The sequence below is a fragment of the Hyaena hyaena genome, unplaced genomic scaffold, assembly GCF_003009895.1.
Source record: "Hyaena hyaena isolate Hyena2069 unplaced genomic scaffold, ASM300989v1 scaffold_207, whole genome shotgun sequence".
Taxonomy (NCBI): Eukaryota; Metazoa; Chordata; class Mammalia; order Carnivora; family Hyaenidae; genus Hyaena; species Hyaena hyaena.
In genome coordinates, this window is record NW_024080836.1 from 694,011 (window position 1) to 838,189 (window position 144,179).

The 144,179-nt window shown below is 34.9% G+C and overlaps 1 protein-coding gene and 1 non-coding gene across 8 annotated transcripts; both read left to right on the top strand.

The window, feature by feature from the left end:
• The first annotated feature begins 26,096 nt into the window (after window positions 1–26,096).
• Window positions 26,097–110,751, top strand: SCN3A (sodium voltage-gated channel alpha subunit 3). 7 transcript variants are annotated; one of them, XM_039242014.1, is made up of 27 exons: window positions 26,097–26,360; window positions 31,374–31,492; window positions 34,257–34,346; window positions 38,371–38,499; window positions 39,166–39,257; window positions 40,297–40,569; window positions 40,774–40,837; window positions 47,177–47,318; window positions 48,686–48,892; window positions 57,510–57,800; window positions 63,702–64,080; window positions 65,050–65,181; window positions 66,697–66,935; window positions 74,860–75,033; window positions 76,234–76,590; window positions 78,282–78,752; window positions 89,530–89,650; window positions 91,057–91,211; window positions 91,960–92,133; window positions 98,469–98,591; window positions 101,341–101,613; window positions 103,221–103,274; window positions 104,145–104,282; window positions 105,384–105,488; window positions 107,310–107,580; window positions 108,099–109,064; window positions 109,116–110,751. In XM_039242014.1, exons 1-27 carry the CDS (start codon window positions 26,097–26,099, stop codon window positions 109,292–109,294), a joined length of 5,982 nt encoding a protein of 1,993 aa, XP_039097945.1. In that variant the 3' UTR covers window positions 109,295–110,751. The 7 variants fall into 7 exon arrangements, with proteins under 7 accessions (XP_039097945.1, XP_039097942.1, XP_039097946.1 ...); XM_039242011.1 differs by having other exon boundaries at window positions 48,686–48,899; window positions 57,514–57,800; window positions 63,702–64,049; window positions 65,049–65,181; window positions 108,099–110,751; XM_039242015.1 differs by having other exon boundaries at window positions 48,686–48,899; window positions 57,514–57,800; window positions 63,702–63,998; window positions 65,049–65,181; window positions 108,099–110,751.
• Window positions 66,223–66,351, top strand: LOC120238336. The gene has a single exon (XR_005530189.1).
• Window positions 110,752–144,179: the final 33,428 nt, after the last annotated feature.

Below are 144,179 nucleotides of genomic sequence, written 5' to 3' on the forward strand. Positions count from 1 at the left end.
GGGCTTTATTTTACTTGTGCTTTAATAGATATACTTATCAGACAAAAAAGACCTCTATGAAGTTTCACAAAGAAAATCTAGGTTTCACCAAGAACATTTAAATACCAAATAATTTCTACTATAGCCATCAAATTACAAAGCCTAAATTCCAGAAATGACCATAGGTGTTGGCTTTGTGATTACCTCACAAATCTCTACTGCTTAAATTCTATAAATGATACAATAAAAGGTGGAGAGGAGAATTGTACTTGATGAAATTGTGGGCGCACAGCAAAATCCCTACTTCCCTCCAAAGGTTTTCTCTATGTGCAGTTTTGTGCTCTTGACAGCTCGTCAAATCAGCTCCTGGGATCTTTGGAAGCTACAGCTGGGATGTCCTTTCAGCACCCCAGGCCTCTTAATTCTGCCCTTCAACCACCCCCGGGCCTCTATAAACTGACTCAAGTAACTGCACTGTCATTTCCATCTTCATGGCAGCCAAGACGACTTAATGGGCTCATGACTGGACAGATGTGAGAAGTTTGGGAGGCTTAAAGACACAAGGGGAAGGTTTTTGAATTACACAGTGCTGTGCTTGGAATCTGTTGGTAGTCCATCTTCTTTGAATCTAGGTAACTTCAGCTTTTGTGAATCCTTATATTTAGGGTTAAAATTACTGACAGCAGTCAAAAATATTAGAATATGAACACAAGTGCCTTTTTTCCATTAAAGAATGAACATGTGGGTAGATAGTGAAATTTCTTTGCATGAGTGGCTGTACAGATTACTTTTTCTCATTATCATTCATGTGTAGAAACATTGTGAACTCACTGAAGGCTGGGAATTAGTGTTTTGTTTGTCAACTAAAAACATATTATTCATTCTACCTTAATATTGATGGTCATTTTACAAATTTTCTAAAACCATACCTGCCCCTGAAGTATAAATTAAGATATTAAGAGTACACTTCTGTACTTTTAGGATCTATTTTAGATTTTGATTAATTAGAATTCTAAATTATCTTTGCTTCCACTTCAATTTTACCCCATAAACAACTTTAATAGCAATTCAATATAGAACCTGGCATCTAAACTATTACTTTTGAGGTAGAATGCTGTTTGAGGTAATTATAAAATTTGGGAAGGATAAAATCCAAATGTATTGTTATTTGTGTTGCAAGGTCATATATTTATCTTTGATTAGGAAGCTACTCTTTAGTTCAGTTTTAGCTGATGATAGTTTTCACTCTGTGGTACATTTTCATGGGATATAACTAGTGTAGATACTATTTCAGAGCAGACTAGTGTTAATTTTCTTTTACTTGATAATATGGTAATAAAGAAAATGTGGCTCTCCTATTATGTAAAGACATGCTCTGTTCTATGAACTGCCTGACAAGTATCAACTCCTTGGGTACCTAAAACTTGAATCTATATCCAGACATATAATTAACCACAGTAGAAGAATTCTTCAAAATTTATATGAATGCCTATTGGATACCACAAGTTTTAAGGTGCTTTATCTGTTTATTGAGAATTTTTTATACTCTACCTCTTTTCTTCAGGATTTGAAGTGATAAAGGACCTTTTTAGAAGGAATTTTATTTATTTATTTTGTTAAATTCTTTTTTTAAAAATATTTTATTTACTTCTGAGAGAGAGAGAGAGAGAGTGAGCAGGGGAGGGTGAGAGAGAGAGAGAAGGAAATACAGAATCCGAAGCAGGCTCCAGGCTCTGAGCTAGCTATCAGCACACAGCCTGCTGCGGGGCTTGAACCCACGAACCGTGAGATCATGACCTGAGCCGAAGTCGGACGCTTAACCAACTGAACCACCCAGGTGCCCCTAGAAAGAATTTTAAAGATATTTTTTCCCAAGATATATGAATAGAGAACAACTGCAAAGTAACTTGTATGCAAGTTTACAATATTATATATATATATATACATATATTATATAATATATATATTATATAAATATAATATGTATACACATATACAGTGCATACACACATATGTATGCATATGATAGGTGGTGGTTTATAGAAGGTAACTCTCAGGGGTTGTTTCAGTTCAGAGAAATCTTTTAAAAGTCTGGAGTTATTTCTGTAATAATTGAATTAGGTTTTCATCCTTTTGGAGACCGCATATAGGGAGGCCTTCATGTGATTAAGCTCTGTGCTGGCACAAAGTGAAAGAAATGATGGTGCTTAAATTATTAAACAGTGGTTGAATATTGTTTTATTCAATGGGTGAATTCAAAGATGGGAAGTCACTCTTTAAATAACTTTGGCCATTTTCTGCCAAGACGCTTACTTTGGGGGGATTTTAATCTCTTAATATTCAGAATATACTTTATTCTTACTTGGGTTGTACAGAACGCTATGTCCTTTTCCTTTCCCAAGAGCTCTGAAGGGAATAATTCACTAAATTCCAGTTGTTACTCCTAAGTGACATTGTGCTTCCGATCTATAATCCAAAATATTCTTGCCTAGGTCTTAACAAAACACATTTAAGGGCTTAAGCCTCTATTTAAGGACCAGTCACCTGTTTGTAAGTTTCTCTGTCTCCTCGGCTGCTTTTGCTTGTGACATTTATTTTTTTCTTTGTAAATTATTTCTGTTCACCTACACAAAGCAGTGAGAATTTTCTTTTCTAGGAGCTTATATCATGGTTAGGAATCACCTTACAAATAAATTCTTGAGGAAACAAACCCAAACTTCCATATGGGCAAAGGGGATAAGAAAAGGAGTCAAGTCAGCCAGGTTAGAAGTAAGGAACTGGACAGCTCATACCCTTTATAAAGAGAGGAAACTCCATCTTAGGGCTAGGAGACTGCTGAATTGGACGATTTCTCCAAACAAGATAAAAAATCCAGACTTTGTTTTTAGAATTCTCCCTTTTATTAAATGTTGTCATCTATTTCAAACTATTACAATACAAGATAGATCCAACAAAACATACCTACAGGCAGGATATGGCCAAAGGAGTTTGGCTAGGTTTTATTTTTCCTTTTGCCAATCCAACCAGTATTTTTACCAGTGAGGGAAAATAAACCTGATGGAGAGGAAATGGCTTGACTGCATGTTGAGGCACAGCCACAATAACACATTTTTTATCTACTATTCCAGGCCTCCACCAACTGCCTGAGATTTTCCTATTACATTCATTTCAAATCCTTGAATATTCTGTATGTTACCTCCCATATATCTGTTTTTCCTACTGATATTTATATCACTAAATTTTAATTATCATCATAGATCCTTCTTACCCCCTTTTTGTTGCTATTAGTGCTTTCCTTACTGTCACTATCATGTTACTGATATGACAGTGTATGCCCTGTTCTGAAACTTAAAATTTGTCTTTAAATTAACATTCAAAAATGGACCCGTTAGCTGTGAAATGGTAAAACTATTAATAGGATATTTACATGTTCTTGAGTTCCATATGGCCTCAAAGTTCTAAAATATCTTATCAGATTATCTTTAAAAATAGCCAATAATGATTACAGTTCAAGTAAATCCATTCTGAATATTATTTTTCAACAATTGCGTTGGGATCCACTATCAATCTTTATATATTTATACCAAAAATTAAAGTATATTATTACATCAGCATTGGAAGAACAGACAAAAGTATAATTCACAGTCATACTGCATTCTTTTTCATTGACACAAAAATCTCGTAGTATTAGATAAGAATACAAATCAGAATCATGCACCTGGAAGGAGAACTTCTTGGTCAGTAAATGGAAAATCAGGGAGAAAAAAAGCAAAATGAGAAATAAAAAACAAAGTAGATTTTTAAAAATCTCACTAATATAAATGATAGAGGAAAAGAACAGTTGAAGGGAAATAGCTACGCAAACATTCTGAGAGAAAACAGAAAGAGGTACATGATAAGCTTTGGTTGCACACTGGAATCACCCTGGGAAACTGAAAGAAGAGCAATGCCAGCTCCACTTTAGATCAATTCAATTAGATTCTCTGGGGCTGAGCCTGGGTATCAGTGTTTGTTTAAAAGCTCTGCAAGTATAGTTCAAATATGTGGCCAGCTCTGAAAAACAGCTGACTGAAGGAAAGCAGAGAAAAATAAGAGAAGCTAATGAAAGGTTGGCTAGTGAAGTAAAAGATAGCTGACAAATGACTTTCAAAATTCTAGGAAGTGGACATGTGTTCAGTAAAGAGACTACACAAATGCTTAAGAAAATGAAAAATATATATTCATGTCCATTTGTTTCTTGGTTTAAAAGGCTGGTATTTATTCTATATGTTTAAGCGGTTTTTGATTTCAGGTTGATAACTTCCTACTCTTCCCTCTATTTGAAAGTTGACCCAGCTGCTTGCTATGGTATATTGTGCAAACTAACAATACAAACAATTGTGCACACTCAGAAATAAGCATCCATGAACTGCAATTTGTACAACCAGAGATTTCTCTCTTTTTATTCTGTGTCTTATAAATTGCTCCTTTGAAAATTAAGCCCTCAATAATCAAATAAGAGTTTCTATTGAAAGATACTCTTTGAATGTCCAGGTCATCCAACTGGAAACAAAACACTGATTTCTAGTTTCTGAAACTGCAATTGTGGTGGATTCAGAGGCAAGGCAGATCTGTAAACCAACAAATTTCTTAAGGCTAAAAAACATTCAAAAGTGTCTTTTCAGAAAGTGATATTTATGAGAAAGAAATGAATTAACTTAATAGCTAAGTGGAATTAATAATGAATTGCATTTCTTAAAAGGAATTCCATTAGCAAGGTGAGTCAGCTTTTTCAACTCTTTAAGGAGACATTTGCTGGGCTAACACCCCAGTTGCTTTTTTATGTCGGTTTCCAGCAGTCTTTTCCACAGCTGGGAGGAGACTGAGGTAGCCCTTAATAAAACAATCTTGTATGTCCTCCAGGACAAATTATATCTATTCTTTCCACTAGATAAATATCACTTAATATTACTACTTAACTATGCTTTCTTCACAACTCATAAGTAAAATTTTCACCCTATAGAAAAGATCTGTTAAATCTCAGGCTGAGAATATCCATATTTTGAGGCAGGGAGCTTGTGATTCCATGGCAAGCAGAAGAAATACAGTATTATGTTTGAGGCTCGATTTGTGATGGATATCTGTAAAACCATGCTTGGTTTCTTAAACTGGGATTGGATCATTTACTTAAAAATAATTGACATTCTACCTTTGTGTACAAAATACTTGGGGGTAGTCAACAATGAAAATATATAAAAAGAAAATAAACCAGTGAAATGTTAATAAGAATTAAAGCCTGAACCAGAGAAGAAATGTTTCCCAAAGAAGGATCACCTTAAGTGATTCAGTAGTATAGAGAGTGAAAAATTTATTGTTGATATAAACGTTCCCTCTATCAACATGATAACTAACCTGATTCGTTGGGGGAAAACCACTGCAATTTGTCATTTAAAACCAATTAGATCACTTGAAAAGGGAAAGGGTAATGCTCAAGAATAAATAAAAAGTGGCAGAGCACATCCAAATCATGATGCAGATCTCTATGCAAATTAACACAAAAGAGTTAAGTTACACCACCAAAGCCACAAAAATGAGCTCTCTCTTATATACTTTTGTTAGACATGTTGCTTACTATGTGTCTTAAAATTATTCTGAGTCATTGTAAGGCCTGTCTCTCTTAAACATCCATTAAGTGCACAATAGTGCACAATACTCCATGATGCTAATTTAATCATAAAATAATGCACACTTTTTCAACGGTCCGTATCCCTAAAGAAACCTAAATTTAGAGAATTTTAGGCATGAGGAGATATTTTCTACTTATTCTCTTAAATTCTTCCAGAATAAAAGGTTCCTGGTCTCAATATTTAACGCTTATAAAGGCACACTTGGTGTGGTAACTCTTCATAATTTTCCAATCAATTTTTTGTAAACCTAAAAGAATAAAGTCTATGTTTTTAAAAGAGGGGGTCACTTGACGAGGGAGTGAATTCAATGCTCAATATCGCCGAAGCAACTTTATCTGAATCTTGAATTACCCAAATCCTTGAGGAGATATTTCGGGTAGCACCCTTGAAACTGCAGGAATACTAGAGATTCCAGTTTTGCACTTTCTAGCATCTTTTCCCTTTAGCTTTTACATTTCTCCTCATGATTGCTGCCCTCTGTTAGCCAGGGGCTTACTTGCAAGATCCTCCATCCTGGGTAGAGCCAGGAGAGACAGGCGACACCAGTCTTGGCCCTCATGAGCAGTCTGGTTGCTGCAAATCCTTTCCTGAAATAAAATTGTGCATCACATGTAATTGTTTCTTACCTGAGGCATTCTGGTTGTCTTTAGCCTCGAAAGAATTGAGCATTAAATGGTATCCTTCCTGCCTTTACATGCAGAGACTTTCCACTGCATGTTCCTGCGGCAGTAAGTGGCATCGCTCACACCTAAATCAGGGCAGTGCGCACAGGCCCTTGCTCTAATTTTGGTGCCAATGATGTGCTTAGTGGCTGGAAAAGAAAAACAAACACTGACTTTTTTGGGTTCTGAATTCAGATTCTAGAAGAAATATTTTCAGCTTTTATTGGCTTTAAAAGACTCTATTTTGGTTGTGGTGGTGATGGCAGAGTCTTTTATATGACCCATCTAGCTCATCCCTAACACACTTCTCTCCATTAATTTTCAGTTTGTTCTCCATCGTTACAATCCTCTTGTGGTTTGTTTCCCTCTCTTTTCTTTTCCCCTCACTTCCTATATGTTCATCTGTTTTGTTTCTTAAATTCCACATATGAGTGAAATCATATGGTATTTGTCTTTCTCTGATTGATTTATTTCACTTAGCATAATATATCTAGCTCCACCCACATCACTGCAAATGGCAAGATTCCATTCTTTTTGATGGCTGAGTAATATTTCATCATATAAACACCATATCTTCTTTATCCATCATCAGTTGATGGACATTTGAGCTCTCTCTATAGTTTGGCTAATGTAGATAATGCTGCTAGAAATATTAGGGTGCGTGCACCCCCTTTGAATCTGTATTTTTGTATCTTTTGGGTAAATACGTAATAGGGCAATTGCTAGATCATAGGGTAGTTTGATTTTAGTTTCTTGAGGAACCTAGAGAAACAGTAGTTCTCCAGAGTGGCTGCACCAGTTTGCATTCCCATCAACAGCGCTAGAGAGGTCCCCTTTCTCTGCATCCTTGCCAACACCCGCTGTTCCTTGTGTTGTTAATTTTAGCCATTCTGACAGGTGTGAAGTGGAATCTCGCTGTGTTTACATGATGATGAGTGATGTTGAGCATCTTTTCATGTGAGTGTTAGCCATCTGGATGCCTTAGAAAAGTGTCTATTCATGTCTTCTGCCCATTTCTTAAGTGGGTTATTTGTTTTTTGGGTGTTGAGTTTAATAAGTTCTTTATAGATTTTAGATACTAACCCTTTATCAGATACGTCATTTGCAAATATCTTCTCCCATTCAATATGTTGCCTTCTAGTTTTGTTGATTGTTTCCCTTGCTGTGCAGAAGTTGTTTTTTTTTTTATCTTGAAGAAGCCCCAATAGTTCATTTTTGTTTTTGTATCCCTTGCCTCCGGACATGTATATAGTAAGAAGTTGTTATGTCTCATGTCAAAGAAGTTGCCGCCTATGCTCTCCTCCAGGATTTTGGTGGTTTCCTGTCTCACATTCAGGTCTTTCATTCATTTTGAATTTATTTTTGTGTATGGTGTGAGAAAGTGGCCCAGTTTCATTTTTCTGCATGTCGCCATTCAGTTTTCCCAACACCATTTGTTGACGAGACTGCCTTTTTTCCATTGGATATTCTTTCCTGATTTGTCGAAAATTAATATAGTTGTGGCTCCATTTCTGGATTTTCTATTCTGTTCCATTGATGTCTGTGTCTGTTTTTGTGCTAGTACCATTACTGTCTTGATGACTACAGCTTTGTAACATAGCTTGAAGTCTGGAATGGTCATGTCTGCAGTTTTGTTTTTTTTTTTTTTTTTTTTTCCTTTCCAGAACTGCTTTGGCTGTTCAGGGTCTTTTGTGGTTCCATACAAATTTTAGGATCTATCTCTGCAAAAAAGTGCTGATGGTATTTTGATAGGGATTATATTAAATGTGTAGATTGCTTTGGGTAGTATAGACATTTTAGCAATGTTTGTTCTTCTAATCCATGAGCATGAAATGCTTTTCCAGTTTTTTGTGTCTGTTTCAATTTCTTTCATAAGTGTTGTACAGTTTTCAGAGTGTTGACTATTACCTCTTTAGTTAGGATTACTTCTAGGTATCTTATTGTTTTGGTGCAATTGCAAATGGGATCGATTCCTTGATTTCTTTTTCTCTTTCTTAGAAATGCAAAATACTTCTGCACATTGATTTTATATCTTGCAACTTTGCTGAATTCATGTATTAATTCTAGCATTTTTTTTGGTGAAGTCATTTGGGTTTTCTACATGGGAGTATCATGTCATCTTCAAATAGTGAAAGTTTGACTTCTTCCTTGCTGATTTCTTTTTGTTGTCTGATTGCTGAGGCTAAGGCTTCCAGTACTATGTTAAATAGTAATGGTGAGAGTGGACATCTTTGTCTTGTTACTGGCCATAGGGGAAAGGCTTTCAGTTTTCCCCACTGAGGATGATATTAGCTGTGAGTGTTTCATATGTGGCCTTCATGATGTTGAGGTATGTTCCATCTATCCCTACTTTCTTGAGGATTTGTATCAAGAATCGATGTCATATTTTGTCAAATGCTTTTTCCGCATCTCAGTAACACAAGTTGTACCTCAGGATCCTGGTTCTAAAGTTCCCTCAGGTTGCCAAGTGAAAAAGGCAATCAACTCTCAACACTTGGTTGTGAAAACACTGTGCTGTCATTTTGATTACAGTCAGTAAACAGTCTGTGGTTGCCTGGAAAGAAACTGCCTAAAGCACACGGCACCAGCAAGCAGTAGGAGAAACATGGCTGAGGGCACTCACAGGGAGGGCTCTCTGTAACGGCTGAAGCAGCACTAACGTTACAGTAGGAGTATGGATCTAGGGTTATATCGCTGTTTGCCATGATGCCAATTTACTTCAAAATAGAAAGCTTTCTGCAATTCTGTTACATTCAGATTTAAATGTGGTTTCTACTCCAGAAACACATGTGTGTACAGGCACACCCTCCCACACACACAATGTTTGCTTATGGACAAAGTAACTTTTTCATTATATTGTCTCTTGGTCCCAAGTCCTATGACTTAGGACAAAAACAACAATCTGACCAAATAAAATAGAAAAATCATACATCCAGAGAGAGTCCCCCCTCCCTTTTTGAGCATCTCAGAATAGGTAATTGTCCCCTTTTCTAATTCATGTGCATGTGTAGGGCTTTGAGGAGGATCCTCAAGGTACACTTGGAGGACGGTGAAGGGTTAGGGGAATTGTATGTACCAGACCAGCACTATTCAAAAGAAATAGAATGAGACCCCTGTATGTACTTGAAATTTTCTAGATGCTAAAATAAGGCAAAATAAGGAAGTGAAATTAATGTTATTGATGCTATGTTTTCGAAAGCCAGCATGCTCCCAATATCATTTCAAATTCTGGCACTAGCCTCATTTCAAGTGCTCAACTCCCATCTCTGGCTTGTGGCCCACAGTGGACAGGGCATTTGTAAAATTTGTTTTAGGTAATTGTAGTCAACAGATATCTAATCACTTCCTGCTTACTGTGGTAGCTAGTCAGTAAAATCCCATCTTCAAGGAATTTAACAGTAAATGCAGAATCAAGTCACATCCTTAAGAACAGATGATAGAATATTATAATTGTTATATGAATTTTAACGACAATATGTGTGTGCTATGGGAGTTTAGAGGAATGCAAAATCACTTCTGACTTTGGAACATAGATAGGATCTCAACAAGCAATGATTGGTGGTCAATGATATTTCTGACACAAGGAATGTTTTTGATAGCCAGAGGCCATAGACTGGAGACTTTCAGGGAATGGCAAATAGATCAGTTTGACTAGAGAAGAGCATATATGTAGGTAAGTATGTAAGATGAAACTGCAGAAACAGGTGGTAAAATAATTTTAGAGAGAGAGTTTGACTACTTTTTCTAAAAAGCAAACAAAAAAAAACACACTGTATTTGGTGGCACCACTTAGTAGCCATGCAACCTTGGACAAGTTACTTGTCCTGTCTGGATCTTAAAGTTACTTGATCTGAAAAATGAGGACACAGTCACATTTATCTCACAGGGTTACTGTAAAGATTAAGTGAGCTAATCAGTGCCTATCAGAGAGTGTGCTTAGTTAATGTTCTATATAATCATTATTATTACTTCTTTACAATATTGAAGTAGGGAACTCTTTGAATAAAGCATTCAGTCTTCATTTTGTTCTGTTTAAAGAGGGTCTAGTAAACTTAGCCTATTTATACAATTACCTTTGAGGTATACAAGATTTCAATGTGTGTAGTTTAATCTAGACTAACTAGGACTACATAATTAGAGAATATAATATCCATAAACAATTTGACTTTTATTGCTCTTTTTCATTTTGTCATGTTAATAGTTGTATGATACAAATCTAAGTTACCTTATTTACTTAACCAATCCCCTATTAGTTGACATTTCATTTTTTCTAGACTTTGCTATTATAAAATATTTTGCCATAAATAGAATGCAAGCCTTTCTAAAGAGTACTCATAGGTTGAATTTCTATTCAGTAAATTGAAATATAAATTATTAAATTTTGTAGGAAAGCCAAAATTAAATAATCTATTTACTCAAAACAATGCCTCCTGACCAAAAAAGCAAATATTCCAGCCCCTTGCAGAGTTTATGTTCTACACAGGAGAGAAAGAAAATGAATAATAAACATTACAAATAAGTAAATGATATAGTATATAAGATGATGGTGTTTACACACCAATAAATGGGGTAAGAAGCTGGAGGGGAAGCACAGTAGGTGTCTTTGAGAAGGTATTCATTTAGCCAAAACCTGAGGGAGTTGAGGGAGTTAGGCATTCAGCTCTCTAGAGAAAGAGCATTCTCGAGGGAGGGAACAGTATATATTTGTCTGGCAGGTGCAGAGGCCAAACAAAAACCAATCTGGCTAACAAGCAGTGAGGGAGAGGGAAAGCAGGAGGAGATAAATTCAGCTCGGTCACCATAAGGCCATTTCATGAGGCCTTATAGGCAGTTGTAAGGAGTTTGGCCTTTTTTCTGGGTAACTTCTGAAGGCTTTTGGTCAGAGGAATGACATGATTTGATTTCCATTTTTCCCAAATTGCTCCGAATGCTGTCGAGAATAGGCTGGGAGATGGGAGACAGGAAGCTATTGCAAGTTTTGTGAAATACTGCCATAAATCATTCCAAGACTCTGGGTTCAGAGGAATTATACAGCAGGGCATTAAATGAATGAACAAATGAGACCAAAGAAGGAATGATTGTCATCTTTGAGAAATTCTAAAATTGAGAGCAATATTAATGGCATATATGTTTCTAACTTCAAAATAAATAAAATTTTCGTTTCTATAAGCCAGGCACAATCAGAGAGTGATTCCTGGGCCAGAAACACCAGCATCATCTGTATGCTTGTTAGAAATGCAAAATCTGGGGCCTCACTCATATCTATAGAATCAGCAAACCTAGAGTGGCACCTGGCAAGGCCTTCCAGGTGACCCTGATGCCAATATGAAGAAATACTACTATAAAACTTAAATGGTGAAAATAAAGAAACTGAAAGATTCTTTTCAATTTTAGGATACTGGGTTTCCAAGTCCAATTTTTGACATTTATTTTCATTATAAAATTAAGTATGATCCTTGAGAATGGTGTTTTATTTATAAGTAGCATAGAGTCATGCTTACAAATAAATAGAAATTTTATAAGTAGTATGGACTCATGCTTACGAATAAATAGAAAAAATTGACATTAATTATATCCCACTTCTTTATAAAAATATGATGGAAAATGGTATGTTATTTTTTTTAACCCATGTGCAGCAGGAAGCTAAAGAAAAGGAAAATGGAGAAAATGAAGATGATAAACCTGTCAAGACTGTGGATTAATGAAGTTACTCTTTTAGAATGTACATTTAGCTCTGAGCCTCCTGGGCTCAATATATACATTATATTTGAGAGAGAGAGAGACAGCATGAGCAGGAGAGGGACAGAAAGAGAGGGAGACACAGAATCCGAAGACAGGCTCCAGGCTCTGAGCTAGCTGTCAGCAGAGGGGCTTGAAACCACAAACCACAAGATCATGACCTGAGCTGAGGCCAGATGCTTAACCGACTGAGCCACCTCGGCGCCCCATGGGCTCAACATTTTTAGAGTGAAGTCAGGAATGAATTTTATATAACTCAGAGAAACAAACCCCAGATTTTAGGTTAATGTGAATCACCATGAAGCTTTCTGATGGCTAAATATGATCCAGGAGAATCTCTGGAGCATCCAAGGGAGTGGATGTACAGTTTAGTTTCCAGACAAACTTCTTGTATTTCACTTCATTGGTCATTTGGCCATTTGGAATTGTCCCCTAGATAAGGGCCTAAAGTCTTAAAACCAAATGAGCAGCTGGTAAGGTAGGATGATTACAGACACTGGAGAGCTAACCAGCATTCCCACCCAGACGGAAGGCTGCCCCTTCCCTGTGGGGAAATGCTGCCAGAGACAGGCTGGCAAAGTCTGTGAGTTTCTCAGTAAGAGGCTTTGGATCTGCTTCAGCTCTCGCACAAAGAGATAAGTCCCCAGAGTTTTCTAGCCTAATGCATGGCAGAAATGGTTTTGATCTGGAAAAAAATAAGCAGGTACATTGTATTACGAGTATAAAGGAGGACAGATGTATTGAAAGAAAAGAAAATAATATAAATGGCTCCAAACAGTTATAAGATAAACTAAAGAGGCAAAATGAAGGTTAAAAACAATGGACCTGGAATAAGACAAAAAGTTTTTAAAAAACACTGGGACTCTGTCTTAAAGGACACATAAATTGTCAGGATAAACTAAAATACCACAAAAGTGAATATAAACAATTAAACTCACCTCTATAAAATTCAATGGTTGATGGGTAGCTCAGTCAGTTGAGTGTCTGACTCTTGATTTCGGCTCAGGTCATGATCTCATGGTTGTAAGATCAAGCCTTGCAAGGGACTCTGCACTGATAGTGTGGAACCTGCTTGGGATTCTCTCTCTCTCTGCCCCTGCCCTGCTCACACTCTTTCTTTCTCTCTCTCTCTCTCAAAATAAATAAACATTAAAATGTTTTAAAACTTCAATTGTTGATATTAGTATAATATTAAAAATGTTAATATAAACGGATTAAGAGAAGTAAAATTAAAACAACTTTTTCCAAGGTTCTTCAGCTGGTGACACCTACATTTTTCAGGGTAAAGCCTTGTCATGCTCTTTGAGCTATCACTTCCTCATCTGTGGCATAGAGAACCTCCCCTTAATTTCCAAAATGCTGAAATTTTATTAACATAATTTCAAAATTTTTGGGGGGATCTCCAGGCCAAATACTTGTATATTAGCTAATCTGAAAGTAAAGTTTCTTATTTCATCATCTTCTAAATGGAATTCACTGAGTTCAACAAATAGTCATTGGTAGAAGTCTTAATTTGATTTAACCTTGTATGAGTCTCTTGTCCAGGAGAATCTCTGGAGCATCCAAGGGATGCTGTTAAGCATTAAATTTAGGACATCTGTTAAGCATGTTACCTAGTGTCCCTTATGTTATGTGCTAAGCAAAATTTCTTTTCTCTATTTAGTTCTTGGAGAAAGTTTGTCTTTTTATACACAGATTTTAGGAATTTTTATTTCTCTCTAAAACAAAATAAAGCCAGGTAATCCAAGTGTGTCCACTTTTCCTTACCTATTGGGAACATTAGAGGTAAATTCCAGCCTTAACTGTTTAAAGTATCAATCTCATATTTCTAGTAACCTCTATTCATTTCCTTCAGAGCAGCCTTCTCAAACTAATCCATGTGTCACCTACACCAAATTCATTTAGGAAGCTTGTTTAAAATGCAGGTCCCTGGGCCATGCCCCAAATCAACTTTTTCAGAATTTCCAGAGCTTGAACCCAGAAATCTGTATCTTTGACAAGCAGCCTAAATCATTCTTACGCTTGCTATAGTTCGGAACTACTTTAAGGAATCCCCAATCTCTAAAGAACTCAATTATGCCAATTTTATATTTTAGTTAATCTGTAAGCCATGGTCTGCTTTTAAAGATGACTGAGACCAAACTCTTAAGACACAATGCAACTTGAAGTATGAGGCCTAAATTGGAGCATGGAGCCACATACAGAAACTATTGTATATGTATCACATACATATACAATCACTACCATTGGGGATTTGGGAGTCTCTGTATATCTGGGATTGGCATGTGTATATGGGATTGGCAAATCTTTCCCATTTGGAGCCCAGGCCATAGGATATATTTTCTCTGATCCACAAATTAGCAATGTTTTTTTTTTTTTTTTACAAGAATAGGAAGAGGAGAGAGAAATCAAGCAAATCAGAACTTTTTGGGATGCTTTCTCAAACTACTCCCTGCTCCTCAACTTCTTAGTTTCTCTTTGATATTCACCCTCTGTACCTTATCCCCCTCCATGTTCCCAGAGTAAAGTTGACAAATATTTTAGAAACATATTTAAATTGACATTTTGGTTTTTTAACATATGTTCATTATATGTCAGGATGTAGATAAAGATATTTAAACCCAGTTACTTATGCCCTGGGGAAGGGTAGTAGCATTTATTAAGCTTATAGCTGTAAAGTAGAGGGAACATTTACTGAAGAGCTATACACTTATTTTGTAAATTAATATTTAAAGCTCTGATGCATGGGTCTGTCTGATGGGTATTATTAGTAGCATAGTAACTATGAAACTATTATTACAATTACTGTTACTTCTAATACTTCAAAAACCTCCAGATTTTATGGAAAACCTACTTTATGCCAGCTATTGTATGAGTGACTTACAGGTGTGTGTGTATATGTGTTTGTATGAAATATATATATCATTTAGTTCTAACAAAAGCCCTGTTTCACTAGGCATTGTAATCCTCATTATCGGATTAGAAAACTAAAAATTGAATGGGTTAGGTAACACATTCAATGTCACATAGCTAGCAAGATCTGTTATCACCAAATGAAAGGTAATAAAGGTAATGCTGAGGGAAGATCATACAGCCATCTGCATACTTTGCTAAGGCGACTGTAAGTCACTGAAGGCCACAGACAAATGTTAACAAGGGTGTAGGATTTATGTTATATTTTAAAAGACTATGTATAAAATAAAAAAGTGAGACTTAATGGTTTTCTTTGTTTGTTTGTCATAGTAAATCATAAAAGGAGATTTACTGGTGAGAATCCATTACCAGTTTGGCTTATGAACATTGAATAAGTGAACTGATGTAAACATTGTTTTAAATATCAATTCCTGATTTAAAAATTATATATATTGCCCTTTGAAATAATTATTGGTTTAACTGGGCTAAATTATTGCTAAAGGTTATAGCTGAAGGAATATGACACCAAATTGTTATGCTTAGGTTAATATTATGCCTTGGTTTAACATGCTAGTTTTTCATCTCTGCTTGTCTAAAATTTACCTTAGAAGCCATTGAATCAGGTTTTTTGGCCTTATCTTGGCCAGTCAAATGGAATTTTAGGTGGAAAGGACAAGGAGCTAAAAAGGAACTAGAATGATGACCCATACCACCAATTCAGACCACATGCCCCACTGGACTACTTCTTTGGTCTTTCTGGTATTTGAAGAAAAGAAACAGAGAGGAAGAAAGGAGGTGAGAGTGGGGAAGGAAGTAGGAAGTGAAGAACAGGAAGATGCTTTAGAGCTCTGGCATGCCTTCAGAAAGAGTATCAAGGTTTCCAAAGAAAGAAGGGCCCCACCCCCACCCCAAGATTCTAGTGGTGGTTCTTGGCCCTATCATTCCTTGAGCACACTAGGGCACCCAGACCCAGACCCACACCACCCATTTCAATCCAAATACCAAAGATGCTAGACTAACTTCACCTGTTTCCCTTTCTACACAGATTATGGAGCAAGAAAGCTGACACCAAGCCACATCAGTGTTCAACAGGGATGAGATATCTGTCAAGGATTTGTGGCAGAGTCGCTTACCCAGGAATAGAAACACAGAATCTCTTCTAGGGATAGTGTAAGAACAAATGAGATAATTCCCAGAAGTGGCCTGAAGCTTTTCCAGAGAAAGGTGCTGTAACTATCTAAGGTACCTAAACTACCAGTGGTAAAAATTTGTGTTTGTAGAAGGTAAACTAAAATCTATTAGCTAAGAAGGGCAGCTGTATGAAGGGGGGAAAAAAGAAGGCAAGAGAGTGATTATCTCATTCCTTGCTAATATGTTCCTCCAAAGAGGCAAACACTTAGATAGAGACATGGCAGAGATGACCTCAGAGAGTGAAATAGAGCGAAAGGCTATTGATATAAGGAAGAGAGACTAACCAGCTTTTTATTTCTTTTTCTTTTAAAATAGACATCCATCCTGTGTGTTTAGCAAATTACCCAGGATTGTATTTACTTGAATTTTATTATATTTATTTGGTGATTGGATCTATAGCGTAGCTGTTTGCATGGGGTAAAGGACATCCAAATATGTGGTTAGTACTTGGTTGAAACCTGGCTTCTGAACTGGCCAAGTTTTTGAACCGACCAAAGAATATTTACTTGTTTGGTGTATCTGCTGCAACTAGCTAGAAAAACTGTCTAAAACTGTCTTAGTCAAGAAGGACATTTATTGAATATAACAGGCAGTGCAGAGGTTGTTTGGGTCCAAAAGCTGAGCGATCCATCAAGAGCCCAGGGGAAGATCTGTCTCTGTGATCTGCCACCCTCAGTGTGTCAGCTTTGCCCTCAGTATGGCATCCCTTCTGGTTTTAAGTTGACTAAAGTAGTGTCATGTATCATATCCTGATGCAATAAGGTCCAGGGGACAGGGAATTCTATCTCCTTTTTGGTCTCTTTCTTAGGAGTGAAGAAACCTTTTATAGATACTCCCTTGGCAGGCTTCCCCTCATCTACTCACAAGGCCTATTCCTGAACCAATGATTGGCAAGGGACTTAGAGAAGGTATGTGGAGCAGAATGGATGTTGGGGAGTTGAACACACAATTTTCTTCAGTTTGCAAACATACAATACAAAAATTCAGGAGCTAATAAAACCAACAATTTGTCTATTACAATGTTGGTTTAATTGTTATTAGTTAGCAGTTGTCTCTCTGTGCTTATACCTGTCTGATAAAGACAGACTTACTGGGAACATCAACTCTTAGAAACTAATTATTATTCCAGGATAAAAATTGTTCTGATGACAGAGACAAGCTCATACTTTCATGCTCAGCTATTTTTTTCAGAGGTATGTCACTGAGTCTAGGTAAAGAAAGACAGAAATAGATTCTCTAATTAAAAACAGTTAGCATATCAATAAATAGCATTTATGTGTCGACAATAGCTAACAGGAAGGGAACAGTGGTAGAGAAAGTCTAAATTTCATCTATATTTGACCCATATCGTAGTGATATCCTTGCTATAGAGTTACTTTCTCAAAAGGTTTAATTCAGACCAAGAGTACTGAATAATTCCTGGACACCACAATGAGAACAAGAGGTAATGATATAGAAGAAGCTAGCGTAGGCCTTTAGTTTATCTTCAAATAACTCTACGGTGCTTAAAATATGTCAATACGTATCCCTTAGATGTGGGTTTTATGTTTTTTATTAATTCATTCCTGTTTATCTTCTACGTTGAAAACAAAGTGAGGACTATATTACTCTATTTCTTAGATTGCATCACTCCATTCCTAACATGAGACTACATACATAGTAACTTCCCAGTAAGGAAGCAGACTTAGCCTGATTCCATTTCAGAGCACGTGAACTAAAAATCTCATTTTGAGGTCCAGGCTACTTTCTGAACTATATTGATTCAAATCCTGACTTCTTGACTTACTGCTTTTTCAGCTTGGACAGGTTATCCAACCTACCTGGACCTAGTTTTTTGATCTCTAAAATGGGCATAATAAGGTTAAATAAAATTAAATGATTAAACCTCATAAGATTAAGTGAGTTAATGTATATAAATTATATGACAGAGTATCTGAGACATAGTAACAATTAACAGAGTTTTGTCTATTATTGTTTAATTCTCAAAGCCACCTAGTTAGTTAAGCACACCGACCATATATTTCTTAAAATATCTTCTGAAATGCGGAAAATAACATTTAATTCTGCCTTGGAGAATGCCCAGTGGTTATTATAATGTGCCAAGTGCTCTGTATATGCCTTTGAAAAATTATTATTCTCTTTGTCACATGTTACCTGAAAATACAGTAAATACCAGATAATCACTAACCCAAAATGAAAAGCCCGTTAGAAAATGTTAATAACTTTATTCACAGGAAGAGCAGTTAGTCAGCTCCATTTTGTCTTTTATATTATGCCCTTCCTATAATAGTCTCTCACTGATACCAAGGAAACACAGCATCCTTTCCTCAGCAATGGACACAATCTTTCCTCAACAATTTGCTCTCTCATCATCAAGGATGTGAAAACACATTGTGGATTTTTTTTTTCCTGATCTCTCAAGTTGTATGACACAGAGCAGCTTTCCATCCTTGAAGATGCCAAATTTATAGCCTCTGACATAATTTTGTCTCCATGGGAACAGACCAGAACTAATTGATTTTTGTCTATAACATAATCATAAAAATCTCTACAAAGGGAGAGAGAAACTATTGATATTAACAGGTTATGGACCAATGCAATTTTCCAAACTGTTATTCTGGAAACTAGGCAAGATAAGAACACCCAAGCTATATGAGTAATGGAGAAAAAATACTTTTGTCTTTGCCTTGGTAATGCCACAGCATATCCTAAATGTTTACTATGCCCTTTTTCTCACATTCTGATTCATTAACAAATAGTAGCTTTGTATTCATATTTTTTGGCTTCATAGAGTTTCAGAAGTTTATGTTAGTATCACAGCATGCAGATATGTGAGCTTGGAAAACTGAACTGAACATGAATCTATTTTTATGCCGTTATTTACATATAGCTTAGATCTTTAAAATCAAATCACACAATAGTAAGATTCAAGATAAAAATGTCGACTGTAACAGGAAAAGTCAGTCAAGAATAGAATGTGTGGAAAATGTTTTGCTTCAGAGCAACAATTTGTGTTGTCAGCAGACATTTCAGTGAAGGTTACTTAGCTTCTCTGTGCCTGTTCTTCATTTATTTTAAATGAGGGGAGTTGACTAATTGTCAAATCCAATATATGCCTTTTAGTTAGTGTCTTCAACATTCCTCTTTTGGCATCTATGTAACTGTTCTGACTTCACTGTCTAATTTTCCTCTCCTTAAAAATTGGTAGTCACAAGAGTCCTAACTTTCTTCTTTCTGATTTTTTCCTAGACAGTGTAATGCATATTCTTATCTTCAGTTTCAACCAGTGATTCCTTAATCAACATTTTTCTCAGCCCAGACGGCTTTCCTGATTCTCAGACCCATATTTTAATTACATACCCAGCTGTCTCACAGGCATCTCAAACTAAATAAATCCCAAACAGAATTTATTATCATGCCCTACAAACCCTCTCCACTTTTCTGTTGGGTTAATGACAACTTGTGGCTTAAACCCATCTGGGATTGAGCTTAACCTCATAACTCTTCTTCAAGCCTCATATCAAGACATCATAAAATCTCACTGATTTTCTCTCTCCTAATTTTGCATTGAATACAGTCCTCTGGCCATGGTTTGTTTTCTCTCTAACGTTTTGATGGCCTACTATCTTCCAAGCAGGTGTTCATCCTTTAGGTGCTTTTTCTCATTTAATGTCATATTAAGTCTATGAAATATGTGCTATCATTACTATCATTATCTTAATTATGCATATAGGGAAACTGAAGATTATAAAGGATAAAAAAAAATTGCCCAAGGTCACACTGCTAGGAAGTAGCAGAGTCAGCATTTGAATATAGTTCTGATTGTCATGTCTAGGCCCTTAAATAGTACAGCTATAGCCATATTCTCTTGCCCTCTTCTTTAGACTCCTGGTGTCCATCTGTTTGCTTCTAGGGCAGTTCTCAAAGGGTGGTTTGCAAACAACTGGGGGTTCCCCAGTCCCTATCAGGGGGGAAGTGAGGTCTAACTATTTTTCTAATAGTAATACCAAGGTGACCTTTGACTTTTTCACTGATAGTGCAAAAGTCATGGAGTGAAAGTGCTAATGCCTTAGCAGGGAGCAAGGCAGAAGCAGCAAACTGTAGAAGTTTTGATGTTTTCACCAACACACTTTGCAAAAAGTACCGGTTCACATAAGAACATCTTTGATGAAGCAGTAAATATCATTAATTTTATTAAACCTTGACCTAAGGGACATGTGTTTTTAGTATTCTGTGTGATAAAACTGGAGAGATACATAGAGCATTCCTGCTGCACATTGAAGTGTCATGGTCGTCTCAAGGAAAGGCATTTGTGTGACTGTGTCAGTCAGGAGCTGAATAAACCACTTTTTCTTTTTTCTTTTTTTCCATGGAACACCATTTTCACTTGAAAGAAGTGACAAACCATGGTTATTCAGACTTGGATATTTAGCAGATATTTTCGAAAAAATGAACAAAGGAATAGGCTGTCACTTCAGGAAAAGCAAATGACAGCATTTGTTGTCAATGTTAAAATTGGAGCTTTCAAGTGGAAATTGGAATTGTGGAAAATGTTTACCTGCCAATGGGAACTAGGCAGCCTCCCAATCCATTATGACTTTTCTCATGAGATCAATGGTGACATTAGCAAATGTGACTCTTGAAGGTTATTTAATGAAATTTACCAAATTTTGGAAATCTGCATAACAGCGTGCCAATATTTTCCAAATGATCCATATATGAAGCTACAGAATCCACCCAAAAGGCAATATCAGTAAGTAATTCCTGATACAGTTTCAGCTTCCACACTGAAACTAATTCAAACAATTATTTGTAGAGTTTTGGTGTGTATCAAAGAATATTCACAACTGCTTAAAAAGACAATTAAAATATTCTTTCCTTATATGTATATATATAATGAGGATTTTCTTCATGTACTTCAATCAAAACAATGTATCTCAACAGACTGAATCTAGGAGCAGATAGGAGAATCTGGCTGTATGCCAGTAAACCAGACAGTAAAGAGATGTGCCCAAATTTAAAATAAATTCCTTTTTTTCACACCATTTTTTTCACTTGGGATAACATAGTTATTTTTATTAAAATTGTTTTGTATGTAAACACACAAGGGCTGATTATTAAGTTAATACAAGTTTTTTAATCTTTTAATTTTAATATGATAAATGTGAATATATAAGTCACCCATAAAGAAAAGCTCTTTGATATCATCATTAATTTTTTTAATGTTTATTTATTTTTCAGAAAGAGACAGAGGGCCAGTGGGGGAGGGCCACACAAAGAGAGAAAGAAGCAGACTCCAGGGTCTGAACTGTCAGCACAGAGCCCAACACAGGGCTCAAACTCATCAACCCAAAGATCATGACCTGAGCCAAAGTCAGAAGCTCAACCAACTGAGCCACCCAGGTCCCCCAGTATCATCAATAATTTTAGGAGTCTTAAAGAGAGCACGTGGGTGACTCAGTCGGTTAAGCCTCTGACTCTTGATTTTGGCTCAGGTTATTATCTCATTGTCAGTTTGCCTGCTTTGGATTCTGTGTGTGTGTGTGTGTGTGTGTGTGTGTGTGTGTGTGTGTGTGTGTTCCTTCCCCACTTTTGCTCTCTCTCTAAGTAAATAAATAAACAAAAATATTTTAAAGGAGTATAAAAGGATCCTGAAATCAAAATGTTTGAAAACCACTGTTCTAAGATCTCTCCACCTGTCTGCTCTTCCTATTGTCAACCATCTTCCTAATCTTCAAATTGATCTTGTCACTCCACATTCATGGTTTACGTCAGCATGCTGTACAAGACCTTTTATGATTTATATCCTACCAGTGTTTCAGTCCTTACTCTAACGACTTCCTTTTGCGTGGGTTGATCTCTATGAACTTCTTAGTTCTTAGTAATGAACTTCTTAGTTCTTCTGAAATTCTCCCTGCTCTTTCTTATTTCTAGACCCATGCACGTGCTGTCTTTACTGACGTGTGTTCCTACCAACTTTCCTCCAACTACCACCATCATGCCAGTTGGTCAAATCCCAACTAGTCTATAAAACTTCCTCAGGAAAACTTTCCTGAACCATACATCTCCTCACCCTTGCCTGGGCAGGATAAATTGCTCTCATTTATGGAGCTCAGACAATAACCAGCTGTTGATAATGGTATTAAAATTATTTGTGTAAACATCTCTCACAATGGACTGTCAGCTTCTTACGAGTAGGGACCATGTGTGCCTAGTCCAAACATAGTGTTGACACACACATAGTAGTCTCTCAATAAATATTTCTTGCATAAATGATCCTAATCCTCTCAGGCTGAAAATCCTGTGGTCCATCCCTATAATAGGATTTTGTGAACTACAGTATTTTTACTGATTAACAGAGATGCATTTGGTTTACTCACACACATTCTCACACACACACTTTGGTTTTTAGTCAAAGAGATCATCCTCTTAGGTCTTTTTAAAAATCTTTTTTTTTGTCCTTGCAAGGACAGTTCTGGGGAAATTTTGGCATATTAAATTAGATATATTTTAATAAATTATAATGCACATATATTCATTAATAATATATATCCCACACCAAGGCATCAGTAGGAATTAATTTTTAAAAGTCTGCTCTAATGGAAATAAAAAATTATGTAAGAGGTCTATATAATAGGCTCACAAAGAACAAGAGGAAAGAGGAAAAAAATTTAAATTGAATTGCCATAGAACTAGGAGAGGTTTCCAGACAGCAAAGCTCCAGGAGAAGCCATGAGAAGGAAGCTCCCTTGCTATGATTTTAAATGTCTCAACCTATCCAAATACTGGGCAAACTCTACTGCCCCTTGGAGGAAAAGCTGTAAGTCTGGAACTGGTCTAAATCTTCTCAGGATTTAGAAACAATGCTGTGGCAGTTTCAAAGAGACATCATTACTTTCTTTTGACCAAGACACATTCTTTGTGCTAGTCCTTGATAAGCAAACAGGAAGGTAATGAATTATTTGTTTACATATGTGTTTACAATTTTGTGATGGTACTTTGCTCCATGTCATCTCAGAGAAATCAAAGTAATCTGTAGAGATTATTAAAATATTTCCACAATGGATATTTTAACCTAATTTCATTTTAAAACTTAGGAGCCAGGAACTTCCAATTAAATGAGTATAAGTGGTTATTTCTTTACAGCAAAGTGTTGCCACATATATGGTAAAGTGTTTCAATGACAATGAGGTTAAGGAAAGTTAAATGTCATAAGCAAACTATTATTGACAGGCTCAGGACAAACCCAGATTTCAGATTCTGACTGCTGCATGTTTCTCATTTCATTGTTAACAGAGAAATGAAAGTTAGTTGAAGTAAACTCTCAAATACAATAGTAACCTTTCTTCCTCCCCAAGAGAGCAATCATGTCTCATAGAAATGTCTTAAGATATCTTTGTCATACTGTTTCATGTTCATTTAGCACTTGGTAAGAATCTTATCCATTCAGTTCATGAAAGATGATGAGAGATAGGTAGATTACACATCTCTAGGTGTTTAAGGCTTGCAGTTAATGTGCAAAGTCCTTCCACATTCAAAAGTATTAAGATGTTTATTCTATACAGCCTAGCACTGGACTGGCCATGTGGCTATCAAAATGAACATGAAATGGCTAAGAATTTTAATTCTGCTTTGTTCCATGTGTTCTGAAGTTAGAAGGCACAAAATAAATAGATGATTAATTTTTGATTAAAATAGAATTACTATTCTCAAAATTTCTAATTCATATACTACTTGATGGAGTACAAAACAAAATGAAACAAAAAAGCCTAGCCCCCCCCTCCCCCCCCACCAAATCAGAAGTTCTTTTTTAGAACTAGTGGGGAAAATGGCACAGATTTTTGACATCTGATATTTTATAACTTACTTAGAATATACTTTCACAGTAGAAGAAAATGTAATTATAAATACTAGTTAAATGAAAAGATATAGCTATTGGGTGCCTGAGTGGCTCAGTTGGTTCAGTGTCCAACTTTGACTCAGGCCATGATCTCATGGTCTGTAGGTTCAAGCCCTGTGTTGTGCTCTGTGCTGACAGCTCAGAGCCTGGAGCCTGCTTTGGATTCTGTCTCCCTCTCTCTCTGCCTCTGCCTCCACTCACTCACTCACTCACTCACTCTTTCAAAAATAAATAACATTAAAAAAAGAAAAAAATAAAGGAAAAGAAAAGACACAGCTATTAAAAATACTTAACTAATTGGAAGACCAGGGCACTAGTAATTCAGATATAAACTCAAAAACATATATAATAATCTGTAGTCATTTTTTAATCTGTATCATTTTTCTCATGTTACTATAAGACTAGAGTTTATTGTCTGTAAGCTCAGTATATATATGTCACAAACAGCTAAGAATTAGAAGGCTATTTAGGGATAAATGACTATGGAGACTAGAATAAATGTGAGGGCAGAAGTGGGGTAGGTGATTGGGATAGGAAAAATGTCACAGATGACTTTCATGGTTACCCCAATGCCATGGTTGTAGATTGTTTTACAATATGACTGATGTACTCAGTGTATTTTTTTATTGTTTCTATTTTCTAGATTTTTAAAATGTGCTTTTGACACAATGCAAAATAAAATAACCATTAACTTAAGTTTCACAATTTATGTAGCCTATGTCTTGTATTTTTGACAGTTCCATCATACTTCTGGCAGAATTTTTTTTACCTTCCCTGGAAAACTGATCAGGGCCACCCCACATTATCTGCCTTCTCTCCTTTCTAATCCCAGCGGTTGCTTGGCATGTGAATATGGCCCTGTAGTTCCTAGTTGACTCTTGGACTTCTGTGGTCAGCTATGGTTCCACCAAATCAGGACCTTACTTAAGGGAGAGTGGCTAGACTTGTGAGGATGCTTGAAACCACAGCAAAGGACACAGCTACAAGGAATGAAAGATGATTATATTATGATGATTGACACCAACACAGTGCTTACTAATTCCACAACAGCTCTAGACACTTAATGTAAATTAATTCATTTATTCCTTACCATAATGGGAGGTCATTTCTCATAGCATCTCCATTTTATAAATGGAGACAAGAACTGAGGGCTTACATTTTGCAAAGTCATGCGGCTCATCAATGGCAGAGCCAGGGTTAAGAACAGAGAGAGTCTAGCTCATAGTCCATGCTTCTAACCACTACATCAAATGGAAGATTCAGAAAGAATATGAAAAGTGTCTTGGAACGATTGGATAACAGCAGACTGGAAAACGAAGTATATTCTGCCTTGCCTCAGAAGATGCTTCAGAAGGATCCAAGGTGAAAGCTGAAAGAAAAGTTTTGACTTCTCTGTCGGACTTTGTCTGAAGAACCCATGGTCAATGATAATGATGCTGATAACCAGAACAGTGGTTGGATTAGGCAAAACTTGTTTTCCTATCCTGAGGTTTTCTAAGTCAGGCATATACTACTGTGTTTCTTTATTTGGAGTCAGTAAGATGTGATAAAAGGAGCAGGGAGAAAAATGATGGGTCCTTAAGTGGTTTTACTGACAATCATCACGGACGTTATTCTCTTCACCAGAAGTATACTATCTTTTGGCTCAAAAGTCTCAGACCAGACTTTGATAGACTTAGAAACTAGGATTGGATAATGATGCTTCCAGGTTAAAATTTGTAGTGCAACACTAAAAACCCTACTAAATGTTTACAATTTTAAAAAGCTACTAGAAGAATTCCCAAAGGAACACTGTAAAATATTTATGTTGTACACTGTGAAAGAAAAGAGGTCTGTGTATTGAAGAAGAAAAGAGCTTTTCACCAAAAATAAAGTCATGTTCATTTATTAATATACTAGCAAAAAAGTTATTAGAAGAAACATTAAATGACATCTTGGCTGATTTTTTCAATCCCTCTCATTCACTCCCTTTCCTCTCATGCATTTTTTTTTGTAGGCAATTCTTATGCAAGAAGCTAAACGTAATTAAATGTGCAGGATGAAAAGATGGCACAGGCACTGCTGGTACCCCCGGGGCCTGAAAGCTTCCGCCTTTTTACTAGAGAATCCCTTGCTGCTATCGAGAAGCGTGCTGCAGAAGAGAAAGCCCAAAAGCCCAAGAGAGAACAAGACAATGATGATGAGAACAAACCAAAGCCAAATAGTGACTTGGAAGCTGGAAAGAATCTTCCGTTTATTTATGGAGACATCCCTCCAGAGATGGTGTCAGAGCCTCTGGAGGACCTGGACCCGTACTATATCAGTAAAAAGGTGAGTGTTGATTTTACTGATTTTAAAGTTAAGTTCTATTTCCAAAGTTAAGTCTTCCATTAAACACTTAACTTTAATATACTTTTCTCTGGCTCATATACATACCGCATCAGAAGCTTTCTACTTGTAGAGATTTTATACTTTTTATTTTTACTTATGTTTAGGCAGAGTATAAGCAGGAACATTTATAAGAAATGAAGGTAAGATTTGGCTATGGTGAAGATATATGAGAGATGAACAATTTCTACAATCTCACAGCTCTGAGACAGTCAAAATTAAATTTGACATCAACAAAGCAAATATCTGTTACTACTGACATATTTAAGCACATGGTAACAACAGAATGGCCATGCCGAAGAAGAGTTGTGGGCATATGGACTTCTTATGTTTTAGTTTTTAGTTAGCTTGAGGTTTCCTTCTAGATTTGTATTCTAGAAGGTAATAACCTTATTAAGCATCCTCCTATAGGAAGATAATACATTGACAAGCAGAGTTATAACTACTCATTGTTAAAATGACAGTCTGTGAAAAAAAAAACCCTCAAGTTTTCTCTATCTACATATGACTTAAATCATTATGACTTTGCCTTCTTAATGCTATAATAACCACAAAATTCTGTCAGAATTAACTAGTTTTTGTAGTTAAACCAGCTGTGCAGAGTTTTAGTAAATATTTTTTAATAGATGATAGATTCTGCATCATGTAATTGGGTATTTTGGCATTTTAGAGCAATAATTTATATTTCACATTCATAAGCATAAAAACAAGTACATGTAAAACCTAAAGATAAATAAATATCACCATGAATTGATGGTTTGTGGATTAAGGAAGATATTAAGTACCTTTATTAATTAGAGCAGTCCTAAAAGGAATGGCTAAGGAAACTGCATTCTCTAAGCAGTATGCAATTTAAACATAGAAGATCGATGATGGTTAAAGAACCGGACAGTTAATGATCCAATCGTGGAACTAGCCCTATTGCTCTAAAGGAGGGTTTCTCAAACTTTCATGTTTATACACATCTGAGGATCCTATTGAGATACAGATTCCGACTCCACAGGTCTGGAAGGTGGCTGGAGATCCTGCATCTCTAAAAAGTCCTCTAGAGAGATTCTTGCTGCTAATACATGGATCACACTTTGAGTAGCAAGAATTAAAATGTTTTCTATAAGTTAAAAAAACAAATTTAAATAATTAATCATGTCCTTTCTTTTTCCTTTGAAATTAGTTTCATGAAAGGTGGTATCCAAATAGCTTCACATATTTTAAGAGGAATTTATTCCAGCACTTTATTACAGAAGCAATAAAGAAAAATTTTAAATTTAGTTACTGTATTATTACACACAATGATAAGTGAGACATCCCCCAAGAAACTAGAATAAAATTCTCCTTAAAATTACTCATTCAAAGTATATATTTGAAGATATCTTCAAGAGACAGGGGAATGCTTACTCTGGCATGCTTAAAAGTATTTGCTACTTAAAGAAAGGAACTGTCCTTAAGAAAGGAAATTGGTGAGGTTAAAGGGTGGGGAGAATAACAGAGACAAAGACTGGCATTTTTCAAGGGAGACAGATCTTTAGTAGTAGCTCTGAAAGCATTTTCCTCCCTAAATCAAGTCCATTTCATTGTAGAGGGGCTACACTGGGCTACCAAATAGAGGAGGTATTAAATCTTTGATTAAGTCAGCTAGTTTGGACTCCACCCTCAACAAAGAACTATCTTAGTAGAATTTGTCTTCCCATAGATCTGCTTGAAAGGAAAGAATATGCTGCTTATGCCATTGCAATTATTTCTGTCTATGTGACAGAAATACATCTTATTGTAAATAAACAGATTGGCATTCTGATTTTGTATGTCACGCTTTTAAGCTTGGTTAATGTGAGTCTGCTGCTAAGAAACAGAATTGTTCTCTATGTGCTAACAAAGTCAGTTCTTATTGCCTCCCTGTCAGCGAACCAGATTTGGACCTTGATTTATTCATGGTGGCCATGACCCATCTCGGGAGACATCTATTTACTCTTTATTGTTGGTGCACTGCTTTTCTTTATGAAGTGTCTAGAAAAATGAAGACTGAGGTGCTGCTATTGAAGAAGAAGGTAGTCTGTGATTGTTAGGATAGAAGGAGCTAATATAAAAAGCTAACGGAGAAGTTCTGGAGTTTAAAAATATGTGTATGAAGTTTATGTTAATTCTATGAATACTGCGGGTGAAAGGCATTTTAAAACTGTAAAGCGTTATGTAACAGTTTGTTGTCATTAATTAATGATATATTTTGCATGCCTAATTTAATCAGATAATCAGATGAGCCACATCACAATGTATTTTAATGGTATTTAAGTTGGCCAGGTAATAACTTAAGAATAGTGACAGTAATAATAATGATAGCTAATATTTGTGCTCAGACAGAATAGGTATGGATTTCAAGGCACTGTTTGGGTCCTTTAGATGCCAGAATTCACTTATTATTCAACAAACCGGTAAAGCAGGTACCATTAGCCTCATTTTACACATGGGTCAAGTGTTAGTGCTAACTGTTACACATGGGTTAACCCCAGAGAGGTTAAGTAACTTTGCCCAAGTTACACACCATAAGTGGTCAATTCTGGGATTGAACCCAGGTGGTCAGAGCTCTTAAGCAATAGGCAAAGCTTATATGCCATTTATTAATAAATTGAAAGATAACACTAAAAAAATTGCTTGTATAACATTTTGAATTCTCTGAATGAAGTGGTCCTACTCAGAGATGTAAAGCTTCCTCTTCCCTCAAGTAGTAAAAATTTTAGTGAACCTATAAGATGTACATTTATCTGTGAAAAAGCAAGTAGCATTCTACTGTGAACAATAACCGGTCTGACATACTTTCAGCTACTACCTTCATCTTCTTAGTAGGAATATGCAGTAATTTTTTTTTAAGTCACATCATTATTTATTATTACTTGGAGACCAGATTTTGGAGTTGACACTATTATCTGTCACTTAAATCATTTTCAGTTTAGATACATCTCTCAATAACATCATAGCCCCAAATTTCAAATGTCTTCCTTGTAATTCTTTCACTATATAGGATATTAATATTTTATTCTTCTGATTTTAGAGATTTTCAATATAAATTCCTCTCCTAATGTTACAAGTGCTGTTTTTTCAGGGCAATTGTTTCAAAAAAGCATGAGTAAATACATTTTAAATTATGGTGAACTTCACATCTTACTGAATGTCTAAATGGATCTAGATTGTTTGAAATATAAATAATCTAATCATGTAAAATCAAGAAAATTCTTTTATGCATTTGTGCTTCAAGGACAGTTTTCTCAATGCCCACTGTCCCATGTGGATGATCTCAATGCTAGAAAGAAGTTTCTTTGTCCTTCTTATACAATTGTTCAAATTTATAGATTGCAGTTCATGGAAAATGATTGGTTAGGTAATGCTTGACTCCATGGCATTGAATACAAAAGGGAAAAGTACACAGAAATTGTTTTCTTTGCCTTTTATACTCACAATATAAACATTTCTCTTTACCTATTCAAACACTACCATGTTGTCAGTGAATATGACTGTATGGGATACAGCTCTTAGTTAAAGAGTAAAAACATATTATTAAGCAAATGGATATATAGATGTCTTAAAGGTAAATGGCATCTTAAAGGAAAGCCTGCATTTAATTAAAACAAGTATTTATGTACAAATCACACTATTAAATACTATGAACAAATGGAGAAAAAGTAGATTACAGGATTTTTATGCTCAATAGTTTATAACAACTTCTAACCTAGTCCTCAGTGGAACGAACCCTACATGTAAATTGCTACTTGACTATAATTACAAGCAACATGCCAATGCAGGCAAATTAATATACTAAGACTTACTGGTACAGGGAAACAATTAGGGAGTGATCAGAAGGCAGCAATTTATCTGGAAAGACATGATGAAGGAGGTGACTTTGATAGCTGAGGACATTTTCTGAAGGTAGGGCTGGCTTCATATTAGAATTGCCTGAGGAAACCTTTAAAAATCCCATGTTTGTGCCTATCCTCAAGAAATTCTGATTCATTTGGTTTTGAGTAGAACCCAAATATTGGCAATTTTAAAATCACCTCAGGAGATTCTAATATGCAGACAGGACTAAGAACTTTTGATATAATAGTGGGTGGAACTTCATTGACAGGCCTGTTATTGACCCAAAATGGGGAGAGTTTGTATTAGATAACCTCACAGGTACCTCCTTCCTCTAGGATTTTATGACACTCATTTCCAGAATCAGAGGGAGAAGCTGATAGGCTGTGAGTGGGATTGACAAGTGGACTGATTTGGCTGCAGCAGAGATGCTTGGTAGTAAAAAGTAAATGATCTTAGAGAGATGTGGTAGGTAATCACCGGGTGGCATGACTTAAATGCTAAATGGATGATTATAGGTTTCAAGTCATAGGACTTTAGCTATGGAATGCCCTTTGAAATGACATATTTAAGCCTAATTCTCAAAGCAGGTGTCCCTTCTCAGTGTTACCAGCAAGTATATAGAATCAGCAAAATCATGTTATTCGGCCTATTTGAACATCTTAAAATAGGACAACTATCATGGGGAAAATAGAAAGGCTTCATAAACTTTAGAGTTCAAAGACTTGACATAATTAAAATAAAAGATTATTTTAGTATCAGTATGTACAGAATAATCTGAAAAGTTACCAAAACTGGAGACAGATGGTAAGCTTTAAATAAAGTTGGGGTCTGTAAAGTTACAACTTGATAAAAAAAAAATCATGTAGGATCATTAGTTTGTATAACAAAGTTGAAACCTTAGAGACAAATTAGATAATAGGAAATCACATGTTTACTTGTAGCTATATATTAATTTAAGGGAGAAACATCTAACATGTTTATAGTTATGATATACCAACTTGTTTAAACTAACAAGTTTGAACAAATCAGTTAAAAAGTTCTTCATGTGTGTAAGCTTTTCAGATAAACCATATGTCTAATTTAGTGTTTTTTTTTTCATATTTTCTTTTTCAGACTTTTATAGTATTGAATAAAGGGAAGGCAATTTTCCGATTCAGTGCCACCTCTGCCTTGTATATTTTAACTCCGCTAAACCCTGTTAGGAAAATTGCTATTAAGATTTTGGTACATTCATATCCTTTTCATGTGACTGAATGCTTGTGGTTGATTTTAAAGAAAATATCATTCATATATATATTTTATGTATTTATATTTTATATATATTTCTTTATATGTTATATATATAGAATTTCTTTGAGATTAATGGTGACATTGTTATTTAACCTGTTCTCATTGATTTTCTGCTGTTTATAAAGAGATTAGTATAGAATTACTATTAAGATTCTAGAAGTAAAAAAATGAATGGTGATAATGTTTAAATTAAACACATGGTATAGAAGGAATAACAGCAAAGCTACCTCACACTTTTATTAATCTCAATTAGACCATACATAACCATTGCTAAAGAAACATAGTCTATTGTGGTTAGCATTATTGTCTATATTACCAATGTTCAAACTTTTATGCCTTAATTGGTTCTATATCTTCGGCACCTGGGTCTGTCCATCCTTCCATCACTAAATATACATTAAACGACTATAATATATATTTAAATATCACTGAATTTAAGACTATAATGGTAGTCAAAAAGGACACACAAAAAAAGGACAGAATAGGTGTTGATTTCAAAAATATTCTCAATTGGTAATAATAAAAATAGATTGGTATTCAGAGGGTATGTTCAAGAATGGGCATTTATTTTTATTTCTTTAAGTTTTTATTTAAATTCCAGTTAGCATACAGTGTAATTTTAGTATCAGGTGTATAATTTAGTGATTCAACACTTCCATACAACACCTGGTGCTCATCACAAGTGCACTCCTTAATCCCCATCAGCTATTTAACTCATTCCCCTAGCCACCTCCTCTCTGGTAATCAGTTTTTCTCTGTAGGTTAATAGTCTGTTTCTTGGTTTGCCTCTTTTACCCTGATGATAATTTGTTGTTTCTTAAATTCCACACATGAGTGGAATTATATGGTATTTGTCTTTTTCTGAATGACATTTCACTTAGCATAATATTCTCTAGTTCCATCCACATCGTTGCAAATGGTAAGATTTCATTTTTTACGGCTGAGTAATATTCCATTATATTTATACCACATTTCTACATCCAATCACCAGTTGATAAACATGTGGGTTCTTTCCATAATTTGACTATTGTAGTTAATGCTGTTATAAACATTGGGGTATATGTATCCCTTCAAATTAGTATTTTTGTATCCTTTGGGTAAATACCTAGTAGTGCAATTGCTGGATTGTAGGGTAGTTCTACTCTTAACTTTTTGTGGAACCTCCATACTGTTTTCCACAGTGGCTGTATCAGTTTTCATTCCCACCAATGGTGTAAGATAGTTCCCCTTTCTCCACATCTTTGCCAACACCTGTTGTTCCTTGTATTGTTAATTTTAGCCATTCTGACAGGTGATATCTCATCAGAGTTTTGATTTGTATTTTCCTGATGATGAGTGATGTTGAGAGTCTTTTCATGTGTCTGTTAGCCATCTGGATGTCTTCTTTGGAAAACTGTCTGTTCATGTATTCTGCCCATTTTTTTAAAAATTGGATTATTTGTTTTTTAGTGCTGAGTTTGATAATCTCTTTATAGATTTTGGATACGAACCTTTTATCCAATGTGTCATTTGTAAATATATTCTCCTATTCCATAGGTTGACTTTTAGTTTTGTTGATTGTTTCCTTCACTATGCAGAAGTGTTTCATTTTGATCAAGTGCCAATAGTTTAGTTTTGCCTTTGTTTCCCCTGCCTCAGGAGACCTATCTTGTAAGAAGCTACTCTGGCTGATGTCAAAGAGATTACTGCCTATGTTTTCCTCTAGGATTTTAATGGTTTCCTGTCTCACATTTACCTCTTTAATCAAGAATGGGCATTTTATACAGAGAGATTCAAAATAGCCTTCTAAAAACTAAAAGTGAGACAAAAGACTGATTAACCTAGAGACAGGGAAGACAGGACTGATAATTTTCTGAGGTTCATTTGAATTGTTTCATTCTATGGTTTGATATTAGAAAGTATTTATATTAAATAATCACAATCTTCCATAGAGTAAAGTCTGATTGAGATCTTAAGAGAAATTAATTACAGTTAATTCTCAGGAAGTCTTCAAAATAGTCTTTATCTGTTTTGGTATGATGTGAAGATCCAGGAAGATAACTAGATGGCCCATTAAGTTCCCCCACAGTCTAAAGCAAAATAAAAAGTTAGAAAATAATATTAACTTATCAGCAAAAAATTATCTATTCCTTTATTCTTATGTTATAAACACTAAAAGAATGAGACTAATAAGACTATTAAAAGTACCTAATTAGAGTAGAATTCTCAGTGTAATTTTTTAACATACTGGGCTATACGTTCTCAGGTTTTTATATTGCATTCATTAACATTTTGCCAGTAAGTGGCAATTTTAAATGATATCTGAAGTACAATTTCAGATATAATTAAACTCAGACTTTTTATACTTTTACACTGTGAACTAACTTACTAAAGAATGTCATTTCCCCTTCCAGTTCTATTTCATATAATTGCTTGGGATGCAAAATTCCCATTGCTTCTAATATGGATCTCTTTCTATTAAATTCAGTTTTGTGAGAAAATGATGAAAAATGAAAAGAAGTAGAGTAAGAATGTATGACAGGCTTCAAAATTTATTATTATTTATTATTTTATTTTATTACGTATTATTATTTTTACCATTGCTTTAATACAAATAAGTAAGACTAATTTCAGAGGTAACTTTATTGGGTTTTTTTTTTTTTGTATTGGATTGTTTGTAAATGGCGATGATAATATGTTAGCATTTATTCCTTAACTATAATCTACTTTATTCAGCATGCTTATCATGTGTACTATTTTGACCAACTGTGTATTTATGACCTTGAGTAACCCTCCAGACTGGACGAAGAATGTAGAGTAAGTAGGAATGACTTCTTGGAATGAGAAATGCACAGTCAAATCCTCTAACAATCTCCTTATGATTATGGTCTGATTTAAGCTTTCCACTTTTTGGGGTCAGGCTAAAAACCTCTAAGAAAAAGTTATTTCCATAACATGAAAGAAGATAAGGGAAGTTCTTTAGGGGAGTTTTTGTTCTATGAGGTAAGTCTTTTTCCAACAAATTCATGAAAGTACCTATTTAAGAAAGGTTATAAATAATACACACTAGCTGGTAAACTAAACCAATCATTTAGCATAAAAGTATTATGGTATGCATTTTAGATAAAAAAACAATGACCATATGAGTAATATGATGAATACAATTATTGTATTCCAGTATATTACTATTAGTGTTATATTTTCATAAAACTAATTTAGATATTTAGTATTATATATCATATTAGGTATTATGGTTATATATCATTATATTTAGGAAAACACATTTAAGTGCTTAAGTAGCTTAGATATTTAGTTAGATTCAGATATGTAGTTTCTTTAGATACAGTATCTGTGCTAAAACACCATAGATATGTTCCATAAAAGAAAGAAAATGTCTCTACAAAATCATAGCTCAAAAAAATAACAGGGCTTGGGGGAAAACAAGATTAAGAGCACATCACTCAAAACTTATGAAACTTTGTAATTAGAACACTAATAAAAACAGTAACAATCCCCATAAAAAAAATGTCTATAGACGTTTGTACCAAAAGTCACAGCCAACAAATCCTTTGCAGTCTCAGATCCTTGTCCTTTCTCCTTTAAGATGAAGACCTTGGGGACATTTCTATCATGTCTTCAAAATAAAACATTTGATTCATTATTTTAATACAAAGGGAAAAGTGTAAGCACAATAGTTTTGGGGCATGTTAAACTAGCCCCCAAACTAGAAGGCACTGAAGAAGGCTCTTAGGTCAATTCTCTGCATTAGTATTAATGTCTTCCTTTAATATTAAGGATATTCTATTTAAGTACAAGTAAAAAAGATGCCACTAATTGATTCAAAACATCAATATGGGGAAAATTTTGCATTAACTAACACAATTTTTGCATTATAATGCATATACTTATTTTTGCATTATTTCCTAACTTAGTCACATATGAAATTATTCATGACAAAGAAACATTTAATTAGTGAAACAGGTGTTTAGGGTATGTAGGCTATTATGTATAGTATAATACAATGATCAGGTTTAGTGAAAAAGAAGTTTTTAGTATGTTCTTTTATTGATATATTTTTTAAAAGTAATATCCAATAGGAGATAAATTATTATGACACACATTGCCACTTCTATTTCTGCTTTTTTGAGGATTTAATGCACTATTCTAAGCCATCATTTGTCAGTTGATATAACACATTAATTTTTTTCCTTGGTAGTAGCTTGGAAATGCTCCCTAGAAATCATTTTAGGAAAGGATCCAGTTCTTATGTTGACGAAGCAATTTAACAGAATTCTTAGATATCATTTATCATCTGTGGGTTAACAAATGTATACACCTATATAAAACTATTATGTGTGTAATTCTCCTAGCAGAAGTTACTGAAGCATTTAAACCTGTATAAATCTCATTTATTTGTATAACATTATTAAGAGATAGTTAAAGAAGACACTTGAATATTATTACTTGACTATGCAGATCTCTTTTTAAAGTCACTTTTTAGAGATGACTATATCCATTATGAAAATAGCTTTACCCTGACAAAAGTTTTTAACTTCATCAGTCAGTAGGAAAACTTTGCACAGGTTTCCTGATCATTTATCCCTACTCACTTGACAGCAAAGAGGTAGAAAAACAAGCAAAATCAGTGGTGACAGCCAGCAAACCAAAGCTAACAGAGTCCAAAGAAAAGAGAAAATAACTCAGTTCTGACATGAAAACAGATCATTGGTAGCATAAACAGTCCCTGTACAAAATGGTGACACACACAGAATAGGCTGAGGACCATATTGCATAGTGAGGGTCGTGTTATGAAAGGAAGGCAGGTCTTTAGAATCATAATTACGGGAGAAAACCTCAGTGACATGAACAGAATCAAGAGCATGATAGAGACTAGTGGGAGCAGAGCCAAGATTCTCACTTACCTGTTCAATCTAGTTTGCTAATAGGTACTTCGGAACACCTATTCTGTGTAAAGCTCTATCTCAGCGGTTAAACTCCAGCATACTCTTCCTTGAATAGCTATCAACACTCATTATATACTTCAAACGTCATACATTTTCTTACTTTTCCAAAAACAGGGATAGGAGTAGGGGCCTTCATCTTACCCCTAGTAAATCTGTAGATAACTTAGAATTGCCTAGGCATAGACCATAGGGCATTCACCATTAATGTGATAAGTAAAACACATGTTGAGCTATCGCTTATGGCTTTTTACAAGGCAGCTATCTTTGAGCAGAAGATGTCATGGTGGCTATGTGTAATGTGCAAAGATCCACACTAAAACACAAGTAAATATAAGCTTGGTGTTGTAATGTAGACTTTTTCCTAATAAGGTCAGCTACTTCATAATAAGTAAAGATAGCAATTATACTTATTCCTCAAAAAATCAATTGAATTATTTTAAAAGGGAGGAGAAACATTCTTAGGGAAACCTGATGTGAAGATTTCTGTATACATTTTCCTCTCATTTCTTTGTTCCCTTATCTGAGAGAAATTTCTGCAAAACACTGTGTAAAAATAACTCCCCTAACTTTAGGGGAATATTCACATATAAAATACTAGCAGGCAGGCAAATATAATTGTTTTTAATAAAAGTAAGTCAAATCTTTGTGACTTGAGTGATCTGAAAGATAATATTAAATTGTACTTTTTAAAAGAACACAATATTGAAAAACAAGTACTCTTTCTCAACTATTTTTGGAAGAAACAGAAATAACTTAATATTGTCAACACTCAAGGGGTAGGGAGCTAAAAATGCACTATATCAAAGAGTAAATGGAAAATCTTTCACCATGTTGGAGCCTGAAATTTGAATTTGAGCATGTTTAAATGATTTGGCCCAACTGTATAGAAATAGTAGCTGATGCAAGGTTAAAATCAGAAGTTTTGTTTATCTCTGATTTTTCGTAATTACGTGTGTTTGTGTGTGTGTGTATGCACAGAGAGAGAGAAGCAGTTTTAAGACTCTATGCCTGAATCTTAAAATGGGAAAGTATATTTTCTAGATTAGACATATTCCTAAAAATAATTCTACTCATTAATAAATTTGAATGAAATATTTTATTATAAATAAAAAAATCCAAGAAATTTTACCTCTAGAGCTGTATTGTCTAATGAGTGAAACACTAGCCACACATGAAACTTGAAATTTGTCTAGCCTTAATTGTTGAAATAATAGTATTTCAGATATATTGGTTTAAAAAATATATAAGGGGCACCTGGGTGGCTCAGTCGGTTGAGTGTCTGGCTTTGGCTCAGGTCATGATCTCGAGGTTTGTGGGCTCGAGCCCCGTGTCTGGCTCTGTGCTGATAGCTAGCTCAGAGCCTGGAGCCTGTCTTTGGATTCTGTCTCCCTCTCTTTCTGTCCCTATCCTGCTCACGCTGTCTCTCTCTCTCTCTCTCTCAAAAATAAATAAAACATAAAAAAATAAAAATAAAAAATATATAAGATGAAAATTGAATTCACTTGTTTTTTTCTTACTTTTTTATTTGGCTACTAAAAATTTCCAAACTAAATAGCTTGTATTATATTTTAATCAAACAGTGGTGCTCTAGAGGGCCACACTTGCTCATTATCCATAAAACACATGAAACTATTATTCTAAAAATCTAAATAGTTGAACAAGACCAGATTCTTTGCAGGAAGATATTATCTCTTCAGTTTAATCCTTTACTCAGGCTTGTAAGATGAATTAAACCAGTCAAGTCTTTGTAAATGGGAGTAAGAAACAAGATTTTAGCAAATTTAAAAACCACAAAAGGATAAGATTTGCCATGTTGAAAATATGTATATTCACAGCTCAAATGAAATTGTTAATTTTTGTTTGGATGCTTTTTCTAGATACACATTCACTGGAATCTACACTTTTGAGTCACTTATAAAAATCTTGGCAAGAGGGTTTTGCTTAGAAGATTTTACATTCCTTCGTGATCCATGGAACTGGCTGGATTTTAGTGTCATTGTGATGGCGTGAGTATTTTTGAAAAGTTAAACTCGAAGGAATGAAAATAGGTGTAGCATGAGCCAGGTTGCTGTGACATATTTTAATTGCAGAATTTCTTATTAGCCAAATTAACTATACACCTCATATATTTTGAGAATACACATTAGAATAGATATTGCAAGGTAAATATATCTGGTAAATGAGCAATAAACAGAATTATCTTCATGTCATAGAGTCTTCCACATCATCAAAATGAAGTTATTCATTGACTATAACATCTTCAACTGTACTTTACTTTTCTAAGTAAGCTTGTTCATATTAGTGAAAATTACATTGAGATAAAGCAACAATATTGCATTCCTTAAAAGCAGCTTCCAGCTGAGGCATTCTGAGGTCTGTAGCAATTCCATTTGTTAACATCAAGGGGCTCTGTATGCCAAATCCAGCTTTCATTCTTTATTTAGAATAAACTTTGCCAAAATTATCAGTAACTCTGATTTAATCCTACAGGTATGTAAGAGAATTTGTAAGCCTAGGCAATGTTTCAGCCCTTTGAATTTTCAGAGTCTTGAGAGCTCTGAAAACTATTTCTGTAATTTCAGGTAAGAAGAAACTGGTGTAAGATGATAGGCTCCTTTTATCTCCAACTTTTCTTGTGTATTATTGTGTTGTGTGTGAACTCCCTATTACAGATACGTGACAGAGTTCGTGGACCTGGGCAATGTCTCAGCGCTGAGAACATTCAGAGTTCTCCGAGCACTGAAAACAATCTCCGTCATTCCAGGTGCGAATGGGGTTAAACACTGGGGCTGACTTTAAGTACACTGTAATAATACTTAGGTAGAAACCACATTTGTGATAGTAGACTTGTTTTTTATTCTTGTTTGCCAGCTTGAATGCCAAATGATGTTTCAATGCAGTTCAGTTCCTAAAATGTTAGAAATTACATGCTTATTTATAAAGTCAGGCTTTGAGTTTAACAGAATTGCATGAGTTTTCTGTAAAAGTACTAGTGTGAACTCATGTGTGCACTCTCTGTGTCATTCTTTCTGCATTTATGATGTAAAGTTTTCTTTTTTACAATCTGGAAAAAGCTTTGCTAGCATGCCTTTACTAACTGGTTTGGGTTTTACCATTCACTGCAGGTCTATTCTGAAAACAGATCTCCTTTTACAAAGGAGAAAAGATTATTACTGAACAGCATGTGCCTGGCATAGGACTTTTAGTATTTTCAATTGTTTTATCTTCTGAATTATTGCTACTTGGAGGCTGGTATAAAGAATGGGTTGGAGGGAGACAGCCTCATGAAACACAAAATCTGAAATGAAAAATAACTGCAAGTTCATCTTTAGGTGCTCATGGCAACATATAAAACCGCAGGCAAGAAAGCATTCTGCCTAGGGGCACCTGGGTGCCTTAGTCAGTTAAGCATCCAAGTTCGGCCCAGGTCATGATTTCATGATTCATGGGTTCGAGCCCCGCGTTGGGCTCTGTGCTGACAGCTCAGAGCCTACTTCAGATTCTGTGTGTGTCTCTCTTTATCCCTCCCCTGTTCACATTCTCTCTCAAAAATAATGAATAAACAAACAAAAAAAGCTTCCTGCCTAGATATTTACACTTTCATTTTAAAGCTTCCAGAAAGCATACTATTCATAAATAAAACCTGCTTTTCATCCATTTCCCAAACCATCTGGCTATCCATTAAGCTCTGGTGTCTAAACAGCCAATCAACTGTTTATGGGAAAAGAGAATGTGTGTAACTAAGAAGACATACATTGTGGCTTCTGACACTATTCCTTGGATGACCTATTGTCTTTCCTCAGGTTTAAAGACCATTGTGGGGGCCCTAATCCAGTCTGTGAAGAAGCTTTCTGACGTCATGATCTTGACTGTGTTCTGTCTGAGCGTGTTTGCTCTAATTGGTCTGCAGCTGTTCATGGGCAACCTGCGGAATAAATGCTTGCAATGGCCCCCAAGCGATTCTGCTTTTGAAACCAACACCACATCCTACTTTAATGGCACAATGGATTCAAATGGGATATTTGTTAATGTAACAATGAGTACATTTAACTGGAAGGATTATATTGAAGATGACAGTAAGAAATATTGCTACATTGTTAACCTTAGTGTTGCTGAATGATTTTTCGACTATAAATAGTTGAGGCTGTGGGCTTGAAGCCATCTTCGTAAATATACATTATTGTATCCACTTTGAAAATAACTGATAGTCAAACTCTCATATATTCATAATGTCAGTAGGATTGATATGAAATGAATTAGCTTATTCTTTATATTAACAGGTCACTTTTATGTTTTGGATGGACAAAAGGACCCTTTACTCTGTGGAAATGGCTCAGATGCAGGGTAAGAAACACAACATAAAAAAATGTAGAGCACTTTGAGAAAAAGCAGATAGGAAAAAAATACAAGGGTATTCTTACATGCATATAATCAAGAGTAGTGCTACCTACCTAGGAAGTACCTTCTCTGTGTTACTGGATCACTATCAATTCTAAATTCACAGCCATTAAAATCACCCCTCTGGGTCAAGACCTTTTTTCTAGAATTTCATAATTAAAATGTACCTGATTATTACTCCAAAGTGTGAAGATCCATAGTCAATTTCTTTTGTAAGCCCATCAGACCTGTTTAATAAATATAGGGAAGAAAACACAATAAGAGCACATTTTGATCAATAATGGGTATGTGCTGTTGTGATGAGCTCTGCTGTGGTTGGAAAGATTCAGAATATAACATGATCTTCAGGGTGCAAGCTCAGTTGGGAAATTGCTTTTGAGAGAGTTGGGTATTTTTGAAGTAGCATGAAACCCAGTGTGCAAAAAAAGCCAATGGACAGATATATGTCAAAGGCATGTCCAAGTTTGAGTTTGCATACCTTACAGTTCTTTTGGTCGCATTCTACAATAAGAGACACTTTAATATCTTGGTCATCCTGCTGGTCTCTCATACTTAACATATTTTCCCAAGAGAATTATAAAGTAATTTTAGGTTAGGATATATATATTTTTTAGAAGTCAAGGATAGCAACATTAAGTGACTCTTAAACCACAGAACTTACACAAAACATATCTTGAGTCATCCCAGAAAATGGGAAACTTGTATGACCATAAATATCTAAGTGTATTATTGAAAAAGTATATCAGTTCTAGAGATGGTGTTGGCAGAAGGAGGAGGAGAATTATTTTCCTGATATTTTTCCTAACCTTTTTTAAGGGAATGTAGTAAATAAGAGCATGAATTCTAGAGTTCATATACACTTGGATTCAAACCCTAACTCTACCATTTACAAACCCTGACTTTGGAAAAGTGTTCTAGGCTCTCTGTATCTGAGTTTATTTATTTCTAAAATGTGGAAAGTAATATTGTCTCTCAGGGTTGTTATGGTGATTAATTAATTAAAACACATAAAGCACTTGGATTAGCCCCTGGTCTATCATGAAGGTTTATTGCATTTTAGGTATTATTTTTATTATTATGTATAATATAAAAGTCTAGATAAAATTTTAGGTAAGGTTGGATGATCCATACTTTATCCCTATTAAACCATAATAATCATTTCTCTTTTTTTGAGTACTTAGTATGCATTAGGTGATTTATATTGTAAAACTGATAGCCCCTGTTGTTGTCAAATAAAACTCTAAAGAAATATACCTAATTTCAAGACTTCCTATAAGGCTACAGTAGTCAAGACAGTATGGTATGTGGGAAAGAATACATATATACATCGCTGAAACAGAACAGAGAAAACCCCCCACCCCGGATAAAATTAGACCTACACAAATGTAGTCAACTAATTTTTGACAAAGAGGAAAATCCAGTTCAATGGAGAAAGGAAAGTTTTTTTGAAAAATGGTGCTGAAACAATTGTGAATGCATATGCAAAGAAATGGACCTACATATAGATCTCACACTTTACACAAGAACTAACTCAAAATCAATCATAGACCTAAATGTAAAATAAAAATACCATAAAACTTCCATAAGAAAGCATAGAATAAAATCTACGTGACTTCAGATTTGGTGATAAGTTTTAAACACCAATAACAAAATCCATAAAAGAACAAATTGATTAAGTTGGATTTAATTAAAATTAAAAATTTCTGCTCTGCAGAGACACTGTAAAGGGAATGAAAAACAAGCCATAATTGGGAGAAAATATTTGCAAAACATGTATCTGAAAAAAGACTTGTATCCATAATATATACTCTTAAAACTCAACAAAAAATGCCACAAATAACTCAATTTAAAAATAGGCAAAAATGTGGACACCCTATAAAAGAATATATACAGATGGCTAATAAGGGTATATAAAGATGCTAAACATCATTTGTCATTAGGGAATTGAAAATTAAAGCAAAAATGAGTTACTACTATGTATTATATACCTATTCGAATGGTTAAAAATCCAAAAAAACTGCCAATACAAACTGCTTACAGTCACTTTGGAAGACAATCTGGCAGTTTCTTACAAAATAAACACAGTTTAACCATATGATCCAGCAATTGCCCTACTGGATATTTGGCCAATTAACTTGAAATTTATGTCTACATAAAAACATCCATGTGAATATTTATAACAGTTGTATTCATAATCACAAGAAACTGGGGTGCCTGGGTGATTCAGCTGGTTAAGCATCCAACTTTTGATTTCGGCTCAGGTCATGACCTCACAGTTGATGGCACTGAGCCCCACATGAGGTTCCAGGCTGCATGGAGCCTTCTTGGGATTCTCTCTCTCCTTTCTTTGCCCCTGCCCTGCTACATGCGTGCATGCATGCTCTCTCTCAAAATAAATACACCTAAAAAAAAAAATTGGAAGCAATCAAGACGTCCTTTAACAGGTGAATGGATAACTGTGCTGTATTCATCCAGTGAAATATTATTCAATGATAAAAAGTAAATGAGCTATCAAGCCACAAAAAGACATTTATGAACTTAAATGTGTATTAATACATGAAAAAAAGCCATATTAAAAAGCTGTATTCATCGGATTCCAATTACATGAATTCTGAAAAGGATAAACAATAGAAATGATAAAAAGATCAGTTTTTCAAGGGTTTGGGGTATGGGGTTGCCTGGGTGATACATGCAGAGTATTTTAGGGTGGAGAAACTTCTTTTAAATTCTGTAATGGTGAACACTAAGCATCTGTCAAAACTCACAGAACTTTACAGCACAAGGAGTTAACAGTGTATGCAAATAAAAAAATTATTTGTGAGGTTGGGGTATCTCAGGTTGAAATACAGAACGTGACAAAGAGATATAAATACATTTAAAATGTATTTAAAAACTCAAAGAATGAATGGCATAATAAGTACTGATAAGCAAATCTGGAAATGAGTGATATCTGTAAGACAAGGGCAAAAAAAAAACCTCTGTCCTCTAGTTAACAAAGTTGTTTCCCATGTTAGTATGGATTAAGAGTCCTGAAAAAACTGCATGTATACTGGTATTTGAACAATTAAACATATAGATGGCAGATGATAAAAGCAGACACTTATTTTCCTCTTTCCATTTATTTAAATTCAAGTTAATTAACATATCGTGTAGTATTGGTTTCAGCAGTAGAACCCAGTGATTCATCACTTATATATAACACCCAGTGCTCATCCCAACAAGTGTCTTCCTCAATGCCCATCATCCATTTAGCCCATCCCTCCATCCACCTCCCTTCTAGCAATCCCCAGTTTGTTCTCTGTATTTAAGAGTCTCTTATGGCTTGCCTCCTTCTCTGCTTTTATTTTATTTTTCCTTCCCCTCCATGTTCATCTGTTGTGTTTCTTAAATTCCACTTATGAGTGAAATTGTATAATATTTGTCTTTCTCTGACTGACTTATTTTGCTTAGCATAATACCCCCTAGTTCTATCCACGTTTTTGCAAATGGCAAGATTTCATTTTGTTTTATCGCTGAGTAGTACTCCATTGTGCATATGTACCACATCTTCTTTATCTATTATCAGTCGATGGACATTTGGCCTCTTTCCATAATTTGGCTGTTGTTGATAGAACTTCTATAAACACTAGGGTGCATGTGCCCCTTCTAATCAGCATTTTTGAATCCTTTGGATAACTACCTAGTAGTGCAATTGCTGGATTGTAGGGTAGTTCTATTTTTAATTTTTTGAGGAACCTCCATACTGTTTTCCAGAGTGGGCACAACAGTTCATATTCCCACCAACAGTGCAAAAGGGCTCCCCTTTCTCCGCATCCTCACCAACATTTGTTGTTGCCTGAGTTGTTAATTTTAGCCATTATGGTAGGTGTGAGGTGGTATCTCATTGTGATTTTGATTTGTATTTCCCTGATAATGAATGATGTTGAGCATCATTTCATCTTCCTGTTAGCCAACTGGATGTCTTCTTTGGAAAAATGTCAGTTCATGTCTTCTGCCCATTTCTTCACTGGATTAGTTATTGGTGTGTTGAGTTTGAAACGTTCTTTATGGACTTTGGGTACTAGCCCTTTATCAGATAAACCATTTATAAATATCTTCTCTCATTCCACTGACTGCCTTTTAGTTTTGTTGATTGTTTCTTTGCTATGCAGAAGCTTCTTATCTTGATGAGGTCCCAATAGTTCATTTTTGCTTTTATTTCCCTTGCTTCAGAGACAGGTCTAGTAAGAAGTTGTGACCAAGATCAAAGAGGTTGCTGCCTGCTTTCTCCTGTAGGATTTTGATGGTTTCCTGTATCACATTTAGGTCTTTCACCCATTTTCAATCATGAACATACACACACACACATTTATCCGGGTTTCTAGTGCTATTTTCCAATAAAGAACAAGGTCTTCTTGGAGAAATGGCCAATTCTAGAGAAGGCATCTTGTAGTGCCACAAAGTTAGAAGGTGCTAAAAAACATACAAAAACAAGACACACAGGACGATGAGGTTACATCAAAGAGATACAGGAGTCAATGAAGAAGCTTCCAAAGACCAAAATTTGAACAATTTAAGCAACAAATTATATAAAATAATTAAATTAGAATTCAAAGTATAGAATGAATATAATGAGTAAATACTCATATAAATAAGTGATTGAATACCCATTCATCAGTCAATGGACATTTGGGCTTTTTATATAATTTGGCTATTGTTGATAATGCTGCCATAAATATTGTGGTGCATGTGCCTCTTCGAATCAGTATTTTTATATCCTTGCGGTAAATACGTAGTAGTGCAATTGCTGGATTGTAGGATAGTTATTTTATAACGTTTTGAGGAACTACCATACTGTTTTCCACAGTGGCAGCTCCAATTTGCATTCCTATCAACAGTGTAAGAGGATTCCTCTTTCTCTAGATCCTCACCAACACCTGTTGTTTCCTGTGTTGTCAATTTTAGCCATTCTAACAGGTGTGAGGTGATATCTCGTTGGAGCTTTTATTTGTATTTCCCTAATGATGAGTGATGTTGAGCATCGTTTCATGTGACTGTTAGCCATCTGGATATCGTCTTTGGAAAAATGTCTATCCATGTCTTCTGCCCATTTCTTAACTGGGTTATTTGTTTTTTGAGTGTTGAGTTTGAAAACTTCCTTATGGATTTTGGATACTAACCCTTTATCAGATATGTCATTTGCCAATATCTTCTCCCATTCTGTAAGTTGCCTTTAAGTCTTGTTGATTGTTTCCCTCACTGTGCAGAAGCTTTTTATCTTGATGAAGTCCAAATAGGACATTTCTGCTTGTTGCCCTTGCCTCTGGAGATGCATTTAGTAAGAAGTTACCATGGCTAGTGTCAAACAATGTGGATGGAGCCAGCCTAGATTATGCTAAGCAAAATAAGTCAGTCAGAAAAACAGAAATACCGTATCATTTCACTTACATGTGAAATTTAAGAAATGAAACAGATGAGGAGCATCTGGGTGGCTGAAGCTTCAGACTTCAGCTGAGGTCATGATCTCACAGTTTGTGAGTTCGAGCCCCATGTCAGGCTCTGTGCTGATAGCTCAGAGCCTGGAGCCTTCTTTGGTTTCTAAGTCTCCCCCTCTCTCTCTGCTCCTCCCCCGTTCACCTTCTGTCTCTCTCAAAAATAAAGAAATATTTTAAAATTAAAAAAAAAATAAATGAAACAGATGGAAAAAAAAAGGAGAGGCAAACCATGAAACAGACTTTTTTTTTTTAGCAGACTCTTAACTACAGGGAACAAACAGGGTTGCTGGTGGGACGTGGACAGATGATGGGTTAAAAGGGTCATGGGTATTAAGGAGGACACTTGTTATGAGCACTGAGTGGTGTATGTAAGTGATGAATCACTAAATTCTACCTCTAAAACTAATATTATATGCTAACTAACTAGAATTTAAATAAAAGCTTGAAACTAAAAAAAAATATTGAATAAATGAGAGATAACAAACAAATCCCCCATGCAGAAGAATTCCAACTAATTTATGTACATACTCTACTCTTAAGAAGCTGTATCATAACTCCCTGTTCCTTATTTGTGGGCTACACATTTGACTTCATTGCAAAGAGTGCACTATGGAGGAAAAAAAAGAGTACATTTACAGTGGAGAAACTTGACAAACACTAAGTACCTCTAGTCAGGTGATGAAAGTATCAACAATGATAAGTCATATTGATAGTATGTACCCTTGATATGATAGGACAATATTATTAACATCATCAATTGAAATAGCTATAATTGCTATGCTGACCTTAGCTCCAATTCCCTCTCTTATAGCCAGTGTCCAGAAGGATACATCTGTGTGAAGGCTGGTCGAAATCCCAACTATGGATACACAAGCTTTGATACCTTTAGTTGGGCTTTCTTGTCTCTATTTCGACTCATGACTCAAGACTACTGGGAGAACCTTTACCAGTTGGTAAGTGTCTTAGTCCATTGGGGCTGCTGCAACAATATGGCACAAACTGGATAGCTTATAAGTAGCAGAAGTTTATTGCTCACGGTTCTGGAGGCTGTGAGGTTTAAGATCAAGACACCAGCATGGCTCATTTCTGGCAAGAGCCCCTTTCTGGTTCATAAGCTGATACCTTCTGAGTGTGACATCAACAGGGTAGAAGGGGTTAGGGATCACTCTGGAGTCTCTTTGTTCAGGCACTAATCCCAATCATATCTCTACTTTCATAATCAGATCACCTCCCTAAGGCCTCTATCTTCTAATACTGTCACCTTGGACATTAGGATTTCAACTTGGGAGTTTTGGAGGGACATAAGCATTCAGGCCATAGCAGTAAGGTTCAGATTAACATGTATGGGATTTAATTTTATGAACATACATGAACCGAAAAATATCAATACTTGTTAGTAACATTCTAGAATACAGGGGAGGGTGTAGTACAGCAAGTTTGCCTAGAATCTCAATTGTTCATTCAGTACATGTACAGTAATGACTTTTTACATGAAGGACATTTGGCTAGGAACTACAGAAGATGCAAAGAATGTTCATGGCTTTGAGTTCATAATCTAGTTGTAGACATAAAAAGAACATGTAAAAATATTTTTGAAAATCAATGTTCACTTTTTTCCTATATATTTACTAAATCCAAGTTAGTTAACATACAGTGTAGCATTTGTTTCAGGAGTAGAACACAGTGATTCATCACTTACATATAACACCCAGTCCTCAACCCAGCAAGTGCCCTCCTCAATGCCCCTCACCCATTTAGCCCATCCCCCTGGCCACCTCCCCTCCAGCAATCCTGTTTGTTCTCTGTATTTAAGAATCTCTTATGGTTTGCCTCCCCCTCTGTTTTTATCTTATTTTTCCTTCCTTTCTCCTATACTGAAAGACAAAATATCATATGATTTCACTCATATGTGGAATTTAAGAAACACAACAGAATCAATGTTCATTTTACCACCAAACAAATCTTGGTCAAAATACAGGATGATAAAAAGTATTCGTCTCCTCACTATCTAATTATAGAAATAGGGGCGCCTGGGTGGCTTAGTCGGTTAAGCGTCCGACTTTCGCTTAGGTCATGATCTCGCGGTTCGTGGGTTCGAGCCCCGCGTCGGGCTCTGTGCTGACTGCCGGCTCAGGGCCTGGAGCCTGTTTCAGTCTGTGACTCCCTCTCTCTCTGACCCTCCCCTGCTCACGCTGTCTCTCTCTCTCCTACAAATAAATAAAACATTAAAAAAATTAAAAAAAAATAATTATAGAAATAAAATCTTTACCTGGGGACATTATAAAAAAAAACTGATGAAATTATCATTTATTTCCTTTAGACATTACGTGCTGCTGGAAAAACCTACATGATATTTTTTGTCCTGGTGATTTTCTTGGGATCTTTTTATTTGGTGAATTTGATACTGGCTGTGGTGGCCATGGCCTATGAGGAACAGAATCAGGCTACCTTGGAAGAAGCAGAACAGAAAGAGGCTGAATTTCAGCAAATGCTTGAACAACTTAAAAAGCAACAGGAAGAAGCTCAGGTACTAAGTGATAATAAGAAAAGTTTCACTGTTACAGTTGTTATTATTTTTATTGTAAATTTTAAGTAGGAATATTGTTGTAACATAGACATCAAGCTGGAACTGACTTTTCATTCAGTATACAACTAGTGTCATTAGAAAAGAGAAAGCTGAGGCACCTCGGTGGCTCAGTTGGTTAAGTTTCTGGCTTCAGCTCAGGTCATGATCTCATGTTCTGTGACTTCGAGCCCCGTGTTGGGCTCTGTGCTGATAGCTCAGAGCTTGGAGCCTGCTTTGGATTCTGTTTCTCCTCTCTCTGACCCTCCCTTGCTCATGCTCTCTTAAAAATAATTAGACATAAAAATTTTAAACAAAAGAGAGAGAAAGCTATTTAGACCTAAAATTATTTCTCAAGTTGGAATCAAAGGAGCTTTTCAACATTATATATAAAGAAATTAGCTTGGGGTGGGAAACACAATTGGGATAAGGTTAACTATGAAAGTGTCTCATGAAACCTGAGAGAAAAAATCTGATATTCAGTTTAATGTGAAAAGATATATAACTGATATTTCCAACTATTCATGTTTCACTTCTAATTATAACATTTGAGATTTTATTCTGAAGTTAATTGATCTCAAACGTTAACAGAACTTTATGTATACCTACTTTTAACCATTCTTTGGGGTTTCTGTAGCTTAAAAGGTGTTTTCCCCTATTAGACTATCATGAAAGCATCTGCATTAGATTCCAACTTTAAATTCTCATTAATATTAAAACACTATTTGATCTCAGGGCATGGTGAATGGGGTATCCATGTCTTGAGGAAAGAGACAGAAGAACAGTGTTGGCTTAAAAGAAAATCATAGGAAGACAGTAAAATCTGATTCAGGGCAGTGAAACTTACAGTTCTTCTACATCTTTGCTAATATTTAGTGTGGCCAGTCTTACTAGCCATTCTACTAAGTCCCTCACAGTTTTATTCTGCATTTTCTTAATGACTAATGATGTTGAACATATTTTCATGTTATTGTCTATCTATGTAGCTTCTATTATGAAGTGGATGTTTAAATCTTTTGCCCATTTGTTTTTTAAACTGGGTTTTTTATTTTCTTGTGTTTTAAGTAGTCTTTATATATCCTCAAAATAAGCCCTTTAGTCTTCAACAATACAAATGCTTTGCAAATATTTTCTCCTAGTTTGTAATTTTCTCTTCATTCTTACAATATTTTTAGGATAAAAGTTAAATTTTGATGAAATATACTTTATCAAGCCTTTTTTATTTGTTTGGTCATGCTTTTGGTATTGTATCTAAGACATTTTTGCCAAATTAACATCATAAAGATTTTCTATTTTTTCTTCTAGATGCTTTATAGTTTCATGCTCTATATTTAGGTCAATGATCAATTTTAAGTTAATTTTTGTGTAAGGAGAAATTTATATGTTGAGACTTTTTTCTTTTGCATATGGATATCTAATTACTATAGCACCATTTGTTGAACTAAATATCTTTTTCCACTAAACTGCCTTTGAACCTTTGTCAAAAATCAGTTGTCCAGATGTGAATGGGTCTATTTCTAGATTTTGTTCTGTTCAACTGATTTGTTGCTCTTTACACCAACACACATTTTTATTACTATAGCTATTTAATGTCTTGAAGTCAGACAGTCATAGCTCTCCACTTTCTCTCTTTCATACCTATTTTAACTATTCTAAGTCCTTTGTAACTTCACATGAGTTTTAGAATCACCTTGTCAATTTCAGTTCCATTAAAATCTGTTGCTATGTCTTCAAATTCATCATCTTTTCTTCTGTAATATCTGATATGCCATTAATCCTATGCAGTGCCTCTTTCAACTCAGTTTATACTGTTATCATCTTTAAAACAATCTGCATCTCTTTTATACTTTCCATTCCTCTAACATTTTAAACATATATAATATAGTTATAATAACTATTTAAAGTCCTTGTCTGCTAATTCTAACATCTGTGTCACATCTTGGTTGGTTTTAATTAATTTTTTTCTTCATTACTCTTCATATATTCCTGATTTTTTTTTGCATTCTTAACACTTTTCAATTTAATTCCAGACACTTTTAACTTTACCTTTTTCGGGTGCTGGATATTTTTGTATTCCTAAAAAAAATTCTTGATCCTTATTTGGGGACATTAATTACATTACTTATAAACAGTTTGATTCTTTTGCATCTTGAAATTTTGAAGAGTTAATAGGTAGAACTGGTGTAGCATTTAGTCTAAGGCAAACTATTCCCTATCATTGAGTAAAGATCCTTTTAAACACTACCCAATGACCCCTTAATGCAATGTCTTCAAAACCACTGTTACATGTATTTTGTCTGTTTTAGTAGTTGTTTCTGGAGGGAGAGCAAGTCCCTGTTACTAAATCTTAGCCAGAAGCAGAAGTCCAAATAACTTTGGTACATAGTGACTTTTTGATATATAGTGATTTTTTTCCAGATGGATAGTTCTAGGTATTTAAAGCATTATTTGAATGACAGTATATCTTTGAATTCGTAAATTCAAAACTTAAGTTCTTAATAATTCTGAGTTACTTTGAAGATGCACAACATAAAGCACTGTCTTTTTTTTTTTTTTTTTTTTTTTTTGGTGGGACAGGAATTTGACAATGAATTGTTTAGCGGTTACCCAGACTAACCATTTTCTTAGCATTTGTTGAATATGCTGGCTTTACTATTTTCATCTTACCATTGGGTACAGAGCAGTATCATCATTATATTTTATTATTTTTTTTACAAATTAACAACATGAAATGTTTATTTTTTTCCTTAAATATTTTATTGTCAAGTTGATTTCCATGTAACACCCAGTGCTCATCCCAACAAGTGCCCTCCCCCATGCCCATCAAACCCCTTCCCCTCTCTCCCACCCGTATCAGCCTTAAGTTTGTCCTCAGCATTCAAGAGTCTCTCATGGTTTGCCTCCCTCCCTCTCCCCAACTATTTTTCCCCTTCCTCTCCCACATGGTCCTCTGTTAGCTTCCTCCTAATCCACCTATATGTGCAAACATATGGTATCTGTCCTTCTCTGCCTGACTTATTTCACTCAGCATAATGCCCTCTACTTCCATCCATTTTGCTACACATGGCCAGATTTCATTCTTTCTCATTGCCTTGTAGTATTCCATTGTATAAATATACCACATCTTCTTGATCCATTCATCAGTTGATGAACACTTGGGTTCTTTCCATGTTTTGGCTATTGTTGAGAGTACTGCTATGAACATTGGGGTACAGGTGCCCCCATGCATCAGCACTCCTGTATCCGTTGGGTAAATTCCTAGCAGTGCTACTGCTGGATCTTAGGGGAGTTCTATTGTTAATTTTTTAAATTTCTTGGAGAGAGAGAGAGAGAGAAACAGCGTGAGCAGGGGAGGGTCAGAAAGAGAGGGAGTCACGGACCAAAACAGGCTCCAGGCTCTGAGCTGGCAGTCAGCACAGAGCCCGACGCGGGGCTCGAACCCACGAACCGCGAGATCATGACCTAAGCGAAAGTCGGACGCTTAACCGACTAATCCACCCAGGTGCCCCTCTATTGTTAATTTTTGAGGAACCTCCATACTGTTTTCCAGAGGGGTTGCATCAGCTTACATTCTCACCAAGAGTGTAGGAGGGTGCCCATTTCTCCACATTCTCACCAGCATCTATAGTTTGATTTGTTCATTTTAGCCACTCTGACCGGTGTCAGGTGGTATCTCAGTGTGGTTTTGATCTGCATTTCCTTGATGATGAGGGATGCTGAGCATCGTTTCATGTGTCTGTTGGCCATCTGGATGTCCTCTTTGGAGAAGTGTCAGTTCACGTCTTCTGCGCATTTCTTCACTGGGTTGTTTGTTTTTCGGGTGTGGAGTCTTATGAGTTCCTTATAGATTTTGGATACTAGCCCTTTATCTGATATGTCATTTGCAACTATCTTTTCCCATTCCATCAGTTACCTATTAGTTTTATTGATTGTTTCCTTTGCTGTGCAGAAGCTTTTTTATCTTGATGAGGTACCAGTAGTTCATTTTTGCTCTTGATTCCCTTGCCTTTGGGGATGTGTCAAGTAAGAAATTGCTGTGGTGGAGGTCAAGGAGGTTGTTTCCTACTTTCTCTTCTAGGATTTTGATGGTTTTCTATCTCACATTCAGGTCCTTTATCCATTTTGAGTTTATTTTTGTATAAGGTATGAAAAAATGATCTAGTTTCATTCTTCTGCGTGTTGTTGTCCACCATGATCAAGTGGGATTCAATCCTGGGTTACTGGGCTGGTTCAATATTCGCAAATCAATCAATGTTATACATGACATTAAGAAAAGAAAAGATTAAAACCATATGATCCTGTTGATAGATGCAGAAAAAACATTTGACAAGATACAGCATCCTTTCTTAATAAAGATCCTCAAGAAAGTTGGGAGAGAAGGAACTTATTTAAACATCATAAAAGCCATCTATGAGAAGCCCTCAGCTAACATCATCCTCAATGGGGAAAAGCGGAGAGCTTTCCCCCTGAGATCAGGAACATGACAGGGATGTCCACTCTCTCCACTGTTGTTTAACATAGTGCTGGAAGTCCTAGCACCAGCAATCAGAGAACAAAAGGAAATAAAAGGCATCATCATTATATTGTAATAATTTTATAAGAAAAGCTATAAACAAGTTTGGGGGTACCTGAAAATCTTATAAAATATACCTCATGGTTGGCAGAAAGTTCTACTACATTTCAAGTACTTAAGAGTTTATTTCAGATCACTCTAAATAAAACCCACTTCTAAATTAATGAAATACATTAGCTATCTACAAGGAAATTATTTATATCAAGGTTTAAATAAATATTATAAGAAGTAATACTTGTAGATTGTATATAAATATATTCTAAAGAATTGGATTATTTTGGTATCATTTATAAAAACAAAGCAATGTGCTTGAAAGTACTACATAGATACGTAGCACAGGATTAATGCATTCTGAAATTCTACCACTTTAGGGTAATATGGCATCAATTAAAAGAGTATAATCTTTTAAAGGTAGAAGTAAAAGTGCATAATGTCTATTAGAAGTTTAAGGAATCTAATTATCTACATCCTAATTAGGTCAACTAAAAATGTCCATTGTTTTCACTTAAGTGTCAGTTACTGGATTCCAGTGAAAAAATAATGATTTGATAGCTTCATACCTATAAAAATTTAAACTGATTCTAGGGTAACTAATGTCAGTATTTTAACAGGCTCTAGGATAGCACAGTACCAATCCAATTTTACCTCCTTACTTAGAGTAGAGGTAACAATGCCCAGATAATAGCCAATGTTGAAACAGAGGAAGGGGTTGGAGGCAGACACAGGAGACATAGTCTACCCATGAGATCATTCAAGTGTAACTCAAATCTTGCTAACCACCTGTGACTCTTCAAATTTACCATTTAGTCAATGACTTCATGAAGGCTAGCATCACTTCTGTTTTCGTTTAATATCTGTTGAGGGACCTCCTAGTGCTAGTCATTGTTTAGATACAAAAAGTAATGTATTAAGCTCAGTGAACTCACAAATCAAATGGAACTCTAAAGGATGATGAAAGAACAAAACCCAACAACAATAAAAAGGTTTATCCTAAGTCACCATAACTGTGTTTGGCATTTAGTCTGTGGTCATTAAATGTCTAATGGTGCCCAACATAACATATCCCATAATAGTGTATATTGGTTAGATAGGAAAAATTTAATACTAAGCTTTGGGGCACAGTTAGAAATATTGGTATTTAATAGATCTAATATAATTAGAGGTAAAATTGAAACAGGTATAATGTCTTGTGATTTTAATGGGGTTTTAAAACTGCGTTCAGTTTTAAAAATTTTTTAAGTTTACTTATCTATTTTGAGAGAGAAACTAAAAGAGGCAGGGAGAGGTAGAGAGAGAATCCCAAGAAGGCTCTGTGCTGACCGTGCAGAGCCTGATGTGCGGCTCAAACTCATGAACAGAAAGACCATGACCTGAGCCAAAATCAAGAGTTGGATACTTACAGACTGAGCCACCCAGGCACCCCAAAACTGGATTTATGTTTAAAGTGAAGTATAATTACAGTCATGTGGCTTTATTTTTTTAAGGACATTAAGATACACTGAGTTATATATGCTGAATCACATAGAAAGGTTATAAGAAGAACCAAATGTTACTCCTTGAGTAAATATTAAGCATATATTTGTTATTTGTTACAAGAAGAATTCATCAATGCAATGCTCTTAGTCTAAGTAAGAAGAACATTGGTCTTGTCACAGAGATGGGTAGAAACAGGTACACAGATATGAGAGGTGACAGGAAACATCTGCCTTTGAGGGAATCGGCAAATCACTGGCAGTGGAACAAGTGACAGATTTGAGTTGATGAGTGACACAGAAAATGTGTTGTGTCGGGAGGTTACTGTTGTTGCCTTAGAAATGCTTTGGTTTTGAGTTATTTGAACTGTTATCCAGAATTGGTAGGAAAATCATGTTTTATGCAAAACAAAAATCCGGAAGTGATTTAAATGAACATGAGTCAGGATTATGGCAAAGGAATATTACCACCACTTCCTTTGTTTCTAACTGCAAACAAGTCAATAAATGAATAACACTGTGTGTTGCACTGTGTTACTGTGTATGCAAAGTGAAAGGGAGAATTAAAGACTTTATTTGGATAAAAATAAATATATGTATATTCATTCATCAACAAATGCTGTATATTATGTACCTCCCATATCAACTACTAAGCAACTTTATTTAACTTGCTACAAGTAAGTGCTTCATTTATTCACTTTATTTTATGTTTACATTGGACTCATTCATATTTACAAAGGGCCATTAATATTTCTCATTTTCCATTACTAATGATATTAGAAGTGATACAAACAATCAAGAATTCAATAAAAAAGGTCTGGCTCTCTGACACTATGTAATTTTATAAATACACAAACTCTGAATTACTGTTCCATTTAATTGCTAGGCAATGACTTATACTGAGTCTTAGATCTAGGTTTCCATAATGAATATAGTATTCAATATAAAAAATTACCTGTTTTACATTTTTGTACATTTTACATTGCTTAGCCCAACACACATATTTAATCATATATAAAGTACTACAATTCTTATCCCTGGGATCATGGCAATCCTAAAAAATTTGTATTATAGCACCTTTAGTTTTAAACCTTTTTTTTCTTTTTAATTGCAGTTGAGATGATATTCAGAAACAGAAGCTATTTTGGAGGGTTTGCTTCTCCTCAGAAGGAAAAAACAAAAAGCATGTGTTGTCAAACTCATTATAAATTGTTTTATCTTCTTTCCTAAAATATGTTTAGTTACACAGACCATTCTCACACATAGTCTTTTAGGAGATCTTGAAAATCCATGTGTTGCTCTTCCTCCACCCTCACCTCAGTGTCTGAGACAATTGACAGCTTAATGCCTTTTTTATCTTTATGTACCAAACATTCGCTGGATACTTTTTATGTCAGGTGGTATACTAGGCAATGTGCACAAACACATATGACCAACTTCTTATCTAGCATTTATCTAGTGGGAATAATAGAACAAAATGGGTGGCTAAATTAGAGTTGTTTATATTTAGTAATGATATATGTAAAGAGTTGAACCAACATTCTCAAAATTTAATCATTTCTACTTCCATGATTATATTTAAAAACAGGAGAATACTTAATGAGAACTCAGCTTTGATACACACTATATTGCTGTTTCATATCCTCTCTAGTCATGGCTAGGTCATTTCCAGTCTTAAAATACTGAAATTACAACACATTTGTCTTGTCTCACCTTAGAGCTCGTTGTTTCTCTAGTATATACAGAAATTCAAAACAACTAAGTATACTTAGTGCTGAAACATGAAAAGAAAATATTTGAAGATCTCATAATCCCTTAAATGATCATATCAGGTACTTATTGACTGCTATGTTAATTACTTATTATTATTTATAAAAATAATAAATTTATAAACATTAAAAAATGTAAAACTAAAAGTGCTACATAATAAACTAATCAGGTTAACCTTAGATTAACATGACCCCAGGGACGTGAACTATAGTACTGAATATAATTCAAATAAAAGAAGAGGTCAAACTAGACAATATATCCTCACTACTTCTATCTGGTGGTAAAGAACTTCAAATGATTTGAGTTCACCACCAAAAGAAAAGAAAAGATCTTAGTCCTAGATTTAGAAGGAAAAAATATCACTCAGTTGTTCATAGTCACATGTGGGAAGAACAAGCCTGTGGATGGAATTGGAATAGTAATCAGATCAGCAACCACCACAAAGAGAACATTTGCTTTTAAAATGTAGAAGATATTTTTAAGAGAGCAATTTTCCCTTGAAATGAAGCTAATCTCAACAGTTGGGTTTTTTTTTTTTTTAAAGACTCTCGAAGAGATGTGCCAAACCAGACTTTTCTTGCCTTAATGCATAGGTTAACATACTGCTTTATACTGTTTTAAATTGTCACTATTAAGTAAACTCTCTTGTGGTAAGACACAATGAAATGACTGGAATGTTTACATATATTTAATAGTATTACATGGCAATGCGTGTACCACAGTCAACTGGCTTGTTGTAAACAGTGCCTGGCTTTGTCTCAAACAGGCAGTTGCAGCAGCATCAGCTGCTTCAAGAGATTTCAGTGGAATAGGTGGGTTAGGAGAGCTCCTGGAAAGTTCTTCAGAAGCATCAAAGTTAAGTTCCAAAAGTGCTAAGGAGTGGAGGAACCGAAGGAAGAAAAGAAGACAGAGGGAACATCATGAAGGAAACAACAAAGGAGAGGGAGACAGGTTTCCCAAATCAGAATCTGAGGACAGTGTCAAAAGAAGAAGCTTCCTTTTCTCCATGGATGGAAATCGACTGACTAGTGACAAGAAATTCTACTCCCCTCATCAGGTATGGTTTCTATTAAGTTTTCCAGTTTGTTTTGTCATTGCTATTGCTTTATATATGTATATATACTGTATTTGGTTTTGGCATATTTTTATAATATCTCATATAAATGAGGGACAGGGAACTAACATTTAATATAGTTATTTAATTAGTATCATAAGTTGTCTTTAAAAGAGACTTTTATTAAACCATTAATAATTCTTAAGGTAATCAGCTTTAAACATACACTATTTTGAGACCATGTTTCTAAACCTCCTCTTTTTGGGGGGTGAGGGTGTGAAACCTACCTATCAGATTTCTCTCTTCAGTGAGAGCTTTGCAATCTCTTGTTTACCTTTTTCATTTTGAGACCTCAAATGAATTTATTATCCTTGCATATGGGTGTCTGCCTTTATTTTCTGAGGTGCTCACTGCAACATATGTATAAATTTTAAAGAGAAATGGCTCTGGATTTTGCCTTGATCTTTTGATATGAGAACCGTGCTGTCATAAGTCTCCATTATGCTGACATGGTGTTGCTCTACGAAACATTAGAATGAAATGATGACATAAATGCTCTTGGAAGAGACCTAAATTGAAGACAGTGTATGTTTGCTCTAATTTAATGTGAACTACACAATTCTTCAGCATATCTTCAAGTCAATGAGGGAAAGTAGTTTTAAATCTTTGTTAATATATTTTATGGTTGCATTATATAGAGAGTAAATAATTATGAAATCTGTGATAAGTAGTTATGGCTTTGAACATTATTTGATTCCCCTAGAATTTCATGTGCCATGAAGTATTAACTCATAATCATATAAATTGGGTCAGAATTATACCCTAAAAATAATGCTTAAAGGGACACTATATAATTGAGATAAACCAAAAAACTGTACATCAACTGAGAGGTATGACATTTTTCTTATAAAGAACAAAAACTTTTCTAAAACTTGGAATGATAAGCACAAAATTCAGTGTAGTGTTTAGTTACTGGCTGAGAGGAAAGGGCATGGACAAGTTATCAATGGGTGTTTATTTTATAATTTATATTGAATATGAAAATAAAACAAAAAATAAGTCTGTAACAAACTCCATATTAATAACTTGAATTCTCTTAGTAGAACAAAATAGATGTGCACACACAAAAAATTAAAAGATAAAAATCATTTCCCTTCAGACAATGCCAGTATCAAGAGATCCAATCATTATCTTGCATAATACAAATATAAAGTATGGTTTTATATCAGTATAACACATTTGGGATTAACTGGAAGCTCTATTTGGCTAGTTAATTTCTCTGACCAGATTTTTTTGGCTTAAACTGTCAGCCTTGATATTTTAGCATTATTAAGACTATTAAGAGTCATTAGGATTAGGAGTATTTGACACTATAACAGAATGATTGACATCACAGAAGCTTGTGTTCATATCTCAACTCCAAGTGAGTCCTGTGACCTTTCAAGTCACTTGTACTGTGTTCAGTTTCTATAAAAGGGGGTAATGATATCTACCTTGAAGAGTTGTGTGAGATTAAGCAACATATAGAAACCTTATGTGACAAATAGTAAAGCTCTTATTAGGTTGGTGAATTATTCCAAGTTAGGGAAACTAAAAATTTTTTAGTAGTTTCAATAATCACAAATGTATATGCATAGTAGCAATATTTATGTGAGCACATTTACATGTTTTTGAAAACAGTATTATTTCCATCATTGTTTCATCACTATGCTCAAAGAAAAAATGCCAATCGACAAGTATTTATTGATCACCTACTATGTGGCAGAAATAGTTCTAGGTAATGAAAATACTTCAGTGAATGGACATAATTCACTGACCTCATGGAAATTTATATTAAAGAAGAAGAGAGAAAATACATGAGATCAATAAGTTATAGAGCATGCTAGAAGGTGATAAGTGCTATGGGGAAAAAAAAAGTAAATCACAAAAAGCACATAAGGGGCACTAACTGGATGTAAAAATTTTAAATAGGGTGGTTTGGGAAGCCCTTACAGTAAAGGAGATATTTCAGCAAAGATTTTAAGGAGGCAAGGAAAGTGACTATCTCATTGAAGAGCATCCCAGACTCATGGAAGGGCCAAGTGTAAGGCCCTGGCATGGCGGGATGCCTGGAATGCTCAAGGAGCATCTGTGAGGCCTATGTTGAGTGAATCATGGAGAGGCAATAGCAGAGGGAAGCTGCAGGACAGCCACAGATTTAATACTCAAAACAGAATCGGTATATACATATATTACATATAGTTCACTTTCCAATATTTATCGATAGCAAGATAGTAGGTAGGTAGATAAATAGGTAGGTAGATAGATAAATGGATAAACAGACAGATGGGAGAGATTTCAAAAATAAAAGAAAGATCCTATTAACATTATGATTTACATATCCCAGTAAAGACAGGGAGCATTAACAAAACTCACAAACAAAAATATACCAGAAGCAGTTTACAGTTTCTGGTTGTATAAACAAAAAGGGACTCTCTTAGAGTAAAGAGAATCAGTAAAGCGAATAGGAAGCATAAGATGGACATGGTATACTCTTCAAAACAAATTTATCTTCTGAAAATGTCGAGGCAGAGAAGCCATAAATTATGGATACCTTGCCCTCTACTAACATAAAATAAATGTTATTTTACATTTAGTCATTATTTTATTTTCAAATACATAAGTCATGTTCAGAGTATAACATGAAAAGGTACTTAAGGGTGTACAATGGAAAGGAAATCCCCTCCAAAGATTTTAGCTATGTGGTTTGGAAACGCAGACAATTTATTTTAAACCAGGTTTGTAGTTATAGCCAAGTATATTTGTTGATTTATTGAAAACATTGACAGGTACATATACTGAATTTGAAATGCTATGAAGTGAGTATTGCCAACACTCACTTTACATGTTGCCACTAGAACATCTTTAAATTCTCTGCATCATCTTGCATCTTGACTTTTCCCAATTGACTTCAAGTTCAATCTCCACATGGTGGACTGTCTTTTACATACCTATTGTCCTAATGTCTTCTATCTTCCCTTTTGTTATTAAATGTTATATGAGAAAAAGTTCATATTTACTTTCTTGGAACAATGCAAAAAATAAATAAAGAAAGAAAGAAGATGCCTAGGACTCATGTTGTGCTGTGTCTGAGGCAAAGGAAACTGGCCTTTTGGTCCTTAAAGCATAAAAGCTTGTTTTCCTTAGAGGAGGGCTGCCACAGCTGTGGGTATTCCCTCTACTTTGCTGCATCTTCTAGTGTGTTATTTTTGGTTTATTTTCTCTGAATACTATTTTTGTTATCCTCTTTTTCAGTCTCTGTTGCCTTGAAAGCTCTGCTCACACCCGTTATTATACTTTCCAAAGAATGAATAGAAATTTCAAATGAACTCAAAATTCTGGAAAGCCTTTGAAAACACCCCAACATGAAAACATGCAAATTAAAGGAATGTACCAGATACATTATAAATGTACACACATACCACATACTCTAAACCAACATCCTGTAGGCTGATTTTCAGTTCCCAAAGACAGTTGTGGAACATAGATATATTAAGAGTATCACACTGAGCCATCTGAGGGATTAATGTAAGAAAAAGTTAGCATTCTTCTAATACTTGCATTAGAATCACCTGGAATATGTATTGGATATTCATATCCAGAGTCCTATCCCCTACTTACTGAATCCCAAGTCAAAAAAACCCAGGACCTAAAAATACACACTACAGTTTCAAAACACAAGTCTGATAAAAACCACTATTTTGCTGCTAATTAAAATTGAGTCTAAGGAGATTAAAACATTAACATTCTTTATTACTGGGGGCTGAGTTTATGCCCTCACAGTATTTTATTTCTTGATCACTTTGATTGATTAGAAAATCAGTCTAACTACTGTCTGGCATTGGGTAGTCAAATGTGTGTGAACTGAGTGTCACAAAGGCACAGTCTCAAGTTGGACAAGCTGGATAGCCAATAGTTCCTGCAGATATTCTGAGTAAGCCCAAAGCAAGAGTACATTTCTTAATGAAAAATATCTTTCCAGAACATCACTATGACAGAGGGCAACAACGATTATTCTGGTACTTTGCAGTCTGGGAAAAGCCATAAAAATAAAGCTAAAAATGGGGCCTAAGAAAATCAGCATGACCTAATTAGGCAGCGGAACCAAAAATAAATTTGATGGAGTCTGCCTTTCCTATGTTTTTTTCCCACTAAAATTATTTTATTTGGCTTTACACTGAAGTTTGGAGGAAGAATGGGAAGGTCCAGGCATATCTGTGCAGGCACACGGATATGTATGCGTGTGTGTGTGTGTGTGTGTGTGTGTGTGTGTGCGCATACACATATATACATACATATAAAACCCTGGCTAATAAGACTGGTAGGAGGGGTTTTAAGAGTCTAGCAGGGGGAGCAATGGAGAACGCCATTTTTTAAAGTTTATTTATTTGTTTTGAGAGAGAGAACATGAGCAAGGAAAGGGCAGAAAGAGAGGGAGAGAGAGAAGCTGGCTCCGCACTGTCAGCACAGAGCCCAACACAGGGCTCAACCATGAGATCATGACTGGAGGAACAGAGATGAAGAGTCAGATGTTTAACGGACCAAGCCACCCAGGCACTCCTGGGAATGTCATTGTTAACAATGGGGAAAATAAACAAAGATTCTACACACTGAATAGAGAACAGGGATTTTTGATGCTGCTAGTTTAAAATTCATTCAAAACGGTAAAAGAAGGAATTTCATGTTAAATCTTCATTTTCCAGTACCATTTACCCAATTTATTTGAGAACATATGTAATAAAAAAACTTCTGAATCATCCAGTTCCTTTTAATAAAATTGAAGTGAGATCAGAAGGATAAGCTATCTTCTACATCATCCTCCTTGGTAAAGTCATGTATATACGTCTTGCTTTTTAAAGCTAGTGTTGAATTTTAAGTAATAATAGAATTTATATGGCAGTTTAGAAATTCTCTCTGTTGTGTTTGCTATGACATATATTCTCTCAAGGTGAATCACTAGTAGCTATATTTGGGAAACTGTTAGCAAATTTGGAAGACAGCATCATAGGTAAATTTCGTGACTTTTATTCCCACTTGGATAGAGAGAAACAGATCCAGAAAGAAAGTAAACTAATTTCTTTTTAGAACCCAAAAAAAGAGAACAGAGAGATAATAGTTTTGTTTTTAAATCATTATCTAGAAGTAACACATTTGGCACACATATTTTAAATTTGAGCCAACAATCTCTCTTGAGTCATTAGTTATTTTCCAAGTTTCATGCCCTTCAGATCACAGCATTTCAGAGTGAAAGCCATGTATTTGTTTAACCACCACTTCCTCCAAAAAAAAAATCATTTGTCCTTTCTAGCATCATTTCCACACCTATAACATTATGATAACAAAATCCACCTCATAGTATTAGAGGTAAGATCAAATGAAATGGTCATGCACTTAGTATATTATATTAAATTTTTTAATAGTTTATTTTATTAATGAGGCAGAGAGAGATAGAGCATGAGCAGGGGAAGGACAGAGAGAGAGGGAGACACAAAATCTGAAACAGGCTCCAGGCTCTGAGCTGTCAGCACAGAACCCAATGCGGGGCTCAAACCCACAAAACGTGAGATCATGACCTGAGCTGAAGTCGGACACTTAACTGACTGAGCCACCCAGCAGCTTGAGTAAATTATAAATCTCAATTCTTAATCTGAAAAACATACTTTATGCCCAAATTTACATTGTGGTCTTTAATAAAAATATCAAAACACATATGTTCTCTATAAACTTGATTTCTTGTGTTTAAGAGCATGACTATTCTAATCCAAATGCAAATAGATTCTACAATATTAAGACTTTCATTAAGTAACTGTGTTCCCCATCCTCCACCCCAACTCCCAATTCCTTTCTCTCTTGCTCTCTCCCCAGTCTCTGTTAAGTATCCGTGGCTCCCTGTTTTCCCCACGACGCAATAGCAAAACAAGCATTTTCAGCTTCAGAGGTCGGACAAAGGATGTCGGTTCTGAAAATGACTTTGCTGATGATGAGCACAGTACATTTGAAGACAGCGAGAGCAGAAGAGACTCACTGTTTGTGCCACACAGACATGGAGAGCGACGCAACAGTAACGTTAGTCAGGCCAGTATGTCATCCAGGATGGTGCCAGGGCTTCCGGCAAATGGGAAGATGCACAGCACTGTGGATTGCAATGGTGTGGTTTCCTTGGTGGGTGGACCATCAGCTCTAACCTCACCTACTGGACAACTTCTGCCAGAGGTGATAATAGATAAGTTAGCTACCCCTGACATTATGCACTAATTTGAAATAATCAAAGTCTGGGCGGTTTAGCCTGTTATACCATCCTGCTTACCCAAAATGAAATGTCTCAAAAATAATATATGATTTATTGAATGAAAGACAATAGAAACTTTAGAACCAACTGAACTGTATAAAACCATTAGCTTTCAAACGCTTTAGAGTTTTTAGAGTCTGAGAAGAAACATCTGCAAATTCAGTAGACAAATAACAGGCACTATGACGACCAAATTGTTATTATAAATGTATGTTCACACAGAATTATATAATTATATATTCATATTCTGGAAATTTCATGTATTTAAAATTAAATATTATAATGACCAATATATTGATAATAGGCAATTTCCATACAAATGTGAATATTACAGGAATTCTAAAATGTTTTGATATCTATTAATGACTCTAAAATGTTTTGATTTCTTATAGGATAGCATATAGAAATAATCAAAGAAATCTCAGGAAAGCACACACATTTCATTGTACATCTGTGTTTGTGCATGGAAAAAATTGGCCCATATATGTCAATATTGTCAATATTGCTTCAAAGAAAATAATTCTGCTTTGCAACATTATAATCAAACCATTTTGGGGGGAGAAGATTGATCTGATTATTAATCATTGATATAAGCTGAAAATAATCTGCATTTGAATGAAATGAAACAATATGCTAAAGTCATGCTTATGAAATTTCTCTGAAAATTCCAATAGGTTAATTAAAATATTCCCGCTACAAAGTATCCTATACAATTGCATCCAACTGGTGAAATCTTATTAAATGCTATTGCTTGTGATAATTTTTAAAGTGTTTTTAACTTAATAATACATTTAATATTTTATTATTACTTGAAAGCTATTACCTGGAAAAACTGCATGTGGCATGATTTTCCAAAGACATGCTCTGTGGTATTGTATTATTCATTGAAAGGGTGGTTTGAACCATCAGTATTTGGTTTGCAGGGCACCACCACTGAAACGGAAGTCAGAAAGAGAAGGCTAAGTTCTTACCAGATTTCAATGGAGATGCTAGAGGATTCTTCTGGAAAGCAAAGAGCCATGAGCATAGCTAGCATCCTGACCAATACAATGGAGGGTAAGAAGCAAGCCATGAGATAGTCAGCTTTACATAATTTTATGCTTCGTGGAACTATTTCTTCTTCCTATAGAATTAACAAAATCAATTACCCAAGATCAGAGTTGTGTAACAGACCTAAGTAGATGATATGTAAAATACAGTATGATCACACTGGTTACAGAAACTAATATTGTCCCTTTTTCTTTTTAACATGTTATCGTGTCTGCAGAGTGGTTATTTCTCCACTCGATATTATGTCAGTGAGAATTTATCTTTATGTTACATTATCCTTAAACAATTAAAATAAATACTTCCCTTCTTAAGTCTTGGTGTGTAAAAAGACAAGGAAAAACACCTCTTTCAAGCTTTAGTTTCTTCTCTGGACAAGGAAGTAGTGATGTGGTTGGAGGAGGCATATGAATGAACTGGATAAATGAAAACTTCTGTTTAACACTGACCCTGAAAAAAGATCTCTCCTCCACATACACAGAAACAATTACAATCTTCTAAAGGAGAGCTCACACAAACGCTTGTTAATTTTGACATATGGGAGTGGGCAGCAACTATTACTCTTCTATTTATTCATTAAATAAGTCTCCAGCTCATGAAGTCTGGAGGGATATTACATTAGTTGTGCAATTTTATAAGTCTTCTATGATACTTATATAAAGTATATAGTATTTAACATGTGTTTTGAAATTACTTTTCGTATCTTTTCTGTTGGTGAATATGATATCTAAACAGTCACATAATAATTATAGTAGGTTTCACCCATTAAAATTACTAGCAACTTTTTAACATATTTTAGGCAAAAATTCTAAAAGATATGCATAAATATGAATAACATAAATAGATTTGGGTTTGACTCTATACTAAAAAGAGCACACTACATTCTCATTAATGCTGATGTGGAGATAGTAAGAGGAGAGAGATGGTCACACACATTAATAAGAATCATAGCTTTAGACAGTGCTCTTATAAAGGCATTTTCAAAAGAAATAATAAGTGTTTGATAGATTTAATATTTCTGTAAAGATTGTTTAAAAATTGCTTTGATAGTGGACATTTATTTTTATTCAGTTTCTTCTTAAGGTGAAGAAACTCTTTGTAAATGTCCCAGAGAAATATAGTAGCTTTCTGTTCACCCTTTGCAAGCAAAGAGGGTGGATCGTTCCATTACCGACATTTAAAAAAATTGTTTTCATAAAAAGAATATAGCAATTTAATCAATAATTACCAAGTTATTAGGTAATAAATCTAGCTAATTTGAAGCAAAACATTAAGTTGAAGGTGTTTATTTTCTGTACTTAATTAAAGGAGGTAGAAAAGATGTCTATATGTTTATATGAAAGTTTTAATGAACATTTTGTGAACATGTTTAATGGGATTGCCTTCTCAGGTTTCTTAAGCTAAGTAATATGAATTTCCATCCCCAGGTAGAGGCACTGATTTTATCAAATAATGTATAATCTATAGCAACAATAATTCATTTTTATTGTTATTTACTACTCTTCCTTTTTATTGTTCCCCTAGAACTTGAAGAATCTAGACAGAAATGTCCTCCATGCTGGTACAGATTTGCCAATGTGTTTTTGATCTGGGACTGCTGTGATGCATGGTTAAAAGTAAAGCATCTTGTGAATTTAATTGTTATGGATCCATTTGTTGATCTTGCCATCACCATTTGCATTGTCTTAAATACCCTCTTTATGGCTATGGAGCACTACCCAATGACTGGTCAATTCAGTAGCGTATTAACTGTAGGAAACCTGGTAAGTTCATTTGAAGGTTATTTGTTTTCTTTGGCAAGAATGGGAGATATAGACCAGAGGAAAAAAATCTGTTTGTGCTTTGTAGGGAATCTCAGTGATAAGATCTAAAATTCAACTGGTATGAATGCTGATTGGTCAGACCAATGTCCATGCTGATTGACCATGGTGTTTTAACAGCTGTAAACTTGTTAAATCTTTACTGTCATTTGTGCTAAAGCATAGGTCTTTATATATATCTTCATGATATCTAATTCCAACTCCACAAAAATGCTGTCTTAATATACACAGATTCTGAAGAAATCATGTCTGTTGAAAGGAAAATATAAAGACTGATTTCTGTATGAAAGAGAACTTAATAATTTCAAATTGAATTACCCAATAAAATGATTTAGTAGTATTCACTAAGTGAAGAAATAGTAAAAATGCATTTGTAATTTAGTCATACTTTTGGTTTAAAATACTTGAGCAGGCATTTGTGTATGTATGTGCTGACATGTACATTTCCTCCTTAATCTATATGAGAAACTTGAAATAGATAAACAAGTAAGGAAAGGATTAATTAAGAGCTTCTTTTTGGGCACAAGACAGAAACAAACTCAAACTACCTTAAGAGGAAAATAAAAAGAGTGACCCCTAAAATGGAAAGAAAAAGATGAGCTACCAAACCATATAAAGGGTAGTGTTGCAGTTGGGCTTCAGGAAATGCTTTACCCAAGGGTTTGGATATAGCCCAAGTGTTCACTTTATCTTTTGTCTCTGGGTCAGGGAACATGTTTAGCCATACCTCACTGGTTTTACATCTTGTAATCTCTGCACTAGAAAAAGACTGGATCTCTTTTTCAGTTCCACTTCAAAGACTCATGATAGGACTCTTGTTTGGTACAGCTTGAGTCAGATGCTCTCCTCTGGTTTAATCAGAGGCACAGGGTGGAACCATGTGAAAACATGACAGACTTGAGGAATCACATAGGTAGAGGAGCAATTCCCAACAGAAGTTGAAAAGGGGATACTGGGCAGACGATTTCATAAAAGTCTACCCAGTAAGTGGCCTGAACTTAACTTCATTATTTGACTTAGTAAAACACCCATCTGATTGTTGAGATTTTCTTCACCCTTGACACCTGATTGTGATATTGATTTTTTTAAATGATTGTTTATTGATCTTTCCAATCACTCTATCTCTGCCTTCTTTTCTGGACTTATGTCTACTAAGGCTATGTTTTCCACTTAATGTTTTTATATACTCAACAACTATGGGAATTATCTACTCTTGTGGTATAAGCTAAGTGTTCAGGTCCTATATTTCCAACTGTTACAGATAGTTGTTCAAGGATAGCTTTAAACAAAGTATGTGACAGCTGAAAGATCATCTTTCTCACAGCTTATTGAAAGTCCTAACAATCTCAGTTTAGTCTTGTGTTACCTCTAGTAGTAGCCTCTCAGCTTCAAAGAGACTTCCAACTTCAAAGATAGAAATCTGATAGCCATTACTTATTTTTCCTTTATTTCTTATATACAAGTCGACATGAAGACATTATTTCTTCCTTCAAGGTAACTTTTTCTTAAACCTATAACTACTATTGAAATATATTAACACACTACACTCAGTATGCTTGCAGTTTGCTAAAGTATTATCATTTGTTGTGGTTCAACAATCCTATTTGTTTTTCAAGACTCCCCATCTTATCCCATCCTTTCCATACCATCCTATTGTCCACTGTTTCCTAAATCAGCCACTTTTGGCCCATCAGAACAGTCATGTCACTATACTACACAAACATCACATCTGTATATGCTTATATATGGGAAAATATTTCACTGTTGTCTACATTCACATCTAGAGTGTTCTGACTCAAATCACTTCATCTCAATTCTTCATATTCTTCTGGGTTATGTCCCATTTTTCTTTTTTATCTCCTATTGTGTTTACATGGTTGCAGCTCAGTAAATAACCAACTGGTTGTTTCCTAACCAAATGGGCTGCTTCAGTTAAGTAGCATGTTTTCATGAAAGAACATGGGCTTTGGAGTTGGGTGGAAGTGGGTTTGACCTCATTGCCAATGCTTACTAATAATGTAGCATCTGGACAAGTCTGATAAAAAATCTGAGTCTTTGTTTTCTATTTTGAAACGGATATACTAATACCCATCTCCTGGAGTTGTTTTGAAGGCTGAATGAGGTAATGCAAAAACAATACTATGCCTGGCATCTAGCATGTGCTCAATAAACAATTTCCTTTCTCTAATACATGCTATTAACCTTTCTCTGAAATACTGATGGAAAACAGTTTTGTTCTAGCTCCTGTATTTTTCCCAAGATACTGAACAGTTAAGGAAGTTGAGCAGTTAGGAAGAAATTTTGGAAATCTTCCAGACTAAAGCAGGAAATTGAGGTTTTATGGAATTCCAATGCTGAAGCACTAGTTTGGAAGCACAGGATAAGAAAGGTTGAATTATAGGATGATTGAATGGAAAAGCACTAGACTAAAGCACCAAATCTGGGTTCAAGTCTAACTGTCCATACTAAATAACTGGGTGCTCTTGAAAAAGTCATTCAGATCTTTGGGTCTGTTTCCTAATGAGTATAATATATTGGACTAGGTGATAGTTCATGTCCCTTCCAGTTCTAAAATTCTGTAACTTTATGAGTAGCAATGAAGATAATAAGGTATAGAGGTGGGGTAGAAGACTGATGACTGATAGATTGTGATAGAACCATTGGTAAGCTGAGGTTAACACTAGGGAAACAAGGCTCACCAAGATAGAGAGTACATATGACAGGAAACAGACCTGAGTTAACTATTTCCAATCATAAAAGTAGGAGAATTTATAAACTGACCATTTTTGTTAGCTGAAAGTTTCTTGTTATTATTAAGAATAATATCATATGTGTAAGCCATTTCATAGTTTCTCATATACTGTATTATACCCATAACAAGCTTTATAATAAAGAGAGAGTAAGAGAGAGGGAAGGAGAGGAGAGAATATATTCCTTATATCTTGGGTACTTAGTTGACTTTGGACTATATTTTACACTATGCATGGTTACATTGCATACTTTAAGGAGTTTATAGTTCATTCATTTAAATAAATTTAGTTTCTATGTAGAGTTATTACTGCTCAAATGATTGCATAATACCTTATAAATAAGGACATCTAGGTTTTGGCTGAATTGTTAACAAAGGAATGTACTATTAAAGACTTGTGGAACTTTCAGCTTTACTTAGATCAATGCACTCCATTTGTATCCTGTTTCTGGAGCACATAAAAAGTACATCACTTCTCTACTGATTGGGTTGATCAAACTTGAGTATCAAGAGACCTCAAATATCTGCTAATTTTCTCTAAGATGTTCTGTTTTGTTTTTGTTTTAACCATTATAAAACCCATGCACCCACACAGAGATTTTATAAGCAAAATATTTTCCATCAATCATAGCAGATTAGACAACCTCTTCATCATACACATTCCCAACTAACCTGTAACTTTTCAAGGAATATAGATAGAGGTTTGTAGCTCCTATGCTGATTAGTTTTCTTACTATAACTCTCACTATAACCAGTGATTAAGAGTCCATGATATCCCTTTATTCTGCTGGACCCTGAAGGGAACTCGGAACATGGTACTTGTACTAATTATCTCACAGTTTATTTGCATATAAAAGCCTAAAGAAACACAATTAGCTAAGTTATTTCAAGTAAATGATGTGGAATAGGGTATGAATTTAAAATCTCAGGAAAGGGGCATGATAACTCTTTTAAGGGGAAAAAAAACCTTTTGCTTATTGAAAGATAAAACACTTGGCAGCCGAATCCTAAAATTTACCTGAAAGGCATCTTGCATCAATGAAAGTGCTATCTGGTTATTTAACTCCTTTCCTAGTATAATGCAAAGCTATCTTGTTTCCAAACTAACAACTTACAATGAGGCTCTTGTGTAATAATTGTTGCCACCAATTTCTGAATAAAACTTGGTAGGCAATACAGTGCTGATAGAAATCCAAGAATTTTAGATACAGACCCGATAAGTCATCTCAATGAATATCCTCATTTGACAGCTGAGGGAAAAGAACACCATAAATGTTAAATGATTTCCCATAATTTTTTCAGTATATTTCAATTACACCTCCCCCACTGATCAACAACAACAAATATTTAAAGATGTGTATCCAAAAAGCATGGAAATGGGGCGCCTGGGTGGCTTAGTCGGTTAAGCGTCCAACTTTCGCTTAGGTCATGATCTCGCGGTTCGTGGGTTCGAGCCCCGCATCAGGCTCTGTGCTGACTGCCAGCTCAGAGCCTGGAGCCTGTTTCAGTCTGTGACTCCCTCTCTCTCTGACCCTCCCCTGTTCACGCTGTCTCTCTCTCTCTCTCTCCTAGAAATAAACAAAAAAACATTAAAAAAAAAAAAGCATGGGAATAATAAAACTAAAACCATTAAAATTAGAGGCTAATAATAATAGAGCAAAAGTAGGCTACAGTCCATCAAATTCACTACAAAAAATAATGAAACATCAGTCTGGGCAAGTAGACATTCTGGAGAGCAAATTGATCAATATGCAAACTTTAGCCTTTAGGATGAACATTTCTCTTTTCAATGTACAGCAACATAACTTGCCTTTCTAAGTAAGTACTGGTTAAGGAAGCCTTCCCATCCTGAAATAAGACCTTAAACTCAAATATTTGGTCACCCTAAGTGCTGTGTCCCCAAAAACAACTCAAAATGCTCCACATTTATTTTTTTAATGATTTTTATTTATTTCTGAGAGAGAGAGAGAGAGAGAGACAGTGTGAGCAGGGGAGGGTCAGACAGAGAGGGAGACACAGAATTGGAAACAGGCTCCAGGCTCTGAGCTTGCTGTCAGCACAGTCTGACACAGGGCTCGAACCCATGAACTGTGAGATCATGACCTGAGCCAAAACTGGAATGCTTAACCCACTGAGCCACTCAGGCACCCCTAAAATGCTCCACATTTCTTTACTCTTGGTTTAGACTCCCAGGCTGATTCTCATCTCTATCCTTAGGACTTACACTTTTACTAGTTATCATGTGTTGTCACCTACAATAGGTTAGGAACTTTTCACTGAACTTATCTCCTCATTAAAGAGAAGCTGGATTAGGAAGCCATTGTCCATAAGAAATGTATCAGCCTAGAGGCACCTGGGTGGCCCAATCAGTTAAGGGTCCAACTCTTGATTTCAGCTTGGGATTTCAGCTCATGGTTCGAGAGACCAAAACCTACATCAGCCTCTGCACTGACAGTGCAGAGCCTGCTTGGGATTCTCTCTCTCTCTCTCTCTCTCTCGCTCTCTCTCTCTTTCTCTCCTTCCTTCCCTCTCTGATCCTCTCCCCTGCTCATGCTCTCTTTCTAAATAAATAAATGAATAAACAAACAAACAAAAAGAAATGTATCAGTCTAAATGACCTAGGTTTATGCAGCTTCAGGTTTGCATATCTTAATTTCTACTATATTTTCAAAGCCCAGCAAAATGTTTACCATTTAGTAGGTTTTTAGCAATTTTTTTCTGAATGAATGAGTGGCTACAGAAGCATATAATCTAAAGTTTCAAAAGACAAAAAGCTTCTTCAGAAAACAAGACAGAATTAGGGTAAGAACAAACAATAAACATTCAATATGTTTTTTATTAATTGTTTTGAGTTTAAAAAATTTTTTGTGATATAGAAAATTCAAAGGTAGCTGAATGTATATTTATAAACCACACATTAGCATAGCTAATAAACCCTACATGGGCATTATTTACATAATCTAATACAGATTCATTCAAAGATTGCCAGTTCTTTTTGTTCTTAGAATTTTTTTGATGGAGTTTTAAAATCACGTAAACATAGGCATTAAATTAGTATGCTAGATTGACCTTTGTTAGAATGAGAAGGGATTTTCAAGAATTCCTAATCACTGACAATGCTAAACTAGACTAAAATGTACCCAAACACAATACAAGTGATTTTTAGGGCTTAAATTGAAAACATTTAAGGCTATAAATAGATATAATTTTAAATCACAATATAATTAAAATGAAAGGAGTTTCATGTTGGGGTTACAGTTTAGATGAAAGAATGTTTGTTTAAGGTATAGAGATTTTTAAAAACATATTTATGTATTTATTTAGAGAGAGCAGGCCGGCATGTGCGCACGTGCACGTGGAGGAGGGGCAGAGAGGGAGAGAAAGAATCCCAAGCAGGTTCCACAGTACCAGTTCAGAGTCTGACATGGGGCTTAATCTCACAAACTGTAAGATCATTACCTAAGTCCAAATCAAGACTTCAGTGGCTTCGCCAACTGAGCCACCCAGGCACCTCTAATGTAGGAGATCCAGTCATTTCAGAAGAGCTGAAAGGATGACCTTATGATTCTTCTGTAGAAAGAAATATTTGTAGATGATTTACCTGGATAGTTTCTACCTCAGTTTAATGTTTTTCTATAATCAGGCTGCTAATTCAAATAGCTGCTCCTGAGACTTTGTACATGAAATAAAATTTCTCTAAATCAAAATTTATTTTACATTCACCAGGGAAAAATATCTTATGGTGAGTCATTCTATAAAGTAAAAAAGAAATAATTTTCAGTGTGCACTCCACCATGTATCTGGATTTTCATGCATTAAGATTACTTAGAATAAATGTTATTTCTACTTGAGTGAATGAATGATGAACTGAAGTTAAGCTATTTTTTCTGGGAGGAGTATTTCCCTTAGGTCTTTCTGTGTTTAGGAAAATAATATGTTAGCTGCATTTATACATTTCTAAGAGTGGATCAGTATTTCTTTCAATTAACCTGATGTTTTAGGAACCAAATAATTTTGGATACTGTTATTTTGACAGACTTCCTTCAAGGTAAAGACTGATATGCTTTGTAAACAGAAAGCTTGCCTTTAAAGTCATAAACTGCAGCTATTACCTATACTTAATTAAGATAATTGCTTTAAAAGATTATTTGCAAGAGTAATTTCATAACTCTTCATGTCTCTGGGTCTCTTAGACTGTGATTTTGAGTTAAAAATTTTTTGAGTTTGTTTCCTTTTCTTTCTATTGTCAAACGACATTCATCCAAACTCTCAAATAATTTATTAATTTTAACTGTGAGTGTATGGACACTGAGAATGTTCTCCTGCTGCTTTCAATTAGATCTGCAGCTCCTTGCTCTATTAATCCATTAACCTTAATTCTGAGGCATGCATCCAGAGATTATTATTATAAAACATTCATGGCAACCTCACTCTTATTTCAGGAATATTTTTAAAATTATACAAATAAGATGATTTCCCTGAAAAAAATCACAAAAGTCAAGAACAAAATATGCTTTTTACCAAAATTAAAATAGATTTACAGTAACTTCAAATAATATATACATTTGTCCCTACTGCAATAATACTAAAAACAAAATTCATTGTGATTATGTGAGAAGTATGATGTACCAAAAAGGGCTTGAATTCAGTAGTTATTATTTAGTACCAGATTAAAAATGTGAATGATGGGGCGCCTAGGTGGCTTAGTTGGTTATGTGTCTGACTTTGGCTCAAGTCATGATCTCACGGTTCGTGGGTTCGAGCCCCATGTCTGGCTCTGTACCGGCAGCTCAGAGCCTGGAGCCTGTTACAGATTCTGTGTCTCCCTCTCTCGCTGACCCTTCCCTGCTCAAGCTGTCTCTCTCTGTCAGAAATAAATAAAACATTAAAAAAATTAATAAAATGTGAATGAGGAAATATTTTCAAATCAGCCTTTTCTTGGATATCTAGCAGATTTGTTAAATAAAACAAATACTTCCCTGGAAAAAAAATGCTAAACTTGTATCAGTTTATCACGTTTCTCCATTTTAAATATTTTTACTCATGACTATTTATATTCTTTACAGATTCTTGGAATTTCAAAAGTTTTCAATGTTTGTGATCTCTATTTTATTTTAGGTCTTCACTGGCATCTTCACAGCAGAAATGGTTCTCAAGATTATTGCCATGGATCCATATTATTATTTCCAAGAGGGCTGGAATATTTTTGATGGAATTATTGTCAGCCTTAGTTTGATGGAGCTTGGCCTGGCAAATGTGGAGGGATTGTCTGTACTGAGATCATTCAGATTGGTATCTACTTAGATTATGTTTATATTCTATCACTGGCATAAAATTTATTTTGAAAATGAATTAATGTGTATCTTATACTTACTTTTAATAATATTTTAAATCTACATCAATGTGCAAGATACTCTAAGAAAATATATAAACATTCCTTTAAACACTAAGAATGATAAAAATGGTTGAAGCATTTCATAATGATTAGCTATACAGGGCACATTTAAAAACACACATGTGCCTCTAAAATTATGTTTTAAATTCACTTAAAATTTTTTTGGTTTCAACTCTGTAAAAAAATGCAAATAATAACTTCAGCCCTCAATTAATCTTAGCTTTTTAAAAAGATATTTGAATTTTCTTTTTATTAATGTTTATTTTGAGAAAGAGATAGAGCATGAGTGGGCAAGGGGCAGAGAGATAGAGAGAAAGAATCCCAAACAGGCTTTGCACTACCAGTACAGAACCCACTGTGGGATCTACACAAACCACTTGATCTCACAAACCATAAAATCATAACCTGAGCCAAAGTCAAGAATCAGATGGTTAACTGAGTGAGCCACCTAGGTGACCCTAATCTTAGGTTTATATCAACCTTACTTATATTAGTGGGAACTACTTTAAAGGAATATGTAGGAAAATATTTGATACCATTAGCATTTAAAACAATGGTATAATAAACTTTTTTTAACTTGGCAAAAAAATGTATTTCAAAATATGTAAAATTTTATTGGAAATTAAGTAAAATGTGTATTTTTTTCAAATTGAAAGGAAGTCTTTATGTAAATTTTTAAAATCAGTTTATTTTTGTTTTATTTTGTAAATATCCATTAAAATATATAACTCAGATTTTTAATATTTGTTTTTACTCTAAACTGTCATCTGAGGGTGACATTAATTTACTAAAATCAATTCAGCTTAAGTGACTGTAATCAAAATATTAATTTGTTTCTAGAGATACATCTGTTGATTAATCGGAATGTTTTATTTATCCTGAAACATTTTCTCTCTTTTGTTTTTACATTTAAATTATATGACTTGATTTACAATTCTAGTATTGTTAACTCTTTTTGCTGGACTTGAATTTTAGTACTGTTTGAGATTTTATATCCCTTAGAGGTAGGTCTAAAATATGACATACTAATAAAACTTGGTCTAACTTCTAAAATTGTATTGTGATTATACTGAGAGTATCTTTTCACTTAATTACAGCTTCGAGTTTTCAAGTTGGCAAAATCCTGGCCCACCCTGAATATGCTGATAAAGATCATTGGTAATTCTGTGGGGGCTCTAGGTAACCTCACCTTGGTGCTGGCCATCATTGTCTTTATTTTTGCTGTGGTCGGCATGCAGCTGTTTGGTAAAAGCTACAAGGAATGTGTCTGCAAGATCTCCAGTGACTGTCAACTTCCACGCTGGCACATGAATGACTTCTTTCACTCTTTTCTGATTGTGTTCCGCGTACTGTGTGGAGAATGGATAGAAACCATGTGGGACTGTATGGAGGTCGCTGGCCAAACCATGTGCCTTATTGTTTTCATGTTGGTCATGGTCATTGGAAACCTTGTGGTACGTATGTATTACAAATGTTCATATTTAAGAACAAGATCAAACTATAGATAAGAAGTGGCCTGATGCAATAGACAGCTCTGGTTTAACCTTCAATAACCTAGACTCAAACCCCAAGACAAGCACTCTGAGCGTGGGGAAGTTACTTAGCTTCTCTGAGCCTCAGGTTTCCCAACTATGAAACTGGGGAGGAAAAAAAAAAAAAAAAAGGCAGAAATCTTAATATTGGTGTGAGGATTAACTGAGGTATATTTGTGAAAGTTTGGGAGCAAAAATATTATTTTTATTTTTATTTTTTAGAGAAGTGTTTTTATGAAGACTAATTGAATCCCAATATTACTGTTATGGCTTGAATTATTTTTATCCTATTTTTACTTTGAGAAGAAAATGATCTCCAGTAAATCTAAAAATATAACTGATCTTTACACATTCATAGTTCATATTATTGGCTTACTCAGAGGCATAAGTTGCATACTACCAAATTCTGAAGATAAATTTTCAATAAAATAGGCTATTATATTGTAGGTATGTAGTGTACTTACTCAAATGACTTGGAAAGGGTCTAAATATATCCTTCCCTGAATTTGCTTTTATTAAAAGAAAATAAGTTATTGTAATTTAAGTTTTCATATGTATGGACACTGACAAGATTTTAAAAGCTTACTTTCAGTTCTGACTTAAAAGCACAAATGTAAAAGCACAATTTGCATATTTATGTGTTTTAATGCATAAATTTCTCAATTATATAAGGACAACGTGTTCTTTATGCCACTGTACTGAACCTTTCCTTTGAGAGGTACATTTCAAGTGAGACTACTTAAAAGAATGTTTGTGGAGGGGTGCTTAGGTGGCTCAGTCAGTTAAGCGTCTGACTTTGGTTCAGGTCATGATCCCATGATCTGGGGTCGAGCCCAGCATCAGGCTCTATGCTGACAGGCCTGGAGCCTACTTAGGATTCCTATCTCCCTCTCTCTCAGTCAGCTCCTCCCCATCTCACACTCTTTCTCTTTTTGAAAAATAAATAAACATTAAAAAAGATTTAAAGAATGTTTGTGGAATAACTGTAGACATGCATTTTTTTTTCAGAATAGCATATTATGAAACTCTAGATTATGAACAAAATCTGATACAGAAATAAGGAAACAAACTATGGCTCTTGCTTTGATGGGAAGTATGTTAACCTTACACAATTTGCATTTAGAAATTTCTGCTGGTATAAATTTGTGGCCATTGGAAAAAGGAATTTATATTAAAAGTATACTGTTTTAACACATCTAATCAGGGTATTAAATAAATAAATTCAGTCTATACACATGAAGATAGACATTCTCTAGACAAACTGATATAATGAAGTAAAATGACTAAAATCATCTTTTTTTTCTCATTGGCCAAGACCTTTATATAAAAGTGGGATTTTTGTGTCTTCACTGACAACCGTGAGTACACAATTAAGGTATTAGAAGTTTTCTTATTGTCCTTATTTACAAAAGAAAAGACACTTATTTTATCATTTCACCCCTACAGTACCAGGTAGAAGATTTCAGGTCCTTTAAATAGTGTGTGATTAAGACATGTAAATACAGTGAGCAATTGTTGAATTAATTTTAGTAAAGATCTATGAATTCCCTGTTTAAGCTATTAATTTATGAATACTTCATATTAATGTAGCAAATTTTCTTTTTTTCTTTTAGGTTCTGAACCTTTTTCTGGCCTTATTGTTGAGTTCATTTAGCTCAGACAATCTTGCTGCTACTGATGATGATAATGAAATGAACAATCTCCAGATTGCAGTAGGAAGGATGCAAAAGGGAATTGATTATGTGAAAAATAAGATACGGGAGTGTTTCAGAAAAACGTTTTTTAGAAAGCCAAAAGTTATAGAGATCCATGAAGGCAACAAAATAGACAGCTGCATCTCCAATAATACTGGAATAGAAATAAGCAAAGAACTTAATTATCTTAAAGATGGGAATGGAACCACCAGCGGTGTAGGTACCGGAAGCAGTGTTGAAAAATATGTAATCGATGAAAATGATTATATGTCATTCATAAACAATCCCAGCCTCACTGTAACAGTGCCAATTGCTGTTGGAGAGTCTGACTTCGAAAATTTAAATACTGAAGAGTTTAGCAGTGAGTCAGAACTAGAAGAAAGCAAAGAGGTAAGAATGCTTTTAAAGTTTTGTTGCATTTCCTATAGTAACCATGCATTATGGTTATTTAGTATTTTTATTGTGTTTATATGCATTATTAAAAAGTATATTGAAAGTCATGAATATGACAATGTTGAAAATTTGTGAGATGTTCTTTACTGGGAAATCCATTCATAGAAATTCCAACTTTCCACAGGAAATCATCACCTTGAGTAACTAGTATATTCATCTTCTTGACAATTTGAAAATCTGGATAAAAACTGTGGCCCATCCAAAAAATCAACCTTATTGAACACATTCTAGTCTACATACACTACATTACGCTCTATAGACAAATCAATGAACTGTATTTTATTGATCATTGTAAAAGTGTCATCTCCTTACTTTCTGTATTAGGTCTTACTATGATTTTTTTTTTAATGTGAAAGTTTTGTGTAGCTTTTGTTCACCCCTGAAGGCTTACTGATTATGATAGAGTGTTATTAATTTATGCAAGTATTACACATATTAGGAAAATGCACGAAGCACTGATTACATTTTGCCCAGTCAAGGGTGATCAAATTTATATGGTGTTCCAGAATAACTTGAAAAATGCTAAGAACTGCTTAGCGAACCTCCACTTAAGGATTACAGTTAAGAGTAAAAATTGAAAATGTGCTCTTATTGTCACATTACTAGTTGTTCAAAATAAAACAAAGAAGAAAGGGAATTGTTCCCACTGTGTCATTAGAATTAATAGGATCCCATAATAGCAGCTTAATGGTATTAATTCTGCAGTTTTGTGTTGTGAAAAACATTAAAATTTACTACTACTTATATTTGGACTTCTAATAGCCCACGAGAAATTAAGTCCAGCACAATTATAAAAGACAGATTTTAGCTTGAGGGTACGATATTTAGCACCACAGGAATCAGACCAAAGATGTCTGATTTTGTGAGCATATTTCAAAAACTTCTTTTTAAGAATGGTATCAACAGAATTTGTAAAAGTAATAAGTAGTTGACAATGTCATAACTCATAGCTCCTGATCCTTTCTTTCAGGCATTTCAGCACTGCTAAGATATATTATAATTGTAAATTTGAAAATATTTTCAAAGGTAAAAATACATACAAAATGAGGTATAATATGGAATTTCACTCAAAGTCTGTTTAATGAGCTCAATTCTAATTTATATATTGCTCATTCTGATAAAATAAGAATTTATTTCTCATTTTACTTTTCATCACCTAAAATAGATCTATTGAGAAACATCAATTAATTAATGAGCATTTATTGAGTACTTTTTGTGAATTCAGCACTGTGCTGAGCTACTAAGAGTAAGGAAGAGTTAAAGGAGAACTTTATATTATAACCTCCTTTGGGAAATCCTAACATCTTTGAGGGAAGATAACTCTAATTCTCAAAATCATTCAAGATCTATTAAAGAGTTTTATCCTGCAGGGCTGAATATAAAAATTATAGATTTGAGAACAGTAAGAACATAGCAAGCTGCTAAATGGAAGAGATAAAATTGAAATAGGACTCCAAGTTTGGGTCAAATACATGATCAGAAAGCCAAAGCAAAACCCTATCAAAGGAAACTCACAGTTGGGAATGGGCTTACTATTAAGGTGTAGCAGTGAAACAATCAGCATGAATAAAGTGCTGGTTGAAAAGATAGTGAAGAATATGTTTGAGTGAGTAAGGTGTTTTCAGAATGTAAAATCTTTGAAGTACCTGGAAAATTTTAGAACTGTTATATAGTCAATAGGAGCTATTTGCTCTGAAGCAGAGAAAAGGGAGGAGAATGTGATGTTTTAGGCAAGTTTGTTTGGTATCAATGAATTTATCGTGCGGAACGTGGTAACAATCATTTGACAGCAATGAAGTGATGAAATTCTGGGCAAAGGTAATACATATGGGCACTGAGACCTGTCAATTTGACAAACTCGTAAAGAAAGACTGGGAAACTGGAAAAACAGTAATGTCACTCTCAAAATGGCATTCTTAGAAAGGTTACCAGGTTTAAGTAGGAAAAGGAAGAATTCAATTGGAAAATACTGAATTAGAAGTGACAGTATTGGGAGTAAGACGCTGGGGGGGAATTTGGGGTTTAAAAACAGATTTGATCATGAAGAATTCATAATAATCTAATTCCCTGAAAATAGAGGAACTTATCAAAGAAGTTATTATAAAGAGAAAATAAGGGAAGATTAGGAACAAGACTATCTTGGGGTCAAGAAGAGGTTAAAAAAAAAGAGGCAGAGAAACTTTTGCTACATTACTGTCATAGGTTTTATCAAATTGGATTTATGGAAATTAAATATCTTAATTTCTTTCTACCAAACAGTTGATTCCCAGATATGTCAAAAACTCTATAATGCCCAGATATTCCAGATGATTGCTTAGAATACCACTTCATTGTTATATCTTTTCAATTGCTAGAAAATCATACATTTGATATGTGGAGACACAATGACTTCATTACCAAGTTCTGGAAAACATTTTATCATCTGAACAAAAATTCCTTTTTGGGTGACTCTTTTTATAACCATTCTGTCCTCTTCCAAGCTAAATCTTGGACACATGGAAACCAATAATAGAGTGTAATGAAATTAAAACTATTTAAAATAACAGTGGAAAATTCATCAAACTAGATAGAAAATTAAATACTTTATAAAGCAAGGATAAAACTTCAGATTATTTCAAACAGTAGAAATAAATTCAACAATAAATTTTATACGGATGATGTTTTAAATTAGTACTAAAAAAACCCTCTGAAAAAGTAATAGGGCAATTCTCATATATGCTCACACAAAGATTAAAAGCATATTGTTTTTAAAATTTTTTAAATGTTTTACTTATTTCTGAGAGAGAGAGAGAGAGAGAGAGAGAGAGAGGGAGACAGCCTGAGAAGGAGAGGGTCAGAGACAGAGGGAGATATAGAACCTGAAGCAGGCTCCAGGCTCTGAGCTAGCTGTCAGCACAGAACCCGACGCGGGGCTCGAACCCATGAACCGTCAGATCATGACCTAAGCCAAAGTCGGACACTTAACCGACTGAGCCACCCAGGTGCCCCTAAAAGCATATTGTTTTTAAAAATAAAAGCAAAAAATTAGCATGTTCTAACATTATACAGTGGGTTTAAATTCCAGCAAAGTTCAGTTTCAACCTGAAATTCTTTAAAACTGCTGGCACCAAACATAGGTCACATGTCACATGCATATTTATTTTGCCTGGGTTATTCTTTCCTAATAACTGCTGCATACATACACATACACACACACACACACAAATGAAAAACAACATATCCAGAAGGTGACATTTGGTTCATGCTTCTTAGGTTTTTGACCATAAGTAGAAAAAGAACATTGAGCTATGCTTTGAAGAGCTCAGAATATCCTTTCTTTTTGCTGACAAAGTAAGAAATCATACAACCTAACCAACCGAGTGATACATTTCTCACTAAAACACAAACAAAAACAAAAAAACCCAGCAATATATTTCTGCTTTAAGAAGCAATAAATTAATCATTAACTTAGATGGTATTTGAAAACTCTAAACTCACTCTACTCCTTATATTCATATTTGTCAAACTGTATAACTAGCTATAGTACAATTGGGAGAAATGATCCCTAAAATAGTTGTTAGAGGTAAAGAGGTGAATTGCCTTTATCATACTTGTATCATATATGTTTATCCATCTATAGCTATATCCACTATATCCATATATGTGGATCACTAACATAAATGGGATGGTATGGAAACAAATATAAAGCTTTGCATGAAAAAATATAAGAGACTTAAAGGTATAGATTTCAAAGTAGTGATCTTTTTATCTTGGAAAAACTTGGAATCATACAAATCCTGTGACAAGATGTAATGTAGAATTTTCTTTTTATATTTTTAAAGTTCATATAATCATGATTTCTTGGAGTATTTATATAACTGAATTTTTATAATTTTTGTTTTTAAAAGGTTTCATTGTCTTCCTAGGTGGGGATATAGAATAAATGCTCTTAAGAATCATATTTGAAGTTGAATTCCAAAGGACAGTCTAGCAAGATCATACTCTGACTTTTACTGCTTACCATTCTTACTTCTCACAGGGGTAAAATCAAGCTGGAGTCATCAAGAGTGCAGCTCTGGTGTTTTTTAACCAGCCAGAGACTCGTGCCACCACTTTTACCCAGGTTACCCAAGCAAGTTGTACATGTACACCTTCTAAGTAAATTTTGACTGGCCTGCATGCTACTCAGCTCTGTTCCTTCCCCTGCCATGGCAAGGAAGTGCTAGATGTGCCCAGCTGCTCTCTGCTGAATCGTGTGACACACCACAGCATGGTCAGGAGACACGGGCAGTCCCACATCATATCTGATTCTGCTAATGGGTTTTCCAGTGTAGCCTTTTAAACTTTTAAATGCAATAATTGCATGCTCTATAGGATTTATATCTATTTTAAAATATGATAGGAATGTTTAAAGTTCAATATAGTCAAGAATTTAAGAGAGCATGCATATTTTTATTTCTCCGCTTTTATTTCATTAAAATAAGACCACAACTTGTTGTTGTTGTTGATTCAGCCCTTATAAGTAAATTGTATTACCAAAATGAATCTCACAGGGTTTTTTTGATAGTGCCATTTTAAGATCATTATATTCAGATTCATGAATATAATTTTCAACCCTTATAATTCATTTGCTCCAGATGGAAATGTTTGCTTTCATGTTGTTTTTAAGGCTCTGTGAAAAATAAAAGGTGATCATAAGTTTTTGGATATGAAGGGCCATAGTCTGTATGTATTTGGGCACCACATATCTTGGATTTTCATGTAGTTTAGGAAAGTTGTTGAGTCATATGTCTGCAAAACTTAAGTGTTCATTGGAAAATAAGTAAAAGAAGGAAAGCATCATGATATGGGATAGGAAAAGTTCATTGCATTTTGATCATTAAATAATTGGTCCAGTGTATCCATTTTTTTAAAAATTTTCCTAATCTACATTAATTTTCCCTAAATGTTCTTTCTACCCAAAACTGAGTAGGTAAAAAAGATACATAGAAAATGCCCTATTTTTTATTATTAATTATAGTTTTATGAGGAGTAAAGGGCATCTCCCAAGATTACCATAGGTTTGTACATTAACTAAGCCTTTAGTTTATTCTCTTCATTCAACTTTCTCTTGTTGATATCAGCCTTTACTGGAATCTCAGCCAGAGGGGGGTTCTGGGAGGGAAATTACAAAGCAAAAGTAGAAAGTCCTTGAGTGCTGGCAGTTTCAATACTTTTGGTGAGAAAAAGTATCTAATTTGAGTGTGGAGTTGTCTCTAGGTTTAATTTATACCTGCTCTCTTCTTCCTTAGGGATAAGTGAGAAATAGTTGGAGAATGCAATCAATTCAGACATAAAATTATCAATGAAAAGTAGGGAAAAAATACAGGTTCCTGCTGATTTATGCAATTTTTATTCAGCAATGACTATTAACTTTGAGGTGTAAACCAACATTAGCCAGTGAAAAAAATCTGATTTGGTTTTTCTTCATAAGCAGAACAGAATTAAATGGTACTAGGAAATTATCTTTTATATCATGTTTATAACAGTATTCCCTCCTTTTCAAAGCCTTCACAGAAACTGAAAACAGATACTTGATTAAGATCCCAAGCACGTGCCCTTCAGGAAAAGGCACTATGCTGTTTTCAGAATCTGGAGAGCAATGGAAGTACCTCTAGGCTTTCTCTGTCTTGCTCTCAGTGTCTTCCAAACACTCTTTTAGTGAAATTGAATGTGAGGCAACTCTTCCAGAGGCACAGATGGGTATGTGAATAGCCACTTAAAACCCATCTTGACCTTTAGAGAACTGTTTTGGTGTGTTAGTGTACTTCTGTTGAAATAAAACCCAATTAAGGCTAGTTTAGATGGAAATTTTTGTATATCTTGTCAAGATAAACCAGCTTTTTATTTTGGTTTCAAATGCCCTTTTACCTTACTTTTCAACTACCACATAATTATTTTCACTTTCAAATATCAAATAACAGTCTTATTAAGGCTGTTTTGAAATTAAAGAAGCACCAGGGCTGTTGCGCTTTTAAAATATATTGAGGCAAAACCACATAAGTGGTCTAGAAAAGAGAACTTTTGGTTTTCATCTTATTCTTCCTGCCTTGGACAAGCAGCCCATTGGCCTCCTGGTGTGTCTACCTATTCTTCAAGTGAAATATCGTAAGTCAAGATATGGATATGCATATCCAAAAGATCAGACTAAGGCCCTGATAGTATGTATGATCAAAAAATTTTCCTCTTCTACTTGTAAGACAAATCTCAGAAGTTATGAGAGAAATGGCTAGATTTTAAAGGCAATCTGTAATGGCTGAATCTTTTATTTTTGCCTCTTGAATCATATAGCAGTTTGTGAGAGTCAAACATTTGATAGCTGACTGAAAATAAATGAAATGTAAGCGCATTTCAGTGGAAGTAGGCCAGTTGCTAACATTCTCTTCTATCTCTGAAAGTTAAATTTCATTATTTAATTGGATAAAAATCAAGAGCAATATTCGTCACAAAGGAGAATTTCTATATAAGTTCATGTTATTAGAGGGGAAAAATGGTCTCATGGCCTTTATGGGTGCTGAGTCTGTCATTTCTTATGAATAGTATTTGCAGTCAACCTTCTTGAAAACTTCATATTCAGGTACCATGTCTTTGAGAACATGGTTCTTGGATCAGCGTGCGGCTTCCACAGTATTGCGCCAGGCTTCTGCTACAGCCAGGCATGTTTTCTGTGGCTGAATTAGGCCTGGAGAATGTTGCATCTTAAAACCTGCTTTCCAGTGTGCATTTGTAGAGCATAAGCCATCATCCCTCTGTAGATTCAGTAGTTTCTACAAGGGATGGAAGAATCGAACTTTTAAGTGCCATAAGATATTGGAGGGGTAAGGAGAAAATAGTACAAGAACACAAGTTGTAACTTGTACTATATGGTTTTATATGGAAGCTTTCTATAGTTATGCCTATATACCTAATTATATTTTTCTAACTATTTCTGAAAAAGTATTAATTTTATTATTTAGTATAGTATTGAGTTCCTTAATATGGAAAATTTCATTTCAGATTTCTTTGCTTTTTTTTTATACCACTATAGTATCACAGCTATGGCAATATAAAGAAAGTAAGTTATTCTTTGTGTTTATCATCAGTTACTTGCTTTTAAATTAGTTACATGCTTTTAAATAAATTTGGAAGTCATTTTGGTATGGCTATGATAAAACGTATCACAAACTATGCTCTATCAGACTCTGAGTGCCAAATACTGAAATTAATTAGAAAATGTTTAGATTACATAGATGGCATTATATCAACATTCAGGATTTTAAATTTCCAGGATTTAAGTTTCTAGGGTACAAATTAATTCTTTAAAAAGACATCAGTAAAATTCTTTATGTATACAGTGATAAAAGCATATCAAGCAGTATAATTAGTAAACTGTTGTAACTTAATAATAATACATTCTAAGCTTTACCTTATAAATAAGTAAATTCACAACTTTTGAAATTTTGTGTGGTTGACACAAGAGTTTTGTACCTTCATAGAATAAAATGTATATACTTTCCTATGACCAAACAAACAAACAAAACACATGGCTTATGAAGATTACAAAAGAATAAGCCTGATTCTCCAAGTTAAGAAGAATTACCTTATGTCAACCTCATAGGGAAAGGAGCTTCCCACAAAACATTTCTTAGTGGAATGAACACTAGCCTACCAACTACCTTTTCAGCTTTGGTTCATGAGGGTCTATGGGACTCTGAATATTCCTTAAAAAGCTTTCCAAGGTATAAATTTAAAAAGCTTATCCTTAAAATCAGAAAAACGTCTGAGTAACAGTGCACCAATTCTCTATGTAAGGTGGGTTCTGCTTGTTTGAGAAGAGTAGAATACATGTGGAGTTTTGGAAGGGTGGTTTGTCTGTTTTTAAAACCCATGTTTTAAAATAATAATGCCAGCCAGGTAGAGACAAACTAACTCACTATTGACCTATTTTACAATCTTTATAATGTATAAATGCGTAACCTCCATAACTATTTAGAAAATTGAAAGTATTTTTATCCAAAGATGTTAAACACATTCGCAAAAATATTTATAATCTAATGACAGTACTAATAACAAAAATACATCCAGAGATCAATATCTGACAACAGTAGATTCAGCTGTCATTCAGATTAGTGGCTACTATTAACTTGTGCCATTTGGGTTTAAGTTAGTATAGTATTTGTATTTAAATATAAGACATCTGTAGACTATATGGCAGACAATTATAATGTGAAAAATTGAACATCTCACAATTATACTAACAGTGGTAAAATGAGAAGAGTATGTTCTCTAGAGTTTTCAAGTGGGAAAGTATACATGTATTTGTGTACACATATATGCTGATTACTTTCTTCCTTTATTGAATGTCTGCCAATATTTTAGAAAAACATTTCTTTATTGGATGTCTGCCAATGTTTTAGAAAAACATTTTGGTAATTTCATGTGTTTTTATTGTTAAACTATTATTAATTAAATAATTCCTATTCATTAAAAATGTATTTTCTAATACCATTAAGTAGGCTTCTATCAAGGCTATTATTGAGTTATATATCAAAGTGGAGAGATGAAATTACTTAAACACTATAATTGTCTCTATAAATGTAATACAAAATGCATTTAATCATTCATTTATTGGCTCTCTCTAAATTTGATATAAATATTTAGTGTTTATTCTGTGTTTGGGTCTTTTGGTATAAATGTGTGTATGTATCTTTGGTATATATGTTTATGTATGTATACATAAATATATAATTTGTACCTATGTATAATTTTATGTACATACATAATTTATATATATTCATGAGAATATCTGACCAAAGCAATTAAGCATAATGGCCTAACATTCTATAAAATTTAAAGAAATCATGCAAGAAAGAAAGGCTTCATGGAAGAGGTGGATCATGACTAGGCTCAGAAGAAACTGGTGAACTTGGTTTGGCCAATAGGAAGAAGAAATATGGAATGTTTTACAACTAATCTCAAAATAATTTGGTTGCCTACTGGTTTTACTAATACATTGAATATTATCGCTGCCACTCATCAAATATCATAGTGTTCGACCCATAAACCACCAGTGAAATTGTATAGGAAGTGTTAGTTGCCGAATTCAAACAATTATCCAGTATTTTCTTTGTTATGTCACAAGCTGTTGCAATTCTAGCCAGCAGTAGCTTTCCTGTGATTTTCTTAAAAGAATAAAGATATTCTTGCTATAGGAAGCAGAAAAATCTTGGGGGAAGAATATATGGCTCAGTGTTTCAGCTCTCCAAAACAGTAGAGGAATTTAATGCTAAAAATTCTTGTACTACATTGACCCTAAGAATCATCAGCCGAAAATGATGGCCTAGTTTCTCTCTTTAGCATACTCCAGATGAGGAGGTATTTTATTACAGAATTGCACTTTGATTTAAAGTATTTTTCATGATATGTTTATATTTTCATAATATATTTAATTTTCATGATATATTTAGTTGGATGTGATTAACCTCACCTTCAAAGTAACATCACAGAAAGTATCATCTGGATAGTACTTTTCAATTAGTTCACATTATAAAATATTAAATTACATTTGCATTATGATTTTAGTAAAGCAAGGATCTTGAGCTAAATTTCCTCCAATATGACCAATGTTTAGGGAGTCATTTGGGGACTTTTCAGTAACACATTAACTCTTTCAGAAGGCTAGGGCAGAGCAACCCCTACCACTTAGCTACTAAAGTTAATGGGGGCTTTGGAACCATTACCATGTCCATGTGCTGTTTTTTTCATCCTAAAAGCTTTACATTGGCTAGGTTGTGTTGTATGTCATGTCTTTGTATCGGTTTTCATAAAACACTGCTAATTCATAATGTCTTCCCAAGTGACCTCAAAGTACTTATATATTTATTCTTGTAACATTAAAGTGGTTCTTCCTAGCCATGTGGCATGTCACAATGATTTATTTAAAGGAAAAATTCACAACTTGGTAACATACAGAATTCAGAATGGACTCCTAATAAAAGTCTATACAGATTCTGCCCAATGCCACTTATGAAGAAATTTCCATCTCATTTAGAATTCTTTGGCAAGTATTGATCCATTTAAGCAGTTCAAAAAGAGAGACAGAGACAGAGAGAGATCCATCATCTTTCTGCTAGTAAAATAAGAAGATTATGCAAGCCAGAGGAAAAAAATAGCTCAAAGTTGAAATATAATGACTGTGACTAATTTTAATGTGCTGTTCTTCCTTTCTAAAATTACAGAAACATGGACAGTAGTTAGAGACAACTGGTAATGTTCTTTGCTCTGAAAAATTCCATCATGAGAGGTGGAAATTATAATTTAATTTGATGCATTTTAACTAATGTAATCAAGTAGTGGATGTCAGCATACCAAACTTACATGAAACTATTTTTGATTTGGTCTGAGTATTAATGCATTAAATTATTTTCATATGGCACCCATATACAAATGGAGATCATAAAACAATCAGTATGATCCGTCATTTCAGGATCACCCATGCTGAATGCTGTCTAACTTTTTTCTGTCTGAATCAGGTCAACAGTTACATTGTTTTAAATAGTAGGTTTTAATTATGTTAAGACATTAGTACATGATATCAGTAATGGTAACAGTGTCAGATGTAATCACCATCATTTTTTTCACAATATGACAAAGAGTTTCCAAATTAGCTGAATAAAAGGGGAGAAAATCACAATTTGCAATGGGGTTTTGTTTCCAGAAATTAAACGCAACCAGCTCATCTGAAGGAAGCACAGTGGATGTTGCTCCGCCACGAGAAGGTGAACAAGCTGAAATTGAGCCTGAGGAAGACCTTAAGCCAGAAGCTTGTTTTACTGAAGGTAAACAAGTTCTAATATGATTAAAATGCAATTCCTCCTCTTTTCTTACAGTGACTAAAAATACCTCACTTGAGGGAATTATTTCAAAGAAATGGTAAAGGCATGTTTATCTTTGCTCTTCTCTTTCCTTCTGAAAAGTTAATTTATCTATATTTCCAGATTACATAATAGCAGTAACTGTGTCTGGACAATTAAGATAATTTGACATGTCTTTTTGTTTTTTGTTTCATCCTCCAGAATGTGGAGAAGCTAACCCTGTAAGATAAATACCGTTCTGGAATGTCATCTCATTGATATTGACTGCAATCCCTTCAGATCTCATTGGCAATGTTGTGATTTGATTTATAGATGCTACAATAATTATACCCCATCCCTCACAGTTTCAAATGTGGTTAATTTCTGCTGTGACCAGAGCTGTTTGGGGATGCGGCTGTATTGTAGAGTTCTGACAGGGAAAACAGTAGTTGTTCTCACAGAGACCGGTACACTGTCTTGCACACAAATCAATAAAGATTTGCTGACTCAATGTGATTGGATTTAATCCAATGAGTAGTAGCTCAGAGAGCAGAAGAATGGATGCGAATTAGAAATAACATGAAAACTAGGAGGGGGAGGACAAAGGAACAGAGATGCTAACTGACAAGATGAGTCATAGGTGTAACCAAGAAAAGCACTGAGGCTGAAAATAAATTAGCTTGGGAAAACTGACAGTGGCTGATACCTAGGAAGACAGGGGGCTTTTCTGTGCATGAAAAGAAGGAAGCAAAAAATTCAGAATCACATCAAAAAATTGATAAACAATTTGAATGTGTAGTTTTTCCCCAAACCTGAGAGGTGTTCTCAGACCCCTATTTCCATCAGTGGCCTTGAGCAAAGAGAGATTCAAACTAGTGTTAAAAATGAAAGCATTTATACTTGGGCAACTCTTGATACAATAATTCCTTGAATTTTAGGTGGCTAGCTGAATATATAAGTCTGAGAATGATTCACTTTATAGGAAAGATGCTGAAGATAACTAGGGAATGAAGTAGCCAGTTCCCCTGTAAATGATGATCTGAGACTGGCATGGGGAGAAAGCAACAAAGTTTAATTTTTTCCTATTTAAGGTTAAAATATATTTTCTAGGAAGATGGAGATGGGTGGGAAAGCAAAGGAGGTGGGTAAGGGGATGGGCAAAATAGATAGGCAAAATAGATGGGCTAAAGAGGATTAACAGGTACAAACTTCCAGTTATAAGTAGATGAAAAGTATAGCATTGAGAATAGTCAGTAATATTGTAATAAGACAGATAGTGACTGACTATACATATCATGGTGAGCACTCAGTAATGTATGGGATTGTTGAATCAATATGTTGTACAAAATATATGTATATTTCTAATTTTTATATTTAATGTTATCATTTAGGATGTATTAAAAAGTTTCCATTCTGCCAAGTAAGTATAGAAGAGGGCAAAGGAAAGATCTGGTGGAATCTTCGGAAAACCTGCTATAGCATTGTTGAACACAACTGGTTTGAGACCTTCATTGTCTTCATGATTCTTCTTAGTAGTGGTGCTTTGGTAAGTAAAATGCAAAGCTGTAAGAATCAGGTTCTAGTGAAAGAGCTAATTCTCTGAAAATACCACAAACATACACTGAGGTTAAGAAACAAAAGAGGAGGTATATCTATGCCTTGTAGAGCCTGGCACCCAGGGTTTAACTATGCAAAACTCAGTACAGAATAAGTCAGAACTATGAACAGCCAGATGGAATTTCTCATCTGGTGTTTATCTAATAGATGTTTTCCTCACTGAGACAACCACTTACAGAGACATTCTGTAACTACGTTAACTTCTATGTCAAATACCATTCAGTTCTCCCTAATAATTATATTAACATTTATGGGCTAAAAGTGTATTGTGTTTTCTTTATGTGTAATCAATTTATTCTTTCAAAATAAGCCAGATCATTCAGGCACTCATTGAAAGTAATGTTGGAATAGGCCAAGTCTATCCCTCATTAACAGAACTTCTAGTTATTTCCTGAGTTCATATTACTTCTCTAAAAGCATGTCTTATGGCAGTAATTGAGATAGATGTTTGAGAATGAGAGGCAGGAAAGAAAGAGCATGCTGAATCAGTAAAGATATTGACATTTCGTTGCCAACATTTTCTGATAGTTTTAGTCTTTAGAATTTGTCTGTTTGTCAGATATTAGCCCATATTTATCAAATTACTGCTTTGTGTCCAATATTATATTAAGCAATTTCATCAAGTATTTGAGGGAGGCAAGCCATTCAAGTAAAATAAATGTATTCTTGACTCACAGGCTTTTGAAGATATATACATCGAACAGCGAAAGACTATCAAAACCATGTTAGAATATGCTGACAAGGTCTTCACTTATATTTTCATTCTGGAAATGCTCCTCAAATGGGTAGCTTATGGATTTCAAACATATTTCACCAATGCCTGGTGCTGGCTAGATTTCTTGATTGTCGATGTAAGTATACCAAGTGATTTTTATGAAATTATTTTTAAAAAGGCAAGTTTAACATTTCACATATTTCTATGATTAAAACCTTGACTTTTGAGAACCTAGTTTCCCTAAGGCTGACACAACTATGCAGTTAAAAAAGACCTACAATAATTGCAAAAATTAGGAAAGTTTCATGGAAAACAGTAGAATAGGTCCTGAAAAATGTGGACAGTGGTAAGGAAAACATAGCGAGTGTTCTATGCCACAAGGAGATATCTCTTTTTCTGAAAGTTAAGGACCTCAAGGTAAGGAATAGCTAAAAATCTATTAGTTGACAGATCTAAGCACTTAGCTTATTAACAGCTAAAAATAAAATCTCCAGGACGTAAAATTAAGACAGATTTGGGACCAGTGGTTGTGAGATTTCATTTTAATCCTTTTCTAGAGTACCTGTTACTAAATAATGATAAAATAACACATTTATTATATTCATTCAGCCACATATCCACAAAGATAATAAAATACATTTTCATTCTCAAATCAGCAAGTAGATATCCCAGTAGCTCTTCAGATATATACCATGCAAAGAGTTAGGTGTAGGAGCCCTGCTCTGAATCTGATTACCCTTGGTTGAATAGTCATAAACACATCACCAGTTATAGGATATGTCTGACTTGCAGCCTATTCTTACTCTAAGCAATGAAGAACTCTGGGCAAAATGACAGTCATCTGGTTCTTTGCAGTTTGTGATAGTCCATTGCACAAAGCTTCACAGCCTTTGTGCCAACAAAACAAGGTACTTCAAGCACATCTCTAGCTGTTCCCTAGCAATCAGAAACTACTTTTTAGTCCTAACACTTGCCAATATGAATCAATAGTTGCTGTGTGTGTGCATTCATCCTTTTTATCTTTTTGACAAGTGTTGGCCTATCTAAATCCTACTCCCTATTTCCCCACGTATGCATACTTATAATAGTATAACCAATATGTGTTTAACTCTTTGAGTTGATAAGAAATCTGCTACCAAGTCATTTTAATAGACCAGAAATGATTTCCAATTTCCATGGTTGGCCTTTAATGGACAAGAGAAATGAGTCCCAGTGCTATTCTGAAATGCTACCTACAAAGGGAAGTTTAATATTCTTATGATCTGCAGTGGAATGGGCCTTAAAGAGTATCTAGACTTTAAGTATTAGCTTAAATAATTTTCCTAAGATAATACAACTACTTAGTAAGAAAGCTGAGATTAGTGTCCAAATTTCCTAATTCTCAATTCAGTTCTCCTTTACCCCATGAGTTTCCTATCTGCTATAAATGTAATACTGTATTTTCAGACTGGCTTTGGGATTAAGCATTTATTATAATTTCCAGCTTCTCCCTGAAATGATGGAACACTAAATACATTTAAGAATCTTGTTCAGAAAGATTTTGTCATGCATGAAGATCATTTACAAATGTGACAGAACTTCTCCAGAGAATTCTGAAATTTACTGAAACATTTACATTTACTAAAATACTACATTGTCCTTGAAGTATTTCTATATATTTGCCCCACATAGGGAATATGAATAAGATCCAAAAATCTCTCAAAAGCAGGGTTTTGTATCACATTTGTATCCTAAGAGGCACCTAATATAGATACTTAAGTATCTATTGAGTAATGTCTAACTGAATAAATTTAATTTCAAAGAATGTTGCAAAAAAAATTACTTCCTTTAGTGAGTCTCAATTAGTAGACTGGAACTGAGTAATTAAAGCCTTCTATATTTGGACAAATTATGTTATCTTAAGTGGTTAAGGATATCTATGTTATCCTTTACAAAGCTGAGGCTGAAATATGTAAATTAATATAACCTCAGTTAACAACTTCTTCTCAGACCACTGGGTCCACTAAGCTAAAGTAAACATAGAGATAAAACTGTTCTTGAAAGTACAAGGAAAACATACTTAAAAGGGCTTCACAGTCCATCAGGTAAATTGCTCTAAAAAATCTAAACAGCCACGGGGGGGGGGGGGGGGAAGCTGAGGTTTAAGTGAAGTACTTTAAATCAGAAGGGACATGCTTTCTAACCTTGAAAAATGTATCTGTGTAAAAAATGTGATCTCTTCAATTCCCTACCTAAAAGTAAACGTAGACCTCATTGGGCTACCTATCCAACCTCCTAACATTCATTCTTTAATTCAAGAAATGTGTTGAGCACCTAAATAGGGCCACAAGCCATTTTAAACAAAGGAGGTGTGAACATGAACAGATCAATCTCTGTTAGAGCTTACACCCTCAGGGAGGAAGGAGCAAACACGTAAAGATATAAACAAATAAAATCTAAAAATAAGATCTTTTGGGGCTCCTGGGTGGCTCAGTTGGTTAAGCCTCCGACTTGGGCTCAGGTCATGATCTCACGGTTCGTGGGTTTGAGCCCCATGTTGGACCCTGTACTGACAGCTCAGAGCCGGGACCCTGCTTCTGATTCTGTGTCTCCCTCTCTCTCTGCCCCTCACCCACTCATATTCTCTCTCTCAAAAATAAAATAAAACATTTAAAATATACATAAATAAATAAAAATAAGATATTTTGTCACATGTGGTAAAATTGTTTTGCTTATTTGGGCTTTTGTTTCTCGACTTTGTTTTTGTTTTGTAGAAATGTTTCATACTGATTTGATCAAACTCATCAGTCTTATTTTTTCCTCTTCTTGGTTTGTTCATGCTTCTGAAGACCCTTTCATGTCAGGATTATTAAAACACTTTTTCATGTTTTTTCCCCAGTTTATACATTGAGTTTTGTTTGTTTCTTCATCCATTTAATTTTTATTTTGGTTAAGGTGTGAGGTTAAGATCCAACATTATTTTTTTTTAATGGTTTCTCGTTTGTTGTTGTTGTTGTTTTACCTCTCCTTTGAATGCTACCTTCAGCATGTCTTAGGTCTAGTTTGGAATTTATTTTGTTTCAATTGTTTCTTTGTCTACTAATATGACAACTTAATTACTGTAGATTTATAATTGGTTTTAACATCTGGTGGGGTCAGTCCTCTCTGTTGTTCTTAAAACAATAATATTTTAAATTATAATTATACTTTCTAATGTTTTAAAGCTTATATAGTTTAAACAATTTATATAGATTTAACATTTTAAAGCTTATATAGTTCCAAAAGACTCCTACACAACTTTTTTAAAAAAAAATGTGAAAAAACATTTCACTGGGTGTTATATGGAAACCAACCTGACAATAAACTATTTGTAAAATAAATAAATAAATAAAAATGCAAAAACAAAAAAATGTGAAAAAACATATTACCTAATTTAATTAAATTATTGCTTATAATAGTTTTTCACATTATTCCCTTGTTTTGTTGAGGTCAACAATAATATATCAGCAAATAATGAATTCTACTACTTTTCTAATGCATGTAGCTCTTATTTCTTTTTGCAGAAAATGTTCAAAAAATGTTGGTAGTGGGCATATTCTTTTAGCCCCCTTTAATGGGAATGCTTCTGGATTTTGCCATCAAAAACCATGCAAGTATTTGGATTGAAATGTATCACTGGAATCCATGGAGGTGATTGTGGTTTTTACTCCAACTTGCTCATACTGAACTTAATAAATTATCTTTAGCCATTTTAAAGGGAAATACATTCATATTACTTAATTCATTAACCAATCACAGAACTCCCAGGGTCTTATTCAAAATCATCAAATCCCTCCTGCATTATTTCTCTTTCTCAGTCTCGCTGATACAGGAATGTGGAAAGGTATGGATGACAGACAACTAAACCAACTCCCTGAAACTTCTAACACAGCTTCATAAATTTGCTGTATTGTGAGGTACCTAGATTCATGTAAATTTATACTAAAAATTCAGTTTTTGTCACAGGGCTTCTGTTACACTTCGTACACATTAGCAGGAATGCCTTTGTATTTAGCACAAGACATAAAAGCAAAACTAATATACATTGAAAGGTTGGGGACATATTTGCTGAGGTGGAAAACACACTGGACCTGAAAGCAGGAGACCTAAATTCCCTCCATGGGCTTGCCTCTTGCTACCTTTTCTTGGACTGGTCATTTGACCACTCTCAGCCAGGGATGATAAGAAAAGAAAGATCATTGTAAGATTTAAAGCATGCTACCAATATAGGACATTATCTTCAAATTTTAAGTGTGTGGCCAATCTTTAAAATTATTTATTTGAAAATTGCCTTTAAAGTATATGAAGTTTTTCACATAGGTAACTCAATAAATGAGCTTTTGTCCTACACAGAATGGTATGAGGCCCATTAAAGGAAGCACAGTTACTTGCGCCCCACTTCTCTAGGAACTCAGAGTCAGTCCACTGTGGGGTCATTATATGCAAGTGGCCCCTCCCAGCCTTTGAACCCAGAATTTCCTATCCATCCGGTACTCTCTGATTTGGGCCATGCCCTTTCTTTTCTTTTCAAAACATAAGCTTCCTTCCTTCAGGTCTTGAGGAATTTGCAGCCACTTCCCTTTAAACTCCCAATTCTCAGGGCACCTGGGTGGCTCAGTCGGTTAAGTGTCTGACTTGAGCTCAGGCCATGATCTCACGGTTCGTGGGTTTGGGACCTGCATTGGGCTCTGTGCTGACAGCTAGCTCAGAGCCTGGGGCCTGTCTTTGGATTCTGTGTCTCCCTCTCTCTCTGACCCCACCCTCCCTACTCATGCTGTCTCTATCTCTCCCTTAAAAACAAATAAAACATTTAAACAAAAGTTTTTTGTTTTTTTTTTTTGTTTTAAACTCCCAATTCTCAAACACAGGATTTGGAGGGCATGAGAGAACTCTTCTGGAAGCAGCTCTAGAAGCAGAAGCCTAAAGAAACTGTGAATGCTTTCTGAGGCAAAGAAGCCCAGAATATAGGAGATTGCATGTTCTCTAATAACCTTTCCCATCCTTCCACTCTTCTATAGCAGCAAACACTAGACAGAAATGAATAGCTCAATAAATTATCTTGAGTCATTTATTTTTCTGTTAAATTTTGTGAGATGTATGCTAAATTAAACAATGAAGGAATAGTGGCTCCGTTTGCCTTGAAAGGCTCAGTTCTGGTTTTTGTGTCACCCTTTGTACCATGTGTTCTTGGGCAGATGACTGTTTCCATCCTACCTCATAAGACTGTTTTGGAAGATTCATTTAGATTGGTTTTCAATAGCTCTTGTCACAAGAAATTAAGTTCACATGCCTTTAAAGCATCCAGTGGATGTAATGAATTAACTCCTCTCTCCCTGTCCATCAAGGAAAGCACTTGTACAGTCTTTGAAAGAACTGAGAAGATATTGACTCAAACCATTTTCTGTATTTCGTGGTTCAGATGACAAACAAATATCTTCTTGGAGGTCTTAAAGCTTTTAGTGTGATAAAATGACAAATTTTTGATAATGTGTGCAAAAGGATAAGGTATGGCTTTGAAGTCAGATCACTTGGGTTCAAGCCCTAACTCCACCTTTTATTACCTGTGCATCTCTTTTCTTTTGGGGAGGTGGGGGCCTCAACCTTCTCACCAGTGAAAAGGCAATAGTAATAGCATCTACATCTGAGATTTATATGCATAAGGCATTTAGAACAGAGCCTAGCATATAGTAAATGTTCAATCTATGTTATTATATTGAAAAAAATCTGAGCAAATAAAGCCTCTTCCTCTCAAAAAAGGGCATATCTTCTTTAACCTTTCATATATTTAAGTAAAATTTAGTTATGTGTAAATATCAGAAGATGTATTTCACTAAATGATAAGTCCAGAAGTTTGGAAAAATATTTCTTCATATTATGAAACTACAACATAGTCTTATAAAATGTTTTTCAGGTAAAATAATCCTATTATTTATTTATTCAACCAGACAGTATTAGGCACTATAAGAGAAGGTTTCATCCCAGTACATAAAAGGTTTATGTGACCTGCCTGGAAAGGAAAAAGAAGATATCTAAGCAATTGACTCTATTAAATGGTAAATGCCTCCAGTACACGTAACCAAGATACTACATAAATTCAGGAGAGAAACACAGTTTCCAATCAATGATATTAAGCACAGATCCATGGAGAATCTGGCTTTTGAATCAAATCTAAATCATCAGTTACACATACACAGGTTGAAAGAGGATCTATAGGGTGAAATATCTAACTTAAAGGGTTTACAGATGTTTATAAAATTGAGCAAAGACTCTGTTTTCAATGGTAAGAAAAGCAATGACATCAGATGAGACTGGCAATGTAAGATGATCCAGTATGTGGAAGGTGAAAGCTGCCGAATTTTACGTGGTTGGTACAAAAGAAGAGACACCATATCCTATGCCTTTAGTCAACATTTTATTTCTTGGTGGACTGATTAGTATCTTTTCTTTTTGTAGGTTTCTTTGGTTAGCTTGGTAGCCAATGCTCTCGGCTACTCAGAACTTGGTGCCATTAAATCCCTACGGACACTAAGAGCTTTAAGACCTCTACGAGCATTATCTCGGTTTGAAGGCATGAGGGTAAGAATAAAAGCTCTCTGATGATTCGTGTCAGAACTAAATGTAGGTAATCATTTAGATACAGAGGGGTACCATACTCTTCTAATATTCACTTCATAGAGTTACACAATTTCAGAGCAGGCATCTTAGAGAGCAATAAGGCCAGCCTCCTGAAACTGAGGCTTATGTAAGAAGGTCCCCAGAAATTGTGGCAGAACAGGACTAGAATTCAAGTCTTCTGATAACAGTTTACGGATGTTTCCACAACATCTAAAAAATGTGTGCTGCCATTTATTTATTTTCATTGCTTATGTATTTTTAATGACTTTTTACTACTGACATTCATCCTAGTAGGAATTTTTCTTCCTTCCAATAGGCAGTTTGATTCCTCAAAAATCACTGGTAATGAATAAAGGTAAATGGTTTTTGTGTGCTTTACTTCATCAATTAATAGGAGTAACAAAAATACTTGTTGTACTGGAAAACAACACTAAATTGTAGCCTCTGACAAAATCTATACAACCTAAGCAACCAAAATATAGGGTTAGAATAATAAACTAGGCATTTCAGGCAACCCCTGGGGTTTGTTTTAAAGATTGCCCTTTTAAGAGAGCATTCTGAATGAGGTTCACTTTTTCCATAGCATGTGTAACCTCTCCAGCTCTCTTCTTTAGTGTATATTTTATGCATCTACACGTAAAGTACACACTCATTTAGATACACAACCACTTGTCATGCCCTTCAAAATACCTTTTAGCAAAGGCCAGCTTTGTTTAATCCAGCATGCAAATGCACATGGATATTAAATTTTGTCCTGGCCATAGGGTTCTTTTGTTAGAAGGGTTGTTTGGAGTAATAAAAACACTTCAGCCTTGACTTTGAGATTCACTCTCCAGAGAGAATGAAGCCACTCTCCAGACTTTCCAGAAGCACTGTCAGCAAAAGAATATTTGGTTTTACATTATAATTTCATTTAATTGCTACTTGATAAAAAAAAAGTTAGAGGAAAGATAGAATTCATAAAAATTAAACAATTTCTAGTTCTTTTCAAACTAATCTTTGCCATTATTGACACTACTTAAGCCCTCATCTGGCTTCCATGGCTTCATATTAACATTTCTTTTTTGAGAGGAGATAGCAATTGAACAAAATAAGAAACTTATAAATTTGCTCCAATCAGAAAAATATTGTTTGGTATTTTTAATTCAATCACATGGCAGAATTAATATTCTAGCTATAAAATATGGTAAAAATGTATCATGCATTAATGTGATAAGAAAATTTGTGGAGGTCATTTTACACAAAGTTTATTAGCAAAGAAATGTGGCAAGTATAACATACATGACTTAATAGAATTTCTAAAAGAAATAAAATTTAAGTAGCATATGAAATTTTTACAATTTTGAATTTCAGGTTTTGATGTCAATTTAAGATCTTTTTGGTATTGATTTCTAACATAATATTTACAGTGTTAAGATTTTTTTTAACATTTTATTTATTTTAGAGAGAGAGAGAATGAGAGTGCAAGTGGGGAAGGGTCAGAGAGACAGGGAGACACAGAATCCAAAGCAGGCTCCAGGCTCTAAGATGTCAGCATGGAGCCCTATGTGGGGCTTGAACCCACAAACCATAAGATCATGACCTGAGCCGAAGTCAGACACTTAACCAACTGAGCCACCCAGGCACTCCACTTTTATAGTATTTTAAAATAAAACAATAATTTCATTTAATATAAATGCTTAACAGGGGCGCCTGGGTGGCTTAGTCGGTTAAGCATCCGACTTTCGCTTAGGTCATGATCTCGCGGTTCGTGGGTTCGAGCCCCGCGTCGGGCTCTGCGCTGACTGCCAGCTCAGAGCCTGGAGCCTATTTCAGAGTCTGTGTCTCCCTCTCTCTCTGACCCTCCCCTGCTCATGCTGTCTCTCTCTCTCTCCTAGAAATAAATAAAAAAAAATATTAAAAAAAAATGCTTAACAAAGTAGTCCAATACAAATCAGATTAAATTAGACAAGAAAAGATACTGTCAACTTTCCTAGAAATTTCAAAATACAACTTAAGCTCTTTTGAATTTAACAAGAGGAAAAGTAACTTGATTTCTCCTTCAGGAAACAGTTCAGTGTAGATTGATGAAGCAACGTGTACCCCAAAGTGAATATTTGAGATACTTAGAATAATAATAAGGACATATTCAGTACTTTTATGTCTAGAGATAAATTTCATCTCATTTAATATACTTTTTTAAATTGGGATTCACCAATAGAGAAAAAAAAAGAACCTTATAAATTCCTAACCCTATTCTTCGTAGTCATTAAAAGTTCACTTGATCTGAGCATGCAGATTTAAGGCATTATTAATACTTTATTTGTAAAGGGTTTGTTTAACCTTGTTCTCAAATCATCAGTCATTCATTAACACTTTTGAATATTAAAATGTTTTGCTGAATGACAATTACTTCATCTGTTGGTATTTAATGCAGTTTTTTTCTTTTCTCCCCTGCATATAAACATTTTCTGACTCCATCTTACTATATCAGGTTTTTATTTCTTTTCACACTTTGGCATATTTTGCTTTCCTTAAATCCTTTAGCTCTTTAGCTGTGTCACTGTTTGTTTTCCCTTATCAAATACGTCCTAGAAAACATCCAAGAAACAACTTATTCACCTAGATTTTTAACTCTTTTTACACCCATTTTAATATTAAATAAATAAATGAAAGGGACAGTTTCCATTTGACAGTTTATCAGCTGTCTTATCCTCATTTCCTCTTCTAGGTTGTTGTGAATGCTCTTGTTGGAGCAATTCCCTCCATCATGAATGTACTCTTGGTTTGTCTCATCTTCTGGCTGATCTTTAGCATTATGGGTGTGAATTTGTTTGCTGGCAAGTTCTACCACTGTGTTAACACGACAACGGGTAACATGTTTGAAGTTAGTGAAGTCAACAATCTGAGCGACTGTCACGCTCTTGGCAAGCAAGCTCGATGGAAAAACGTCAAAGTAAACTTCGATAATGTTGGCGCTGGCTATCTTGCGTTGCTTCAAGTGGTAAGTTGCCACTGTATGAGTTCTGAAAACATTTTCCGAATGTTTCACAAAAGATCATTTCTCTGATGTTCTTTGAATAAATAATATCTAAGTACAAAAGTAGTTGATAATGCCTCTGTTATCAGCTTAACTTGACTTTAAGATGTTTTGCAGTTATTTTATTGTCTATTTTCATCAGTGTTCAGCTTTTAGTATGTTTTAATATGGCCTTATATTTCTGTCTCCTAGGTTTTTTCTTTTTTTATAAATTTTAACATTTATTATTTTTGAGAGGGGGGGAGGGGCAGTGAGAGGGAGACAGAGGATCTGAAGCAGGCTCCATGCTGTGAGCACAACGCCTGATGAGAATCATGAAATCATGACTTTAGTCAAAATCAAGAGTTGGTCACTTAACCAACTGAGTGACCCAGGTGCCCTCCCCCCACCTAGGTGTTTTCTCATTATATTGTTGAGCACTATTACACTATACTGTTTTTAGTTTTCTTTAGCAGTCATTGCCAAAGGAGCAATTTTGTATGTAAAAATAACAATGTATACATTTTAGTGATGATTTAAATATATTTTAGTGATAAATTAAATTTTTAGCCAGAAAATTTGTTGTACCAACATCTAAGGAGGATGGTTCTTGTACTTGTGGAAATACAAATCTGATGGTTAGATTTCAAAATGTATAACGTTTAATAATTTTGACTTAACAGACCACATATTAATCAGTAATTCACTGATTAATTACATTCATCAGTAATTCACTAATGAAAACCATTGAAGTTGTGTTTAAACTCCCCATAGGTTTGAATCACAGAGTTTATATTTTGGTATAAAAAGGACTTAAGGCTGAGGTGGGAATTTTATGACTCAATCCTCCAGTTAAATTTTAGTGTAGAAAAAAATATATAGTATCTTCTAAGAGAAACAAGGAAAATGAGTTCCAGACTCTAAATACAATCATAGTCTATTTCAATTTTATTTCATCTTTCCTTCAATCTTTTCTTAAATTGTTTTAATGTTTCTTTATTTTTTGAGAGAGAGAGAGAGAGAGAGAGAGAGAAAGGGCGTGAGGGGTAGGGAGAAAGGGAGACACAGAATCTGAAATAGGCCCTAGGCTCTGAGCTGTCAGCACAGAGCCTGATGCGGGACTCAAACCCACAGACCATGAGATCATAACTTGAGCTGAAGTTGGATGACTGAGCCACCCAGGCTCCACTTTTAAAAATGTTTTTGGGGCGCCTGGGTGGCTTAGTCGGTTAAGCGTCCGACTTTCCCTTAGGTCATGATCTCGCGGTTCGTGGGTTCGAGCCCCGCGTCGGGCTCTGTGCTGACTGCCAGCTCAGAGCCTGAAGCCTGTTTCAGTCTGTGACTCCCTCTCTCTCTGACCCTCCCCTGCTCACGCTGTCTCTCCCTCTCTCTCTCCTAGAAATAAATAAAACATTCAAATAAATAAATATATAAATAAAAAATAAAAATGTTTTAACATTTCAATCTCTTTATAGAAAATTTTAATATTATACAGAAAGTTACTTGTAGTAACACTATCATATTTTCGTATGAGATTTTCATATTTTTAGATTAGGATTTTAATGCAGAATTCAAATATGTATTATTCACAGGCCACATTCAAAGGCTGGATGGATATAATGTACGCAGCCGTTGATTCACGAGATGTAAGTATAACTCAAATACTATTTATAGTTATTAGATTCTTCTATAGTGAACATTTGCAATAATTTAAGTGAATGACCCAGAATTTTACACTATATGTAATCAGAACACTTATAATTGCATACAGAAATGATCCTCTTAAGCTAAAATACTTAAATAAAGATGATATTTTAGTTAATATATGTCTGATATATATAACTAATATACATGGATCAGAAAACATCAGACTGGTCCATAAATAAGGCTCAAGATTAGAAATGCTGTTCATGGGAAAGTAACTTGTCTCTCCCTCTCCCTGGAGAGTATGATAAAGCAGAGTTTGTGAAGCAGCTTCCAAAAATATCATGAAAAAAAGCAAGCAAATTTCAGGGAAACTCAATTTTCAAAATAGGAATTAAAAAAATTCCTCAGAACGCATCTGTTTATGCTGCATTTTCCTCTTAGAAGTTGATGTTCTATTATTAAAGCCATATCTTAAAGAACCAGCATCTCCAAACCCAAATTTAAAATGCTCCAAAAAAAAAATAAATAAAAAAAATAAATAAATAAATAAATAAAAAATAAATAAATAAAATGCTCCAAAAAAAAATTATAAGACTAATAAGGTCCAAAATGTTTCTTGTTATATCACCGTTATTTACTCTAAAAATAGGTAAGCCACAATGGAAAGAGAGACTCAGGAACAATCATAAAAAGTACAAACTTTCATTATCCTAGATCATACTAGTATGAAAAAAGAATTTTTCTGTAGAAAAGTATCTAGGGCAAGGCAAAAATAGCTTTGTGTTAAGTAACAACACTCACCAACTGTTAATAATTTAAAGTATTTATTATGTTTTTAAATATTATTTAATATTTTTAATACTATTTAGGTAAAACTTCAGCCTGTATATGAAGAAAACCTATATATGTATTTATACTTCGTCATCTTTATCATCTTTGGGTCATTCTTCACTCTGAATCTCTTCATTGGTGTAATCATAGATAACTTCAACCAACAGAAAAAGAAGATAAGTATTACTCAGCTCTCAGCTTTCTCCACTCTGAGGTTCTGTCTGTGGTGCATCCAAATAATCAGGATACTTGCAGTCGGGACAGACTTGGATCATTTTCATATTCATTTCAGTTCACTACATGGTCAGTGCAGCTGTAGGGTTTCCAGCCTCTAGTTGGTGGCTGCTCCCCAGGTTCATCCTCTGCAGAGTTGCTGTAGTGTCTTCGTGACGATAAATGTCACCACTGCTTCAAAGCATCCAGTGGGCTTCTTCTAATGCTTTATCCTTACTTAGAGATTTTTCAGGAATTATGTCCACTCATCTTTCCAGCTTCATTTTCTCCCACAATACCACATTTCTGTATCTACTTCCCTACTCCTCAGTCAACACCTATCATCACTACAATCACATGCTACACACACAGTACACGATGCTCTGCCCTTTCTGAACGTGCCATGCTCTTTCCTCTATGACATAACATACAGTATTTTCTTTTCCCGGAATGCTTATCCTAGTACAGCTCTAAACATCCTTTAAGGCCTACCTTAATGGTATCGTCATATATAAAGCCTGTTTCTGAGTCTTAAGAGTTTATTTTGATCTCTGCAATACTTCTTTTTTTTCCATACCCTTTATGCATTTTCCACCTGTTTTCATTTCCCTACTCTTTGTAGCAACAAGACATTGTGTCTCATATATTTATGTAATTCTGATACCAGGTACATTTCCTAGCATACAGAAAGTACTCAAGATTATTGAGTAAATGAAAACTGTCGACAGTGAAATGGACTAAGAAAACATTTTTTCTTTCATGAAAATATATTTGAGATCCCTGAGCCTCCTCCTGAACATAATATAATCATATTAGGATCCTGTACTAATCAGAGGTTTATGTGATTAGAGGCTTTATATAATAAAAAAGTACTCAGAATTTCATCTAAATGAGAAAAGCGTGTGTGTGTGTGTGTGTGTGTGTGTGTGTGTGTGTGTGTGAGATCAGGATAATTTCCATTTAAAATTTGAGAAAAGACTAAGAGAAAAACTCAGAAATACTTTTGGACAAGTGCTGTTGTGACGCATGTTGGGATTGTAACCAGTTTTATACTGTATCTTTACTTTGGAGGTCAAGATATCTTTATGACAGAGGAACAGAAAAAATACTATAATGCAATGAAGAAACTTGGATCCAAGAAACCTCAGAAGCCAATACCTCGGCCAGCAGTAAGAACTACTCAACTTCTTCACTATTCTAAAGACTTATTCCCAGATGATGAAATTGGCAGTGCTTGCGATGAGAACATATTAGGGGATAATCACCAATTTATAATATGCCCTAATTGTAAAGTTCATATTGTTTAACACAGTTCACAGTCACTACACCCAATTAAAAATTACTAAGTTCTTATAAAGGAGATAATGTTCTTCACATTTTGTCAACTGAAAACATCCAACTTGGAATTCCCAATAACTTCCTCCAAAGCAGCCTTCAGACTCCTGCTGCCACCTACTGCTGTCAGGAATGCACCCAATCTTGTTATATGGCATTTCTCGCCATTTAAATATGAAGTCTGGAGAGGTGCCTGGGGGTTCAGTCCTTTAAGCCTCCAACTTCAGGTCATGATCTCTCAGTGAGTTCAGTCCCACATCGGGGCTCAGTACTGACAGCTCAGAGAATGAAGACTGCTTGGGATTCTGTGTCTCTGTCCCTCTCTGTCCCTCCCCGACCCTCTCAAAAACAAATAAAAACATTTAAAAATTAAAATATATATATATAGAGAGAGAGAGTCTGGAAAATTCCATCCTGCCCCCTCATTTTCCTCTATGCTATTTGTTCTCTCCATTTGTATGACTAGAAAACATTCTTAACCTTTTTAGAAAGGAAACAGGTGTTGTCAAAATAGTTTGTTTCACCAAAAACAGAAAGAGGATAAAGATTTATTTAGAATGCATGTTCTGTAGAGCTTCATAATAATAATAATAATAATAATAATAATAATAATGATAGCTATGTCCAAGAGCTGGACTCTAACTTATCTATCTTCTTAGATAGGTAAGGGATAAGGAAACTGAGGCTCCCTAAAAGTAAAATATCATACCCAAAGTCATACGCTTGTAATTGCCAGAACTGAGACTTGACAAGGTCTCATGAATCCTATAAATGACTTCACAGTACATTACCACATTTTTAAGAGTTTTGGAGTTGAAGTTGGGGACAGTGAAGGAGGGGATGTAGGGGAGAATACACAAAAGGGCATAAACCTACTTTACTGAAGGTCATTTAAATATTATATTTAAAAGGAGGAACTTGATCAATTCATGAAATTGATTTTCAGAAAGCTGTGAAATTTTGTATTTTTATTCTAAATTATTAAAAATTTACTTCCCTGATAGAACTATAGTTAGTGGCCATATGAGTACAATAATCTTTAAAAGTATGTGACTCCTGAGATGGTTGTTAATAAGGCAAAAAATCATACATTTTTGTTGAAGCATAAAGAGCAGATGAAGAAAGCAATAACGAACACACAGACACACATAGTTAGAAGAGGTAGAATTAAATAGAAAATGAATGACATATTTTAAAGGAGAGGGAGATGGAAATCAGATATAAACCAAATTCCCTGAGTATTGATAAATGAATTAGGGTATTCATCCCATCTAAAAGTCTGTCTGTATCAGCTTACTTTGTAACTCTTCATTATTAGTTGTCATAATTTTTTTTTGTAAAAATTATCATAGTTATTTGAAATCAAGCAAAGCCCATGCGTATTAACAGCCAGTTGTCACCAATTTATGTTTTACTGAGTTTTGTTTCCCCACGGAACTTAAATAAACCAAATATGTTTTTTTCTTATCATACAACTTTTTTTCATTTCCTTCTTGTATTTAAATGTGAAGGGAAATGGAGCACAAAGAATTGTTTGGAGTAATATGAAAAGGGTGTATATCTCATGACCAAATGTGGAAGGACTTCCCTTGCAATTTTAGTGGATCATTATTTATCAAACATGCATATTAACCTTCTGTCTTCTCTCTTTCTAGAACAAATTCCAAGGAATGGTCTTTGATTTTGTAACCAGACAAGTCTTTGATATCAGTATCATGATCCTCATCTGCCTCAACATGGTCACCATGATGGTGGAAACTGATGACCAGAGCAAATATATGACTCTAGTTTTGTCCCGGATTAACCTTGTGTTCATTATCCTGTTCACCGGAGAATTTGTGCTGAAGCTCATCTCTCTCAGATACTACTACTTCACCATAGGCTGGAACATTTTTGATTTTGTGGTAGTGATTCTCTCCATTGTAGGTAAGAGTGGTTTAACTACAGAGAGGTACAGCTGTAGGTAAAGTTCCCTAATGTGTGACAGCTGTGTAACAAAGAAATTAGATCTGAGAATGATATTGTATATAATCTAAAGTTTACCACTACTGTACATTTTCCTATAACTGAAGAATGTTGGTATTCAAAAATTTAAAAAATCAATATATTTGGACATTTTAGAAATAGTATTTGTTTATAAGTAGCACATTTCATGTGTGGGATAACTCTTCCTAGTAACTGAGTATACATAATCTTAAATTGCCATGACACTGTCTGAGATTATTTAATTTGTTGGATTTTCCAAAAATCAATATTGGCTTATGACATTATAGAGTGATTGAATAAAATTCTGTAATCTTTAGTTGCTAATATCAGGCAGTGGGCCCAAATATTTAGTAGTGGTTTATACACAATCTTGCTGTTTTCCTAAACCTTGCAAAGATAACATATTCATATAAACCTAAGATGGTCACTGCTTAGGTTATTTGTATATTTTTTCACAGGCATGTTTCTGGCCGAGCTGATAGAAAAATACTTCGTGTCCCCTACCCTGTTCCGAGTGATCCGTCTCGCCAGGATCGGTCGAATCTTGCGTCTGATCAAAGGAGCGAAGGGGATCCGCACGCTGCTCTTTGCTCTGATGATGTCCCTTCCGGCCTTGTTTAACATCGGCCTCCTCCTCTTCCTGGTCATGTTCATCTACGCCATCTTTGGAATGTCCAACTTCGCCTACGTTAAAAAGGAAGCTGGAATTGATGACATGTTCAACTTTGAGACCTTCGGCAACAGCATGATCTGCCTGTTCCAAATTACCACCTCTGCTGGCTGGGATGGATTGCTAGCACCTATTCTCAACAGTGCACCTCCTGACTGTGATCCTGACACAATTCACCCCGGAAGCTCTGTTAAGGGAGACTGCGGGAACCCATCTGTTGGGATTTTCTTTTTTGTCAGTTACATCATCATCTCATTTCTAGTTGTGGTGAACATGTACATCGCTGTCATCCTGGAGAACTTCAGTGTCGCTACTGAGGAAAGCGCAGAGCCCCTGAGTGAGGATGACTTTGAGATGTTCTATGAGGTTTGGGAGAAGTTTGATCCTGATGCCACTCAGTTTATAGAGTTCTCCAAGCTCTCTGATTTTGCAGCTGCCCTAGATCCTCCTCTCCTCATAGCAAAACCAAACAAAGTCCAGCTCATTGCCATGGACCTGCCCATGGTCAGTGGGGATCGGATCCACTGCCTTGACATTTTATTTGCCTTTACAAAGCGTGTTTTGGGTGAGAGTGGAGAGATGGATGCCCTTCGAATACAGATGGAAGACCGGTTCATGGCATCAAACCCCTCCAAAGTCTCCTATGAACCCATCACAACCACTCTAAAACGCAAACAAGAGGAGGTGTCTGCTGCTATCATTCAGCGTAATTTCAGATGTTATCTTTTAAGGCAAAGGTTAAAAAAGGTATCAAGTGAATATAACAAAGAGGCTATTAAAGGAAGGATTGACTTACCTATAAAAGAAGACATGATTATTGACAAATTAAATGGAAACTCCACCCCAGAAAAAACAGATGGAAGCTCTTCCACCACATCTCCTCCCTCCTATGACAGTGTAACAAAGCCAGACAAGGAAAAATTTGAGAAAGACAAACCAGAAAAAGAAAGCAAAGGGAAAGAGGTCAGGGAAAATCAAAAGTAAAAAAGAAACAAAGAAGTATCTTTGTGATCAATTGTTTACAGCCTACGATGGTAAAGTCTATGTGTCAACTGGACTCCCAGAGGAGGTCTATGCCAAACTGACTGTTTAACAAATACTCATGGTCAGTGCCTATAACAAGACAGTGACCTCACCATCACTACAACTCTGTGAGTCAGGGTATCAACAAGATTGACAAGAGGTTGCTGTTTTCATTACCAGCTGACACTGCTGAAGAGAAACTCAATGGCTACCTAGACTGTAGGGATAATTGTGCAAAGTGATCGTTGTAACTACACCAAACACCTTTAGTACAGTACTTGCATCCACTCTATTTTTAACTTCCATATCTGCCATATTTTTACAAAATTTGTTCTAGTGGATTTCCTTGCTCCCTAATTCATAGTTTATTCATAATACTATGTCACTATTTTTGTAAATGCAGTTTAAGTTGAGAAAAAAAAGTATATAAGAGCCCTGTGTTCCTCTTCCATAAATCTCTCAAATAATCAGCAAAAGTGTTTTGAGAGGTAAAATTCTTGCTTAAAACCAGAAAAAAAATATTCTAATGTCAATAAGTTCAGGTACTTCCAATTTTCTAGAAGGCTTTAATTTTGAAAGTGTTTTAGTCTGTTATATTTGTTTATATCTGAACAGTTATGTGCCTGTAAAGTCTCTTCTAATTTTTAAAGGATTATTTTTATGCAAATATTGTTTCAGCAAGTGCAAATTTTATTCTAAGTTCCAGAGGTCTATATTTAATTTGGTTAAATGCTTTCCAAAAACAAACAACAGAAGTCTAGAAAAGTATATCTAAAGTGTCACTTTAGAATAGTTGTCCCACTTTCTGCTGCAGTATTGCTTTGCCATCTTCTACTCTCAGCAAAGCTGACATTTTATGTCAATTCAACACCCCTTGTTATGTAAATAGTTATTTTATCCTGTGGTGCATGTCTGGGCAGAGATATATATGTATATGTATCTATAATGTGTGTATATATATACACATTATAGATACATATATCCAGATCAACAACTTCTATTTAGTCAAGTATGTACCACAGTGTATATGTCTTTTGCGAGCTTCCAACAGGGATGTATCCTGTACCATTCATTAAACATAAATAGTTTGAAGACTATCACTAATGCATGTTAATATTGCCTATGCTGCTCTATTTTACTCAATCCATTCTTCACAAGCCTTGGTTAGAAGTCACATGTTGGTAGAGTGAATTCAAGCAGCTCTATCTAGTACGTCAAGCAGAATAGCTTGCAGTTATTTAAAAGTACCTTTACTTTTGCATTTTAAATTCAACTTGAGTGTCATATGATGTCTCTCTATATTTCAAGGAAACACACTGCGTACTGCCTATTGTCAAAACCTATACTTCATATTTTGCTAAAAATATGTCTAAAACTTGTTTAAATATAAATAATGTAAAAATATGATCAATTTTATTTGTTGCATTTTGTACATAAGAAAATTATTTTCAGGTTGATGACATGGCAATTTATTTTACTTTATGCTTTTGCTTTTTATTTTTAATCACAACTCCAAACTTTTGAATCCATAAGACTTTTCAATGGATAATTTCCTAAAATAAAAGTTAGACAATGGGTTTTGTGGATTTCTTTGTTATACTATATTTTCTACCATTCCAATAGGAGAGACATTGTCAAAAATTCAAACATGGATCATTTTTTACCAACTATGGTTGCCTCAATACTACCCGTTATTCATGGAAGGTTTTTTTTTTACTCAAACTTTTGTAGTATTGCTTATGCAGACTAGTCTTATTTTTTTAATTCTTGCTACACTATAGCTATTAGAGAAATAACATGGGCTCTGTCCTTTTTAGCCATGAACAAAGTGGCAAAGTTGTGCAATTATCTAACATGATATAAATTTTTGTTTTTTGCACAAACCAAAAGTTTAATGTTAACCTTTTACAAAACTATTTACTTGTAGTGTACTGATGAACTGCATGCAGGGAATTGCTATTACTAAAAAGAATGGTGAGCTACGTTACTATTGAGCCAAAAGAATAAATATTTCATTTTTTATTATATTTAATATCTTGGCCTCTGTTTTTTATTTATGGAAGTTTAAAATATATATAATTATATATATTTTATATAATATATAAAATTATATAATGATCTGACATTTGTATACATGAAAGTTCACATGGATTTTACAGCAACCTAACCTAATATATGGTCTACCAAACAGTACTACAGAATAAAATCTATGAAAAACAGTTTTTGTGAACTTTTTTGTGTGCAAGGATCAAATCCCGATGTTCCAACCTACAGTTTCTATAACAGTAAGAGTCATCATCAACAAGAGCTGTCAATTCCAATTATTTCCCTTGGCTATAAGTATTTTAATCTCAACTCCTCTCAATGTTACTTACACCATCTCCAAACTTCTTGGTAGCTAACAAAGCTTACATACGTTGTTATTTAAATGTGTTTTATGAATTCCTATTTACGTATATAGTATTAATTATAGCATTAATGATTGAGAATTTATGTTAACTGTTTTTTTCAGGGCCTTTGGACTTATGTCAAAACCAAATGTTTATTCTCAGAGGAAAACCCCAGTTGTAAGGCATATTTATTTAAAGATGAAGTGGATTTAAATATGCATTTCATAATTTCCTCAACATAAATGATATAAACTGACTTCATTGGAATTCATGGGCTCCTTTCTGCTAATGTCAATTTTCAGATCTCACCAATACCACAGAGAAGTCAAGTATTACTTTGCAAAACCCTTAGCCTTTTTATGCATCCCATCATATAACCTTAGCCAAGTATTCTATTAATTGATATGCATTATATCTAAATGATCATCTCCCAAAATAGTCACAAGAGTCTTCAGGTAAAACAAACAAACAAACAAACAAACCTTTAAAAAATATACCTATCTAGCTAAAGAATATTATGAAAATACTGTTCAGAATACAGAGCAGTTAATATAGTTTAGACTTTTTTAAAATAACTAATTCCATAAGAAAAATATTTCTGTTATTGAACTTCATGACAGAATCCTGTTTAAAATAATACACTAGAAGTAAATTAGACACAGATATGAAACTATGAAATTAAGGAAACAAACTCACCAATGGCTGTCATTTAGTAAGGGAAGAACATTTGTATGGAGAAAAGTAATGGGTATTCCAGTTTACAAATATTACAGGTAAAAGATAATGGCTATGTAAACGTATGTATTTACTAGTTTTCAAACTACTAGAATACAGTAAAATAACATGAAAATCATTCTTGTGTATTTCAAACCACTCAGTAGTAATCATAAAGAAAGTTCTTACTGACCATTTTTGCAGAAATGGAAAATATCAAAGAGACTGGACCAAGAGCTCTAACACTTGTCTTTTAGTATCAGTTCTGGAATCAAATTAGCAATGGAATTCAGGCAGATCAAATTCTAGCTCCTCAGATTCTCCCTCTGTTGAATGGGGTTGTTGTCTCTTACATAGTAGGCCTTTAATTTTAAAATTCTATGTTCAAAATCAAATTGTCCATTCAAACTGAGTAATTTTTTTCTATACAGGTAATACTTAATGAGAAAAATATGAATTGATAATAAACCTTTTAAAATATTACTCAGATAACCTTAAATAGAAAGAAACACATTTGGCCTTCACTTTAGCCCTATTAAGAATAAAAAGTTTTCTTGTTCTCAAAGATTTTATACCACAAAGTGGAGAATTCTTTAAATAACTGAGAGGATGGCTATTATTTTTTCTTTACAGTGTTATTAGATGTTTTTTAAGTTTATTTATTTTGAAAGAGAGAGCAAAAGCAGGGGGAGGGACAGAGAGAGAGAGAAAGAGAATCCCAAGCAGACTCTGTGCTGTCAGCATGGAGCCCAACACAGGGCTTGATCTCATGAACCATGAGATAATGACCTGAGCTGAAATCAAGAGTCAGAAGCTTAACCAACTGAGCCACCCAGGTGCCCCAGTCTTACAGATTTCTAAATGACACCACCTGATATATAACAAAAGTAAGTAAAACAAAGTCAGTAACAATTTAGTGTTTTGCTGTAAAATTGTCTAGAACCACAATTGTATTTGCTTCTTTGTCATTATTTAACATTTGACACAAAATTTCAAGTTGGGCTTCAGTATTCTCTAGAGTGCTGTTGTTATTACAAAAGAATAAAAGATGCACATCATTTTCTTATAACACCTAAAACATTTTATTCTTTTCAAAAATTTTTGTTGTCCGATGCCTGTAGATTCTTGTCAGCAGTATTTCTCCCCTCTTCTCTCTAGAATCTTTCTGTTCTCCATAATTCAGCCAGTTCACATACTGAGGTACATACCTAAAACCTTCTACACTTGACAGCATCCCATTACTCAGAAATCTATTTTCCCTTCTAATTATGGAGTAAAAACAAACAAACCCCTGCCTAATCTGCCCCTCACCTATTCCATTGTTATCATCCATCATTGGCCACCATTCCACAACTCATGCCCCTAATCGCTCAGAATCATGCACTGGCAAGTTACATAATGTTTTACCATCTCTCCTGTCTTGCACACCTACCATCTTTACCTGAAATGCCCTTCCCTCTCTTTTTTACCCTGGCAAGTATTTGCTTATCTTTCAATAACTGGTTCAAGTGTCATCATCATTTAGTAAGCTTCCTCAGAGTTCCTCAAGTAGAATAATTTCTCCTCAGATTTCCTAATGTGCAATCCATGATGGTGTGGATCATACTGTGCTATATTACCTCCTTTGTATTTATCTCTTCTTAATAGATTGTAGTACATCCAATGTATGGGACACATCTCATTAATTTCATCATCCTCCCTTCCTTGATGACTAACAGAGTATGTGACTATGTATTCAGTTACATTGCTAGTAGAACTGATTCTTGCAGGAACATGCAAATATATTCTAGTGCCAAACAATAATATTAATAAATTTTTTCAGTCCTGGTAGAGTACAATTCTCAAATTTATTTGCATCTAAATTCAGACAATCTACCTTTATAATCAGTTGAAATATATACAAATACCTTGGAAATACTACATAACTAGTAACTATGCTTACAAGTAATGTTTTTTTATCTAATAAAAACTCCTCAAACAAAAAACTTTATTTCATTAACTCTACCAGTGAAATAATTTCATTGAGTTGTCTTCAGTAGAAATATTTTGCATAGATAAAAACAAACTTAGGGACTTGGGTTTTATCTCACTATCTTAATCTAGATATTCCTAACTTTAATAATTCATGAGTAAACTGATAATACACTAATACTATCCTAAAGCCCTCCTATCAAAAATATCTCAAAATTGAGGATAAAATATTGTTAAAAGGTCATTTTTAATGTATCACCAGGCTTACAAGAAAGCAAGGGAAATTCCCTGGGGCTGATGGAGAAAGGCAAGCAAGCTCTAAATCAGATGACACTCTATGGGCTTCTGTTGATTCCAATGACCTAACCTTGATTTAAATTGTCTAAGTACAGGACTTTGTGAGATCAAGCCCCACATCCAGCTCTGTACTGACAGCACAGAACCTGTTTGATATTCTCTCTCTCCCTCTTCCTCTGCTCCTCTACTTCTCATGCTTGTGCACTTACTCTCTCTCTCTCAAAAAAAAAAAAAAAAAAAAAAAAAAAAAAAAAAAAAAAGCCTTAAGTACAAGAAATAGAAGACAAAGATTTGAATCCAATATGAGTCAGAGATCTTGAATAAATTCAAGACACACAAAAAGCTATGCACTTTTTTCAAAAAGCTACACACTTGATAAAAACATTTTTAAAAACCAATTATTACAAAAGCAAATAGGAAGGCAACTTAGCAAGCAAATTTTCTGTCTTGTCTCAGTTCTGAGTTTATGGGGAAAAGTCTTTCTTGAGACTCATAGCTATTAAATCAGAATTTACCTTTATTTATGGCCCAAATTTGTACTATCTGCCTAGTTCAAAATACTAGAAGCCAAAAATTCGATTTAAAGTAGACACAAGTTGCTAGTGGTTGTAGGCTTCTGTTAGAAATTAACTAAAATCTTTTCTGAAAGACACATCTCAACCCAGGCCTCAAAGATTTCCCACAAATAAGGTCCAAGAAACATGAATTCACAATAAGAGAAATAACAAAACCAACAATGAGGAAGCAAAGCTGCCAGATAACAAGGAAACATATCCATACATTCTTCAGATATAGGATATAAGTATATTCAACAAAATTTTAAAAGAAAGATTAAAATATGAATAATGGCGAGAAATAAAAATTATGAGACATACTTGAAGAACACTATATGCCTTTTCTGGAAATCAAGAATTACGTTAAAACAATGTGCAAGACTTAAATATCAGGTTACTTGGAACTGAAGAGAGAAATCGTGAATTAGAATCTGAAAAACTTACAAGCAAAACAGCAGAGGCAAAAAGCTAAAATGTATGAAAGTCTTAAGAGAATTTCAGTGTAGGTGAGAAGGTGTAAAATACCTGGAATTCCAAAAGGAGAATTAACATATTAGGAGGAAGCCAATATTTGATTATAAAATGAATAAGAATTATTACTGAAAATAGACATAAATCCTAACATTCAAGAATCATAAAAATCATAATTACATAAAAGAAAAACATATCCAGGCACATCAATAAAATTTCAGAACAAAAAGTACAAGGAAAAAAACCTTAAAAGTATATGGGAAAAATAGACACAGCAAAACAATTCAACTATAACAGCAATAACAAAAATGTTGCTTGAAAATATCTGTTAAAACTATAATTTATACCCAGGAAAAAATATCTTTAAGAATAAAAAAAGAAATGAAAGCATTTGTTGGGAGTTCAAGAATTATAACTGTACTGTTCAGGGACATGATAAAGATAGTAACTTTTACCTTTGCTTCAAATGCTTACTGAAGTTTCAAAGACAAGAAATAGAATAAAATGATTAAAACTGTACACAAGAAAAATGAAATAACTTGACATGTAATAAACTTAAAAATATAAGAAGGAAGAGAAAAATAGGAATTATGTAAAAACAAAAAGTACAAAATAACCTGGTGGAAATTAATAATAGCCTGTTACAAGTGCTTATTATGTTCTAATAATTTTTCAAATGCCTTACATGATAATCCTCAACATTATCCTTATTAAGATAAGAACTATGAAGAAACTGAGACATGGAACATTCTTAGCTTGCCCAAGGATACACTGTTAGAACAATAGGGATATTAATCCCAGAAATCTGGTTCTAGATACAGTCTGGTTTTTTTTTATATATTTTTATTTATTTCTAGGAGAGAGAGAGAGAGACAGCGTGAGCAGGGGAGGGTCAGAGAGAGAGGGAGNACAAGAGGGAAGGAAAAGTGGAGAGAGAGGAGGTGGAAAAGGGCAGGAAGTTTAGAGCATTTTAAGGTGTCTGACTAGGAATAGTTAGAGGTGGGGATCAATGACTTCCATTTCTAGATTCTTAAATTTCTTTTTTAAAAATATTTTTTATTTATTTCTAGGAGAGAGAGACAGACAGCGTGAGCAGGGGAGGGTCAGAGAGAGAGGGAGTCACAGACTGAAACAGGCTCCAGGCTCTGAGCTGGCAGTCAGCACAGAGCCCGACGCGGGGCTCGAACCCACGAACCGCGAGATCATGACCTAAGCGAAAGTCGGACGCTTAACCGACTAAGCCACCCAGGCGCCCCTCTAGATACAGTCTTTTAATCACTGCATCATAGTACTTGACATCCAGAATGACTATGCTACATAACTCTATAGGAAAAATCACACTGCATTCCAAAACTGGTGCACTCGGGAGAACAACTCCAACACAGAATCCAATGTAAACACCATGGCATTAGTGATATCTATAAAAACATATCAATAATATGTCAATAATTACTAGCAAATACATTGAACTGTTCATTTAAAAGGCAAATAAGGTTGGGTTTTACAATGCAGCTATTTCAAATAAATAAGCCTAAAACATAAAAATTCAGAGAAGTTAAAAAGTAACAGGAATGGAAAAATATCAAATACTAACAAAATGAATACTTACATATTTTCATTATTAAGTCAAAATAGTTTTAAAACTCCAACGTACAACTACTTTAAACTGGATACGCCTATTAAACTTATCTTTAAACTACACATGGCAAAAATCTATTCAATCACAAGGATAAATAGACAAATCTACCATTCAAAAAAGATTTTAACATACTTCTTTGAATAACTGACAGCTCAAGTGGAGAGAAAAAAGAAAAATATGTAAACTTTGATTACAATTAATAACTTCACCTATTAGACCCCAAAAAACTGCAATTTTGAAAAAGTTGATTTTTTTCAAATGTACATGTCACATTTTAATGCATTAAATGAAAAGCCAAAGGGCAAGTGTCAAAAAATTTCATAGAATTGGAATCAGAGAATACTATGTTCTGTAACTGGCATGCAATTAAATTAGGAATCTAACTTTTGGAATATTTTGGGGCTTAAAAAAATACTTTTAGTTTCCTGTCCTGGAAATGGTGAGGGAGCTAACATCAGACTAACACTTTGATAGATAACAACTATAAATCCTGAACAAAATACAATTATCTTTAGGTACTAGAGAGTAACCCCCAAAAGCCAGAAAATTGGAAAAGGCACTAGATAATGCTTCCTGCGTATTATGGCTTTTGTCTGAGCTCAGGACCAGTCAGTACTGAGCTGAAATTCATATAAAAAATCTGCAGTTATACTTGTTGAGAAATCAGAGGACAGAGTTTAAAACAATCACAGCAGCTGAAGAGTTATAGAACCACAGATGGGAAGCTCCAAATTTAGCATATAAACTGAATTCTTTGGCTGATTCTTGAACTTTGCATGTGTGGGGTAGATTTAAAGTAGTCATTGCTAAGGTTTAAAGATCCACTGCAAGAATATAGATAGAGTATGGAGTTAAGTTTAACCAAAATATTTAGAGAAACAGAAGAGAAGACAGAGAATCTGCAAGATATCATTAACAATATTCAAAACAAAAGGTAAACAATAGAGCCTAGAGCCCCAAATGTTAGATTTAACACACGAGAATTCCAAAGTGATTTAGTTATATTCAAGGATTGTAAAAGAATATATGTTCACAATGAAGAGCAGATGAAATATCAGAAGAAAAAGCAGAAACCATAAATGAATCAAAAGAAAATTTGAGAATGTAAAAATACAATATCTGATATCATAATCTAACTTAGGATATTAAAAATATTAGAAGAAAATGGCAAGGAACTTGAAGATCAATAGAAATGAACAAATCTGAAAATACACCTCTTTATAACTTAAGAATATTAAAAGAAATAAAATGAGGATTCTTCTTTCCCCACATCCTCGCCAACATCTGTTGTTGCCTGAGTTGTTAATTTTAGCCATTCTGACAGGTGAGAGGTAATATCTCATTGTAGTTCTGATTTGCATTTCCTTGAGGATTAGTGATGTTGAACATCTTTTCATGTGTCTGTTGGCCATCTGTGTACCTTTGGAGAAATGTCTGGTCATTCCTTCTGCCCATATTTTAGTTGAATTATTTGTGGTGTTAAGTTATATAAATTCCTTATATGTTTTGATTATTAACCCCTTATTGGATATATCATTTACAAATATATACTCCCATTCAGTAGGTTGTCTTTTAGTTTTGTTGGTTGTTTCCTTTGCTGTGCAAAAGCTTTTTATTTTGATGTAGTCACAATAGTTTATTTTTCTTTTTGTTTCCCTTGCCTTTGGAGACATATCTAGAATAATGTTGCTATGGACAATGTCAGAGAAATTACTGACTGTGCTCTTTTCTAGGATTTTTACGGCTTCAGGTCTCATATTTAGGTCTTTAATCCATTTTTAGTTTATTTTTATCTATAGTGTAAGAAGGTGGTCCACTTTCATTCTTTTGCCTATAACTGTCCCATTTTCCCAGCATCATTTGTTGAAGAGACTATCTTTTTTCCCATTGCATATTCTTGCCTTCTTTGTTCATTCTATTACATTATTTTATGTTTCATTAAGTTTTTTAGCTAGCTAGCTATAGTATACTTTAAACATCTGGCAGATTGACCGAGAAGGTAAATAATATGAGAAAATTACAGGTATTGGTGAGATTAAAAATAATAATAGAATGAAATACACTGCTTTACATCAAAAGTTTTTTTAAATAGACAAATAAATACGTTCTAAAAAAATTAGTATGCCAATATTGAAAATAAAAAAGTAACAAAAATTTTTTAAAATTTATAATTTTTAAGATATTTAATCAATAATTAAAATGATGCCCCCTCCCCCCACAACATATGACAAGAAACTAGAAACATACGGTTCAAATTGTAAACAAATTTCAGGTTAAAGATAATCATATACAAACTCTTCCACAGATTAGAAAAAGAAAAGTACATGCCTAAACCCATCTTAGAAGCTAAACTAAACCTTGATACCAAAGCTACACGAGGACAGTAGCAGAAAGAAAAATTGCTGGCCAACTGTACTCTTAACATAAATCCAGTAGTATATTCAAAATGTAAAATAGATGCATCATTTAGAATGCCGGAGTAAGAAACTCAGAGGTCCCTCTCATGAGCAAAACAACTATTTAAGTGGTGAAAATTATTAAGAACAATTATTTAAGTTCTGGAAATTGTCTTAAGGGTATTTAGTGAATGGAGAAATATTTTTTAAAGAAAAACTACTAAATATCAGTAAGAAAAGTGAGGGTCTGTGGCACGTAAGCCACAGTTCCACATTATAAAAGTTTTATCCTGGGCATGTCAAGAATGCAGGACTCCCTCTGTCCCAGTGCCCAGTCAGAGAAGGAACAAGCTGCTTTCATTTCTCATCCTTATCCCCATTCCCACCCCCAGCCACATACTGCAGGAACTCTATTCCAAATAGGCCTGAGAGGACTTGATAACTCTTCTCCAACCCAGCCCCATCTGCAGAGTAGAAGTGCTACTCCATGCATGGCAAACCAAAAATGTGGGCATCCCAAGAGCCCCTACTACAACTTATTCATAGGGCAGAGTTTCCTCTCCAGGAAGGTCAAGTCTATACCATGGGCTGCCACTCACCATAGAGTACCCACTCCTCAAGAGGGGTGCCACCATGGGAAAAGCAGGACTCTGCCTCTAATTGAGTTACAGAGGTGTGGGAGTTCTGTCTATAGGAGAAAGCAGGACATAGGACACAAAGAGCTCTAGACCATTCCTGAGGGGATTGACTTTATTTGGAACAGAATGTACAGACCTCCATGTGTAAGAACGTTACAGGAAACAATAGATTAAGAAAATAATTTGGTGGATATTTATTAAGAGGATGTTAGTAGCTCCATGTTACAAACAAAACAGGACAGGCAGAAGTTTAATACAGTAAATCAAGGAAAGAGAAAGCCGAAAAGAACCCTCCTGAGGTCACAGCCAATTCTGTGGGTCAAGAAGGCTATATGCATGCACAAGTTTCCAGCCATTCACGAGAAATCGGAACAAGACATGAGACAAACATTAAAGAATTCCCCAAAATGCACAGAAGCTCATCAACACAGGACAGAAGGCTCACTTGGATAAAGGTTTTTAAATACAACCTCTGACCAAATACTGAACAATAAGCTATTCTAACCCAAGGGCAACTTTTAAGAGGCCAAGAATAAAAATAAATTCAGAATCATTCCTGGCAGTTGAAAGACTGTTTGCATGTTCAAGGTGGTACTCCCTCAGGAGTAGAGAGGACAACTTCATGCTACTAGACCCTGTTCGAACATGAGGCCCAAACCCCAAACTCCCTGAACTGGGACAACAGCATCTATGCCACATATATATTCAGTGGCAAAGAGTAAAGATCTAATTGGATAAGGGGGCTTAATTACCCCACCCTTTGACTAATAAGCGGTTAATGCTGACCCAAGGGCAACACCAAGGTATCCAGGCCAAGAGAGAAAAATAAGGGAAGACAATCTGAGCAGGAAAATCAGAGACTGCACACTGCAGAGGAAACAGACCACAAAACTCATTCTGCCAAATAACAAATTTTAAAAATTAAAAAATAAGCAACCAAACAAGTAACAACAGCACGCTCAAAGGGTAGAAGGGACCAGAAATTCTAGAGTTGAAAGGCACAATAACTACACTGAAAAATTTATTTGAGGGGTTCAGCAGTGAATTTGAATTGGTAGAAGAAAAAAGCCAGCAAAATTGGTGAAAAATCAGTAGCAACTGCACAAACCCGAAGAACAGAGAGAGAGGGAGAGAGAAATGAAGAAAAATGTGAGACATCATTAAGCACACCAACATATGTGTAATGGCAGTGCCAAAAGGAGAGAGGAAATAGAAAAAGAAAGAAAAAAGTATTTGAAGAATCAATGGCTGCAAACTTCCCAAATTTGATGAAAAACATTAATCTACACATCCAAGAAGACAAGTGTTAGTGAACAGAGAGACATGGAACTCCTGCACAATGTTGGTGGGAATGCAAAATGGAGCAGCTGCTATGGAAAACAGTATGAAGTTTCCTCAGAATATTAAAAGTAGACAAGTAGACCTACCATATGATCCATCAATCCCACTTCTGCCAATTTACCCAAAGAATTTAAATCAGGATCTTAAAGATATTAGCACTGCCATTTTCACTGCAGCACTCTTCAATATAGCCAAATTATGCCAACGACCTAAATGTCCATCAACAAATGAATGTACTATATACGTGCAATGGTATACTGTTCAGGAATGAAGTTCTACAGTATGAGACACCATGGATGAACCTTCAGCATATCATGCTAAATGAAATAAAGCCAGTCACAGAAGGACAAATACTGCATAATTCCACTTATATGAAGTATGTAAAAACAATAAAACTCACAGATTCGAAGATTGGAATGGTGGTGCCAGAGTCTGAGGGTCTCAGGGAAATAAGGAGTTACTACTCAACAGGCATGGTTTTAGTTAAACTAGATGAACAAGCTCTAGAGATCTGCTGTGCAACACTGTACCTATAGACAACCATAATGTATCATACATTAAAAAACTTGTTAAGTATGCAAATTTCATATTAATTATTCTTAACACAATAAAGTAAAAAAATTAAAATAAATAAAATAAAGTTTGGTTGAGCCTTACTTTATAAACGGCATATCCAGTTGACCCTTGAATGCAGGTTTGAACTGTGTGAGTCCACTTATATGCATTATTTTCTCCATAAATACAGCACATTACTATATATAATGCATTTCTCTTCCTTATGATTTTCTTAACACCATCTTTTTTCTCTAACTTAATTATAAGAATACAGTACATAATACATATAACACATAAATATGTATTAATGGGTGGTTTGTGTTATCAGTAAGGCTTCCAATCAACAGTAGGCTATAGGCAGTTAAGTTTTGGGGGAGTCAAAATTACACAGAGATTGGACTAGGGGTGAGGGGGATGACTCAAAGCCTTGAGTTGTTCAAGGGCTAACTATAGTCTTTTTCGGTAAATGTTTTGTAGATATTTGAAAACAAGGTCTATTCCACTATTGTCAATTCTGCTCTTAGGTAGTGATCTACGTAGTGTTTAATCATCTATGTTTTTACCGAGTTTTCGATTGTTTATTCTATTAGTTACAGAAAACATTATGTTAAGCTCTCCTATTCAATTTTGGATTTGTCTATTTCTCTTTTAAAGTTGGTCAAGTTTCTCCAGCACACGCACCTGGCCCAGAATTCTGAGAAGCCAGAAGACAGGCTCCTGCTGGCAGGTGAGGTGTGGGAGAAGCAGGCACGCTGCAGCACAGAGACACACAATCGGCCTGGGCCAGGACCTGGAGAAGGTGAAGAAGGAGACCTGCCAGGGACTGAAGGAGCCACAGGCCCTAGCGCTCCTCTGCGCCGGCAAGATAATTGGCAACAGGCACAATTTGGCCCCTTGCTCCATGCTACACAGTGCCCTCAGCAGCCAAAATATGGCAGCCTTCTATTTTGAGCGTGTGCAACGATGAGCCAAAGCCATGCGAAAAAGGAAATTCTTGGAAACGTAGTTCCAACTTATCTAAATTCATTTTGGATAAAGCCACTGCACCCTACTAAGGAAGGGTCCCGGACAATTATGATACAATTGTAACTCATTTGATTCAATATACTAGTTGAAAACCACAAAACTATAAAAGACTATTTAGAGACAAAATATAAAGAACAGAGAAAAAATAATGGTACCAGCCCACTGCCATTACCATCTATAACCCACAGGGGGAGAAAACCAAAACCAAAACCAAAACCACCCACAAAAACAAAAAATCTTACTTTCTAGAAACAAACCTTTTTTAAAGAATAAATATATATGTAAAATGTTGCTGAGAATTTGCAGCAAATGTAAATAAAATACACACTTCCTAATGAATTAATTTGATAAATTTAGGTTTGTATAACATATAAGAAATGCGTCTATGTTTTCTCATGATAAAGCAGGTTTTTTAATGGGAGAGGCTACAATTTGCAATTATGCTAGTAAGACTGTTTAAACAAAAGGCAAAGAGAGAAACATTTTTTTCCCTTTCAAATATGCATAATGTATAAGAGCAACAGTATTCCCAGGTTCAGGCAGTGTTTGGCTTTCCAATGATCATTAACATTTAAATCATTTCAGGGAATTGGAGAAAACAGACAAACTTCAAGTTAACACAAAAGGAGTGAGGGGGATGTGAAACTATGTAGCAGATGCAAGAAAAATCCTTGTTATGTGGGCATTTTTATTTTATGAGATAAGGTTTTGGGTGTGTGGCTTTTGGGTGTCAGCATTATGTAGAAACACAATAAAAGAGAGACACAATTAAGCAAATTATGCTGGAAAGAGGGAAGATGAGGTGAGAATTTCCTCAGAAACAGCCCCTCCCCCAGCTTTCAGAAGGTCTTTAGCTACCAGCAGCTTCCCAGAGGACACACAGTTGTCATGGAGACAGAAGAGGCTTCCTCCTCTGCCCTGGAGCAGAAGCAGCAGGGCTGGTAGAAGGAGGGAACACAGTGGTGAGCCCTTTTGCTGATTGCAGTGGACATCAAGGCAATGGCCTAATCCATTGAAAGACAGAAAGGAAAACGAATACAAATTCCACACTCCAACCTACCCCCAACACACATATCCAACACAATGATATTAGAGACAATAGGATACTCTTTGATCACCTATTTACTTAGCTAACATTTAAATAGATCAAAAAGCTGTTTTTAGAAAAGCCTTTATTTCTAAGGTTCAATAAAGGCAAACCTATTACTATTCCAGTATAATTCAATCTTTCTATATAATAACAATACTGACTGGAAATAAGAATAAACAGATAATGTTATAATATGTGAATTCTTCAAGAAAGTTGTATACCATTTTTGTTACAGAAATCTTTCATTAAATACCAGTAATGTGTATGGAAAGATAAGCAAAAGTTAACAAATTTCTTAAAATTAAAAATGACTAAAACAGGCATAAATAGAATTATGAAATCTACCAATATTTATAAAGAATCTCTTCTATTTTATAAGATTGCCCTATTTGTATCATGAAACAGAGCAAATTATTTCAACTAGAATTCAAAAGGTAAATAAAAGTGAAAATGTGAGTCAGTGATATTTATATATTTAAAAAAATTTTTAGTGTTTATTTAGTTTTGAAACAGAGAGACAGCATGAGCAGGGGAGGGGTAGAGAAAGAGGGAGACACAGAATCTGAAGCAGGCTTCAGGCTCTGAGCTGTCAGCACAGAGTCCTACACAGGGCGGGGCTCAAACTCATGAACTAGGAGATCAAGAGCTGAGCTGAGCGAAGGCGGACGCTTAATCGACTAAGCCACCCAGGCACCCCGAGTCAGTGATATTTAATAGCATTCTTTATATTTCAATTGTCTGGATGAGCATAAATAACTTTACTTCTTTTATTCTGTAGTCTTATTAAACACAAGGCACAGCCACTTTGTCTAAAAAAAATCTGGATTCACATCTTCAATTTATGTTGACATCCTGTATCCTTTAGCAGAGAATGAAAACAGGGAAAAGGTATATAAATAAAAAAGTTAATAATAAACAAAAATAATACACGTAAATTATTACTGCAACCTACTTCTCGATAAAAAATCCAAAAGAAAATTGACACAATCACATTCCTGTATTTTTTAAGGTCTCATATAAAAATGCTGTGAATGCCTGGTTTATATATATTTTCATGAACTATATACAACACTAACGTTACCAATGTGTTTTTTAAAACATTTACATGATGGATAATACAAATGGAATTTTTGACCTTTAAGTAAAGAAACATATTTATTCACTGGAGACTTTATGCCTCTGGATTCTGAAAGCACAATCAAGCATATAAATAGAAGAATTTATAACACAATGCCACCCTTAATTCTTTCTGGAAAAAAAACATGAAAACAAACCCAAAATGAATAAATGTTATATAAAAATGTATCTTGCGCTATATGAAAAGGCAAAATGCACTTCTTAGGGGAACTCATACTTGCCTAACTTTCTAAAAAATGATGTCATGATCAATATTTAAGTTCTTAATGACTTTGGTGACATATAACCATAATGTTAATCATAACAATAAAATATCAAGGTAAGTAGAAATAATGATGGCAATTCATCTTCAGCAAGTTAACTGATGTTCCTGGACTCTTGTTACTCTCCTAACTTTTTACTTTGAAGCTTGAAACAACTGATAATTTTCTTTCTGTTTTCTGTCTATTCTCTTTGTCCTCCTTTCTTCCTCATAAGGAGTATGCATGTGTCTGTATATATCTAAACGTATTAAGAGAAACATTAAAGAGAAAATACATGTATGTATTTATATACATACACATGGATATGTCTATAATGTGTATATATAGAGATTAAACAAAAATCTGTATTACACAATAGTGGTAGGCAATAAAACACACACACACACACACACACACAGAGGCTTCCCATGTTTTCACATGAGGGAAAAATATGGAAAGAGTATTTACAGGCTCTGTCCACCTCTTTACTCTGCCCAAGGGATGAGTGAGCTACCTGATTAGGGGTTTAAGAGAAGAAATGACAAAAAATGTACTTTCCACCTTCTGGGCTCTATTTCTGGGTCTCCTGCCTGCAGAGACAGGGTCAGATTTGCTATGAGCTACAGTAACCCTTGTGGGCTGGCTTTGCTCCAGCCAAGATCTGCAACTAACTGTCCAGTTGTGCCTGTGATTGAGGAGAGTAAATCTGGCCCTCAACACTCAAGTGTGTGTGTGTGTGTGTGTGTGTGTGTGATTTTCAAATTGTACTTTAAGAAGTTAACCCAGCTGCAAATATTTAATAATTTTTCAATTTGTAGTTATCATATGGGGAGCAAAACAGCAAAACTTAATCAAATCTCCCAGATTCAATTTTTAATTAATTCTGAAACAGAGAATGCCACAGAAATCTAAACACTAAAATTAGGCTAGGTTTTTTTTTTTTGTTCTTTTGCTTTGTTTTGTGTGTGTGTGTGTGTGTGTGTGTGTGTGTGTGTGTATTATGTGCAAGATCATTTTGAGGTCTAATTTTCCCCATTTACATGGGGATATAATGATAAAGCTCAAGAAGTACATTTTTAGGAAATTCATCTCCAACTCTAGGTCTCCATTCCAAATAACATGATTTCAATACTGCTTTTTAAAAAATAAAAGTACATATTTTAAGACTTCATTTTCAACTTTAAATATTGTGCTTTGAAAAGGATATGATTAAAGCAATCCTTTCCTTTAACATAAAATGACATATCCTACATTCCAGTTTAAAGTGTCTGACTCTCTAACTTAAATAGTCTGCAACTCATTTTGGAATTGGAACGTCTTAGTGGCCAGCTAACTGAAAACAGGCTATTTGCAGAGCTGTATCCTCCTGACATTCTGGTCCAGTTTCCAGATTTCTCCTTCTCTGGAAGCTGTAACATAAAACTCATTTGTTTACTGCATGTACTCCTCTGTGCCCAGAATTATAAAAACCTGGAGGCTTTTACATCTACTTAATATCTCTTTTTTGTGGAAGAAAATCAACCAATAAATAGGAAGGCATAATACATGAATGTGAAGAATCTCCTATTTTATATTAATAAAAACTATAAATTAGAAAGAAAATAATAAAACAACTATTACAGACCACTGTACCATGTGCTTCATGTTTATAAAATTTTATCCTATTTAATCCTCATAAGACTTCAATGGGTGAGTTTTATTAATCTCATTTTCAACATGGAGAAAATGGAGGCTCAGGATGACAAAGTCGATGGCAGTGCCAACATTCAAATCCAGATCATCTGATGCCAAACCTGCCCCAAATCAAGCTCTATTTTATATACTGCCCTATTAGACATTTTAGTTGTTCCACTAATATCTTTAGTCAGAATTTTCTCTGAAATCACATTGTATATTACTTCATATTTATTGAATACACTGTTATGTAGGGAATAGGCAAATGTGAGGGAATAGAAAACTATAGTCCTGTCCTTGAGCCAAAAATAATTTAATTTCAAAACAAGTTGTTCTAAGTTAAAAGGCTTGATCACGTGACTATTCTGTTTTGGACATGGGAAAAGATGGATTAAATACACAATGTCATACTCAATTAGGGTCAGGCAGCATGGACATACACACAAAAGAAATAATTAAACACAGGCACTAGAAAATGAACCAAAAATATAAATAGGAACAGTGGAGAGATCAAAGCAAATTTCAGGCAAGATGATCATTGATTCACTTAACATATATATATTGCATGGGTCCAGTTAACATATTGCATAACATATATACTGCATGATTCAGGTAACATACATATTGCTGTGCTGTGCCCAGCACAGTGTTAAATGCTGATGAAATACCCAAGAATATACAGTCCCTGCTCTCATGGAGTTTACTGACTAGCATGGAACACAGAGACAAACAAGCAATGTCAGTGCTGTTTGAGGAAGCTAGGTAAAGGGCGATGGACAGGTTACTATCTGAACAGAGAAGTGGATGCTTAAGACAGTCTTCACTAGTTTCCTGTATCAAGGGATATATAAGTGAACCTGAGGGATTAAAAGGAGTTAGCTGGGTACCAAGGCTATAAGCCACATGAGGGAACAAAACATATAATATAATCATACAATCACATATTTTGGCCATACTTCCTGGCCAAAAGTAGACATTTGCGACTTACCAAACTGTCCAAATACATGAAAAGGGAGATAATCTTGAATCCAACCAAAGAAGGAATGATAAGCCAGTAAAAGAGCTTATGTTTGAGAAAAGGGTCCTAAAATTATGTCTTAAATCTATTTTGGATATTTTAAATTGAGAATAATAAGCTATCTTTTCCTATTACAAACAATGCCACAATGATTAATCTTGTAGATATGTAATGGTGTTCTTTTGCAGGATATCTGTAGGATAAATTCCTGACAGCATATATTATTGAATTAAAGAAGAAGGTTACAAAATAATATTACTTTATGATCAGAGTCTGGCAAACAAATGCACAAATAATTTATGGCTTTATGTGTAGAAACATTAATAAGCACAAATATACACATACATGAGAATATTTACAGATAAGTGTTTAAAGGAAACTGATACTACTAGCACCTACAGATTTACAATGGTTATTTATTTTTTCATGTTTATTTCATGTTTTTGATTTTTTAAAAAAATTCTTATAATGAGGCTCCTCAAAACACACATGCACATAGAATATGTATTCAAAGATACATGCTTATATGGATGGATCATGATGAACAATCCACTGAAGAAGAAATATACTCAGAGTACTTAAGTTTAAGGTTTTAGTTATATTAATATAAATGCCTCCTGTCCTGACAATGGTTATTATAATTGTATACAAAAAAAAGAAAAACTACCCCTGATAAGTGCATATAAATGAAGATATTTCACCTTCAACTTCAAAATTATCTTAGCATTTCAATTTCTGTAAGTATCCATAGCTAACATGTAGGTTCCAAGTCCATATACTTGGTGCTCTGCATGAATGATGTTAGTTAATTCTCACAGTAATCACATGGTAGAGGCACTATATTTATCCCCATTACACAGGTGTGGAATCTAAGGCTTAAGCTTAGAAACAGAACCAAGGTCACATAACCAATAGAGGGCAGGCATTTAAAGCTAAGTGACTCCTAAGCCCATGGTTTTAACCACCAGACTAATCCACATCTTTCGTCTTTCTCATAATGGTATAAAATTAATTTGACTAGATATAAAGTAAAACAAATTGTGCTTTAAAGTACATAGTTTATGTCATCAAGATAATGTCTGCTTTTATCTCTGCATCTTAATGAATGTATTTTAGATAATGCTAATGAAGAGGGAAAATAAGATAAAATTTAGTATTTTTAAAAACTTAAATCATGATTAAGTCTATTTGATCAGTTTTGCCCTAAATGTACAGTGTATATATGTGAGGTTAGTATGCCAGTCAAAAAAGATTTTCATTTGATTGCTTGCAAGAACCTAGTCTAGTCTTAGAAACTGTCATCTAAGTTCTGTTATAGTTTAATTTTTTAATGTTCATTTATTTTTGAGAGAGAGAGAGAGAGAGATTGTGAATGGGGGAGAGCAGAGAGAGGGAGACAGGATCTGAAGCAGGCTTCAGGCTCTGAGCTGTCAACACAGAGCCCGACGTGGGGCTCAAACCCATGAACCGTGAGGTCATGGCCTGAGCTGAAGCCAGGTGTCTGACTGAACCACCCAGGTGCCCCAAGTTCTGTTATATTTTAAATTGAAATCAAAACATATTCGTAGAAAATAGTTAAATCCATGCACAAGCTACTAGGGATGTAGAATGAATCTTGTAGGAGCATTCTTTAATTTGATCAAGTTCTTTACCCCTATTATCCTTATTAGCAACTTCCCAAATGTGAGGGATCTCTCAGTAATGTACCCAATAGTGCAAGATGACATCAGAAATGGAATGCATGTCTACAGATGGTTTCTGACTATTTGCGAATGTCCAGAGGTTGACATCTCAATAGGAAAAGATTTATTAGCTATTTTTCAAATAGCAGAAGACTCTCATAGTGGTGAAACTATTAAAAAGGAAACCAAGATTACACACCCTGGAAACATTTTTAAAATTTGTTTTAACTGATGGGAAGCTTTCCTAACAATTATGGTTGTTTTTCACTACCTATATAAGGGCAAATTTGAAAATGAGAATTACTACTACTAATACATACAAATGACATTTCCATTAAAATTCTATTCAAGGAAAGGAAATTTTAAAGTAGAGGCTGGGTGCTGTTTTGCCAGTTGGCAAGGAGCCAAACATTTTAGTCTCGGAATTAAGTATTAAACAAGAGCTGGAGGGGATGGTGCTTGTTAAGCCACACTCATCCTTCCCATGTAGACCAAGGTTAATAAAGATATACTGAAGCATATTTTTAAAGGGTAGTGATATTCTTTCATTCTATGCAGTTTCTTCATTACTTATGAATCACAACTTTTGTTTTGAACATTGCCAACGTTTATATCCTGCTTTTGTCTCTTCATGAAAGAAAAAGTACAAATGTAACTGTATGTAGAGATAAAGTACTCAAATATAAGAACTAAAATAGTGAAAGTGACTTGTCTAGCAGAGGAAGTTTAAATGGCGGTGTCTCCTATGTTTTACAGTTCTGGAAAGATGTTTTATCAGATTCTGATTTGTCATTCACATATGGTCCAAGACTTTCCTCACTTGAATTTGGAGTTCATAGTAAAGGTTAAGAGCAGAAAGAGGCTGCTGAGTTGTGGTATGTTAGCATCATATTGTGAAATGGCATGCTAATAAGTAAAAACTAGGATTAAAAAATATAATGATGAGGGCATTCTTGGGAGGGTTGTCCAGGAGGGCAAGAGGCATCATATGCAAGCTCTAGCCTGCTAGTCTACAAACGTATAACAGAGTTTATGATATGGAACCTGACCCAGGCAGCAGTTTCTTGGACAGAGACCCACTTGCTATTTAAATGTTAATACAAGGTCACCAACAGTGAGTTCAGCCTGGAGAGAAGCCTATCCTGCATTCCAGCTCGCCTCTCTATCTCCACTGGAGTAGCTGGTATAGAAAACTGATGATATAGACTACGAGCGGCAAGCAAAGGAAGAAAACGTTTAATTCCAAGAAGGTCGAGCTGGTGAGGTTTTAAAGGATAAGCTGAATTGAGACCAAGGAGAATACTGGCTAATTTTTGCCTATTGTGAAATAACATTATAAAAACAGTAACAGCAAAAATGATTATAATATCTAACACTTAATGAACTCTACTACTTGGGGACCATCATATTAAGGGTTGAGTAATCCGGTCGTTTAATCTTTGTGGAGACACCATAAGGTAGGAACAATTGTGATCTCCATTTTACAGACAAGAAAAATGAGATTTGGAGAAATCTAAAAAGTGACTTCTCCAAGATCACACTGTTTGTGGCAGATAAAAGATGGAGATAAGCTCCTTTCACTCCTCCCACTGAAACATGGGTCTATGAATCTGTATGGGTTCTGTGATTGCTTTGCTTGGTAGATCACAGAAGTGATACTATGCCATTTTTGAACTGGGGCCCTCATTCCTGCCTCTTAGAAGACTCCCTGGGGAACACCAGCCACCATGTAGGAAAAACAACCGTGCCAAGACCAGCTTGCTGTAGGGAAACCCAAGTTCAAGTGGAAAGGCCACACTGATAGCAATATGCTCAATTGTCTCTTAGCTGTTCTAGTCTAATCACCTCAAGTAGACATATGAGGGAGTGTAATGGTTAATTTTATGTGTCAACTTGATGGGACTAAAGGATAACCAAATAGCTGGTAAAACATCATTATTTCTCAGTGTGTCTGTGAGAATGTCTCTGGAATGGATTAACACTGGATCAGCAGACTGAGTAATGAAGTTCTCATCACTAATTCGGGTGGGTATCATCCAATCCATTCAGGGCTTAAATAGAGCAAAAAGGCAGAGGAAAGGTGAACTGTCTTCCTACTTGAGCTGAGACAGCCACCAATGTTCCTCATTCCCAGCCTTTCAAACTCACAATGGGACTTATACCATCAGACCCCTGATTTTCACAGATTCCAACTGAATTTCAACACTGACTTTCCCAACTCTCCAGCTCACAGGTGGCAGACTGTGGGACTTCTCAGCCTTCATAACATGGGAGCCAATTTCTATGACAAATCTCTTCCTATGTATATCTATACATATCCTACTGGTACTGTTTCTCTGGAGAATCCTAACACAGAGAGGAAGTCTTTACATGACTTTACCCTGGCTGATGACCTCAACTATTTTATTTATTTTTATTTTTATTTTTTAAGTGTTTTATTTATTTCTGAGAGAGAGTGTGTGTGTGTGAGCAGGGAAGGGTCAAAGAGAGAGGGAGATACAGAATCTGAAGCAGGTTCCAGGCTCTGAGCTAGCTGTCAGCACAAAGCCCGATAAGAGGCTCAAACCCACTCACTAACCGTGAGATCATGACCTGAGCCAAAGTCGGATGCTTAACTGACTAAGCCACCCATGTGCCCCTATTAGAAACTTAAGGAAAAACCTCCCTTCTGAACTGAATCAATTCACAGAATTATGAGAGAAAATGATAAATTGTTGTTTTAAACCACTAATTTTTAGGTGGTTTCCTACATGGCAATAGATAATAAGAACACTGTTATTAAGTGGTAGATTTAGACAGTGGCACTCAAGACCTCGGCAGGGGACCCACCATTTTCATAAGAACACTAAGTCACCCAGAATACAAACGGTATTTGTATTTGCCTTTTTCACTATGTTGACATTTGTCCTGATGGTAGATACAACTGGGGATGTCTTAGACTGAATCAAGGTAGTGGCACCAACTGATATGGACAGGCATTACTCAGCCACACAATGTTTTAAAAATGGAAATTTATTTTATTTTTTTAAATTTCTTTAATGTATTTTTATTTATTTTTGAGAGGGAGAAAGACAGCATGAGCCGGGGTGGGTCAGAGAGAGAGGGAGACACAGAATTCAAAGACAGGCTCCAGGCTCTGAGCTGTCAGCACAGAGCCTGATGGGGGGCTTGAACTGATGAACCATGAGATCATGACCTGAGCCGAAGCTGGACTCTCAACCGACTAAGCCACCCAGGTGCCCAAGAAACTTACTTTAAAATGTGCTAGGTGAAGCCATAAAAATATTAATTTTATAGAATCTTGACCATTGTATAGATGCATTTTCAGTATCCTATGACAAAATGGGAGTACACAAAAAAATCTTCTGCTTTACACCTGCCATTTTGACGAAAAGCAATTGGTGATTGAGCATGGAGATAAACTAGCTGCATTTGTCATGGAATACCATTTTTACCTGAAAGAACAACTGACAGACAAGCTATGGCTGTTCAGACTTGGGTATCTGACAGGCATTTTCTTGGAAATAAATGCAATAAGCTTGTCACTTCAAGTCAAACAACTGACACTATTTTTGCCAGTGATAAAATTCAAACTTCCAAGCAACAGAAAAAATTTGAAAACCTTGTACCTGTCACAGTGAACTTGACAGGTTCACAATATTTGTAAAGTTTTCTGATGAGTTCAGTGATACTATTAGGAAATGTAATTTTTCTATGTTGAATAATGAAATCTTAACATTGGAAGATCTGCCTAATTCACTGAAACATTTTCCAATTGACCAATCCATGATAGCAAAAAAAAGGCACATAAGAGTTAAGATCCATTCAAAGTACAAAATAGTTCAATAAAATTTTAAATGTCAGAGAGTTTCCAAAATTTACTGATTTGTTTTCAGAGTCCATATAAGAGTCCTTAAGAAATACCTACTTGTTGGGGCACCTGGGTGGCTCAGTTGGCTGAGCGTCTAACTCGACTCAGGTCATGATCTCACAGCCAGTGGGTTGGAGCCCCACATCGGGCTCTGTGCTGACAGCTCAGAGCCTGGAGCTTGTTTCAGATTCTGTGTCTCCCTCTCTCTCTGTGCTTCCTCCACTTGTGCTCTGTCTCCATCTCTCTCTTTCAAAAATGAATAAACATTTTAAAAAATTAAAAAAAGAAATGTCTACTTGTTGAGTTTCAATGTAATATCAAAGAAAAATATCAACAATTACCTCAAAAGCTATTAAAATGCTCCTTCCTTTTCCAATTTAGGTCTGTGAGGCTGCACTCTTCATACACTCCAACCAAAACAACAGACTGCTATCGATTGAATGTAGAAGCAGATACGGGAATTTAGCTGTCTTCTATTAAGCCAAGCATTAAAAGTTTTACAAAAGTTTAAAATAGTGCCACCCTTCTCACTGAATATCCTTCATTTTGGAAAATAGAACTGTTTTCACACACACACACACCCCGACACACACACATTCTATTGATGTTACCATGCAACAGTTTTATTATTATTATTTTAAAATAAATACATATTTTGAACAAAATTATTAGTTTTAACTTCCCTTTTTTAAGTTTATTTTTATTATTTTTGAGGAAGGGTCCAGAGGGAGTAGGAGAGAGAATCCAAAGCAAGCTCTGTGCTGTCAGTGCAGAGCCCCACAAATTGTGAGATCATGGCCTGAGCTGAAATCACAAGTTGGATGCTTAACTGACTGAGCTACCCATGTGCCCCTCTTAGTTTTTAACTTCTAATCTAGTAAATAGTAATACTTGTATAATCCATATAAGTAAAAACACATTGGGGTTTTCAATAGTTTTTAAGAGTTGAAAGGAGTCTTGAGATTTAAAAATTTGAGAGCCATTCCTCTAAAATAAAATATTACTTCACATGCTACACACACATTGATCTGATTACACATTTTTTATGAGGTAAGGGATCATATGGCCCAGGCAGCAAATAAATAGGCCAGGAATCAGGAACAGACCTATTAAAAATCACCTGCAGATGGCATATAAGAGAAATTACAAGTGTTTTCAATGTAGGATGGTCTGATGGTCATATTTCAGAGGCACACCTATAGAAGTGCTTTTTTAATTGTTTACAATGCTATTTATTGATGATGAGCTCTTTATACTAATTATAGACAAAGACTTCACAGTTCATACTCAGAAACATACAATATTATGGCAGGGAGTTGTTATCAGATGTTAACAGAGAAATTTTATCTTTTGTTGTGTCCTATTCTTACTGAGCAAGAAAACCAGATAATAAACCTCTGCTTCACATTTATAGCAATGTCATTCTTGGGTTGACAGCATGTCTCCTGAAACATGTCACTGTTAGTTCCTTCCTGGAAAGTGATTTATTATTTATTCCCTGGGTTCAGACACTTAATGTTCTATAACAACACCCTTATGACATTTTTATAAACTTATTATTATGTGAATGGCAAAAGTAAGACTACCAGTGATAGGATGTTTAGGGGAAACAGTAAGTAATTAGGAAAGATATTAGAAAAATTGTAATCCAAGGGCACCTGGGTGGCTCAGTTGGTTAAACATGTCTGACTTCGGCTCAGGACATGATCTCATGATTTGTGAGTTCAAGCCCTGTATCAAGGTCTGTGCCAACAGCTCAGAGCCTGGAACCTGCTTTGGATTCTGTGTCTCCCTCTCTGCCCCTCCCCCGCTCATGCTGTCTCTCCCTCAAAAGTAAATAAACACTAAGAAAATTTTTTTAAAGAAAAGGTGCAATTCTGTGTTATGTTTGGATTCTTCTTTGGAAAAATTTCAAACACAAATTTTCATCTAAAGCTTTTCTGGAGCAGGGCCCTTGGTAAGAATGCTGTTGCTAACTCTGCAATTTATTTTTAGTCTGAATTATAGATAACCCCTTTGTTCTGTTTACAGCCCACACACTCATGAAACATTCCCTTTTTTCCTAACACAAGAATCAGTTGCTGCAGTGCTCTGGGAAGAGAGTCATATTGTCACTACCAGAAGCATGACTCATTTTGATAAGGAGCCTGCAGCATTTCATCAAGATAGTGTTGCCATAGTGAACAGATACAGTATCTAGTTCGATGTGAATCAGGGAGAAAGGAATTAACACTTCATGTGTATGTGCAGTTATATTAATACAAATGCATACATGCTAATTCAAATACTACTGGAGTTATGTCTTTCTTCTCTAAGGAGCTTATAGGAAATGCTATCAAAACATTTTTTATCCAGTTGTATGAAGAATGTGAACTGTTTTCCAAATGATAAAATAACATATTTTAAATATACACTTTCTTACTCCCTCTGGCAAGTAATGAATATTTCTCACTAATGATACATTCACGGATATGGGGAATGACATACCTTTAAATATTTGATGCTCCTTAAAAATTCTCATAACTACATCATCTACTCTGTTTCAAATGTGTACTTACTGAAAGACCCTAAGGCTTTAGGTCAAAAGTTGTATGAATTTAAAAAAGAATTTTCCATTTTCTTCATGAAAAGAAAATTAATGTTTATAAGAAAGCACTGACTAAATTTGTGCTCAAAATTAACTGTATATTAATTACAAAAAAATGTTATTCTATATAACCTTGATATTTCTTTGAGCTCATTCTAAGTATTACCCTTTCTCCCTTCATATGTACTTATGTTCCCACATGTACATACACAAATACTAGAAATTGAATTTGGTTCCGGGATGTTAAATAGATCCAACAATGACATAGCTCAGATCATCTAAGGATGTAACACCTGAAATAATAAAATCCCAAAAAGTAACTTTCCTCATTAAAAATATTACTTTTAATGTAAATAAAATGGGGCCTCTCAAGAAGAGTGTTGGCAGAGAGAAGGCGCTACCCAGCCACTAGTAATCCAACTGCCCAGAGAATGGCAAGTCATCATATGGTGTCTGTTGATCACTGTATAGTCCCAGGAAATGAATACATCTTAAGTTGTTGACACTTTTTGTTCTTAATTTTAAATAATGTGTCCCCAGAAAATTGGAATTGGACCCCAAATAGTACATTCCATTAATTCACTCATTTGTTCATTCAGCAAATATTGAGGGCCTATTTCATGCCAATCACTGTCTTCACTGAATTCATAGGTGAATACAGGACACATACATGAAAATCAATCATTTTATGTAATGTAGTTTGAATGTCATATTTAAGCGTTTTTTAAATTTTTTTTTTTTTTTTTTTTTTTCTGAAAGAGAGAGAGAGCGTGAACAGGGGAGGGGCAGAGAAAGAAGGGGACAGAGGATCCAAAGCAGGCTCTGCACTGACAGCCCATGTGGGGCTCAAACTCATGAAGCACAAGATCATGACCTGAGCTGAAGTTGGATGCTCAACTGACTGAGCCAACCAGGCACATCTAAGGGTTTTCTGTTTTTCATTTTTGTTTTTGGTTATAGAAAATGCCAATCAAGTTTAGAGAGCTTAAGAAAACAAATTGATTAGAAGCATATTAAATAGCTCATAAAATTAAAAAATGTTGAATAAGCAAGCTTCAGAAAGTAAAGAAACCAGAATATCCCAGTAATGAGCAGAAGCATGTAGATCGCTCTTTGAATCGGCAGCCTCTGCCTCTCATAGTTCAAAATATCCTATTTCCAGGAAAGAGATGCTGATTCTCTTACTTGAGTGAACAAGGTCAGATTGTACAAAGCACAGCTATTAAAAGCTCATGTGGAAGACCTAGTTGTATCTAGGTATTATACCTAAATGCAAATAGCCACTTTAAGATCAGAACTAGCCCTGGAACAAAAATTAATACATAGAGAGGAGCCACAAACAACTTAGCCTGGGAGTGGGGTTTGGGGAACAGGAATTGGTTATGACTGAGTTTAGAAACACCCCTGCTTGAGTAGCAGTTAAGTGGTTCATGATATTAAAAAAAAAAAAAAAAAAAAAAAGAGTGTTGAGGTATACCTGGGTGACTCAAATGTTTAAGCATTCAAACTTGATTTTGGCTCAGGTCATGATTTCACCATTGTCAGTTCAAGTCCTGGGTCGGGCTCATGTTGCGTGTGGAGCCTGCTTAAGATTCTCTACCTTTCCTTCTGCCCTTCCCTCCCTCTCCCCACCCCAAAAAGAAAGAGTATTAAGAAAATGAAAAATATGAGAAAATTTGGTTCATTCTATCTATATGGAAGACCAATTGTTGAATAAGGTGGGAGATGATTAGGATAGATCATCATTAGGATGGAAGAATTTTGAATACTATGAAGAAAGTCTAAATTATATTTGCACCTCCAGTACATTTGCCCAGAATGTACTTGCAAGGGTCCCCTGACCCATCCTCTTGGCAAACTCCAGCTATTCTTTGAAACTCAGCTCAAAATCTTTGCATGGTGTACTGGTTTCACAGATACACCATATGCTACTTGTATATATTATTCATACCTTATATTACTCTTATGTTTATTATTGTTATATCATTTATATGTCTATCATAGTAAATTATGCATGTGTGAATGGTCCGACATCTAACTTACTATCTGGTAGACAGAGGTCCTTGCCTAAAGTTTTCTATAAATGAACTGAAAGCAAAGGGGAAATCCGAGGACTTTGAGTTGCACCTGACACAATCAGATCTGTGGGATGTCCTATGGTCATAGATAGGAGCAGGGTAAGACTAAAAGACAAAAGAAGAGGTTAGTGGAAGGGCCTCCATAAAAATACTGAAAGCTACAATGAATACAATGGACAAGAGTGAATTGTGAATGCATAATATTAGAATTTAGGAGGAAAAGAAATGCAGGCTTGAAGATGAGTTTCAGATTTCAGAGTTGTGGAGTGGATAAAAATGGCAGTAGCAATGTTTAAGAAAGCAAATATAGGTATGGGGGCATGTTGGTGGGCAAAAGCAATAGGTTCCAGTTATGAAATGATGTATGTGGGATATTATTGGGACATCCCAGTAGATTCAAACCTAGACCAACTGGCTCCAGAACGTGTGTTTTTAATTCCTAAACTGTGCAGTTTAAGTCCTAGGGATGTACTGAGGATTAAACGTGCTAACAGTTATAAAGAACTCAGTACAGGGTTAAGGAATTGCTTATTGAAAGTTTGCTGTCATTGATCTTAAGAGTGGGAGGCTGTAAATCTTCACCCAAAATATCAAGATTATGTTTCCACTGTTCAAAGACACCTTTTGATGACTTTGATCAACAAAGGATATGATGGGACTTCTTTAAAATCCGGCCCCAGCATACAGCTCAAAAATGCTTTTTCTTTTACCTTAAGTTAGATCTACCTTCAAGGACAATGAAAAGCTTATCAGGTCAGGAGGTGTGACCAGAAAAAGAACCTCTAGAAATCATGAAGTTATTTTTACAAAACTTTTCTTTACATGATATTTCTATTATATTCTAGAAATAGGAGCATTAGGTAGTTAAACATAAACATTCAAATATAAATAAGATCCAGGAATGTGGCCCAACTAAAATTTTCCAGCTTTTATAAGTTTGTTCTATAAGTTTCATCAGTTTGTACCGAGCTCCTATTTCACATGTATATAATTCAATCACTAAAAATAAAATTAATGGCTCAATCTTTCTTTGGAAACAAGGCTTATGTGTTACTCATATTAGTAATCCTAGTGTTTGGCACATGGCTGTCACATAGTGGGTACTCAAAAAATTGTTTAATTTAATTGAATTAAATTAACAGTATAACTTAGAAACATTTTTGAAAACTCCTTTAAAAAGTATATTTAGCTATCTAATTCATTTTGCCCTGCTTCTTATAGAAATTTTCTTTGAAAAGAAGTATTAAAGTTCAAATAACATAAACACATAATAATTGATTGTATAACTTTGTTTGGCCACCTGCTAAAAATCATCTAGTAAAGAGGTGACTCAGACAAATTCCTGTCCTCCTGCCACTGGTGTGGCATTCACATAAGAATAAATAAAAACAAGCAAAGAAATCCTAAAAAACTAATAAATGATAAAAAAAATAATAGGCCATGTCCAGTTTGGTCTGACATTGATCACAAAAAGAAAGAAATTTCTTTGACTTTGCTGTCTTCTTGCCCCACAGATATTAATAAAAGAAAAAGATGGTCAGTCAAACTGGATTGGCTTGAAATAAAGCAGGGAGCTGAAAGCTATAGCCTTCTGCAAGGTCATATAAGGAAATGACTCCAAAGTCTATATTTTCAATTAATAGCTCTAGCAATTATTCATGAAACCTGCATTTTGAACCACCTGAACCAGGGCAGACACCAAAAAGTAATAATCCATAGAATGTGATAAACAGGATTAATCTAGCATAATAATTCTCTGAAGTATTTTTATTGACTTGCTAAGCGATAGGAGAAAAAATCCATTTCAATAATTTCTCATGAACACTGATGTACGAGTCACAGTGATAGAATTTGTGCACTACTCTGATGACCCAGATTCTCATATCTGAAAATATTAACTACAGGCTCCTGAGTTTCTTCAAAATGCAATTAAAATTTAAATAAACGTGTGGAAATATGCCATTTTGCTTTACACTTTCTGCAAAACACTGTGGTAGGAACAGTCTAATATTCAATGCGCGTTCATTTCACATTCTAAAATAGCTAAATGCAATTAACTCTAATATGTTTGGTGATGTGTTCTCCCATGAGAAACAAATATCATCCTACAGATTAAGGGATGTGAAATGAACTACCAACCCTATGCAGAAATATGCTGATTTGATTTTTTTATGTTTAATGGAATTTTATTGCATTACTAATCCTTGCTCCTTTTATTACCTTTAAATATTTAACTGTCTCCCATCATGATCTCTCCAAGTTCTTAGAGCTTGGCCTCAGCACAGCTGCGCTACTCTAAGAGCTCCCAGTTGTATAAGTAATGAGTAAAGACCATGGGAACAATGATCTCGGGAATATGTGGGGTTGCTGAATAAAAGAAATAGCCTCAGGCTCTCTAAGTACCTATTTCCTTTCAATAGTACTTTCTGGACTATTATATAAGGAAGAAAATTAGGTTTAGAACATGAAGTTCAGAGCAATCCAGGCCAGGCTACTGTCTTCAAGAGCCCTGCACCACATATCAATTTGCATATGTGTGTGTGTGTGTGTGTGTGTGTGTGTATGCAATATATAAATACATATGAATGCTATATATTATATATATATTTCTATCCTATGTCATCATCTATCCATAGAGCTATGCTATCACCAGAATTTCCATATTTGACACATTCTAGGATAACGCAGGCATTAGGTAGATACTAAGGTAAATAAGATAGTCTCTGCCATACATGGCCAGTGTCTAATGTGGGAAACTCATGTAAAAAAAAAAAAAAAGTTGCAATACTTTAGAAGATATAAATATAGCCATTATTTTGTCCCAAAGATATCCATCTTTCTTCTCATTCTAGAAAAAAACAAAACAACAAAAATCAAAAGCAAATAACTATAACATCATCTATAATGTCTTCCTCATAAAAAAAGGAAGTAAACTTGTCCCTAATCTAATGACCTATCCACGTCTCACCAAGATTTTAATCACTAACCTAAATACATTTATCCTCATGGTTTTATTAATTCAGCTCTTGGTTGTTTGGTTCTGTGTATACTTTTACCATCTAGGTTTCTTGCTCTTATTTAATTGTTGCTCATTGCTCAGATGGGAAATACAGCATGGCAGTTAAAAAATGACTCTCTGAAGACTCCCTATCTGGTTTGAAACCCAGCTTCATCGTCTACTAATTGTGTTCCCTTAGGAAAATTGGCCTTCCCATGCCTCCATGCTCATCTAAAAGTTTGAAAAATAATAATTCTTGCCTTATGAGGTTGTATATTAATTGTGTTTTAATAAAACATTTTCTGTATTTTATAATACTTTGACATCTTATGGACCCAGGAAGGGACTGACTGTCCTAGGGTTAGTTAATTCTTAGACATAGCAAACAACTTCCCTGTGAGCACAACTTTGATATGCAAGCCAGCAAATCACAAATCCATATCTCTATCCACCTTCTTTTATCAGACTCCTGTAGTCATGATCTGCCACAGGGCCAGGTACTGAACAACTAGGAATCACTCCTATAGCCCGGACCTGTAGAAATTATTCAAACAGTCCAGTCCTAAACCTACTCAGTCTGCTTTACCTTGCCTCACCCATTCCCTACTGTGAAAACCACAATAAAGGCTGTTGTCCATGCTTTCCCCTCATCCCTCTGCCTCCTAACTGACCCTGACCCGCTGCCTCATATGGCCCTGCATGGCATCATGTGTCCCCTCCTTCTGGGAACTGTAACAAGTCAGCCTATTAACGACAGTCATCTAATCTGTTGGTTTCACCATACCTGAATAATAACAAAACCCACATTTTAAATTGTTACAAATATTCAGTTAACATTATATTCAATGCATATAAACATCTTAGGACAGTGCCTCACGTTATAAGCACTCATATATCAACAATTTTGATAGGTATTATTTCTATAGAAGTACATGCATATAGACATTAAATAACCAGCAGTTACTTTCATTCATTCAACTTACATTAATTCAGCATTTCTTATTTGCCAAAAACTATGTTAGGCATTGAGGCAATAACTGAACACACATTATGGTCCTTACCCACATGCTTATGATCTTGTTAACAACTGTGATAATTTACCCTATTACCTCTTGTTCCTTAGTAGTAATTACAACTGCTGGGTTGATATTCTATGCCTAATAACTTTTTTTAATCAAATCAACTTTAAAGATTACATGTTTCCAAAATAGTCTTCTTTGCATTATTATAAGTACAGCTTTCACAGTATTAATTTCTGTTCATCTCTATATCAGTCTTTTACTCTCTCACCATTTGATGATAAAAAGAGGAGCCTAAAACAGATGTATTATGGTAAATGACAACCATGGGAAGTAATTACATACTATCCTATTAACATATTTCAGTCATTGAAGTTTCAAATGGCAGAAACATACCATTGACTCACAGCTAGTTACTGAATAGAATCCAAATAATGTTGAGCCCTTATTTTTGCATGGTCAGTCATTCTCTATCTGTATAGTTTGCTTTTTATTCTTAAATGTCCACTATATATCTATCTGTGAGAGCTTCAGTTCCTCCTATCTGGTTACCAACATGTTAAGTATACTTTACGGTATCTGTCATGCCATTCCCAATGTCACTAAATCTTCTAAGTGATTGCCACTCCTGCTGAAGCATCACACCCAGTAACCCTGACACCTCCATCCTCAGATAAGAAAACATGATACGAGAGTAACCAAATCCTCTCTCCTCTCTCCCTCTGTCTCACATATACAGAGACCACAGCCTGGTAGTCCTGGGCAATAATGCTGTAGAGCCCCTAAGCTGGTAACCATATTCATTTGTTCAAAAGATTTACTAAGCACCTAAAGCAATAAACAACAACATGCAGAGTCCAAAAGCCTTACTGGTGAAAAACAGTGATAATAAGCAAACAACTGTACAAGTAATTATTTCAAAATCTAGACTAGTCTCTCCTTTTATAACCTTTGCACAAAAAAGACTAAGAAGGGGTGTAAAAGGACTGGAGGTGTTGTATGTTTTGTATTCATGCCTGTGTATTTTGAGCAAAGGAACTACAGAAAAAGGATCCCTCAAAGAAGTAACTCCAAGCTGCAACTTAAAAAATAACTAGTCAGCCATGCAAAGGGAGAAACAGTAAGTTTAGGCAAGACACGCCAGATGCATACAAGCTCTGAGACAGGAAGGAGTTTGCAACATGAGTAAAATAGAAGAAGAGCAAGCTGGAACCTGGTGAGGAATGGGAAGAGTCGGTGGGCCAAGTCTTGAAGGCAGGCAGGGGCCAGATCATGACCAACCTTGTAAGCCGTCTTAAGGAATTGGAACAATGTGTAAATCAAAGGAATCAGTAGAAAGAGAACAAGAAAGAATGAAGCAAATATGAGATCCTGGAGTCCCTGAGCCTTGCCCGGCTTCAGTTTTCTGTAGCTTCTCTCTCCTCTTCAATCTACATTCCATGTACCACTAATGTTATG

Coding starts and splice junctions, on each gene's coding strand:
- SCN3A (XM_039242011.1), top strand. CDS start 26,097: ATGGCACAGGCACTGCTGGTACCCCCGGGGCCTGAAAGCTTCCGCCTT. Junction 98,592..101,340: donor CTCGGTTTGAAGGCATGAGG/GTAAGAATAAAA, acceptor TTCCTCTTCTAG/GTTGTTGTGAATGCTCTTGT. Junction 107,581..108,098: donor AGTGATTCTCTCCATTGTAG/GTAAGAGTGGTT, acceptor ATTTTTTCACAG/GCATGTTTCTGGCCGAGCTG.